Source organism: Lampris incognitus, chromosome 21, assembly GCF_029633865.1.
Source record: "Lampris incognitus isolate fLamInc1 chromosome 21, fLamInc1.hap2, whole genome shotgun sequence".
Lineage (NCBI taxonomy): Eukaryota > Metazoa > Chordata > Actinopteri > Lampriformes > Lampridae > Lampris > Lampris incognitus.
Window position 1 is genome coordinate 5,977,640 of NC_079231.1, and position 137,162 is coordinate 6,114,801.

The 137,162-nt window shown below is 48.3% G+C and overlaps 3 protein-coding genes across 9 annotated transcripts in view; 2 read left to right on the forward strand and 1 right to left on the reverse strand.

Moving 5' to 3' along the window:
• Positions 1–10,991, forward strand: part of scn1lab (sodium channel, voltage-gated, type I like, alpha b) — a 40,268-nt gene extending 29,277 nt beyond the window's left edge. For all 7 annotated transcript variants that reach the window (XM_056300974.1, XM_056300968.1, XM_056300973.1 and 4 more), the window contains exons 21-26: positions 193–468; positions 3,628–3,681; positions 3,935–4,072; positions 8,449–8,553; positions 9,195–9,465; positions 9,799–10,991. In XM_056300974.1, the coding sequence (XP_056156949.1) occupies positions 193–468; positions 3,628–3,681; positions 3,935–4,072; positions 8,449–8,553; positions 9,195–9,465; positions 9,799–10,991 (2,037 nt within the window). The remainder of the gene's footprint in view (positions 1–192; positions 469–3,627; positions 3,682–3,934; positions 4,073–8,448; positions 8,554–9,194; positions 9,466–9,798) is intronic.
• A 7,652-nt stretch (positions 10,992–18,643) lies between these two features.
• On the reverse strand, positions 18,644–24,395 carry LOC130131781 (cysteine/serine-rich nuclear protein 3-like). The gene is made up of 4 exons (XM_056301562.1): positions 24,260–24,395; positions 22,397–22,656; positions 21,262–21,573; positions 18,644–19,816 (listed from the first exon to the last, which is right to left on the reverse strand). The coding sequence occupies exons 1-4, from the start codon at positions 24,393–24,395 to the stop codon at positions 18,644–18,646; spliced, it is 1,881 nt and encodes a 626-aa protein (XP_056157537.1).
• Positions 24,396–53,076: 28,681 nt separating this feature from the next.
• Positions 53,077–113,124, forward strand: xirp2a (xin actin binding repeat containing 2a). Its single transcript, XM_056301225.1, has 12 exons — positions 53,077–53,547; positions 82,446–82,566; positions 95,241–95,428; positions 97,823–97,951; positions 98,984–99,070; positions 100,847–100,892; positions 101,255–101,358; positions 101,916–107,378; positions 107,454–108,626; positions 108,723–111,336; positions 112,709–112,842; positions 112,986–113,124. The coding sequence occupies exons 1-11, from the start codon at positions 53,335–53,337 to the stop codon at positions 112,801–112,803; spliced, it is 10,233 nt and encodes a 3,410-aa protein (XP_056157200.1). The 5' UTR covers positions 53,077–53,334; the 3' UTR covers positions 112,804–112,842; positions 112,986–113,124.
• The last annotated feature ends 24,038 nt before the right edge of the window (positions 113,125–137,162 follow it).

A 137,162-nucleotide genomic window follows, 5' to 3' on the forward strand; every position in this document is an offset into this window, starting at 1 on the left:
AACAGATTTCCCTGATGTACCTTTGCCTAAACATGGAAAGCTTCACTCATACCTGGTGTTAAGGTGTCTTAGTTGAGATCACTTTAGTGATTAGATGATTGCTTAATGGCCACTTATCCCAAGTCCAAAAGCTATTCCAGTATTGCAAACAAGGACACTGAATTTGTCTCCATCCTCCAACCCCCCCCCCAGGTTGTGGTGAATGCACTACTCGGTGCCATCCCCTCCATCATGAACGTGCTGTTGGTGTGCCTCATCTTCTGGCTCATCTTCAGCATCATGGGCGTCAACCTGTTTGCTGGGAAGTACTTTCACTGTGTCAACACCACCACAGATGAGAACTTCCCCATCGAGTTTGTCAACAACATGTCCGACTGCCTTGCCCTGGTCAATGACAGTGCCCTCTGGAAAAATGTCAAGATCAACTTTGACAATGTCGGCGCTGGTTATCTGGCCCTGCTGCAAGTGGTAGGTTGAAGCCGAGAGACTTCTGTAAAAAAAAAACCATGCTGCAAGCACATAGATGTATAGCCTGACAAAACAGGAGGGTAAAATCAATTTAAACGTCTGTTGTCGGTCTAGTTGTTGCACAATTGTCTCCTAAAGGTAGAAACGGGAAATGGGTTTGTACCCTGTAATCTCTAATAGTAATGATAAAGATTATTTTTATTCACTGAGCACTTTTCCCAGCCGAGTATAGAATTTCTCAACAACAAAAAAAAAGAAAGAAAGAAAATAAGCAACATAAAGGAAAAAGAATGAAAGCTAGCTGAAGGGAAATTATTGTAAAAAAAAAACTGAAAGCTTGATAAAAACCTATCACTAAAGTAATTTTTTGTAAAAAAAAAGAAAGTGAATTATTGCTTTGGTAATTTAAAATGTGTCACTGAAGAAGGTAGCTCTTCCAAAGCCAGTGGGCGGGCCTTAATGGCAAAGACCCAATACCTCTTTTTTTTAGCTTAACTATGAAAGGCCTGGTTTAAGTCTCTCCCATTGCACACTGACAAATATTGGCTCAAGAGGTTTGTTCTGTAAGGAGGATGCAGACCAACCTGTGTTTTAAAAATAATTTATATTGTTTTAAAGTCTGTCTTAACACTTGCAGGTAGACAAAGTACAGTAGGTAAAATGGAGCCAAAATGCTCACTTTTCTTACTCATAGCAGGGCATCCGGGGCTTTTACATCAATATGTCACCATCTACAGCATGCACCATCTACAGCAACCTGCCCACTACCCCCCCCTCTCCAGCCCCCCCCCCCCCACCATCACCACCACCACCTTTCAGCCCCTGTCAAAGTTCTTCGCTGTGTTCCCAATGGAGGTACAACTTTACAGTAGGAATGAGAAGCCCCACTTGCTTTTTGGATCCCATCCCATCCAATTTTGTTAAGGAGGGCCGTTTCTGTGCTGTGCTGTGAGTGGAAACCGGATTGAAATGGTTTGAATAGGTCATTGGAGAAGAGGTGAGCTTTGAGTTGGTAGGCAACAAGACATTCCAGTATTTTTTACAGAAAGGGGAAATTGGAAATGGGCCAGAAATTGCTATTGATATCAGGGTTGAGTCCAGGTTTTTGAAGATGGGGGTGACAGCAGCCAGCTGACGTGTATGGGGGACTGAACCAGAGCTGAAGGAGGAGTTCATGATTTCTGTGATGAGTGAGGAGATAGCTGGGAGAGTCTTTAAAGTCACCAATGACCTCCACTTCTTAAACTCTAGCAACCCCAGCATTCTCATCCTCCTCGACCTCACTGCAGCTTTTGACACCATCAAACACACCATTCTTCTCTCCCACCTTGAATCCTCCTCAACATCTGCCCTCTCCTGGCTAAAGTTATATCTCACAAACAGACAACAGTTCATCAGCATCAACAACTGCACCCCCTTCACCATTACTCTGTCCCGAGGTGTACCCCAGGGTTCAGTACTTGGTCCTCTCCTGTTCATCCTTTACATGCTCCCCTGGTAACATCATACATCATTACATGCTCCCCTTGGTAACATCATACATCGTCATGGTATCCGCTTCCACTGATATACCAGTGACATCCAGCTCTACAACTCCACTAAATCCATCACCACTGCAACTCACTCCACTCTGACCAACTGCCTCACTGACATTAAATCATGGATGCAAGCCAACTTCCTCAAGCTAAATTGTGATAAATCTGACATGATCATCATTGGTCCCAAATCACTTACCAAAACCACTCACAACTTCTGCTTCACCACTGATAACTCCACTCTTTCGCCCTCCCCAAACATTTGCAACCTCGGAATCATTTTCAACAGAAACCTCTCCTTTGAACACCATGTCAATCAGATCACCAGAACTTTCTTTTTCCACCTAAAAAATATAGCTCATCTCTGCCAATCACTTTCCTTCTCCTTCTCTGCTGAAACTTTGATCCATGCCTTCATCACATCCAGAATTGACTACTGCAACAGCATTCGTTACGGCTCATCATCATCCAAAGTCCTAAACTAACTCCAGTACATCCAGAACTCTGCTGCTCGCCTGCACACCCACTCCTGCTCCAGTGAAGATAGCACCCCTGTCCTCAATAACCTCAACTGGCTCCCTGTCCCACGGCAGATCCATTCAAAGTCCTTCTCCTCACTCACAAAGCCCTGCATAACCAGGCCCCCTTTTACTTCACCGACCTGCTCCACTACCATACTCCTTCCTGCAGCCTTTGCACCTCCGATGCCAACCTCCTGTCTCCACCACATAGGACCAAGCACTGGACCTAGGGAGATAGAGCCTTCTCCAGAGCTGCCCCCTCCCTTTGGAACTCCCTCCCCAAACACATCAGAGACTGCAGCGATCTGTCCACGTTCAAATCATTAATCAAAACTCAGCTTTTCAGAATTGTTTTTGATGTGTTTTGTTGCTTTTATGATCATTTTAACTTATGTAAAGCATCTTTGAGTACTCTGAAAAGGGCTCTATAAATAAAATGTATTATTATTATTATTATAACATAGCAGATTACAACCTCAGCCTCAGCTGCATGCTCTCTAGCTCATGAATAGATTTATTTATGCTAATAAATAGTGAAGAGCATATTATGTTCCATAGGAACGAGGTGGCATGAGGAAACAATGTTGAAATATCTTTATACAAGACATTTAACCCGAAAACTAAAACTAAGTTTTGGGACTAAAAGATAGAACATAGAACAGCTGAATGTACTTTCCTGTTATTATTGCTATGTTAGTGACTTTAGCTTTGCTATTCACAGATGACACACCCTCTCCCCCTTTTATGCTTTTCAGTTAGCTGGCAAATTAGTTCATGCAACAGTTTAATAATGAATCATTCCAGATCTGGCTTTTGTTGAAATCCTAGATCTGAATTCACGGTATTATTTCGGATATTATAAAGAACACACAATGTCATGATTGTTGATGTCTTTTATTGAATCCTGAATCCTTTACAGTATAGTGTGGCTGTTGAAAATCTTGCAAGCTAGTACCAAAATAACTCTCCTCTCTAAATGAGGCCCGTGCAGTGGCGCTTGACCGTTGAGAAAGTGAAATGAAGGTTGTCACTTAAAATAATCCCCTTCCCCACCCTCCATCCCTGGAGACGGGCTAACCGGGTCCTCTCACATCTGCTCCTAGGCAACGTTTAAGGGTTGGATGGACATCATGTACGCAGCTGTGGACTCGCGCAAAGTAAGCCTCTGTCTCTCTGCTTGGATTCTGGGCTGGGCAATGTAAAAAAAGCAACCAGCACCTCGTTACTTTTAGGATGCGTGCCTTGTAGCAGATAAGCATAAACATCCATACTACAGTGGTGAATGTTTTGTACTTTTACTCAGTCCCTAACATGATTAAGATGTGTTGGCTTCTTTCCGTGTCTCTCAGCAGGTAAACATACGTTGATGTTTCTGCACATTATTCAAATCCATTCCCTCTCTCGCTGTAGGTGGGAGACCAGCCAGCGTATGAAGTGAACCTCTACATGTACCTCTACTTTGTCATTTTCATCATCTTCGGCTCCTTCTTCACCCTCAACCTCTTCATCGGTGTCATCATTGACAACTTCAACCAGCAGAAGAAAAAGATGAGTAGCATTTACTGACGCTGGCCCTCGGCTCGATAACGGTTGAAGAGCAAATAAATCCTACAGCCTGCTTTTGGCTCCGGCGGGGTTAACAAACTTCTTTTACCACTCGTGATGCAACGAGAGCCCCAACTTTTTCTAGCTGCTCTAAAAAAAAGCAGGCACTGTCTGACTACTGTGTGGCTCATGTGTACCTAAAGTACAGAATCAGAACTTGCGCGGTAAGTTTCCAAATACCAGGAATATGACTTTATCCTCTAATATGGAACATTTAACCATTCACAAATGTGCAGTATAAGTTGTAATTCAGTTCATATGCAAATAGATGGTAAACGAGAGTGGTGCAGCAAGTTTACAATAGCAGAGGGGTAGTGTGCCTCAGTTAAACAGCATTCACACGAGACATTTTCCACATTCAAGGAAATTGAAATGATCACCCTAAAACGTTGCCATGGAAAATGTAGCTGTAAGATTTTCTACTGTAAGTACAGCTTGTCCACTGTAGTCTCCAGTACAGCTTGCTCATTGTAGTCTCCAGTATAGCTTGCTCACTGTAGTCTCCAGTACAGCTTGTCCACTGTAGTCTCCAGTACAGCTTGTCCACTGTATTCTCCAGTACAGCTTGTCCACTGTAGTCTCCAGTATAGCTTGTCCACTGTAGTCTCCAGTACAGCTTGTCCACTGTAGTCTCCAGTACAGCTTGTTCACTGTAGTCTCCAGTACAGCTTGCTCATTGTAGTCTCCAGTATAGCTTGCTCACTGTAGTCTCCAGTGCAGCTTGTCCACTGTAGTCTCCAGTACAGCTTGTCCACTGTATTCTCCAGTACAGCTTGTCCACTGTAGTCTCCAGTATAGCTTGTCCACTGTAGTCTCCAGTACAGCTTGTCCACTGTAGTCTCCAGTACAGCTTGTTCACTGTAGTCTCCAGTACAGCTTGTCCACTGTAGTCTCCAGTACAGCTTGTCCACTGTAGTCTCCAGTACAGCTTGTCCACTGTAGTCTCCAGTACAGCTTGTCCACTGTAGTCTCCAGTATAGCTTGCTCACTCTAGTCTCCAGTACAGCTTGCCCACTGTAGTCTCCAGTACAGCTTGTCCACTGTAGTCTCCAGTACAGCTTGTCCACTGTAGTCTCCAGTACAGCTTGCTCACTGTAGTCTCCAGTATAGCTTGCTCACTGTAGTCTCCAGTACAGCTTGTCCACTGTAGTCTCCAGTACAGCTTGTCCACTGTATTCTCCAGTACAGCTTGTCCACTGTAGTCTCCAGTACAGCTTGTCCACTGTAGTCTCCAGTACAGCTTGTCCACTGTAGTCTCCAGTACAGCTTGTTCACTGTAGTCTCCAGTACAGCTTGTTCACTGTAGTCTCCAGTAAAGCTTGTCCACTGTAGTCTCCGGTACAGCTTGCTCACTGTAGTCTCCGGTACAGCTTGCTCACTGTAGTCTCCGGTACAGCTTGTCCACTGTAGTCTCCGGTACAGCTTGTCCACTGTAGTCTCCGGTACAGCTTGTCCACTGTAGTCTCCAGTACAGCTTGTCCACTGTAGTCTCCAGTACAGCTTGTCCACTGTAGTCTCCAGTACAGCTTGTTCACTGTAGTCTCCAGTACAGCTTGTCCACTGTAGTCTCCGGTACAGCTTGTCCACTGTAGTCTCCGGTACAGCTTGTCCACGGTAGTCTACAGTACAGCTTGCTCACTGTAGTCTACAGTACAGCTTGCTCATTGTAGTCTCCAGTACAGCTTGCCCACTGTAGTCTACAGTACAGCTTGCTCATTGTAGTCTCCGGTACAGCTTGTCCACTGTAGTCTCCAGTACAGCTGGCTCACTGTAGTCTCCAGTATAGCTTGTCCACTGTAGTCTCCAGTACAGCTTGCTCATTGTAGTCTCCAGTACAGCTTGTCCACTGTAGTCTCCGGTACAGCTTGTCCACTGTAGTCTCCAGTACAGCTTGTCCACTGTAGTCTCCGGTACAGCTTGTCCACGGTAGTCTCCGGTACAGCTTGTCCACTGTAGTCTCCGGTACAGCTTGCTCACTGTAGTCTCCAGTACAGCTTGTCCACTGTAGTCTCCAGTACAGCTTGCTCACTGTAGTCTCCAGTACAGCTGGCTCACTGTAGTCTCCAGTACAGCTTGTCCACTGTAGTCTCCAGTACAGCTTGCTCATTGTAGTCTCCAGTACAGCTTGTCTACTGCTGTTTCTTTTTTCTTTTCTTTTAAACCAGTCAAGGAATACTGAATGAAATTACTTGGCAGTTAACCAGTGCCTGCTGGCAATGGGAGTGCTCTCTATATTTGTGGGGAAAAAAAATACACGAGCAGGGCATCCGGATAGTGTAGTGGACTGTTCTGTGTTACCTCCGGCTTGGTCGGGTGTCCTTACAGACACAATTGGCTGTGTCTGCAGGTAGGAAGCCAGATGTGGGTATGTTGTTCTGGTCGCTGCACTCGCGCCTCCTCTGGTTGGTCGGGGCACCTGTTCGGGGAGGGGGGGGGAATAGCGTCATCCTCCCATGCACTACGTCCCTGTGGCGAAACTCCTCACTGTCAGGTGAAAAGAAGTGGCTGGCGACTCCACATGTATCAGAGGAGGCATGTGGTATACCGTCTGCAGCCCTCCCCGGATCAACAGAGGGGGCGGGGCAGCGACCGAGACACCTCGGAAGAGTGGGGTAATTGGCCAATTACAATTGGAGAGAAAAGGGGGGAGGAGGGGGCTCGGCCTAAAGCTTTTCACTGGAAAAAAACAGTGCTGCAGATTGATAGCAAGGTAGCCGGAACAGGTTTCTTCACTACAGTCCAAACCTCGCTTTTCATCAACCAAGACCCTGTTCATGACTACAGCAGACGCACAGCTGTGTGCAAAAAACGAACCGTTAACAATAATAATAATCATTATCTGCTGCACGGTGAGAATCTGTACTTGCCACGGATTCCTCAAACTACTGTCAGTTACATGAGTCACTGAGAAACCCCCTCTCCCTGCACACACACACATCAACACACACATCAACACACACACACCAACACATGGACATACCAAGTGTCAGAGCGAATGTATTCTGGAAATGTGTCCTCATTGAGCCGGGCACTGACGAGTGTGGCTGGCGATGCCCGAGGGAGGGAGAGTAGTTTAAGAGGAGAGAGAGAGAGAGAGAGAGAATTAGAGTGACGGGGGTGAGGGGTGGGGTCCTGTAGATTGCTGTGCGCTGGCAGGCCTGACCTGACTTGACTGACTGAGTGACTGTATCAGTGTGTCATTATGGGTTCAGGGGCCCCACAGCTTCACACAGATGGTTATCCACTGCTGACACCAGTCCCCCCCTCACCCACCCCCACCCCCACCCCACCTCCCTCCAGGCAGTCATCACACACTCACTGAGCAGCACTCGCTGACTTGTGGTGCGAGGATTTGTTTGTGGTAGTGTCGGTGGGCTGTTTGACTCCTTTCTGATGAGTGAAAGCGTGGCCCTGCTCTCAGGTAAAACGCCCCCGACACTCATTTCCAGACGCTGTTTCCCGAAATGTTCAAGACAACCGACTGACAACTCGCGAAGTCTGAAAATTTCACACATCAGGAAGTTTTAACCAGGAAAATTTCCAAATTTAAGGAATTTTCATTCGGTGTGTTGTTCACATTAGAGAAAGAAATAAAATTCTGAAAGAAATTAATTCAAATATTTGTGAGTAAGCAAGCTGTAATGTTTAAACTTCAACCCCTACCCCATAGCATGAATGTAATGTTTACTTTCTTGGGAATGTTGGAGGGATGTGAGGTTCAGTATTAGGGGAATACACCTTTAAGGACACAGGGAGTTATGGGACAGAAAACAGAGCAGCCACGGGAGCGGGGAGGTAGACGAGGGTCAGTCGGATTATGTGCCACGTTACGCATGGAGCGAAATAAACATGCCGAAGTTCCACGGCTAATTCAGAAACGGCGTTATCCTCTGTGAGAGTGAAAAGTAGGTCATCGCACAAGCAAAATAACAAAATGTCAAATACATATTAAACACGAATTGAGGAAACAGTAAAGGAAATTTAGATGTTGCACTCACTGTTTTGTCAGCAGCTTACTAAAAGCAGATTCACTCGTGTTGAATTGTGTCGATCGGCAAAACCAGGTTTGAATAGGTCATCTTGGGGTTGTGCGCTGCTGTGTATAAGAACTGACTTTACGATGGCAAGTACAAGTGCTGGACTCCATGAGGAAAATGGTGCGGGAGTTTGTCAAGATTAGGATTAGCTGGTTTTTTAAGGGGCCTCGCGGGTCCTGAATTTGCCCTACTGTCACAGCAATAGATGTAAAGCTAGGAGAAAAAGTACACCCTGACTTCTAGATGTGGCATTGTAACCAGGTTTTGTTGTGGTCTCTTTACTTTGGAGGTCAGGATATCTTCATGACGGAGGAGCAGAAAAAATACTACAACGCCATGAAGAAGCTCGGCTCTAAGAAGCCACAGAAGCCTATACCTCGGCCAACGGTAGGAAGCACAGCATGTCCAGTATTTGTAATTTGTAAATAATCCTTTTTTCATTATGGCTAATGGTCCGGTAATGTGATTTTTTTCTTTTTTTCTTAATGCGGCAATCAGAGGTGTAGTGTCGTAGTTATTCTTTCAATCTCTGGTAACACACCTGTCAAGCCTAAGGCGTCGAGGCATTAAACTACCTTTTGGAGATTAAACAACTTTTTTTTAGACAAAAGTCAAGAGTTGCAGTTACTATTCACTGAAATTTAGGTAAAGAACTCAAAAAGGCATTAACGGTGACCAGGAAGTAAGCAGGCAACTTACCTCATAGCACACATTTGCTCACCCCGGTGGAGAAGTATGAACATTGCATTGCATAGCTATAGTGCTAGCTCCTCAGCAGATGTAGGGAAGGAGTGGCAGAACTGGTTCTTGCCATGAAGAAACCCACCACAGGTGGTACATCTACCTGTAAGAGCACAGAAGAAGCCACTGCCGCCAACAGATCAACGGTATAGTATGTCAGTCGTCGCTTCCAGCGCATTCGGAAGAGCAGATTTCAGCCTTTACCCTTACTTTTACCTATTCAATTAGTTTCATTTTTCTTGTGACTGAAATGTCTTTTGTCTTATTCTTTTGTCTTCTGCACTCAGAACGCTTTCCAAGGCTGCGTGTTTGACTGTATCACGAAGCAGGCCTTTGACATCGTCATCATGATCCTCATCTGCCTTAACATGGTGACCATGATGGTGGAGACGGATGACCAGACGGAGGAGATGGACAAAATCCTCAACTGGATCAACTTGGTCTTCATCGTACTCTTCACTGGAGAGTGTGTGCTCAAGATGGTCTCCCTCCGGCATTATTACTTCACCATCGGATGGAATGTATTTGACTTTGTGGTGGTGATCCTGTCAATTATAGGTAAGGCGGTGGTCCTCGGCCATTGGCCGTCGCGGTCCAACAGCATGCAAGCATTCCTTCCCCTTTCTTCTTCTTTTAAAACTACAATGGTTGGTTCCACTTAATAGCACACCTTCAACCAGAGAGGGTTGACTTAATCAATTAGAAATGCTTTTGTTTTAATGAAGACTTGTATGCTCATGGGCCCGACTGGCAAAGTGTGAAAGCGACTTTGTTTTATCCTCTAAACTTAAACAAATATGCTGGGCCTACATCGGTTGTTTTACAATTTAGTGAAAAAAATGACCATATGTGAACTGAAACGTGGCTGAATTGTCTGTTTTGTATCTGCAGGTATGTTTTTATCTGAAGTTATCGAGAAGTACTTTGTGTCGCCAACGCTGTTCCGTGTCATCCGTCTAGCCAGGATAGGCCGCATCCTCCGCCTAATTAAAGGTGCCAAGGGCATCCGGACCCTTCTTTTTGCCTTGATGATGTCACTTCCTGCCTTGTTCAACATCGGCCTCCTGCTCTTTCTGGTTATGTTCATCTATGCCATCTTTGGCATGTCCAACTTTGCCTACGTCAAACGGGAGTCGGGTATCGACGACATGTTCAACTTTGAGACCTTTGCGAACAGTATGATATGCCTGTTTCAGATAACCACCTCTGCCGGCTGGGATGGCCTGTTGGCCCCCATACTGAACAAGAGGGAGCCGGACTGCGACAGCGAGACGGAGCACCCGGGGAGCTCCTACAAGGGCAACTGTGGCAATCCGTCAGTGGGCATCTTCTTCTTCGTCAGCTACATCATCATTTGTTTCCTCATCGTGGTCAACATGTACATCGCCGTCATCCTGGAGAACTTCAGTGTGGCCACGGAGGAGAGCGCCGAGCCGCTGAGCGAGGACGACTTTGAGATGTTCTACGAGGTCTGGGAGCGCTTCGACCCAGACGCCACACAGTTCATGGAGTACGGCAAGCTCTCTGACTTCGCAGATGCCCTGGACCCGCCGCTGCGCATGCCCAAGCCCAACAAGATCCAGCTCATCTCCATGGACCTGCCCATGGTGAGCGGTGAGCGCATCCACTGTCTGGACATTCTGTTCGCCTTCACCAAGCGAGTGCTGGGTGAGGGCGGCGAGATGGATGTGCTGCGCGGGCAGATGGAGGAGCGCTTCATGGCCTCGAATCCGTCCAAGGTGTCGTACGAGCCAATCACCACCACGCTGCGCCGCAAACAAGAGGACCTGTCCGCCGTGGTCATCCAGAGAGCCTTCCGTCGGTACATGATCCGTATCGCCATGAAGAAGGCCTCCACGCTATACAAGGAGCAGCTGAAGAACAGCGTTCGAGAAGGCAACAAGGAGGTGTTGGTCATCGGCAAGTTCGCCGAGAACTCCACGTCCGACAAGACGGACATGACCCCCTCCACCGCCTCCCCGCCCTCTTACAACAGCGTGACAAAATCCGATAAGGACAAATACGAGAAAGAAAACAGCGAAAAGGAAAACAAAGGGAAAGACCTGAAGGAGCGAGAGAAGTAGGACTCGTGGAAGGAACGGCAAAAACACGGCGCGCCAGAGACATTATGGAGAAGGGAGACCGGTTTACGGCTTCCGAGAGGTAGGTAGAAGGACTCTTGTGTGTCCGTCGTCGAGACCCGACAAACGCTATGCCAGACTATCCAGTCGAGTCTAAAACGCCAGTGCAATTTGTATAGATGGCCTGTGGATTTGCGGGGACCCCTTCCCCCCGGGGAGACGCGTGGACACGGGACGAGGGACGAGGGCTATATCCAGCAGACGCTACCGGAGAGCGAGTGGGACAATGGCGGCGTCGGCAAAGCCGGTCTGCAAAACGCTTGTGATTTTCCCCCGTTGGTTGTTGTTACTATCTGACACACTTGAGTGTACCGTTAAGTTGTGTGTAGCTAGTGCTGCTGCTACTCCTATCAATCCAGTGTCTTGACTTTAACAATGGCTGTAACACTTATCAAGTACTCTGTACTTCTTCTCCCCCCCCCCCTCCCCCCCAATAAGAATGTTTTCTGCATTCTGTCGTGAGGGTGCGTCCGTCGCTTTCGCTGTTGTGAGACTCGCCAAAGGCAGATCGTGTCGGTGCCGGAGCGTCCCATGTCGGGTCGGTCCCGGAATGCTGCGCTGTCGGTCTCTGAATGAGGAAACGACGGGCGCCCCCCTCCGAATCGCACCGGCCGTCGCGTGGTACTCGCAGGTACGCCGTCGGTGATTGTCGAACCCCCTTCTATTGCGCTTCTACCTGAAATGCCATGTCCCCGCCACACGAAGACGCTGTGTGACCCCCCCCCCCGCCCCCAAACACAGAGATGCTGAATGTACGCCACCCGACGGAACGAGACACGTTTAAGACGCCATCGACACCTCCTTGTTAATACACCTTCACATGACATGTCTCCTCTGATGTCCCTCTCACACGTTCTCTCTCTCTCTCTCTCTCTCTCTCTCTCTTGTCTGTGTCTCTCACTCTCTACCATCACCCCCCTCCCTCGGCCCCTCCCTTATAAACATTCAGTCAAAGCTCTAGTAGAGAAAGTAAATATCAGAGTCATTAAGTATACGAAGAGAAAATGTCAATATGTAAACTGCCCCCACCTAGAAGAGGACAGTATAACCCACCGCTCTAGGTATCTAGAAGAGGACAGTATAACCCACCGCTCTAGGTATCTAGAAGAGGACAGTATAACCCACCGCTCTAGGTATCTAGAAGAGGACAGTATAACCCACCGCTCTAGGTATCTAGAAGAGGACAGTATAACCCACCGCTCTAGGTATCTAGAAGAGGACAGTATAACCCACCGCTCTAGGTATCTAGAAGAGGACAGTATAACCCACCGCTCTAGGTATCTAGAAGAGGACAGTATAACCCACCGCTCTAGGTATCACGGACGGGTGTACGGACTCCTTCTTCTTCTTCTCCTTCTGGAGAAAGCGAGTGGTTTCACCGTAGCGGGTCGGTTTGTAAATATTCTAGTTATCCGGGCCCACAGTACGCATCACACTTACATGGGATGTAAGAGCACTTTTCTATCCCCGTTGCGATGTAAATCCCTGTGCGGTGGTCATATACGCGTGTGTGCGTATGTGTGCACATCTGTGCGTCACCCTGTAGGCGTACGCCAAAGGGAGACGGCGAGGGCGCAAGCCAGCATATAGTGTCTTTCTGTCCGTGGGGTGCGTAAGTGTGTTTTTGTGCATCTGGGCTGTGCAGGTTGTCCTCCCTCCACCGGTTCTAAACACACTTTTTATCGTAGATACGAGTGCATTTCCCCCCCCCCCCCCCAGCCTCCGGCGTTCATTTACACCTTTTTTTCTAGAGCTTCTTTGGCCGCTCGGGCCCTGTGACACCCGGTGCAACCCCACGTGCGGTCCCCACATCTGTACATACCGGCCATGAAGCAACCAGGAGCCATCGCTCTCGTTGTGCGTTTAGTGCTTTAGTGAACTGCATGCAAGACGTGACGGCTGTCCACTCACGCTCATTCGCTTTCAAAGCCGAAAGAATAAAGGACATGTCTCCACCCCCCCCACCCCCCACCACCCGGTCTTTTATTTTATTTTTTTACATTTTTTTTTTATTCAGCCTTTCCTTTGCTTAACCGTGATCCCGACCAGAAGTGCGACTGCTCGACACGGCACAGGTTTCGGTGGACAGGATCAGCTCGTGTGATTTGAACACGTTACACCTTACGATGTACCAATTTGCAAAATGTGTAACGAGTGACTTCTTATTTTTTTTTATTTTTTTTTTCTTTTTTTGTTGTTGTTGTTATTACCAAAGATGTGGCAACGTAACGAAATCGAGATTTCCCAAAATAAAGCTTTATTTTGGGAAGCATCTTTTGCATGCAGGGCGCGTTCATTCTCCGACGAGCGGCCTGTCGCAGGCGAGCCATCGGTCTGGCAGCAGCAGCAGCAGAGACACGAGGTCACCGAGTGTCCGCGTAAATGTGTCAAAACTGAAGGAACCGGAAGCAGGTTCTGGTTCTGTCCCCGCGAGAGGACTTAGGGGGGACCGCTCATTTACACCTCTCACAATACATTTTGTAGACCCATTTTTAAAATGTACACTGGAAATGAAATGTCTGGGCCTCCCCCCCACCCTCCCCTCCCCTCCCCCACCCTCCGGAGTCATACTTTTGAACAATTGTGATTATTTGAAACTGTAACAGCCAGCGTATACTATACCATTATACTGTCAAAGGAAAAAAAAAAGAGAAAATATTGTCATTTGGTATTTTGGACCATATTGCCTTTCTGTACCCGAGGATATACTGTACCACGAGTGAAGTGATTTTTATTTCATGGGTTTGCAATAGAATAAAAATAATTTCACCGTCACAGCGGCTTTGGGGTTTGAAAGTCTCGATGAGCGAACGCTGCATGTGAAGACAAGACCCAAGGCAGGCCGAGTGGTGGTTGTAAAGAGGATGAAAGGTGGAGAGGGACAGCGCTAGATATGCAACCTTCATGCTGCACCAGTCTTATACTCTGAGAGCCATCGCCAGTATGTAGACTGCAGTAAATATTGCTCTGTTCTGGAGGTGAGGTGATCCCTTCTAGACCCAGACCCGTTCAGTCCATAGACCCAAACGTAATAGCCAGTGTAATAGAATAAAAGCCAGTGACGACGCGGGAGGAAGAGCGAGAGAGGAAAGGATGACACAACCCCCCCCCCCCACCGCTGCAGATGCTGAACGCCTCGCCGGTCTCGCCAACTGGTCCTCCCTCCCTGTTGCCTGGCAACCTCACATCACCGCTCCCCCGTCTGGGATCGATCAGCGGCGGCGTGTCCCGGCTGCTTTACCCACAATGCCTCGCACGGTGACGGTGAGCAGGCATCCCCTCTTACGCCACCCCCCCCCCCTTGGACGAGAGTCGATGAATTCGGTGGATGTGAGGAGGAGGAGGGGGAGGGGGGGAAGAAAAGTGACTGACGCGTCCTCATTTTAATCCAGGCAGGCACACTTTCTGCTGCCTAAGCGGTCCGCACCTGCTGGGGGCCCCTGCCTGCCTGCCTGGTTGTTAAACGAGCCACGTTAATATTCCTGTACATGAGCGAGTGCGGCCAGAGGCGGGTACTGCAGCTGCTCCTCAGCGCGACCCGGCCTGCGTTGCGCCGGCGTCGCCCAATACAGGCGTCATTTCAGCCAACTCCACCGCGCCGCCCAGAGGCCGCAACGGGGAACTGCAGAAGAGAAAACTGATGAGAGTCTACGCCAGGGGTCCCCAATGGGCGGCCAGCGGGCCGCGTCCGGCCCGTGACGGGTTGATTTATGGTCCGCGAGAATTTTTGGAGAAATGCCGGAAGGAAGAATTTTTTTTTATTTACCTACCCAAATTTTTTTTTTAATTTCTTAGTAAAAGTAAGACTATTAATAGATGAAAAATCTCTTGTTTAAATTAACATGCTGCTGGAGGTTAAGTGGCCCGTGGTTTTAAAAGTGGCCCTAAAAGTGGCCCGCTATGAAAAGTAATGGGGGACCCCTGATCTGCGCTATCGAGGCCCCCTTTCTGCCAGTGTTAATGGTATTTGGAACCGGTTCCTGTGAACTTTTATTTTGAAAGACGTGTCAACAAGCCACCTCCGCTTCCGGGAATGCGCAGCCCACCAAGAGGTATTTTTCGTTACAATAGTATTAATAATCACGGTAATAATTATAATGTAACCGGTTATTTTCTTGCCCGGTGCGGGATTCGATACGGGGTGTATTGCACCATAAGGCGACGTCACTAACCGCTCGGCTAAAGAGTCAGACCCGTTAGCTAGGGGCTAACGTGTCTTATTAGTAGTTTACACTTCTAATAATTCTTTTAGGGACAGGGACTGGGTCGCAGTGTTAAACTCACTCCTATGCCCTTAGCTTTGTCTTAAAATAGAGGTGACTAAGGCTACGTTTACACGGTTTTGGCTAAAAACGGAAAAGCTTTTCCTTTGCGTTTTAAAAAAAGCTCCGCGTCCAGACGACATCGTTTTGAATGCGATCCGCATGCACATGGCTCCGCGACAAAAAACCCAAAACCCGACTGAAACGCTGTAGTATCCATGCCAGGCCAGTAGTTGGCGGTGAAACTTCGCAGTAGATAGCGCTTCCGGTGGGCCCCCCCCCAACGACAACACCACGCGCCTGCGCACAAACGACTTCTTCTCAGAGCGGCGAGTGAACGGACGACGGCGAGGGTACGCTCGAAAACAGATCGTTTGGCCTGAACGGACGATGAAGTGGAGCTGTGACTCCGAGTGACCGTCGACTGCAAAGCATCGAAGTGACAGGTGATGGATTATATTTAATATCAATCAACACAGGGAAACGCTGATTGGGAATCATACCAGTCGAAATACTCCCGATGTCCGCCATTGTTAACGTTGTCCTCCGACTCGCGCGTGGCCGGTTGACTGAAAACGCAATGCGCATGTGCGAAGTGGAGCCGTGACGAAGGGGAAGCGGCGGCTGCCTCCAAGGACGGTAAGAAAAACGCATCAGAAAAAGCACCTAAAACGCCACTCTGTGCTTTGAACAACTGTCAGGGGTGATGCATTGTGTGCAGTAAATGTGTTAAAATGCAGAAACGGTATGGTTTCCCCATTTAAGTCATGCATGAGGCCAGGGGCGATGCTAGGATCAACTTTAGGGGTGCTGGGGTTCACTTTAGGGGTGCTACAGCACCCCCAAAAATGGGCTAGAAACGCCTATGCCAGGGGCGATTCTAGGATCAGAGCTTTAGGGGTGCTGAACACCCAGAGTGTTGGCCGGCCAGGCAAGATAAATGTTGGGGGGTGGGGGGGTGGATCAAACCATTTTCGAAGCATCGGGGGGGGGGGGGGGGGGGGTGCTGTATTTTTGTCGTAAAATATTACGTTTAAACCATATACTGGATATGGTTTTGACATTTCTTCAGCTTATTAAACATGGACATACAGTAAAAAAATAAAAAATCTCTTCAACTTTAGGGGTGCTGGGGTTCAATTTAGGGGTGCTGCAGCACCCCCAAAAATGGGCTAGAAACGCCTATGCCAGGGGCGATTCTAGGATCAGAGCTTTAGGGGTGCTGAGCACCCAGAGTGCTGGCCGGCCAGGCAAGATAAATGTTGGGGGGGTGGATCAAACCATTTTCGAAGCATGGGGGGGTGCTGTATTTTTGTTGTTAAAATATTACGTTTAAACCATATACTGGATATGGTTTTGACATTTCTTCAGTTTATTAAACATGGACATACAGTAAAAAAATAAAAAATCTCTTCAACTTTAGGGGTGCTGGGGTTCAATTTAGGGGTGCTGCAGCACCCCCCAAAAATGGGCTAGAAACGCCTGTGCATGAGGCACCGGCTCTAATTCCAAGTTCAAATGTGAATGGTGACCGCGTGAGATGGAAACCCCGAAGACACCAGATCAAAACTCAGTGTGCTGCCGTGTTTTTCATGCAAAACTAGGCTTCATGCGGCTATAATAGGAAGATTGTAGATACCCGCACATAATGAACGTCGTGCAATTTCTTAGGGCGGTAAACGTGTGGTGGGCAAATATGTTCATTTCATTTATTCAGCCACAGTAAGAGAGAATTTAGACCACGTTCACACATGGGGCCTCGTTCATCAGTCGTGCATACGTACACATTTGTTCTTACACACCGACTGAATTTTTGTTGCTCTCAAGCTTGTCAGCAGCAAAGCCTGGTGGTTATTTGTAATTCCTTCCCCCTAACATCTGTTGTCTACCTCTTGCAACGAGCCATCAGCCAGGCTTACAAAGACACCAGTGTTACCTAATTGGTGTCTACATTCAGGGGTTACCCAGGTTCCACAGTGGTCTCTGAGACAAACTCCAGGGCTAAAAACATTCTGTGGGTGTGAAAGAACAAACGAACGAGGCCCCTAGTATGTCGTTAAGAGGCAAGTAGAGCTTCTTTATTGAGTGAAAACTGCCATCTACTGGCGATGAAATAGATTTTGTATCGGTCGTTAAACGCTGCCTTCATGTGTGCTGTAACTTCCTTCATCTGAGTAGAAACTTTACAGCTCATACTGACATGGATAAAAGAAAATATCAATTTTATTGTGATGCTCATGGAAAATTCAAAATTCTAATAGGAACAGAGAGAGAAAAAGTACAAAACAAACTAGCATGAAATATATACTGCACTAGCCCCCACATCACGGCAGTTTGAAGTGACAAAGTTACTGTCTGAAACCAGCCTTATCTTAAAGCTCGCTGTACATTTTTCACATTGACCACAATACTGTAAAATGATAAATGCATGCTTTGACAAACTAGTTTTTAATCTAACAATCTTAGCTGAGATGTATTGGCACATCAGTGCCGTGATATTTGTTTTTGCGTTATATGAGCACATTTCTAGATTTTCAGCTTGTGGATAAAAACTCAGTGTTCAGTCATAAAGGTAAAACTGTAGCCGCATCTGAAACTTGATTGACAGATCGGAGGCTTATCATGTTGACGTCTTGCCGGCCATAACATTAATTCAGCAGCCTTTTGCTGAAGAGTTTTCAGTCCTTGAATTGATGAATTATGTATTGAGACTCACCCAGCACTATTCCCAGTTTGTGCAAGTTCTTGATATAAATGTCCAAACCTTTGCCGGTTATGAGCAGAGGCAGTGATACTACTTTATGTTTATCATTTTACAGTTTTGGAAGGAAACCTGATTTTGAGACGTCCATGAACGAAATACATGCGATACAGACAGCAGCGGTGATGAGGTAACAGCGAAATGGAGCACACTGAAACAACACAAGCATTTCGCAAGAAACTCAAAATCTCACTGATTTGTCATAGATGCTGGCCACAACCAGAAAAAAAACATGCTGTTATCGTCAACCATTTCATAATAGGGCCTACATAATATGCCACAAGTGTATTTATTTTATTCACCTGTGCCAATTGTGTAGTTTTATAGCTGTTCTTTCAGCAGCAACATTTTTAAAATGGGTTTAAGGAGCAAACAGAGCTAAAATTAGACTATAAATTTTTGAGGCCTCAGCCTCAAAATCTGTCAAAACAGACTGAGTGTAAATCCAATTTGTTTTTGGAAGTGCACTTATCATAAATCATTCAAACTTTGAAGGTCTAAGGTCGCTATTCTTTAATAAAGTATTCCAAATACGTTTTGATTATTTTCTGAAACACGGGTTACATACTGTATCAGATAGTGTTTTGCTCTAAACATGAGGGGTCCCTTATTTGATCAGGCTTCTGAGCACTGTCATCCAAGGGCCCATCCTGGTTTTCCAACAGTTGTCTTTGACCTTGCAGCCCTTTTTGCTGTTCCCTTATTTTTTCCCCTGCTTGCTCTGCAGGCACAGCTTGAATTTGGGAGCCATTATCATTTAGATTGTTCTGGATCTGGAGGTCTGTTAAGGGTGTTTGTTCATCGGTCTTACCAATGGGGGCATTGTTGCCTTCAGTAGCTAGATGTGAATAAGTTGTAAGTCCCTGTGATTCTGTGGCGTTGGGAAGATAGTGGGTGCTGCTTTGTGCATCTGTTTGTTTGCAGTCTCCATCAGTAGCTTTAGACTCTGTGATCTCTGCTGTGGTGAGTGACGGGACGTTGCGCTCTTCCTCGTTGATACGTATGGGTATCTCATTTACTGAGTCCTCCGGTTGATAACGCTCCATTGGGTGGGTGTTGCGACAGGGGTCGCTGAGTTTGATGTGTGTGGTATCACAGAACCCGAGTGCAGAAGAGAGCGGCACGAGCTCTGTGTGTGAATACAGCGGAGGACGCTCTCTGTCTGCTGAACACTCCCCGTCTGGCTCTTCTTCCTCCCTATCATCCTCTTCTTCATCCTCTTCTTCCTCCTCCTCCTCCTCCTCCTCAGTTTCGATCGTCTCTAAGCTGTGTGTGCTGCAGTCTGAGAGCCCACTGCATAGACTACTGCCATCCTCATCCTCCTCATAAGCTTCATCATCTTCATCTTCTTCTTCCTCCTCCTCCTCATCATCATCCTCGTCATCATCATCCTCCTCCTCTTCTTCCTCATCTATATGTGTCTCCATGTTGTTCGCGTTCTGGAGGTGCATGATGGGAATTTGCGGCACACCGTTCATCAGTGGGAACTGCAGGTTCGGCTGCTGCTGGACCAAAGAGGAGTCTCCATGGTAACAGTTGCCATTGGTTACGAGAGGCTGCTCCGTCTCTGTCTCTGGCTGCTGCTGTTGCTGCTGCTGCTGCTGCTCGCGGCTCCTCTCCAGCTCCAGCTTCATGATGGTGTGCAGGAAGTGTGTGCGCACCCGGACCGGGTTGAACTCGAGGCGACCCGTGGTGTTGCTGCAGCCATCCTTGGTGCAGCCACAGGGGAAGGACATGCGGTCCACCTGCACAAGTATAACCAAAAAAAAAAACAGTAGATTTTAAAAGAAATATATAACAGCGCCAGAGAAATTCAGCAGCTGATTGTAGCCACCCATGCTTGAAGTGAACGTCCAGTACCAGATGAATGGATTTTCAGGCAGAGGTGTACTGGTGACATTGACGGTGCTGGACCTTATGTAGTAAAGATTATCACATGAATCCAAACCTCGGACCATCTAACTTAGAATTGCCATTGTGAACAACAAAGATATGATATATATATATGTGTGTGTGTGTGTGTGTGTGTATATATAGTGTTTTTTTTTTCAAACCCGTCAATGGTGTTGATAGAAGTGCTCAATTGATGAGGAGCGGAATATCAATACGGGTGCTTCTGTAAGCATCTGTATTGATATAAATATATATATATATACATATAGATGTATGTTTGTCGTTGAATATGTTAAAAATATCACACCGTTATCATTCATTTCCTGCTATTTCTTAAAAGTAATTGTTAAAATACCTTTTGTGCATTTTATGCACCAGATTGTACGCACCAAATGAAGGAGATGTTTAAAATCTAATTGTGAATCAAAACTTTGCAACTCAGTCGTTGACGTGCGTGACGATTTGTACGTCTCAGTTCAGAAGGATGACACGAGCAGTTTAGAAAACGGTAAACATGACTTTGATCGTGTGTCCTCCTGCCTTTTTTTGCCGTGGATTCAAAGTGAGAACGGTGCACTCGGCACCCAAGTGGGGAGGGTGGTGCTTAGTTAAAAATAACCTCAATATAAAAGAATGGGAAAGTAGCGCTCATTTTAGTTCATTTTAAGCCGGCAGTTTGTTCCCGACATTTCAGCTACAGACCCTTCAGCATATACATGACAATATAATTGCATGTGCTTTTTTTATAGTGTGTGTATTATGTATGACGTAGACCTCTGTCTGTGTATCTTATCTTTCCTTCTTTTTTTGACCCCCCATTTTCTCCCCAATTATACTTGGCCAATCACCCCACTCTTCCGAGCTGTTCTGGTCACTGCTCCACCCCCTCTGCCGATCCGGGGAGGGCTGCAGACTACCACATGCCTCCTCTAATACATGTGGAGTCACCAGCCGCTTCTTTTCACCTGACAGTGAGGAGTTTCACCAGGGGGACATAGCGCATGGGAGGATCATGCTATCCCCCTCCCCCCGAACAGACTCCCTGACCGACCAGAGGAGGCACTAGTGCAACGACCAGGACACATACCCACATCCAGCTTCCCACCCGCAGACACGGCCAACTGTGTCTGTAGGGACGCCCGGCCAAGACGGAGGTAACATGGGGATTCGAACCAGCAATCCCTGTGTTGGTAGGCAGCAGACTAGACTGCCACACCAGCCGGACGCCCTCTATCTAATTAGCGTTCACCTGCACACACACGTACACATACAGCTCAGTGATATAGACGGGCCTCACCACAGCTCCATTTACCTGGCACTTAATGCCAGCCAGGCTGCAGGCACAGGTCTCCGGGTCGCACGTCCCGCGGCAGTGGCAGCCGCACTCCTCCCGGGACACTCGGAGGGCCCGCAGCTCGTGTTTCTCCTCCACGTCGATGCGGCGGACCCCCGAAGAGCGCAGCAAGGCACGGCGCCGCCTGGTGGTCAGAGGCTGCAGGAAGAAGTAGTCGTCCACCTCCGTGTTGTCCAAGTCCAGGTCGTCCTCCGAGATGTCGTCCAGCGTCAGGGCGTCCGCCTCCACCGATGACATGGTGCCATTCTTCGTCAGCTGGAGGAAGGGAAGAGGCAGGTGTAAACTGTATTGTCCTGGATGAGTATGCCCGTTTTCCAACCTGTGAGTTAATACCGTTGAATACTCTTCACGGGCATCATAGCCACTCTGTCAGGTTAAGATCTGAGAAACTGTATGAGGACAAATGCCTTCTTCTAGACTCTTCTAGACTCCGTACAAATTGTAAGTGCACTACGTTATGAAAGGCCAGATGAATCTCTCAAATCCATTTCCTTTTTTCCAAGATTTAAAAACTCATGACCACATCCTGTTAACTTCCTGATGTGTGTCACATCAGTAACATGGCGAAGACCCGATGGTGGAAAGTAAAACGTTATTTAGAAAGTTAGAATGAGTAGCTGCAAATAGTGATTAGTGAATGAGTAAAAGAGCACTTATAAGCTCTTACGACACCCTTGCTGACATTAGCAGGTGGCTCAGAAATATGAATAACCATCTTGTAATTTTCTATTAATATTGGTATTTGCAAGACAAGCCTAAAGGTCATGTTTAGGTACAAAGTTGTAAATGGTGAGGGTTGGTGTAGACACTGTAAGGAAGTGGTTAATTTTAGAGAAAAACAAAGAAGTCATCAGATAGATCATTTCAAGCTGTATTAATAAGATGTCTATTAATATTTTTAGGCCATCTGCTAATGTTAACAAGTGTGTTGTAAGAGCTTACGAGTTCCCTATTACTCATTTGTTATAATCAAAGTTACTCATCGTAAAGTAGTCCTCAAAAGTTTCACATGGAAAACAAGGAAGAATAACAATTAGCCCACATATTACACCAGCTATAGCTGATCCATCCAACTGACTTTAAGTTTGATGGCGTTGAGCTTCTCCTCTTTGAGGTGGTCCCTCAGCATGTTGCGGTGGCTCCTGGCCTGCTCCATGGCAAACTCCCGCAGGGTGAAGTGCTTCACCCAGCTGTGGCGCGGCGACATGCCCAGCGTGCTGCCGCCCTGCGTGGGCACGCTGGTGAAGCCCTGCCGGCGGCGGAAGTAGTAAACTGTCACGCTCTCAAAGTGCACGCTGCGGCCCCGCAGTCGCTTTGGCCTCTGGTGGAGAGAGGACGCTGCTGATGTGGAGATGGAGAGAAAGAGGGGGGGGTGGGTGGGAGAGAGAAGGCATGCTTGCAAGTCATGGTAGCAAAACACAACTCCCCTTTTCCCGTTTGAAACTGTTGCGAGGGCCTCCTAAAATATTTACTTCTAGCATAAATCCTACTAGGGTTTAATGATATTGAAAAAAAACCCAACACTGTGATATTTTTTTTCTTCGTGATATGTATTGCAATATTTACAAGAAAAGAAAAGTAACATAATTTCACCAGATATATGCAGCTTTTAATTTTCAAAACGACATTTTTAAAGAATGCATCAGTCTGTCAGTGATTCGGGTGATTTCACAGTGAGACATAAGGCACTTGTCCGAGAACTCGTTAAATCAGACCGAATTATATCATTTGTCAGATGCACAAGGAATATTTTTCATCAAGAGTAGTCGTATAAAAGCGTTCTTTGATAGTTTTCATTTTCTGTCAAATGGTAAATGGACTGCATAATATATAGCACTTTTCTTGCTGCAACAGCCAGTCAAATCGCTTTACAATTAATTGTCTCATTTTCACACACACACCACTGGCAATGTCAGCCACGCGAAGTAACAACCGGCTCATCGGGAGCAGTTGGAGTAATGTGTCTTGCTCGACGTTTTTGTAAGGAGGAGCCCAGGATCGAACCGGCAACCCTGCAGTTATCGTACGACCTGCTCTACCTCCAAGCTGCTGCCAACAAATACGAGTTTTAGCCCAACCTGACTGATGGGCCCGATTTGCCTCATGTGTGACTACTGCACATGTGCATGTTGTGGTGTCTACTCTGAAATGTTATCCAGCCTTCGTCCCAAGGCAGGTGGGACTCACACTCTGCAGCAGTGGTCCTCAACCTTGTACCATGGAGGACCAGGAAGAGGACACGGGTTTCCAGTCCAACCATACCAGTTTATTTCAATCAGTAGAGCACAAATGTAACTGGAATGGCAGGTTAAAATAATAGTCACATTAGCTGATGCCAAGTTGGATTGGAAAGAAAACCTACAACTCTCCTTTAGTTCGCCTGTTATGGAAATGGGCTGAGCTATTAAAAGTTGTTGTTAAAACCATATAAAATAGAAGACTATTATAGTGGCTCCTTTAGTTATTTCATCACATTACTATTCAAACACTATAGCCACGTACCACAGCATTGCTATAGTAAGTTTTGATTTCGATGTACTTTAATGATCCCCGTAGGGAAATTACGCTCTGCGTTTCATCCAGCCTAGCTGTGTAGCTAGGAGCAGTGGGCAGCCGCCGTGCAGCACCCGCGGACCAACTCCAGTTTGTCTTGCCATGCCTCGGTAAGGGGCAGACAGGAGTATTAACCCTAACATGCATGTCTTGTTTTTTGATGGTGGGGGAAACCAGAGCACTCGGAGAAAACCCACCGCAGACACGGGGAGAACATGCAAACGCCACACAGAGGGTGACCCCAAGGTTGGACATCCCCCGGGGTTCGAACCCAGGACCTTCTTGCTGTGAGGGGACAGCGCTAACCACTGCGCCACCGTGCCGCCCAAATACTGGAGGAAAACTAAGGGAACACTTTCTACACTATAGGAGCCGAGATTGAACATACAGCCGAGGATGGGGTTATTCACGCTATCGCTGCTGTTGCCGCTGTCGCTACACGACACTTCTTCGTCTTCGGAGCCGAGCAGCGACAGGTACGGGGAGGGACCTTCCTCCAACTTCCTCTTCAGGATCCCACTCATCCTCTTCCTCCGTCTACTGGCCACACCTGGACGGCGTACAGAGATAGACAAAGACAGATGGATAGATAGAGGTAGACAGAGATAGGCGGTCAGTGTTGAAGCTTCAAAACGTTCGAGTTGGGGGTCAAAGAAGAGTCACAACCCTCTTTGAGACTTCTTTTGCTGGTGTATGCCACAAAAAAACATACAGACCTTTTTTTTTTCTTTTTTTCTTTTTTTTCCTTTCCCCCAATTGTATCCGGCCAATTACCCCACTCTTCCGAGCCGTCCCGGTCGCCGCCCCACCCCCTCTGCCGATCTGGGGGGAGCTGCAGACTACCACATGCCTCCTCCGATACATGTGGAGTCACCAGCAGTTTCTTTTCACCTGACAGTGAGGAGTTTCACCAGGGGGACTTGTACGTGGGAGGATCACACTTTTCTCCCCCCAGTTCCCCCTTCCCCCCGTACAGGTGCCCTGACCGACCAGAGGAGGCGCAAGTGCAGCGACCAGGACACACCCACATCCAGCTTCCCACCTGCAGACACGGCCTATTGTGTCTGTAGGGATGCGCGACCAAGCTGGAGGTGACATGGGGATTCGAACCAGCGATCCCCGTGTTGGTAGACAACGGAGTAGACTGCCACGCTACCCGGATGCCTCGACCTTTTGGTACTTTTTGATTTATTCAGCAGAGACCAGACAAGCTGAAAGTTGATGAAATTGGAGGAGTTTGAGATTACTGAAAGCAAAATGGCTGATGCAACAAAATCCATACTTGATAATACAGTATCCATAATTAACTATCCAGTGTCCGTACTTCATCATCCAATACGCATACTTCAGCATCCGCTATCCGTACCTCAGTATGTAATATGCATACTCAATGTCCAGTAATCATACCTCAGTACCCAATGTCCATTATTCAATATTTGATATCTCTATTTCGATGCCCAGCATGTATAGATATCCATACTTAAAAATCCAATATGCATAATTCAGTATGCGATATGCATACTTCACGATCCAAAATCCAGACTGAGATGTCCAATATCCATATTTTGGCATCCAGTATGCATTCTTCAACACCCAGTATCCATTACTCAAAATCTAATATCCATCTTTCAATATCCAGTATCCATGCTTAAATAGGCAATATGCGTACTTTAATATCCGATAGCCATAATTCAGTATCCAGTATCCATACGTCAGACCTTTTGAAGCTCTTTCAATGAAAATGTGTGTTTCCCGTTTGTTTTCTGGTCAGCGTCCCCCGTGTGCCGAGAGCAGAAATCGCCTGCAGACCATCACAAGCGTGCGGTCCAACACCGTCAAGAGTGCCGCCTCACACGAGCTTAGCTTCATTATGCGTGCGGGAGGGCCTACAATATCCAAGAGGTCAGAGGTCATGCCCTACACGCCTAGCTTGAATGGCTAACCTCAGATCCCCGTCTGCACTGCCCTGAATGTTTAACACTCGGAGTCCTTTGTGTCTGAGGATGTAAGATGAGCCGACGGGACCAAAAGGGCGAGTGTTGTTGAATAATCGTTGGTAATCGCCATGTGTCGACCGACTGTCAATGCAGTTTAATTTTAGACCGGTTCCTCTTTGTCGCTGTATGTTTCTCTGTTTATGTATTCATGTATTTTCATTTAAATTCTTTCCCATCGGGTAGCAGCTGATCACTCATATGGTTTACATGTGATTCAAAAAAACAAAACAAAACCTTGCCACAAAATACTCGCCCCAGTTGGCATCCAGAATAATTAGTGACTCCTGTGACGATGGATTTGGAAATGGGTGTGGGAAGAACATTTTTTAAGTGAGGCTTTTTGATGTGGAGGTTTGTTTACCATCCTAAATTCTGACCTGAAATTAATTTAAAAAAATTGAGCAATAAACCTTTGTTCATTATACATAAACCTAGATATTTAGGTAACGTGTAAAAAAGGGGGGAAATCTTAACGATGAACGTAGCCAAGAACAAGGTCATTGGACTTGGATGAGAAAAGGATTCACTGTCTAGAGGTCAAATAGGTGAGTTTTATTTTTGAAAAGAAATACTTTAGGACATCATTTAATGTCCGCTGCATATAATAACCATACATTTATATATAGAGAGATATGTATTTGAGGAGTTAATGTTATTCTGGAAAAAAGTATGATGTGTTACTACATGTGCTGCTGAGTTTCATTTATGAAACCTCAAAAATAAACTTTCATTTATTTACACACATAGTGATATTAACCGAAGAAAAATAAGTATGTTAGATGACAAATAGTTTTTAATTACAGTAATGGTTAACCCTGCCTTACTGTGCCTCAACGGTTACCCTAGTGGATTCTCTAGACCAGGAGTCGGCAACCTTTTGGATGTCCCGTGCCACTTTACAAAGTAAAAAATAAAATAAAATAAAATCACAGACCCAAGTGCTAGTCCCTTTTCATAATGATCAGTTATCTATCTATCTATCTATCTATCTATCTATCTATCTATCTATCTATCTATCTATCTATCTATCTATCTATCTATCTATATTTATTTATTTACCTGCTGCTGCTTGTCTTCCTGTCTAGATTCCTCATGCCAAAAGATCTACACACACACATTATTTTGGTAACACTTTAGTATGGGGAACATAAAAAAACGTAATTACTAGTGAATTAGTAATGATCAAGATGTCACTTTAGTATGGGGAACATATTCTAAGTAACAAAAACTTAATTTACAGTAATTTAACACTATGAACACTTGTAGTTTTGTGTGTTGTTATGTAAGAACAGAGCATATTCATTAAGTGTTAGTAAGGGAGAATAACTCTTCTTGTGGTACTACCACCTTATAAAGGCCATACTAAGCAAAGCATATTGAGATGGTACTACTAATAAGCAATACTTCTGAGGTTATAGAGGGAAAACTCATAGTTAATGGCTTACTGGTTGTATAATAAGGCCATGCAGAATACGGCATTAATGAGTACGTAATAATGACCAATTAAGAGCCAATATGTTGCTAATTTGCATGCTAATAAGCACCTAATTAATGGTGACTACGTTCCCCATACTAAAGTGTTACCATTATTTTTGCAAATGTATGAAAATTACAAGGGCACAAAAGAAAATTAAGTCAGTTTTGGCGATTTAACGTGACCCTTGTTTGTCGTAATATCTGGTAACCAGGTCTCGTCCGAGACGGCTGAAAGAGGCGAATGTTGGACAATATTGCCTCCGACATCGTCGGTTCTTGACGTGAAGCAAAAAAGGAAGCTAGCTAGCTGTGCTACCTTTTTATTACCGCTGTAATGCTGCACTCGTGGGCAGATCGGGGGGGGGGGGGGTGATGGACCACATCACTTGTGTGTGCTGTTGCTGTCAAAAACTGCTGCATTTTGAGACTTAATTGTTTCAGTATTATTTTAAATTGAATTGTTCATTTAGTTCACCATTAGGCTATATATTACATGATAATATATGATAATAATTTTTATAAGGGAGCGGTGGTGCAGTGGTTAGCGCGGTCGCCGTGCATGTTTGGGTGGTCAGCACCAAGTCACGTGGGACAAGTTAAAGCGGGAAGAGACGAGTAGAGGAGAAATGGCAGAGCGTGTGGGGAAAAAAACAACTCCCATCTTTTTGGATCTTTCCAAAGGGAGGGAAGGGTAAGAATTTAGCCTATGTTGTAACTAAATTGCCTGTTGATTTATGATATGAACTGGATTCAGCGCCTACAATCACGATGAAGAGAGATTCTCTTCAAGGTGATTGTAGGTGCCGTTTAGCTAGCGGGCCATACTCGTCTGACCCCACAGCGTACTTTTATTGTCCTTCTGCAGGGTTTTTCTCGTCGATAAATCAAATTTCCATAAAACGAACAGAAACGGTAACGACATTCATTTTACTATAGGCACAAACAAAATTTAGCCACCATATTGATTTAAATCTAAATGACCTTCAAGTAAATAAACAATTAACTTAACGCCATTATGTTTGGGAGCATTGTTTAGATACCACCACAGTTAGATCATGTAATGCAATTAGAATGCAATCTGATCCAATTATGAATCCGGTTATGAGTTTTATTTAAGGTGATTTCATGGTTTTGCAGAGGGCAGCAAGGACGAGCTCCAGACTGAAGAGCAGCAGCAGCAGCAGCAGCAGCTGAGTCAGAATCAGGCATAGAAACTGGTAACAACAATTTGGTGTTACTGTGTGTGTGTGTGTGTGTGTGTGTGTGTGCGAGTGAAAGAAATTTTAATATTCCAATAAACTAATGTTACCATAAATACATTTAACTTTTTCTCTAGTCTGGTACTGTAGCATGTCAATAAATGTTTAACGATAGCAGCTGTGAAGTATTCCGCTTCTACTCAATGCTAATACTAATTACTAACAACTGCTAATATTTTTAATATCACAATTCATAATTAGTCTGGAGAGTAAACAACAGTTTTTGAGGTACACATTTCAGTGTTTCAGTGATTAAGACATGTGCTTTGAATGTAAACAAAGTGCCAGAGTGCATAATAAAAAGCATCAAAATAGAGCTTGTTTATCAAAAAGATTTTCCGGGGGAGGATCCCCCCGGACCCCCCTACAAAGGTCCGGGCTAAGCCCTAAATATTCTTAAATCCTGGAAACGCCCCCTACGGTGTCGGCCCTGCGATGGCCTGGCGGCCTGTCCAGGGTGTCTCCCCCGCCTGCCGCCCAATGACTGCTGGGATAGGCTGCAGCATCCCCGCAATCCTGAGAGCAGGATAAGCGGTTTGGATAATGGATGGATGGATATTAAATAATAATTTTATATTAGTAAATAAATAAATAAAGTGTATTGAATAATATTAGAAATGTTTTTATCAAAAAGTGTACTAACATTTTTTTTTTTTTTTTTACTGAATTGCTCCGCATGCTCGTGTTAATGGCCTCGCTTGCCACCGTGGGCACACATGCCATAGGTTGCCGACCTCTGATGTATACACTGTGTGATAAGATGTGCTGGGTACACATGCCGGGTATACATGCTCTCTCTCTCTATATACACACACACACACACACAGCCTTTTTAAATCATTCATTATATTAGGAAGTGTGTCGTTAGACGTGTGCCACGGCTCTCACCATTTCCTCTCTATTGGAATGACTAATTTTAAGAAATAATGAACTGTTGAGCTCATCCCCTAGTGAGCTGGTCTGGTATGAGATTACATCATATGCAACAGAGCAGAATGCCGGGCCGAGCTCTCTCTCTCTCTCTCTCTCTCTCTCTCTCTCTCTCTCTCTCTCTCTCTCTCTCTCTCTCTCTCATGCTTTGTCTCCTTTCTCTTTATCTTGCTACCCATTGGTATACTTGTATACTATACTTCTCCTTGGTTCGTTTGGTCTCCACGGCTCCATCCCTACTTTCTTGCACCATTATACACTTTGCCCTCAACAGCCTCTCACTTGTAACAGATCACAATTCATGAAAAACATGATTAAAAAAACAACAACACTGAGCTCCACTGTGACAGAATTACAATGCTACGCAACCTATGTCCGTAAAATCCCACAGACACAATTTTAGACAAGAGAGCACCCCACCCACCAGCCACTGCCCCTAAATGTCTCCAGCCACTGCTGGTCAGCAAATGTGAAACGCACACAAGTGCAAGCAAATATATACACACACACACACTCACACCTGAGCTTTATCACGTGTTCATGATGCATGCGCAACTGCCACATAAGTGTATGAACACATCCCGAACACCGACCAAGGAAATTTCTCTAAATGGTACATGCAAATAAGAACTGTTTAAGGCCAGTCACACTGTGTGTGCAGGCATGGTAATGTGACAGAGCCAGCACTGCTGAACACATGAAGCGCAGGGCTTTAAAATGATTTACAGTTTCCGAAATCTTAATTTGGCGGTGTGACCGTCGCTGACCTGTTTCTTTTTTTCTTTTTCCTGGCTCGGCTTTGGTTTCCAGGAAGCCCTCGACTCTCTCCTCTGCTTCACACGGCGTTCACCACCAGCAGCAGCCAAACATCCCCATGTGTCGTGATGATGCAGAGAGCGCTGCCATGATGCATTCTCTCTTTCCCTTTCTTTTTCTCTCTCTCTCTCTCTCTCTCTCTCCTGTCTCTCTTCTCCAGCAGTCACTGACACTTTTACGTATCTCTCTCACACTCCCTCTGCCTGTCTCTGTCTTGACGTGTTCTTTCTCTCTCTCTCTCTCTCTCTCTCTGTGCTCCTTTGATTTGCCTATTCAAACCTATCCAGCACTCTCGCTGTCAGCTCCATCTGCCTGATTCTCTTTACACTGCATTCCTCTCTCTCTCATTCCCCTCAAAGTACTCTCTCTCTCTCTCTCTCTCTCTCTCTCTCTCTCTCTCTCTCTCTCTCTCTCTCTCTCTCTCTCTCTCTCTCTCCCCCTCTCCCCCTCTCTTCCTCACAAAGACTCGTTAGCTGGATGCTGCTGCCGGCTAGAGCAGCGGAGCCTGACTGAGGTGAAGCTAGCCCTTGGAGATCACAGAGAGAGAGAGAGAGAGAGAGAGAGAGAGAGAGAGAGAGAGAGGGAGAGAGAGAGATGGTGGGGGAGGTGGCTGTCTAGGCATAGGAAGTACTGACTTTGCTCTGTGAAATACCTCTCCTCTCTTTTAGTCCATTGCACAATAGATATTGCAAACCAATGGGATTAAAACAATAATCCCTACAGTTAGAATGGAGACAAATAAGATGGTCTCTGCATGCAAAAGCTCAATTCTTTGTGTAGTCTGGTTGCACTCTACTAGCTGGTTAGCTGGGGGAAAAAACCCCATTAAGCAACGCCAGTAAATTGCACTCTGTGGTAGATGTGTTCATCTCTCTGTGTGCCGTTCTATAAATTATTGCAATAGCTTCTTTCCACTCTCCCTCCCCTTTGTCTGAGTTTGCAGATACTGCCGATGAGATCAATTTTTGTGTGCCCACAAATATTTTGTATTGCTTTGCTGATCCATTCCTAACGCGACCGCATGATGGTGTTTGCTTTGTTACATTATCCCCCTTCCAACCAAATGAAGCCCATTCGAAACTGAAAATGGGATTGAGAGGAGACACAAACACATGAGAGACGAGGCGAGGTGTGGATGGGAGAGACGGTGCAGAGAGAATGAGTCAGGTTCACCCTGCCTGGAGGCAGAAACACAATCAGAATACAGTTCGTGTTGGTATCGTGGAAAAGGGTTACCGGCAGGATGCCGTGCATAGTTTACATGAAAACGTGAGCCAGCAATTTTTAACCTTTGTTTATCAAGGGAAGGGTTTTATTAATCAGTTGTTTTTGTTTTCAAAGCTACTCTGCTTCACATACTGAACAGCCTCTGGTGTCTAACACGTGGCCAAATGACCTTCCAGCCATAACATCATTTCTCTACTTCCCAGTGAAATTATCTTCGCTGTGTAGCAGAGATGTTCAGATCAATGAGCACTGATGGCTAAGCTATACACCCACCAACAAACCCTTTTTAAATTTGTAAAGTGTCGTAAAAATCTATGAGTAAGGATGTCACCGTGTGATTAAATCGAGATTCATGTGTTAACAGAGGAAGTGGAGCTGTGCTTCACTTGCAAAACCACTTATTTTTGCTCTCAAGGCTTCTTTCAACAAAGCAGACACACACAGTACACATCCGTGGACAATTCCATTGGTTGGCAGGCACATGGCAGGTACACACAAAACATATATGAGCACACTAGTGTTGCATGATGTGGAAAATATCAAATAATTTTTGGGTATTTTACACGATATCAATATATATCATGATATCGTCTTACATATTCAAAAGTACCAGGTTCATCACATTGAACTTTGTCAATTTAAAATATAATATCAAACCAAAGCTAGTTTTCAGATGATACTCCCTCAAATATCTCAAACTTCATATTGCGAGAAATTCAAGTAACATATTCGTATTATCATGAATTTATACATCAAAATTGTGTATACCATATTTCCAGGGCTATAAGTCGCTGTTGTTTTACTCGTCTGGCTGGTCCTGCAACTTATATTCCGAAGCGACTTTCCGGTGTAATTTTGACAGACGAACACGCTGCATTTCAACCAGGGCCACCCATAGAAATGCAACTTATACACCGAAGCGTCTGACAATATGTATTTGTTTTTCTCCTCGCAACAATGCCTTTTTTGCTGAGTGCGACTTATACACTGGTGCGACTTGTAGTCCGGGGAATATGGGGACTATATAACAATATCCCAATCTCATCCTGATACATTACCATTGAAAAACGATAACGGTAATATCAAGTTATTGCCCACTCATAACAATGCAATTTTGCAAACAAACATGTATGTAGATCACATGATTAGGAATCAGGAACACGTTATTTGTCATTTCATTTCATGCACTTAACGCACACCAATTGAAACAAAACATCGTTTCCCTCAGCACACGGCAGTACAACACAAAGACAAAAACACACATCCAAAAACTACAAGAACTCATATATCCAAACTAACACATCTATCCAAACTAAACAAACAAACAAGCAAACAAAATCACTGTCCAGAAGAATGAACGCCAGCCAGGACGACTGTCAGAACTGCCGGTCTGCATGGGCTAGCAGTTAGCTTAGCCTGCCCCACTTCCGTGTCCTGTCAGACCACCCTCTGTGTTTCCTCTTCGGGCACAGCTCCGGGCAGGGCCGTGGTCCTTGGGCCCACCGGACGCAGCAGACTAAGCTCCCTCAGCCGATTCAATGCCAGCTCTCCCAGCCACACCTCCCCCCCCGCACTCCACACGACGACACTAAAAACACAGTCAACGCTAGGCGAGGCCGCCACCAGACCGCCCTCGGTGTTATCAGAACTGCCAGTCTGTATGGGCTAGTAGTTAGCTTAGCGTGCCCCACTTCCACGTCCTGTCAGACCGCCCTCGGTGTTTACTCTTTGGGCACAGCTCCGGGAAGAGCTGTGGTCCCAGGGCCCACAGGACGCAGCAGACCAAGGTCTCCCAGCCAATCCAGCGAAGATAAACTTCAACGCAGACACTGCATGGATGGTACCCGGTGAGGCTGCTGCAAACGTGAATTCACACCGCCATCTTCCCACACCGGAAGTGGGAATTATGCACATACGCTCCGAGTACGTTTGTACCACCTGGTCTCAGGGATATCTGTCATCAAACAAATAACTCTCTGACATCAAAAATGACTCTGACTGAGCATGAGATGTACATTTACTGAAATAAAATTAATTTAAAAAAAAACATAGTGAAAGAATTTACTAGTTTTTGTGTGTCAATGGTGTCTCAATACATCCATGATGGAAATTACCTCGACAAGTATTTAGTGTCCTCTACTGAGGACAAACTCCAAACTCATTAAGTGGTAAAGATTTTCAAATCAAACGAAAACTGTACACAACAGTTTTGTGTGGAACTTAACGAGCAAAATAAATCGTCCCTGTTTTGCAGGGAGGTGCGCCTCCCGGGCAGATTTAGTCCACCGTGTAAGCGCAGAGTATCCGTTCAGGGCCTGTACACAAAGATGTCGTGAGCAATTTGAATGAGGAGGTTTATTCTAGTAGAATAAATCCAACTTTGGAAAAAGTGGTGGGTTATTCTGACTGAACGATTTCTGTCATGGTCAGAAACTGTCACACAGAATCATTCATATTCTGTGTTAGTGAAAGTATTAGTAGTCTTATATACATTTTTAGGATAATAATCTAATAATATTATGAAATAGCACTGTTAAACATGTATAAATATTGTAATTCCATGTTTTCTGAAGGACTGAATGTTTAGCATTTTGGACTGAAACATCTTCATTCTTACAAAAGATTTTTTTTTTCAGTAAATATTTGATCGGTCATACTTTGCTCTTGCAGAGGATGTTAACATTTCAGCATTTCATAGAAGTCATTTGAAAAGAAACTACCCGGTACTGTATTTTTATCTGTTGGTTTCTGCTTCAAACTGCAGTGGAAAGAAAGTAGGATGTGTTGCAGATGAAACAAAATACTGGTTTTATCTGGTGTTGAAAAAGATCCTCCCAATGAAATTATTTTGTTTTTCATGATCAGAATTGAAATTAATCAATTTTAAAGAAAAAATTTTTTTACATTGAAGTTTATATTAAAGTCTCATTGTAAGGAGAATTACTATATTCTTATCAGAATCAGTTTTTATTCTGGCACCTTCCACTCTCAGTTATAATTGAACTGAATTTAACATTCTTAACTTATTCTTATTCTTCTTTTTCTTCCTCTTCTACTACTTTCAGCTTGTTCCCTGTTTCCCAGGGGTCGCCACAGCGGATTTGATAGTTTCCATCGGTACCCTGTGAGGGCACAGCACCAATGACGGTCGTCGTTAACCGGGGCCCTGACCGATCTGGGATGGTCTTTTCAATCCACATACTGATTTGGCAGAATTTTACATCGGATGGCATTCCTGCCACAACCACTAACCCTATGGACGGGGGCACAGGTAAAGTGCTGGATGCCGTCCCAGTATTCATGGACTTGCGCCCATGCCTGTCACCATGAATTTAACATTCTTAGTACATTATAATGGACGGTGCATTCAACAACAACTACGTTTATGAAATGATAGACACACTGGGTGATCTTTTTCTGCAGTTCCATATATTTATCCTTTTATATACCGGGTCCTCTCTCTCTCTCTCTCTCTCTCTCTCTCTCTCTCTCTCTCTCTCTCTCTCTCTCTCTCTCTCTCTCTCTCTCTCTCTCTCTCTCTCTCGCTCACTTGCTCACTCTCTCTACTAGAACCCTGGTGGACTTGGGGGGGGGGGGGCGCAAAGTGCCCTCTTGGATGCGTCTATGGTAGATAAAACATGATAAAATGTCCTCTAGGGTGCCCTTCCAGTGGGGAAAACATGATCCGGTACATTAATCGGTGCCCTTCCAGTCGACCATACATGCGTCACGACTTTATGCGCGCGGGGGCCCCACCACATACAGCTGGTGCCCTTTTTATTTTTTCCGCCCCTGCCCCTCAAACAGCGTGAGTCCGCCACTGCTCTAGAAAGCAACATTAACTAGATGAAGGCATGGACACCCATATGTTCAATAAAAACACCTTGACAACGAAAACAGAGGACACCAAATACATCCCAACACAAAACTCAAGCGCACATTACGTATGGAAACGTTCACCTTGCAGCCAGTCCAAACAGCGCCCTACATCAACCTTTGCTACACCCATAATACGATGAGGATCGGGATCATTTGTCTGAACTATTTAATTATTTTGCTTTTATTTGACAAGGGAGGTCCCCTCGACACTAAAAAAAAAATCTCTTTTTCGAGGAAGACTTGGCCAACATAGCACACAAAAAATAAAAACAAAAGGATAAAAACATACAATACACAGAGGAGTACAGACGGCTAATATTTGCAGTTTACAAAAAGCTATTGCACACTTGCACTACACATAGTCAGCATACAGTGTGGATTGTATCAACAAATGATGACGACTTATAGATTGAGACAACATGGATGCTGATTGTTTGTTCGAGGAAAGGTCCCACGCGGTGCGTTGTTGTCTGTTCAGATTATTCTCCAAACCGACTATACCTGCCCTCATCTCATCCTGTTTGAGAAGGGCGTTTGCAGGCTTTGTTGCTTTCTGCTCAGAGACTCTGCCCGTGTTCTCCGCCGGTGAGGATGGAAACGGCACCGCGCCGGAGAGACGGAGCGAACATTCCAATCAGCTTCCATGGCAACGGACCGTGAGGAGGAGAGAGCAGAGTGGAAGAAAGCGGGGGATGGAGGGGGGAGGGATGGCATTGGTGTGTGTGTGTGTATGTGTGGTGGTGGTGGTGGGGGGGGGGGTTGCTTGAGGGGTTTGTGGGGAGGTGGGGGGCTGGGATGCTGCAGGAGGGAGACTGGCTGAGAGAGGGCCAGGGGTTTTTAACAAGCAGTAAAGAACAGTGTGGATGCTCTGATGTCTGATGATTCAGTGCCGTTTGGGAGACAGGGGCGAGAGAATCAGTCGCCGCCGGGGATATTTATGATTAAAAACGGGCTTAAAATTTCATCGTGCAAAACCAGAATTATTAATGCCTTAATAACGAACCACACATGACTGCTGTTTGCTCTGAGTACACTGTGTTCCTCATGTGGCACACGTCCCTGTCCAAGACGTTCATGAGATTCACACCGAACAGGAATAAAGTCACACTTTATAACGACTCGCTGTAATAGCGGATTAGTAAATGAGTAATGTGGCACTTATTCAATCACGAGACACTTCTTGATATTTCTAGATGGCTTAAAAATATTGATAATCATCTCATTAGTTGTGAATAATTTAGAATATTTGATAGAAATAGCGTTGCAAGAAAAACAAGAATTTTTTGTTTAAACTACATTAGAATTTAGACCTGACATTTCTGAACCTGAAGGTTAAGTTTATGTGATCCATATTAAGAAGATAATTATTCATATTTTTAAGCCTTCTGCTAATGTTAACAAGTGCAAGTCATTACAAAGTGTTAATGAATGAACAAATTGAAATAAGAGGGCAGATACACCGATAAGCCAAAACATTAAAACCACCTGTCTAATATTGTGTAGGTCCCCCTCGTGCCACCAAAACAGCTCTGATCCGTCGCGGCATGGACTCCACAAGACCTCTGAAGGTGTCCTCTGGTATCTGGCACCAAGATGTTAGCAGCAGCAAATCCTTTATGTCCTGTAAGTTGCGAGGTGGGGTCTCCATGGATCGGATTTGTTTTTCCTGCACATCCCACAGATGCTCGGTCGGATTGAGATCTGGGGAATTTGGAGGCCAAGACAACGCCTTGAACTCTTTGTCATGGTCCTCAAATCATTCCTGAACAATTCTGCAGTGTGGCAGGGCACATCATCCTGCTGACAGAGGCCACTGCCATCAGGGAATACCATCGCCATGAAGGGGTGTACTTGGTCTACAACAGTGTTTAGGTAGGTGGTCCGTGTCAAAGTAGCATCCATATGAATGCCAGGACCCAGGGTTTCTCAGCAGAACATTGCCCAGAGCATCACACTGCCTCCACCGGCTTGTCTTCTTCCCACAGTGCATCCTGGTGCCATCTCTTCCCCAGGTAAACGATGCACACACACCCGGTTGTCCACATGATGAAAAAGAACATGTGATTCGTCAGACCAGGTCACCTTCTTCCACTGCTCCATGGTCCTGTTCTGATGCTCACGTGCCCATTGTAGGGGTTTTCAGTGATGGACAGGGGTCATCATGGGCACTCTGACCAGTCTGTGGTTACACAGCCCCATACACAGCAAGCTGTGATGCACTGTGTGTTCTGACACCTGTCTGTCATAGCCAGCACTAACTTTTTCAGCAATTTGAGCTCCAGTAGCTCTTCTGTGGGATCAGACCAGACGGGCTAGCCTTCACTCCCAATGCACATCAGTAAGCCTTGGGTGCCCATGACCCTATCGCAGGTTCACCGGTTGTCCTTCCTTGGACCACTTTTGGTAGATACTGACCGCTGCATATCAGGAACATCCCACAAGACCTGCTGTTTTGGAGATGCTCTGACCCAGTCGTCTAGCCATCACAATCAAAGTTGCTCAGATCCTTACGCTTGCCCATTTTTGCCGCTTCCAACACTTCAACTTTAAGAGCTGACTGTTCACTTGCTGCCTAATACATCCCACCCCTTGACAGGTGCCATTGTAACGAGATAATCAATGTTATTCACTTACCTGTCAGTGGTTTTAATGTTTTGACTGATCGTTGTATGTGTACCTGCATGAATATATATGTTTATGTACTTTAGACCTACGCTGTGAGTTGACTTTTCACTGTAATCCACTTCATTGACATCCCATGCTGCTGCAGTGTAGTAGCTCCTTAGAGGGCATGGCTCACATGTGAATACTATGTGAACATAGTTTGGGCCCGTGCCTCTCTCAGTCTGTAGCTTTGTAAATGTGCCTTTCCTCTAAGTTCAGGTAGCGTGGGCCCTCATCTGCTGTAGCCTGCAGTAACCTGCAGACTCGCCTCATGCCAACCTCCATCACACGCACGTCGTCACTGTAGGACGTCTCAGCCCTACAGGAGAGCAGACGTGAGGGGGAAGCTGAGAAGTAAACAAACAGCTCAGAGCACATCTCAAGAGTTTCCCAAGGGCAGCACTGTGCTTAATGAAACGATAATCCATATGTGAAACGCTAGATTCTGACCACACGCCATGCTATGGTTGTTGGCCACGGTACCGATTATAGCCTTGTGTTCAAGACCACATAGGGCAAAACCAGGTCCACACCAAGTCTTTAGGGACAGTGAGACCAAGTCAAGTCCAGTGGGGCCAACACTTATGTCAACACTGACACCAGAACAGTGCGAGGCCAGTTTAACACCATGACTTTTGCTCTAGTAGTCTGTACCATCGTAGTACGCAAGTCAAAACTTCCACGATCAAGGAAGACATTTTTCAGATTCCAGTTCTCCAGTGTTTCAGAGACACAAATTAATAATAGTAAAAAAAAGCAAGCAAACTGAATAAAATTGCACTTTATTGATCGCCTCAGAGGAAGACCGATATTCTTTTCAGAACAAAACAAAAAGTAAAGCACTATATTTGACCAGTCTTGTAAAACTAACATGAATCCTTCAGAATGAGGACAGGAGACGGAGTCAATACTTGGGTACTACAACCCAATTAGCAAGCGTGTCCCTCAAATGTGCCATTAAACCACACACCCGACCACCGCCAGCTCGCTCGCTGTCAGGCCGAGATCATCGATAAATACGTAAAAGCCTCAGATGGAGGAGGCGGCTTTGCAGAAAGACCTAGCCCACGGGGTGGAGAATTCAACCGTGTCTGGAAAAAGCTGAAGGGAACCAGAGTTATTTGCTTTAGTGTGATTCCTGATCCCATCATTAATCCAAAGCTCCTGGTCCACTCAGCTTGTGGGGTGTAATTGGTTCCCCAGAGATCCAGCCGATGGGACCAGACGTGTAGTTTCACTGCCCCCTGACCTACACAGGACTGTGTGTGTGTGTGTGTGTGTGTGTGTGTGTGTGTGTGTGTGTGTGTGTGTGTGTGTGTGTGTGTATGTATAAGAAACAGAAAGGGAGAGCGTGGATAATTAGGAGTGATATGAGCAGACTCCCATGCACTGTAAAAAATATAAAACGCAGTCAATAAGTTGAAATGAATGGTGATGAAATCAAGGCCTTCTTAAAGCAAAATCGAACGGGCGATTAAAGGTTTAAACTGTCGCTGTCAGAACACATTATTAACCTTTATTGCTAATCGTATAACGATGGGGAGGCAGGTCGTGACAGCAGAAAGAGGGAGCGCATGAGAGAGCGAGACATTGTGATATGGTAGTGGATCTGTATTAATACCACCTTAAATGTGGTTCCCTCTGTAAGGTGGTGTATATTCAGTTTCTCTGTATTTTGGGGGCTTTAGTGTGACAGGGATGTGGCGCTTCACTTAAAAGGAGAGACTACTGCCGCCTAGTCACAGTGAATGTTTATTTGGTCGGTTTCTCGTTGTTTATTTACCCCGGCGAAAAAGAGGACCGTAACCTGCACCCCTCTGATTTTCAACAGTCCAGTTGAGTGTAAACGATTTATTATCATATCAGCATTATTATGTATATTATTCATGGGAACTTAGCACCATGATACATATTTGAGGTTATTAGTGTGAACTGTTAATTACTGTTCAATCCCACATTATCCAGCCAGCCATTGTTCAGGATGCACAGTATTGAATTTGCCAACATCTAGTAATGGATCATTTCCATGGTCATTTTGGCCGGCGCTGATTGCAAAACCCATTTTGTTATTTCCTTTCATTGCAGTATTACCCTGTGTCTTAGTAAAGTTTATCAGTTGTTATTATAATTCTGATGCAGATGCGGATGCTGACGCAGATGTTGATGCAGATGTTGATGCAGATGTAGATGTGTACAACTAAAAAAACAAAACAAAACACCGCTTTATCGGTACCTCTGGATTTATAACTAAACACCACTGTTTCCCAGTGTGTGTATTGATGTAAGGAGCACACGTTAGTTCGACGTTAAGGGAGAAAACGTGTGACATTTATTTTCATCTCGTCTCATCTTCAGCCGCTTTTCCGGGGTCGGGTTGCGGTGGCAACAAGCTAAGTAGGGCACTCCAGACGTTCCTCTCCCCAGCAACGTCCTCCAGCTCCTGAGGGATCCCGAGGCGTTCTCAGGCCAGATTGGACATGTAGTCCCTCCAGCGAGTTCTAGGTCTACCCCGGGGTCTCCTCCCAGTTGGACGTGCCCGGTAAACCAACAAAGGAAGGCGCCCAGGAGGCATCATAATCAGATGCCCGAACCATCTCAACTGGCTCCTTTTGATGCGAAGGAGCAGTGGCTCTGCTCCGAGCTCCCTCCGGATGTCTGAGCTCCTCACCCTATCTCTAAGGCTGAGCCTAGACACCCTACGGAGGAAACTCATTTCAGCCGCTTGTATCCGTGATCTCACCCTTTCAGTCACTACCCAAAGCTCATGACCATAGGTGAGGATTGGAACGAAGATTGACTGGTAAATTGAGAGCTTTGCCTTCCGGCTCAGCTCCCTCTTCACCACAACAGTCCAGTACAACGTCCACATTACTGCTGATGCTGCACCGATCCACCTGTCAGTCTCCCGCTCCATCCTACCCTCACTCGTGAACTAGACCCCGAGATACTTGAACTCCTTCACTTGAGGCAAGAACTCATTCCCAACCCGGAGGGAGCAAGCCACCATTTTCCGCTAGAGAACCATGGCCTCAGACTTGGAGGTGCTGACTCTCATCCCGGCCATTTCACACTCAGCTGCAAACCGCCCCAGTGTGCACTGGAGGTCACATTCTGATGAAGCCAACAAAACCACATCATCTGCATAGAGCGGAGATGCAATTCTGAGGTTCCCAAAACGGACATACTCCTCACCTTGGCTGCACCTTGAGATCCTGTCCATGAATGTCACAAACAGAAGCGGAGACAAGGGACAACCGCCAAGGTTGTCCCTTTGATTCAGTATGAAAATAAATCATTATTTATTTTCATGTTGATTATTATTTATTTTCATACTAATAACATTTCCGAACATCTTTGCCCCCGCATATGTTCTACAATAGATAGCTAGACAGATTCTGGAAAACATATAGTTTTCCAGAATCTGGATCATATTCTGTGAATCAAGAATCGAGGATTACATTCTGTGATCATCACAGAATGTTTTTAGAAATGCACATAAAGTCAGATATTATCTTTATCCATTCAAAATAGGCTAGTGATCACCACACCGAAACAGAAATAGCCCTGTCATCGCCGTATGTACATCATCGATGTGTATATTCGTGGCGTATCGTGCATCATTTTGATCTGTCCTGATACCGATATCATATTTCTAAGGAATTATTAGGCGATACTGATAAGTCGACCAATATATTGTTATGCTCTTGATTATGATGAGTGTGGACTGTCCCCAATGCTCCCTCCTGCAGGGCATCAGAGGTCACTGTCACTCTGGGCTTGACCTGAAGCTTGTCCAGTTTTCAAAAAGTTGTGTTAAAGGATTTTACTAAGACGACCAAAGACTTCTGTGATTATTACTGCCGTCATCCAGACGTCTAATAGGAGTGGCAGGAGAAACTGGCATCGTTTTTTGATTTGTTATCCACATGCAAAGTGTGGCCTGTGGTGCAATTACACATAGTGAACAGCAGAGGGCAGCACAGGCAATGAAAACAACATGGTAATAAGCCTAGAGCCCTCAGAGGCCTACTGAGCTGACTTGATAGATAGCTGGGTCTTACTTTTATAAAACCAGAACAGCCAATTGAGTTTTTTTTGCAAGAACTCCAGGAAGCTTACAGTTAGTTTCTCAGCAGCACTGCATTCCCCATGTCGCTCAGTCTCAACATTGTTCACTTCCTTTAAACAAGATGTCAACATTTTTGCCAGCTGTGATTAATGTGAGCAGAAATAGTCACTTTTTCCTAACCAGAGGAGGAGAGAAGTGACTGGGAACCGCTCAGCAGACCAGATGGCATCCCCGTCTGTCTGGATGAAAACTCCAGGCGAGGCCCCAAGTCAAACAAGCTCCCCAACATGGCCTGAAATGATCTCAAACCCTCCACAGTCACTGTGAGTGTATGCATTTGATTATTTTCATCCACCACAAACAAAACAGGAATAAATACCAGTCTGCAGAGAGATATTTTTTCTTTAAATGATGTTGACTGACAATTAGTCAGTTCAGTTACAGCACATTAGATTAGGACATCCTGTGCCAACAGTATTCAGTGTGGACAAACTGTAGTCAATACACATTTATTCTAGCTCAGTATAATTAGTCCAGCTGTACTGAAATACTGAATGAGAAAATAATTTATTTGTATACAGTCACTCAATAGAGTACTCACTACACACCCCGCAACCAATTTTTCACTCAACTCCTATTCTGTGGGCACCCACGTCCCAGTAAAGTGCATGCACATTTGTATGTCTTTATGCATGCTCAATAATCCAAACAAACATGCACGTTTGTATGTAGTTTGTGGTATTGCCTGTGTAACCATATCTAACTGATATAAGTATATATAAGTATAGTAGGTAGGTATAGTATAAGTGTGTATATATATATATATATACGCTTCACTGAGTTTTGTGCAGATGTTGATTTTATACTTACCTGTTGTGTTAACTTTTTATTGTCTACCCTGCTTTGTTTTGATTTTACGCTGTCTGATACAGTGCTGTTTTTTTTTTTTTTTTTTTTTACTATGTTCTGTAAGGTGTCCTTGAGTGTTTTGAAAGGCGCCCACAAATAAAATGCATTATTATTATTATGATTATTATATATATATATATATATATATATATGAGTATATAATACGTATAATAATAATATAAGTATTTTATAATAAGTATTATAAGTATAGTATAGTAAGTATAGTAAGTAGTATAGGATAGGATAGGATATAATATGTAAGCCTGTATGAGGGTGAACTTGTATTTTGATGTACAGCCTGGGGCAACAAAATTTCTCAAATAGGACACTAAAGTATCTATCCATCCATCCATTTATCTATCTATCTATCTATCTATCTATCTATCTATCTATCTATCTATCTATCTATCTATCTATCTATCTATCTATCTATCTATCTCTCTATCTCTATCCATCTATCTCTCCATCTCTCTCTAGCTCTATCTGTTTCCTGGGTTGATGCAAAGAACATCAGGATTTGTAAAGGTTCAACAAAATCATAGTGTTTCATGCATTTTTATATACCTCACACACACATGTTGAATGCTGCGTGTGTGTGCGTGTGCGCGTGCACATATGGGTGTGGGTGGGTGCACGTGTGTGTGTGTGTGTGTGTGTGTGTGTGTGTGTGTGTGTGTGTGTGGGCTAGGCAAGCTCTACTTTACAGTGTATTCCCATCCCCTGTCCCTATCAGATGGCCTGCAGTGTTATAATGAAGGTGAGATAGAATAGTAAACGCTCAGTAATTAGAGGATGGTGGAGCCGTCATCTGATATCTGCTGACTTCCATTACTGCCTGAGTGCTGAGAAAGTTATTGAGGAGCATTGTAATATTGGCATCCTGTACTGTACAGAAAGTATTAGTTAAAGGTTTCCTAAGCAGGTCTGCAAAAGGAATGGGTAAAAACAAACCTTCTCATGTCTTCAAAATTGCAGAAATGACACAAATGGGCTGAAAAAGTATGAAGGGAAGTTGTAGTTTTGATATAGCTGTGATTTAACGTTTGTGATGTCACCAATTACCAGTTCACATATTTGGATGTGTGGGGTATGAGCAGCTATCTTTAGCCACAGACTGACAGTCATATTTGCCAACAAGCACCATTTAGGATACTGTGTAACATTGACCGAAATCTTGAAATCTTGTCGAGACATCGGGGTCCGAATTACGTACAAGTTCTGAGATGAAAATGAGTCAGAACCCCAAAAGTGGCCCTCCACTGCAGCGTGGCACTTGATAAAGTCTGCAGAAAGTTTATTCGGGAGAACTTGCATGTATCTTTGTGGGAAGTACGGCCACTTAAAGTTAACCACCGTATTATTTAACGAAGTCAGATAACCTTTCTTGTAGTCTAAGACTTGGGACTCTGCGGTGGTCTGCCTCCGTGGTGTTCATTATGGGAATATGTGCGTGACGTGACAGAAACAAAATGGCATTTCCTTCCTTCCTTACCCCCACATAGATTTAGGTCAGTGCACAACGTCAGCTACCGAGCACGAGCCCTGGTAGAGATGTAAGGTCTTTTTAAGACAACAAAGTCAGGAACAATTTGTCTTTTCAATCATGTATTTGCGTATACAACAGAAACGAAATTTTGTTTCTCCCAGACCACAGCAGTGCAACACAAAAGATAAAAACACATATCCAAAATTTCCCAAAATGACACCACCAAAAACACAGTAAAGAAAAAAAAACACTGTCAGTTACACTGTCAGTTAACAACACTGTCCAGAAATGCCACTGTCCAGAGGACGAATGCCAGCCAGGATGAGTGTCAGAACTGCCGGTCTGCATGGGCTAGCAGTTAGCTCAGCCTGCCCCGCTTCCACATCCTGTCAGACCGCCCTTGGGGTTTCCTCTTTGGGTGCGGCTCCGGGCAGGACCATGGCCCCTGGGCCCACCGGATACAGCAGACCAGGCTCCCTCAGCCAATCCAACGCCAACTCCCAGCCAGACACCTTCGACACACCTCCCCACACTCCACGTGACAACACCAAAAAACACAGTCAAGGCTAGGTGAGGCCGCCACCAGACCGCCCTCAGTGTTTCCTCTGGGGCACAGCTCCGGGCAGAGCCGTGGTCCCTGGGCTCCACAAGCTCTCTCAGCCAATCCAACTCCAGCTCTCCCAGCCATTAAACAGGGGGGGGGGGGGGGATAGACGATCAAAACACAAACTTCACACGATGACACAAACTTAAGATGCAGACGTGGACAAAGACACTGCATAGTCGGTACTGGGTGGGGCCGCAGCAAATGTGAGTTCGCACTGCTTTCTTCCCACATCGGAAGCAGTGAAGCAATAAAGTTTTATATATATATATACATATACATACACACACACACACACATACATACATACATATACATATACATATATATAACTTAGCACAAAAAGTAAGGAAATGTGTGTTTGGTAGATTATGTCTTTGTTGTAACAATGCTTCTTGGCAATAAATCTTATATCAGGCAGCTGATTGTCAGCACCTGGGGTACCAGAAGCTCAAAACAAGAGTCAACAACAACAGCAAAATAAGCTGTTTGGCATTGGTAGAGAAGATTTGGCAAATTTTTCATGGGCGCAACCCACATACTCAGCTCTGCTGCTCATCCCACAAATGCATGTTCCTTACAAATGTGGCGCCATTTAAAAGGGAAATAAACAGGCTTTCCAACGTTATAAGATCTATTGCCAAGAAGCATTGTTACAACAAAGAAATAATCTACCAAACACACATTTCCTTACTTTTTGTGCTAGGTGTATGAGCAATGGTGATGGACAGGTTGACGGACAAGATCAGGCAGGAGTCTCCATGGACGATGATGTTCGTGGATCTGTAGTGAGAGTAGGTTGCAGGTTGAGGAGAGCCTGGAGAGGTGGAGGTATGGACTGGAGAGGAGGAATGAAAGTCAGTAGGAGCAAGACGGAGTACATATGCGTGAATGAGAGGGAGGACAGTGGAATGATGAGGATGCAAGGAGTAAGAGGTGACGAAGGAGGATGAGTTTAAATACTTGGAGTCAACTGTCCACAAAGTAACGGGGAGTGCAGGAGAGAGGTGAAGAAGAGAGTACAGGCAGGGTGGAGTGGGTGGAGAAGAGTGTCAGGAGTGATTTGTGACAGAAGGGTAGCAGCAAGAGTTAAAGGGGAGGTTTACAAGATGGTAGTGAGACCAGCTATGTTGTATGGTTTGGAGACAGTGGCACTGATGAAAAGACAGGAGGTGGAGCTGGAGGTGGCAGAGATGAAGATGATAAGATTTTCATTGGGAGTGACGAAGAAGGACAGGATTAGGAACGAGTATATTAGAGGGACAGCTCAGGTTGGACGGTTTGGAGACAAAGCAAGAGAGGTGAGATTGAGATGGTTTGGACATGTGTGGAGGAGAGATGCTGGGTATATTGGGAGAAGGATGCTGAATATGGAGCTGCCAGGGAAGAGGAGAAGAGGAAGGCCAAAGAGGAGGTTTATGGATGTGGTGAGGGAGGACATGCATGTGGCTGATGTGACAGAGGAAGATGCAGAGGACAGGAAGAGATGGAAATGGATGATCCACTGTGGCGCCCCCTAATGGAGCAGCCGAAGGTAGTAGTAGTATATATATATAAGTAGTATGAAGTAATATACAGATTTATGCATCATATTCTTCATATGTAACTGTTTTTTTGTCTGTGTAGGTGGTTGTTCGCATTATGGCTATGTTTAACAACATGTGTACTTCATGTAACTTCACATTTTATGCACATATAAACCATTATTAAGTCACATACTTGTTGATTCGTGCACCAGGTTGTTGTGGTACCGGACCGGTGATGGACTCGGATTAACTGTTATGATGATGAGCTGGACCTTACCATAACTAGTCACCAGTGGCCTGTAGTCGCTCAGTGTAGGTTAGCACGCTCACCTGCGGGACACGTCCCTGTACTTGTAAGGTGACTGTTGTATTATCGCCGTAGTACAATTCAGTTTGCCTCGGCGCAGCATCAGTCAGACTGACTGTAAATAAGCAACCTTACTGTTATTATATGAGCGAACCAGAAGACAGCGCTAGCCCTCTTCAGCAGTAAATGCTACCGCTAAACTATTTAATAATTCACGCTGTCACTCAAACTATCCCCGCTCCATGAGCGCACTGTGAAACTCTGGTCCTTTTACAGGGTCAAGGTTATAAATGTCTGGAAGTGTTGATTTACTTCCAGTCAGATTTGTTAAACCCGCTGTCAAGTGATTTGAAAGTGGGTCATCGAGTCGGTCCTACGGGGCCGCTTTGGGTTGGTATCCACATGGGAGGAACTGATGCGTTTCTATGAACCGGGCTCCCAGGAGCCCGAGATGAAATTTTCTTCATTCCCGGACTAAAAAAGGGAGCCCTGAAATCAGAGGACGTTAATGCCTTTTCGATTATATCAACAAGAGTGAGTAATGCGCTGAGAGTTGGGACAAGATTTTCCTGGCCGGGATCTTGGGCAAGTTCTTTTAACAAATGTCTTCTGTCTGCGCGAGATGTGGGACGGCGATTTATGATTTGTGCCTTTCCAGGCTTTTTCATGGGAAGCAGGATGACCTTTGTCTGCGTAAGTGGATGCCATTAAGCCGTGATATGTGTGAGTGCTTAGTCAGAGCACATTAGCATCTTTTAATGGCTTCCTGGACAAGATACGTATGTGTGTGTGTGTGTGTGTGTGTGTCTGTGTGTTTCTAACAGACTTGAGTATGCATAACTGTGTGACAGCTTGTGCACATGGGTGATTGGACTATACATATACATTCACTCAACGCCCAGAGAGAAAATCAGTGTTACAGTTTGCAGCAGACACAAAGACGTCCCCAGCATCCTTAAGCAGCGAGTCAAGAGGAGAACAAACAGCCGGCGATGCTCCTTCAGCAAGCACCTCTGCTGAAGAGTCACCGGTGTAAAAACCAAACACCGCATTAAATAAGATGTCTCTCGGGAGCATAGTGTTAGGACTTTTATATTTCCTTGCGCAATGTGTCCCCCCCCACCCCACCTCGCTCAAACCCTCTCCCCAGTTGTATCCGGCCAACTACCTCACTCTTCCGAGCCGTCCCCGTCGCTGCTCCGCCCCCCTCTGCTGATCCGGGGAGGGCTGCAGACTACCACGTGCCTCCTCCGAGACATGTGGAGTCGCCGGCTGCTTCTTTTCACCTGACAGTGAGGAGTTTCACCAGGGGGCGTAGTATGTGGGCGGATCACGCTATTCCCCCCCAGTTCCCTCTCCCCCCCGAACAGGCACCCCGACCGACCGGAGGAGGCGCTAGTGCAGCGACCAGGACACATACCCACATCCGGCTTCCCACCCGCAGACACGGCTAATTGTGTCTGTAGGGGGTAACACGGGGATTCGAACCGGCGATCCCCGTGTTGGTAGGCAACGGAATAGACCGCCACGCCCCCCGGACGCCCACTTGCAGCCTTTAACATGTAAATAGGAGACAGAAAAGTAACCGTCTTCATCAGTTCAGTTGGTCAGACAAAATGAAACAAAAAAGTGTAAAAATAGTGCCCATGTGTAGTGCGATTGCGCAACAGCGTTAATTCAGAAAAAGAATAGAAATGGGTTTTTTCATATTGAGTAACTCCGTGTGTGTGTGTGTGTGTGTGTGAGGCCCTTCCTGTAAATTGAGCGTCCGGCTGGGACACAGGATCCAGCTGAAAGTGACACACACACCTGCGTCCCTCTCTGAATAATGTATCAGCGGCTGGTACGATACCAACTTGATACAGTGTCCTCCAAAGTACTATCAGATGCATCTATCATGACCCAGTCATTCATCAAGAGTGGATCATCTGGATTCATTCTGTAATCCTCTTTCTCTCTCTCTCTCACTCTCTCTCACTCTCTCTCAATCCAGCTGTATCTTTGTTTTCATTGACTTACTTTTTCTGGGCTACCATTTCCGCCTTCTAAGTCTCCTGCTCCCTACATCATCCTATCCTGTAACTAACCCCTGATGTGTGTGTGTGTGTGTGTGTGTGTCTGTCTGTCTGTCTGTCTGTCTGTGTGTTTTCTTAAGTATATGGGAGGATGTGTGCTGAGGTTTTGGGTAAAGTCAAAGTCAGCTACAGCAGCTTTGATGACCAGTAGACTCACCCATCTCCACTTTGAAGGCACAAAGGTGTTTCCTGTAATAATTCTCTCCCAGCTGTCTCTCCTTGAGTCTCCATTATATTGTGAATTCACTTAAGTAGAAGTCTAGGTTAAACCTTCACAACATAATCATAACCCCCACCACCTCTTCTCTTACAAACACAATACGTGGGCCTTTAATGGATTTCATTGTGAGAACCGCCGTTTTAAAACCTGGCGGGATTATAGGTCTGGGTCAAAGAGGAAACAGTCATAGTCAATGTCTTTATTACTTTTTCACCCCCTGCTTTCCTGTAAAGGCAGGAAAACACACTCCCTCGGAAAGGGTTGGTGCTAGTTAAAGAATGAACAATGAGAGAGCTGGCGGGTCAGCGAGGCGAGGCCAGCAGGGTAGTATATGTGGGCCTTCCATGATTTGTTCAGTAATAATGGGCTTTCCACCCGAGCCAGGACCCAAACTGGTGGGTGGAGAGGATGAGATAATGTCAAACCGATGAGTGTTCACTGATAAATCACAGAGGTCATTATGATATCTTGTTGCTGTGTTTAACACCCCCAAGAATAAGCATTCACGAGTTGAGCTCACCAACTCCACACCGCCATCCCTTCAGCCTTCACCTGTCCTACTACCATCACCCGGTCACCGTGGCAGGTGTGGCGGCTGATACAGACGAACTTCATCGTCAAAAGCTGACGATTTACTATGGAGGATGCATCAACAGTCAACCCAAAATCCTTGTGGTTGGCGATTCTATCTCCAGGTTCGGCAAGCTCCTTTATGGCATAACCTACTGTTTCTCTGGATGTAAAGTTTCCGACATCTCTGTACACATTCCAGCCATACTTGATTGCCATCCAACTGTCCACACTGTTATTGTGCATGTTGGAACCAATGATGTCACGTCAAGGCACTAATTAAAGCTACAGTCTGACTTTGAGTCCCTCCCCCTAACTTTAGAGAGCCTGAGCAAAAACTGTATCCTCAACCACATAAGGGCACAGTACACTCATGTCTTCAGTGATCACTCTGCAACTGCTTTTTCATCCTGTTTCTCTGATTCTTATACCCCCCACCTGACTCCTCCAATGTTAATGATCTTGTAAACTGGTTCAATGATCAGTGTGCTTCTGTGCTAGATACCACAGCTCCCTACACTACCAGGTCGTTTTCTTCAGCTGACTCTCGCCCCTGGATTAATGATAACATTCATCATCTGAAAAGGGAAGTCAGAACAGTGGAGTAGGTGGAAGAAATCCAAACTCAGGGCCCATGTCCTCGGTCTGAAAGAACTGCTGGCCATGCTCAAACAAAAAATTAGGCGGAAGAGTTGCCTACTTTGCAGTCCTAATTAGTGACAACAAACACAATTAAGGGTGCCTGTTTAAAATGATTAACCTGCTCGTGAGCCCTGCCCATCCTGCTGTATCTGCCTCCTCCTTAGTAGACATAGAAAAACATTTTTTCTTCCTTTGTTGACAAAAGTAACAACATTCAATCTAATTTTAACAATGCTAATATTTCCACTGATTCGTCGGTCTACTGTCTTACTCCCTTGCCTGATTTCTCCCCTATCTCTTGGCACAATCTCATTGACACTGTATCCTATATGCGCCTGTTCTCTTGCCCTTTAGATGTAATCCCCCCCCAAAATTCCTTATAGAGCACCTGCTTTCCATTATTCATCTTTCTTTTGTCTCTGGCTGTGTTCCTGGCGGTTTTAAGATGGTGACTGTCCAACCCATTTAAAAAAAAAACTGTCCCTGATCCAACCCAACCAAAACTACAGACCTATTTCAAAACTATCATTCATCTTCCAAAAAAAAAAAAAAAATTGCACAGCAGCTCCTTGAGGTCATTGACGGACACAGTATGTTCAATAAATTCCAATCCGACTTTCACCACCAACATAGTACAGATACAGCACCACTAAGAGTGACAAATGACATCTTCATGCGAGCTGATAATGGCAAACATTCTATGCTGGTCCTGCTTGACTTAACTGCTGCTTTTGATACTATTGATCACTCCACCTTGGTTGAACTCTTGAATAAGTGAGTTGGTATCTTGGGCTCTGTTCTCAATTGGCTCTCTTCCTATCTGTCTAGCAGAACGTTTCCGGTTGTCATAGACAACTTTGTGTCCTCAATTGCCCCTATACTCTGTGGAGTTCCGCAGGGTTCAACCTTTGGTCCCATCCTTTTCTCACTTTACATGTAACCTCTAGGCAATCTGTTTAGCCAGTTCAGTTGCATCTCTCACCACTGCTACGTTGATGACATGCAGCTGTATTTTTCAGTTAAGCCAAACGAGATGGATAATATTCGTACCCTTCATGACTGCCTGGCTGCTATTAAGGAAGGGATGCCACCCAATTTCCTTCAGACAAAACTGTGGTTCTCCTTACTGGTTCTGATAAATTTCCCTCGAAGGGAAACCCTGCATCGGCCCTCTGGCCACCAATATTAAACCCTCCTCAAGAAATCTGAGTGTAATATTTGATCAAAATCTAAACTTTGACCAACACATAAACAACCTTGTGCAAACATGCTTTTTCCAACTCCAAAGCATCGCAGAAATCAAATCAGTGCTGTCAACCAGAGATCTAGAATTACAAATCCATACCCTAATTTGCCACTAATTTGCTAATGTGCCCGCGACCCTGAGCAGGATAAGCGGTTTGGATAATGGATGGATGGATGGACCCTAATTTGTTCACGCCTTGACTACTACAATGCTCTTTTGTCCTGTCTCAGCCAAGCAGCCCTGTCCCACCTGCAACTCGTGCAAAACGCTACAGCCAGGCTGCTAACCAAAATCAACCGTAGATCCCACATTACATCATTCCTCGCATCCCTTCATTGGCTCCCCGTAAAGTATAGAATAGATTTCAAGATACTGCTTATCACATATAAGGCTGTACATGGTCCTGCCCCTTTTTAATTTTCTGAACTTGTGCATCCTTACTCCTCCTCCAGGCCACTCAGATCTTCCAACCAGAGTCTCTTATTTATACCCTGCTCCCTCTGCAAATCCAAGGATGGTTGTGCTTTTGCTGTCAGGGCCCTGTCCCTCTGGAACAGTATCCTCCCCTCTGTTAAAAACCATCTCTACCAACTTGCCTTCCCTGTAAACAGGCTGTAATTTATACTTTTCTGTGTGTAACTGTATATGTATGTTGTTTATTTTCTGTATTTGTCTCTTGTGCAGCATTTTTGTAACTTCCTGTAATGAACTCGTTATTGACTTACTTACTGTTGTTCATTCCTGGTCTTTGCCTGAGCTGCTGATCCAAAAAGCGAAACTCGTTTTTTCATTGTATTAAAACAGCATGATGTCTTTCTCTCTCTCTCTGTCCATCTCTTTGTAACTCTATCTCTCTCTCTCTCTCTCTCTCTCTCTCTCTCTCTCTCTCTCTCTCTCTCTCTCTCTCTCTCTCTCTCTCTCTCTCTCTCTCTCTCTCTCACACACACTCTCTCTTTCCCTTGTGGCCACATGTTGCTGTCATTACTCCAGTATGCTTTTATGACTCACATCTCAATTTGCTTCTGTGAGAGCATATGTGAGTTTGCATGCACCATTAGTGAGAGAGAGAGAGAGAGAGAGAGAGAGAGAGAGAGAGAGAGAGAGAGAGAGAGAGAGAGAGAGAGAGAGAGAGAGTGGTGTATGTGTGTGACAGAGGGAGAGAGAGAGAAATTACAGGGACGGCCAAAAAAAGGAAGGAAAAAACTTTTCCCTCCACTCTGTCCCTGTGAACTTTTCTTTTCTCCTCCTCTTTCCTGGTCAGTCCAACCCTGTAGCGTCGAGAGAGCCTCATAACTCCTTCAGCTCTCCACCCGTTCCCTTCTACATCTCCACCTCCATTTTTCCTCTCTCTCTCTCACCCTTTCCTAACTGTCTCACTCTCTCACTTTTCCTTCCTTTCCTCCCGCTCTAAAATTCATCACCCCTCCAATGTACAATAGACTTCCCTTCTAAAGGATTGAGAACGAGAGAGAGAGAGAGAGAGAGAGAGAGAGAGAGAGAGAGAGAGAGAGAGAGAGAGAGAGAGAGACGGGGGGGTGAGCAAGATAAAGTTTCTGTAACAATGGAAATTCAATCAGGAAATGGAGAGGAGGTGGTGAGTGTCACGTCGGCGACCTGGGGCTCCGTTTCCTGCCGTTCCCCCGGCTGGCGGTCAGAGGCGTCAGACGACCCGGCACTCGGAGAGGACCAGCAGCCGTCCAAAAGGATTGAGAGGTTCGACATCCCGCTCGACAGCCTGAAGAGGATGTTTGAGAAACCTGCATCGGCACACACAGTATGTAACTACTCCGTTGTTTGTTGCTTGAAGATGAGACACGTCACTTTCTAACCTTCTAGCTTTGTAAAGCGCCTTGACAAGGGCCTGGCACTTTTCTGAGTTGCTGGAACGCTAGATAACATGAATGGCTGCGGATGCTGCTGTGCATGTCAAAGCGTTGCTTAGCATCTGTGATGTTTGGCTATAACAAGAGGAGTTCCAGACAAGGTCGTGTTTTGGACAAACTTCATAAATTGTTAAAGCAACATGAGGTGGTGAAGGCAGTTGTGGGGGGGTGGGAGGGTCGACACAAGGCCGTACCGCCGGTGTAACAGATATCTGTGTCTTGATTTCTAAACAGTAGGAGGTCAGCGCACACATGATACAACTGCTGTTCAGCTTATTGCAGTGTTTGTTTTGCAATGTCATTTAACTCTTCGTGTGTGTGTGTCTGTGTGTGTGTGTGTGTTTATCTACACTCCTGACAAGTAAATTTCCTCATAAGGATGATAAAATCACAAGGGAGGAAAAGCTTTATTTCCGGGCTGTGGGTCAGGATTATGGCTAGGAGCTACTGGAGTTATGGTAAGACTTAAGTCTAGTATCAACATGAGCCATTGCAGTTAGGCTCAAGGTCAAGGTCAGGGTTAATATGGGGGTTTAGGATTTAGGGGAAATAGGATTTTTGGCTCCTGGATGTTTTTGTCCCCATGAGGACAGGTTAACAAAGGTGTGTATGTGTGCATGCATGCATGAACATGCATGTGTGTGTGCATGCAAGTGTGTGTTACAGTGTTTAGGAAATACCAGAAAGCAACTGTAAAATCGTTGTGGTGAGTCGGTTCAAAGGTTAAGAGAAGAAGGACCATTGCTCATCTCACCAATTGCTCTCAGAGTCCACAGGAATTGTGATTCAGTCTTTGGCATGAAGAGTTTGGTTTCCATCATTTTGTTGACTGCGGTGAAAAACGCTTACTCTTTTTTTTTTTTTTTTTGCCTCAGAGGAGGTCTGACTCCCTGTTGTGGTTTTCCATCTCGTTAGAGTTGGAGTTGGCTTCTCCATGAGGAAAATCTAAGCTCTCTGCAAGTACAAGTGGGTCATTTTGGCAAAACCTCCCATTCACCAAATGTCTGACGGTGCGAGAGAAATATCCCAGCTGACCTATTTCTGCCCTTAATAGTTTTAATGCTGTCATGACATCAGCCTTGGCCGTTCCAAGTGCTCCGGGAACGGTGAGCTCAACGCTGAAATGTACCATGTAAATCTCTCTCTTCACTTTATCCAAACTATAAAACTATAAGAAAACAGCAGTCGTCATTAATGAGATGCTATTAGTCCCCGTAGTAAAATAGACCTCTTAAGTGGGACGTAAATTTCAGGCCCAGCCAAAGGATTGTGGGTCCAACCCTATTTCAGTCTGATATAAAACTGCTAAGGGGTGTAAAATATTTGCCGTTAACTATCTCCACTGTTAATTTTGACTCTTTCACTCTTGAGGATTGCTCTCCTATGCATCTCTGAATTAGCTGAAGTGGAGTCTGATCGGTTTTGAAGCTGCATTAAGAAATCGCTAGCAATTGTTAGCTTAGCATGAGCTATATTTGCCCCTGACAAATACTGCCTGAGCATATGTGTCACTACTACTTTTTTTTTTTTTAGAAAAGAACAAGTGAATGATAAAGAGAAAACTATTATTAAAAATAACAGTTACAATCAAAACACAAGAACAATTACTTCAAACAAAATAGGCAAATAATGACACAACGCCTACGCAGCGACATACAAATACATCATGTTCGTGTCTTGATCTTGCTCATGGACACTTCAGCAGGATGGATGCTGGCCACACGTGGACACCCCATTGGGAGCACTGGGACATTTCCCGGTGGGCTGAGGATCGTTTTGGCCTACCGTGTGCAGTCGGTTTGACCAGCGATAATACAGCAAGCAGGAACGAGTTGACGGACCTCTCAGAATCCACGCATCAGGAGCGACTTTCACTCTCACGCCGGTGTCCCTGGTGCGAGGGAGCGTGCCAAAAATGGCGTCTCTCTGCAACACACATAGAAACCGTCCCCCTGCTTCTCTACTGATTTTAACATTTTAGACAGGTCGCCTGGCGAAATGGACAGTCAGTAGTAAAGGAAAGGTGGAGCAGAGAGGGACTACTTGTTCCTCAGTCCCAGTGTTTTGTATTTTGTAATATGGATAACGTTCTTCCCAGATGAACCCGGTGGCCAACTTTGTAACTAGTCTGGTGCCCGTTACGTAAACAAATAGGGTTAGCCAACAGAATAAGCGGTCTGGTGGTTTGCGTGAACCGTGTGGCCTGGTATGGAGTCAAATTCCCAGCCCGAATTGTTGTTTCAGTCTGCCTCTGGTGCTCGCTGACACGAGGGTGCATCACAACATACGTACTTCCCACGTTAGGGTGAGAGTGTTTGACCGCTGTGTTATGGGGTTTGTAGTTCCAGTGGACGGCGAGGCCCGCTGGTGGCATCAGACGTGCAAGCTGCGCCTGTGCAGTGCCATGCATGAGGCGAAATTTGACACCCTGTTATTTAAGACCTATTTTGGGGAGCTTTATGGCGAAGCAGGATTTTAAAAATAACTCCGTAATTGGCATGTCGGCTGTAGTTGAGAGCAGCACATGGTCTCTGTGTTACGCTCTGCCTCCAGCCAGGCTGACCCAGGCAGCAGAACGAAGAGAGACAGAGAGAGAGAGAGATTTATACATCCATATATATCTTTCTTAGAGTAACAGAGAGGGGGAAACAGAGAGTAACACAAAGACAGACAGAGAGAAGGATAGAGAACCAGAGAGTGCAGATGTCGACACACACATTCATACAAAGAGAGAGAGGGGAACAGATGGGGGGGGGGGTAATGAGGGATAGAGAAGCAGAGAGCGTAGACGTGGACCCGCATTAGATTTGGCTCTCGAGTCCAAGACTCCTCTGAATCTCTCTGGAGCCACTAAGCCATAACTTCTCCCATGCAGTATTGTCTGCTGACACGTGTGTCCATTTGATTCAGTGTGCTGTGAGTTCAAGATTTCCACATTCAGTTCAATTACGGACGGCCACGTCAGCCTGGATTTGTCTCAGGTCGTTCAAGATAAACTCATTCGTATCATCTTTTATTCAGGAATAGACGATAATACACCTGCCCCCCCCCCCCGTGTATGTTCCCTTACCCACTTCACCGGTTTTAGTAACATAAACTGCTGGCGTAGGAGTTGTTAACATCCATAGATGTGGCCCGCAGAAGAAAGATGAGGAGAAAAAAGTCCTGTCAGGGCTAATTCTGTGTAATGATTGACATGAGAAATATATTTATTCGGACTAGACTCAGGCAGTGAGAGCCATAACACAAACCGGAAAGAATTAAAGAAGGAGATAAGGACTCGGCCTTGACTGGGCTCTGGCTGGAACACAACCCAGGGGGTCAAATCCTGAACAAGTTGAGGGCGTTTAGGCGTGCGTTAACCTCTAAAATACCACATTCACACAACATTATAGCTTAGCGTGAGGATTTTTTTTTTTTTTTTACTCAGCAGAGCAATTGAAATGTCTAGTGGAGGTGCAGGGGTCATCTCCGTAGTTGTAACATACACTGCTGTTGCCTCTGACTACAACACTCATTAATTCCTGCAGTTTTCCACGCGGACGGCGGTGGAAATAGTCGAACACGGCACGGCTACGATCACGAGGAGGTGCCGAAGATGCAAAGTAGAAAAACAGATGTTTGGATTCACCTGACCGATGACAGAGCAGTTCGCTGGATGGTAATTCATAAGGGTTGAGGAGTGTCTGCTGTGTTTGGTTGTTTTTCAGAATCAGATTTACTGCCAAGTACAAAAACATACGAGGAATTTGTCTCGGTATGTTGATGCAACTAACTTATTTAATTTGCTGGGGGTTTTTTTGGGGGGGGGGGGGTTCCCATTTTTCTCCCCAGTTGTACTTGGCCAATTACCTCACTCTTCCGAGCCTTCCCGGTCGCTGCTCCACCCCACTCTGCCGATCCGGGGAGGGCTGCAGACGACCACATGCCTCCTCCCATACATGTGGAGTCTCCAGCCGCTTCTTTTCACCTGACAGTGAGGAGTTTCACCAGGGGGACGTAGCGCGTTGGAGGATCACGCTATTCCCCCCCAGTTCCCCCCTCCCTCCAAACAGGACCGACCAGAGGAGGCGCTAGTGCAGCGACCAGGACACGTACCCACATCCGGCTTCCCACCCGCAGACACGGCCAACTGTGTCTGTAGGGGCGCCCGACCAAGCCGGAGGTAACACGGGGATTCGAACCAGCGATCCCTGTGTTGGAAGGCAACGGAATAGACCACCACACTACCCGGACACCATTTAATTTACTGTTTTACTCTACATTAACACCCCCCCGACATGTGCCGATGGTGTCATCCTGATCAGCAGTAAAGACTGGATTCTGCTCACACCTTCCTTCCGGAAATTGTGGAATCATTTACTTTGACCTTTCGTCTCGACATTTTCAATTTCACCAACGGCTGATCCACTTTGCTATCCGCCGTTATATTCGCCAAATTTAGCATTTTACACTGTGCCTGGTGGAAGTAAAGCGCCTTTACACCCGAAGTGAATTATTGATGTCACCATGAGAGTCGGGGTGACCCACGGGAGGCTGAGATGAGCAACCTTTCTGTTTAAATCCCTCTAAGAGTCCAATTGAAACACAGCTGGATGAAATATTTCCTATGTGTCGTCGCCTGGCTCGGAAACGCACGTCTTGGCACTGCGGTGCATCGTGCAGAGCTCGTGGACGGTCTCTGTGTATGTCGACCTCAACTTTTTTTTAAGACTGTATGTGGCGTTAACAGAGCACATGGGCAATGTTCCCAGAATTCAAAAGAAGTGAAAAAGTTGCGTTTTGCAGCGTTCTGGCCATAAAACACGACCTTGTCTCTGATTCATCCGTAAGGCTAAGCTAAAAATTCGATGATTCACCACTTTTTCTTTTTTTTTTCTTTTCTTTTTTTTTCTCTTGTCACTGTGCCTCGTTTTATTATTTAAACCTTGTCATCGTGTCATCCATCGCTCAGTCATGCCAATGAACGATGAACGATGGATTCCTGGGTGGCTGCACAGCTGTTTCTAAATACTCATTTGAGAGAGAGAGGGAGACAGGGAGAGGTAGAGAGACATAGGGATGGAGAGAGAGAGATAAAGACAGGGAGAGAGACATAGGGAGAGAGAGAGAGAGACATAGGGAGGGAGAGAGAGAGATAAAGACAGGGAGAGAGACATAGGGAGAGAGGTAGAGAGACATAGGGAGAGAGAGAGAGATAAAGACGGGGAGAGACATAGGGAGAGAGGTAGAGAGACAGGAAGAAAGGGAGCGAGGTAGAAAGACATAGGGAGAGAGAGAGAGAGATAAAGACAGGGAGAGAGGTAGAGAGACAGGAAGAAAGGGAGCGAGGTAGAGAGACATAGGGAGAGAGAGAGAGAGATAAAGACAGGGAGAGACATAGGGAGAGAGGTAGAGAGACATAGGGAGGGAGAGAGAGAGATAAAGACAGGGAGAGAGACATAGGGAGAGAGGTAGAGAGACATAGGGAGGGAGAGAGAGATAAAGACGGGGAGAGAGACATAGGGAGAGAGGTAGAGAGACATAGGGAGGGAGAGAGAGATAAAGACGGGGAGAGACAGGGAGAGAGGTAGAGAGACATAGGGAGAGAGAGAGAGAGAGAGAGAGAGATAAAGACAGGGAGAGAGGTAGAGAGACAGGAAGAAAGGGAGCGAGGTAGAGAGACATAGGGAGAGAGAGAGAGAGATAAAGACAGGGAGAGACATAGGGAGAGAGGTAGAGAGACATAGGGAGGGAGAGAGAGAGATAAAGACAGGGAGAGAGACATAGGGAGAGAGGTAGAGAGACATAGGGAGGGAGAGAGAGATAAAGACGGGGAGAGAGACATAGGGAGAGAGGTAGAGAGACATAGGGAGGGAGAGAGAGATAAAGACGGGGAGAGACAGGGAGAGAGGTAGAGAGACATAGGGAGAGAGAGAGAGAGATAAAGACAGGGAGAGAGGTAGAGAGACATAGGGAGAGAGAGAGAGAGATAAAGACAGGGAGAGAGACATAGGGAGAGAGGTAGAGAGACATAGGGAGGGAGAGAGATAAAGACAGGGAGAGAGACATAGGGAGAGAGGAAGAGAGACATAGGGAGAGAGAGAGAGAGATAAAGACAGGGAGAGAGACATAGGGAGAGAGGTAGAGAGACATAGGGAGGGAGAGAGAGATAAAAACAGGGGGAGAGACATAGGGAGCGAGGTAGAGAGACGGAGAGAGAGAGAGATAAAGACAGGGAGAGAGACATAGGGAGAGAGGTAGAGAGACATAGGGAGGGAGAGAGAGATAAAGACGGAGAGAGAGAGAGATAAAGACAGGGAGAGAGACATAGGGAGAGAGGTAGAGAGACAGGGAGAGAGATAGAGAGAGAGAGATAAAGACAGGGAGAGAGAGGGAGAGAGAGAGAGAGAGATAAAGACAGGGAGAGAGACATAGGGAGCGAGGTAGAGAGACATAGGGATGGAGAGAGAGAGATAAAGACAGGGAGAGAGACATAGGGAGGGAGGTAGAGAGACAGAGGGAGAGAGAGAGAGAGAGAGAGAGATAAAGACAGGGAGAGAGACAGGGAGAGAGAGAGAGAGAGATAAAGACAGGGAGAGAGACATAGGGAGAGCGGTAGAGAGACATAGGGAGAGAGAGAGAGGAAAGTCTGTGTTTCCACTGACCCCAGATGTGAAGTGATGCAATGGTTTATCTTGGGAGCAAAGAGTGTGTGCTTTCCCCCCCACTTTCCTAGTGCCGTCAGATGGCTATTCGTCCTGGGACACAAGCTTGTGTTGATAACAACTGTCTGACCTTCTGGTCATTGGTTCACTGTGCGCACACACACACACTCAAAACAGCCAGGGACATCGTATTTGTGTGCACAGGCATATGTATGCACATGTGGGGCAAATGTACATGCAGGGGTGGTACTGCTGAGAGGTAAAGGTTGAATACTTTTAGGGAGCCTAAAAGAAGAAATGACCATTCAGACAAGAAGAAAGTGATGGTGCACAACACTGTGGGGGGGGGGGGGTTCAATTCACAACAACAACCTGTGCATGCGCACGCTCATATGAACACAAGTTCAATAACTTGCAAACATAATTGCAAATAAACACAAGCATAAGCACAGTTACACGCATACACACACTTATGGACACACACACGCAGGTACACACATAAACAGACACGCACTCACCATAGCTTACTCATCAGGACTGTGTAGCAAGTACATTAGCATTTATCAAAGCATATGCTGCCATTCTGCACTTGTTAATTTAGTTTCTCACGCACGAATAAACACTACATAACTTCAAATTATGTTCCCAATACACGTGCCCTCACTCGGCAGGTGCCCGTGTTGTGATGTGCCCGCTTAGCCAGTAGGTGGCAGTAAAGCATGCGTGAGATTGTGGTGACGTGTGGAGGTAGTCTGCAGTGTTAAAAAAAGGTCACGTTATAAAGAGATACTCAGCAGTAAGGAGATGTGATATATGTTAATACCCAGGAGGGATACGCGGTGAGACAAAAACTAATTACTTCACTTAAATTGGCCCTTTTGAGTAATTTTCACACCAGAAGGTGACTTGCTTTGACTTTCATTTATGGCCAAGGTTGTCAGATTATCAGGATTTGCATAATTGGAAAAATCTCATTAATTCCGATTTGCCAAGAACATTTGACACAACATAAACGTCGCTAAATGGATTTCATAGCCCGGGATATATTTATTTCACAGCACAGGTAGGAGGCAGGAGTAGTCAGTAAGACGACCGCCCCTGCGGTCGGAGGACACGGGTTTCAGCCCCAGGCAGCCACCGCACCATTTAACACCCCAAATCCCTCCCAGCTGTCAGTTTAGCCGGCCTCCCTGAGGACCAGCGGAAACAGATTGAGCCCACTGAGTCGATAAAGTAATGGATCGTTATTATCGCTGGAGTCGTTATTGTCACTTCTGTGGCAACGTGTCGTATCTGACATGGTGCTGGCCTGTTTTGTTTTGGGTTTCCTTTTTTCAGCAGAGGATGTTGAAGCGTGTTTCTTTCGAGGAGTTGTTCCTCTCTCAACCAGAACGCTTGGCTCTAAATTCCGTCTGTAGGCCGACAGTTGCCTGATATCAGACAGACTTGGCTCGTTACACTCCATCTCCATCTTCAGCCTGACATCGCCTCCGCTCTAACCGGTTTCCGTAGGGGGAGGGGGATTCGATTTTCCCCAACCAATCATAAGAGACCAACGGATTTGCCTGAATCTCAAGTCTTTTTAAATCACCACTGATACGTAGCCATGCCAACATACTGGTTTTGCTGGGGTTTTATGAAGTAAAAACCAAATAAAATGTTGGATTGATGTTGAGAAAACGCTTGACAACAGCTTGATATCGGCGTTAGTCCCACCCCTGGCGCTGATTGGCAGATCGTTAACCACTCCCTCTCCCCCCGTGGTGTTCATTGGGTAATCTCTTTTCCAACCGAGAAACCGCTGTTTTATGTTATGATGCCAGACCAGAATCAGTCCTGGGTAAGATGCTAAACTGCAATCGCAGGCTGTAGAGGGGTAGCACCTTACCTCAGCAAGGGCCCTTTGGCTAAGGACGACGTCCCTACTGATAGATCCGGTCCTCCTGCATGCCTGTATGGTACTTCCCGTGGTGCCCAGTCCAGCCCACACGTTGGGATAGGAGAAGGGAACTCTTGATTTCAAATCCACCTGCTGCCTTGTGGCTTGATGCCTCTTTAGGTAAAGGCTAGGAGAAGGTAACTCTGAATTCAAATCCCTGAGTACAGTCTACCCAGCTGTCAGTACCCGGAAAGGGTAAACCATGGCGGCTCCGCTCAGTCAACTCGGCAGCGGTTCCGGCAACCGGCGGCTCTGTTTGTCAACTCGGCAGCAGTTCTGGCAGAAAGCAACAGGATTCTTCTGCATCCGTCTCAGCTACGCTGTGCCACCGAACAACAGAAATTCTTGCCAAGGGACACTATCGAGCACTAAATAGTGTCGTCATCTAGGGACAATATCGAGCACCAAATAGTGTCGTCATCTAGGGACACTATAGAGCACCAAATAGTGTCATCATCTAGGGATAATATAGAGCACCAAATAGTGTCGTCATCTAGGGATAATATAGAGCACCAAATAGTGTCGTCATCTAGGGACACTATAGAGCACCAAATAGTGTCATCATCTAGGGATAATATAGAGCACCAAATAGTGTCGTCATCTAGGGACAATATAGAGCACCAAATAGTGTCATCATCTAGGGACACTATAGAGCACCAAATAGTGTCGTCATCTAGGGACAATATAGAGCACCAAATAGTGTCATCATCTAGGGATAATATAGAGCACCAAATAGTGTCGTCATCTAGGGACAATATAGAGCACCAAATAGTGTCATCATCTAGGGATAATATAGAGCACCAAATAGTGTCATCATCTAGGGACACTATAGAGCACCAAATAGTGTCGTCATCTAGGGACAATATAGAGCACCAAATAGTGTCGTCATCTAGGGATAATATAGAGCACCAAATAGTGTCATCATCTAGGGACACTATAGAGCACCAAATAGTGTCGTCATCTAGGGACACTATAGAGCACCAAATAGTGTCATCATCTAGGGATTATATAGAGCACCAAATATTTGAATATGGAGATAGTGAGTCATAGATTATTATATCTTTGTATTAAACTGTGTTTTACTCGTTTCGGGTGAAGGTGTGTGTGTGTGTGCGTGCGTGCGTGCGTGCCAGACCAGAAGAATCAGTCAACTCGGTGGAGTGGGTGGATCCAAAGGTCTGGACCCGGGCAAGGCCGACAGGACTAACCAGGAATGTGGCGTACAAGGCTGCGCAGCATGTAGGAGTACAGATGCCTTGTGTTTCAAGAGGAATGAGCAGGTGGGACAAGAGAGCCATAATAAAATGGGAGGAATAAACGAGAGAGATTTTGAAGAGAGCTTTTTTTTTGAGATAGTAATCACTCATGGGGAGTAATAAAAAATGACAGAGAGAGAAAAGGAGAGAAGGATGTAAGCTGAGAGAGCGAGGGAGAGGAGTTTAATAGATAAGCGGGAGGGTGAGATCCAGGAAAATGGAGGGATGGGTGTGAAAAGAGAACAAGCCAGAGAGAGTTGCTATCAGCGTAAACCATATGTATGCAATCATAGGTTAAAATTGAAGATTTGATTGAAATGTTCTTCAGCTGATCGTCATATCGTGAATTGCCACATTCCCTTGCGCTTCATGTCTTCTAATTGGTCTATTCGAGTGGCTTAAATTGACACTGAGACAACTTGTTATTTTGCACTGACGAGTCTTGCCTCGGAATGGCCTTCCGTGATGTGCCCTTAAAAGTGTCTTTTTCGACGACAGGATTCAACGAGCACGGGGGGGAGCCGCACTTTGGACTAATTGAATCAAGTTTGTTTTGATTGCAACCATGTACATCGCTTATTTCGATAGCGTCCTTAAAAAGGGGAGAGGGAGAGTTTCACTCTGCCAGGTCAAAAAAATCTCATTTCCCAGTGTCAAATGACTCTGCTGAAGGATGGCTCAGTGGGACAGGCTTTCAAGCCAAGGCGAGTGGACAAGGGAAAAAAAAAATCAGTATGCATCACGCTTCCTAAATGGACTTTAATGAAATGTTAAATAAAAGAAAAGCTGCAACATCTCGTCCCAGAAATTGATCCGCGAAAAGGCTCCAACAAGGACAATCGCGTCCTTGTTGAGGCTCGTAAAAATTCCATTAACTTCCCCCTACCTGGCATCTCTTTCGTCTCCCGTTTTGCAGATTCAAATCTTTTAATGGAGCCTGCACGCCGACGCGGCGCATGATGCACGGCCGCTTTGAGGCGCGATGATGACTCGTGGCCCGCTATCTCAGCTCCCTCAACGGTGGCTCTGGTGAATTGGTCTGCCAAAACGATCACCCCGGTCCATTTAGCTAATTCAAATAAGTCATTTACCTTCCCCTGCCACGCAGGTCATCTGTTTGTCTGCAGACCGGGGGCAGTCAAAACGTTAACAAAACCTACGGAGGCGCCGCCTCAACATCTGATTCAGTCCATTTTTTCCCCCTCTCAAAACGCTCCAAAGCAGGGGAGCACGTTTTTTTGCACTCGAAGGTACATTTTGTACAGACGTACCCATCACGGGTGCATTTTGGTCACTTGACTTATACCAACTGTGCTCTCGAACGCGCAAATGGTAGGTGGTACTTGCAGTAAAGAGCACAGTATTAAGTACAGCCCCGTCAATAATATTTGTACTCCAAAATATACCATTCTGCTCTCCCTTCTCTGAGGCTGAAGAGTGCTCTGATGTTTGTACCCCCCCCCCCCCCCGTATTCGTTCCAGCGTATGCAAATCCATTTTATGTCTGGATAATGAATGCATACTTCAAGGCTTTCCACCCTGCAGGTAGTGGGATTATTGTTTATTTTTTGGGGGGGGGGGTGTTCATTTTTTTATTTGGACACCCTGCACATGTGTGTGCGTGCGTGCTCAACGATTAGCCAAACACCTCGAGGCCGACTGTTTTAATCATCCGTGTTGATATCGGGTTGGAAGGCGGTGTGTCACCAGACGTGGTTGGTTGCCATAGCGAGGAGGTGAAATCACATTTCTTTGTGAATATGGTTCCCAGTGCAAGTTAATGGGTACAAATGCCTTTCTCTTATCAGCAGCCGTTGCTCAAATAAATGACACAGCGAGATGAGACAAACGGAGCGAATATACGCGGGGAGCCACGGCTCAAAGGACTGTGTTGGTGGAAAGTAACAAAGTGCCAGTAAGCAAGTAAGTAAGTTAGGTTTATTTATATACAGCCTTCCGAGAGCGGAGGCCTCACAACGTGCTTCACAGAGGGAAGGATCCGTAGAGACGAAACACGGTAAAAACAGAAATAAATAGAGAAATTACACAAAGGCACGTCTAAAAAAGGGGCCTTGAGCTGCTACTACGTCATTACTCTACCCAAGTACATTTTTCAAGTATCTACATAATTAAGGGGGGTATATTTTGTGTGTGTGTGTGTGTGTTTTTTTTTAGGTTTTTATTGTCCTTCTGTGGCTTCCCAGTAGTTTTCCCTATATTCAAATCCGAAAATTCAAATGTTGGTCGAAGTACGTGGGTTTTGTTATCAAGATGCTATTTTCCCAAGCCCATCGAAAAACTTTTGCCCATGTGACCCGACGTAGGTTTCTGCACTTCCATGTTTGCACTGTCAGCCAACACGGTTCACCCTTTAGAGCGGGGGTGTCAAACTCCAGGCCTCGAGGCCCGCAGTGTCTGCAGGTATTTGTTGCAACCGTGCGCTACACCACCTGATTTAACTAATTAGCTCCACCTCCTGGATCAATGAGGGAAAGGAACTAGTTTAATCAGGTGGTGTAGTGCACGGTTGCAACAAATACCTGCAGACACTGCGGGCCTCGAGGCCTGGAGTTTGACACCCCTGCTTTAGAGGTTATTTTAAAAAAAAAAATTTTTTTAAAATGAGCGCTTCACAAATTTGCATGCCCTTTAAAGGTAGAATGAGGGGGTTTGTCGGTTGCGGTTTGTAAACAACGTTCAGTGTTGCCCCCCCCCCCCCCACTTAACGTCACCGGAAGGACACGCCCCCTGACCGCAGTTAGCCAGAACCAGAGGTGGCAAAAGTACACACATTCTATACTCAAGCAGAAGTACAGATACTTGTGTAAAAATAGACTCTGGTAAAAGTAGAAGTACTGACTCAACTTCTTTACTCAAGCTGAAAGTAACAAGTACAGGCTCTGAAATGTACTCAAAGTATAAAAGTAAAAAGTACAGGCTCGGCCATCTCACCATGTCACCTTTATTTTTAGTCAAAGTTACATTATCACTGTTTTGATTTAGTTGAAGGGCACGGATTAATTTGAAAAGTCTAGCCTGAAAATAGTCCTAGGGGAAAAGATCGTTTTATGAATTCAAACGTCCATGACTTCCATCAAGGCACCGTGAATATTAGCCGGAGAAGCAGATTGTTTTATGATAGGTCTAGCCCCTGAAAATATGAATTAAAAAAAAAACAAATGTGCGACAACACCGGTATAGTCCTTTTTTGCCCAAATCGTTCAGCTTTACTGTTATCTTAACCATTCCAACTTCAAATGAAATGACATCCGTCTGGTATTGCGAGACTATCTGAGCTCATCTCCGCTAAGCGTTTAGAGACTGACTCATGAGTCTTCAGGGTTATAATGTTAATAATCGATAATTCCCCACGAATGCATTAAAACTAAAGTAACGAGCCTGTTTTGAAAGTGTAAGGAGTAGAAAGTACATAAATTTGTGTTAAAATGTAGGGAGTAAAAGTAAAGAGTTGTGGGAAAAATAAACATTAAAGTAAAGTACAGATACCTGTAAAAATCTACTTAAGTACAGTAACGAAGTATTTGTACTTCATTACTTTCCACGTCTGCCCAGAACACATCCCAGTGTGCAGGCCGACTCCGCGTGGCTCTTCATCCCCATCCTCTCCTTCAGTGCTCGCCAGCGGGTGAAAGCCAACCCCAGATTCACTCACGTTTGGGAACCAGCTTTGTTTGTCTGCTTGGAGTTTAGCCTCACCATATTTGCGTCTTTTAGGCGTGCGTCCGCCATTCACTACTTCTTTATAGAGTCTCGCTGGCCAAAGGTTAACGCCCAGAAACGTCCCGTACACAGCGAAATAAGAACGTACAGGCAGAGGACAGGGTCTCTGCAGATACGCACACCGCCGCACACGTCTAGTGGCTCATAAGTGATGTTTGAGAGGGATTATTTTTGTGAGTCTACCATTGATTTATAGGAAGTATAGTAAATTTTGGAGACTTTCGACTTGGATTCCACTGCATTTCGAAGCAATTCTCTATACTCTTTACCTCACTTCATTTCTATGTAACACCCCAAGTTACTTTATTCATTTGAAATCAGGATTCATTTATATCAAACAGTTCATCAAAATGTTCTAAAAGTAAGATCAAATCTGCAATTTGCTCATTTTTCAAGGTTTGTTGGCAGTGTTGTCTTTTGCCAAAGTGTTTGAGAAAGATTGAAAACATCTCAGTTTGATTTCCTGAATCTATTATCTGATTTACTGAATACTATGACACCACATACTATTTTGTAAACTGTTCAGTAAGCCTATATTAAGATGTGTCATAAGCCCTGTTATAGCAGGGTACTGAATATGACAAGTACTTTTACTTTTACTACTTTAAGTACTGTACTCTTACTTGAGCAGAAAAAAAATCATTGTGCTACTTTCACCTTTACAAGAGTAAAGTTGTGTCAGGGTATTTGTACTTTCACTGAAGTAAAAAGTACGAGTACTTCTTCCACCACCATATTTCGTAAAATCGAGTTGAGTCCAAGTTTGCCAACTTATATATCAACGACGGCTCTCCTTCACACGCAAGCAGTTAAGAGTAAATCCCCAGAATACTGAGCGGACATAGATCACATCGGTCAACGTCAGCTCTGGCTCAGCGTATGTCATTGACATTTTTAGATTCTGAAAACAGAGCTGGATCCTCTTCCAGGTTGGACCCATCGTGTATAAATAGTTTTTCCTGGGTTTGTTGACAGCTCTCACTGAACATTAGGCGAGCGAGGCGTCTGATGAAAGAGACTGAAACATGATTTACATTCCATAAGCGTAATGCCGGATGGGGAGCAAGAGAGGAGTTAGAGAGGGGTTTAGTGGAAAGACAGTCGGGGGTGGGGTGGTGGTGGTGGTAGTAGGGAAAACAGACGGTTTGAGACTGATGTAGAGATAGATTCAAAGTGAATCAGCGAGGGGGATGACAGTGAACTGGGGATGAAGAGCGAGTTCGCGTGGATGTTAAGTTTGGTCACCTCACCCTGATGAACATGTTCACGTCATAGTTCAGTCCTGATCAAAGATAGAGGTCTGACTCAGTCCCCACATCATAGGGCTGACCAGTCTGTCTCTTTACTCTTCTTTAACATCCACTGAGGGCAGGTGGATGTCTGACAGAAGGAGGGAGTCACGCCCAGTAATGGAGAGAGACGAGCCGTGAACGCAGAGTTGGAAAGGCCGATAATACCGCGGTCGATGAGCATATCTTCAGCGCCCAGCTTCATTCACTTGGTTCTGACATCCCTGAACGTTTTCCCGTTGTCGATTCATGTGAGAGACGGTTTTCATAGGGCTTTAGATGTTAATGACTTCGACTTTATTGAAGGAATGCCATGTCTAAATTTTAACTAAATTTAGCTTATTCATATAAGAAAATCGCCAAAACAAGCAAAATAACCTGCCCAGTGCAACAAGGTATTTCAGCGAGAAACAAGTTAAAGTCACCGGTTTACCTCAAAACAAATTCAATTGTATTGACATTAAAGCGGCAGTAGACAACTTTTTTGATTTAACATCATTATGAAGTAAAAGTGTAATGGCTATAGAATAATGACACCGTTTAGATTAGTTTAGATCGGTTCCCTATAAGCCTCACTTTCACTATGCAACTGTGTGCCACCGCGTACAATCTCACGGTAAAATGAAGGCTCGATTTACGACAAAAAGGAAGTGTGTCAACCATTGCACAACCGAAATGGGAAGAGGATAGAGGTGTTGTTTTTCCCGGTAGCTATCCACGGTAGCGGAAATGGCGGACGGTGGAATAAAAAAAGTGACATTGGAAACTCTACCCAGCAAGAGAAAAAGAACTCCATTGATGAAGGAGTCAAAGAAGGTGAAGAGGGAGAGTGATAGAAACAGAGGTAAAAACAGAGTGGACCTCAGACGGGCATTCACTCGATGGAGTGAATGCGTCCCTGCAGACACGATTGACCTTTCGCAAAGTCCCGCCCCCCTTAGTTACTGTTGCTATGCCCGTCAAGCATTTCAGAACTATCCAGGAAGTAGCTGGAAAACACCGAAACATGAAGGAAGAAATCAGCGCATTGTGTGGGTAAAAGTAACTGTAATAATACGTTAGCTGTATTAGCTATCAATAATAGCTAGTAGCTAGCTTAGCTTGGAGCAGACAGGTATTTTTGTTGGTTTTGGGTGGATTAAGCTGGCCATGGGGGTCTGCTATACTGCCAAATCTATTGCCCACATTGCGCTTCTTGCGTTCTGGGTTTCGGGAAGGGAAAGAAAATGACACCCCCTCCAAACTTTTCAGATATCTAGTATCCGATTTGCAGATCCCATAGGCACACCGTTTCAGCATTTTGTTGTGCGTTTGAAAGCTTGACGGACCGTTGCTAAGGTAGGATTGGACAAGCACCGTTCTGGGGCGGGACTTTGCGAAAGGTCAATTGGCCGCTTCCTGTGGTCGGTCGGGGCGCCTCTTCAGGGTGGGAGGGGGAACTGGGGGGAATAGCGTGATCATCCCACGCGCTACATCCCCCTGGCGGAACTCCTCACTGTCAGTTGAAAAGAAGCGGTTGGCAACTCCACATGTATCAGGAGAAGCATGTGGTAGTCTGCAGCCCTCCCCAGATTGGCAGAGGAGGTGGAGCAGCGACCAGGGCGGCTCGGAAGAGTGGGGTAATTGGCCAAGTACAATTGGGGGAAAAAGGGGGGGGGGGTTAGGGTTAGGTTGAGGTTTAGGTTAAGCGTCCTGGTGTTGTATCGAACTCTGTCTAGGGGGAAACAGATCTTGACAGGGAAACATGTTTCGATACAACAACCGGGGATGTGAGAGGGTTCCAAACCGACATTCAGTAGGCATTCTTTCTGCTGGATCAGTAAGTAAAACAACCTGCCTACTTATTAATACTACCGGATGTTTTACTCTGCCTTTATCATAGCACTGAGATCGGGGTTTCTAGTTCAAATTAGGATTCTTACGGTCGTTTCTTGCTCTGGACAGTAGCCCGGCTGCACATAAACGGAAAGCAAGCTGGTTGTCTTTGCGACAGCGGCGCAGACAATAAAAAGATTTGGAAACGCCGGTGGAGGGGGTTGAAAAGTTGTCTACAGCTGCTTTAAGATATTATATCCAGGCTGATGCATAAGTTTAGTTTAATCACGTAATGTCATACAAAACCTGTTAGAGCAGCTCTCCACTAAAAGCGTTCATATTCGGCTTGTTAAAATGCTGTTTTTAAGATGAATTAACTGTTAGGTAACTTAAGGTGCATATCCTTATCTCATGATAAATCTCCCACGGTCAGTTCTTGCTGTGTAACTGATTCTTGAAACAAGACCATAAGATATTTCTGCGACTTTAAGACCATCATACTTGTCCAGATGATATCGTGTGGCACTGATTCTCTCGCTTCTCTCCTCTTTTCTCATACATTAAAGCTGGGATCAAACCAGTGCACTGCAAACCTGAACAATTCTGCTGGTCTTAAAAAAAAATCCCACAGAAATATCCTATAATGTTATTTGAAGAATCATTTATTCATCTAGAGCTGAGTATGTAAGATTATTCATCAATATTTAAGAGTATTCACCTTGGTTCAAGAGAGCTTCGCCAGCTGAAACATTTCACTGCACCGGGAGGATTAGTTTTCTTGTTACGGGGATTTGGCTGAATAATATCTCAGTTTTGACGTGGCATTTCTGTAGTGTGTATTTTGACATGAAGAAAACTCATGCGTGTCTTAGCCGACTGGTTTCCATAGCCACCCGTGCGCATCATGATGATTGAACAAAGTTGGAAACATGAATAATTGAACATCTCCCCCTCGGTGGTGGAGCCACGTGGGCAGCGCGAGACCGACGGGGTTTGTGGAGAAGCTCCATGTTACGGTTTCTGCATCTCAGCGGTTCAAGAATTGCTTGAATGTTGACACATGGAAGTATAGTGGTGTTTCAAGCTGATGTGTCACCGCAGCATCAAGTAAATGCATTTTGCTAACATCCGTTTTCACATTTTTACCGTTTTATTAGAGGGGACGAAGACTCAATCGACAGCCCCCCACCCCCCTTTTCTACCAATTGTATCCGGCCAATCACCCCACTCTTCCGAGCCGTCCCGGTCGCTGCTCCACCCCCTCTGCCGATCCGGGGAGGTCTGCAGACTACCACACGCCTCCTCTGATACATGTGGAGTCGCCAGCCGCTTCTTTTCACCTGACAGTGAGGAGTTTCACCGGGGGGACGTAGCGCGTGGGAGGATCACGCTATTCCCCCCAGTTCTCCCGACCGACCAGAGGAGGCGCCAGTGCAGCGACCAGGACACATACCCACATCCGGCTTCCCACCCGCAGACACGGCCGATTGTGTCTGGGGGGACGCCCGACCAAGCCGGAGGTAACACGGGGATTCGAACCGGCGAGCCCCATGTTGGTAGGCAACGGAACAGACCGCCACGCCACCCGCATACCCCCTGACAGCGGATTTTGAATATTACACTCTGACTGACTCTCGCATCCAGAATTGTCCTGATGTGCTGAACCCCGCCCGCGTGGTTCTTCATCCCGTTTAAATCAAACAGACATTAAGAATTGATTTTGAATGCGTTTTGAGTGAAGGCCGTACTCTGCTCCTCTAAAGAGTCAAAAAAAGAAGAAGAAAAGAAGAAGTCAGAATCCATGGTCTGTCAAGTCCACATAAGAGAAGGATTCTGACAGGATGGCACCGCGAGTGCCACCAAGGGAAAGCTGTGGATGAATGTTTCATCAGCCCTCCAAAAGAGAACTAAATAAATAAGTGTTTTAGCACCGCGGGGTTCTTTCACGCCGTTGACAGAAGCCCTGTAAGAGGATACAGATCCCAAACATGTCTATGTGTCGTGAGACAAAAACAAACAGGATGTGTCTTGACGCATGCGCAGTAATGCAGGTGAGCAAGTCGCAGGAAGGTGAATCGGTTCAATCCGGACACAACGTTTCCTGGGAGACACGGTCCATCACTCATCTGAGTGACCTCTTCGGTCTCTTCCCTGCCTTATAAACAATACAGTGGCATAACTGTATAAGGTGGGCTACCGCAGTCAGGTGAGACTGAAGAGGTCACCCAGATGAGTGATGGACCGTGTCTCCCAGGAAACGTTGTGTCCTGGTGAACTTATTCAGCTTTCATTGAAAAAAACAAACATGGAAAAACAAAAACACAGAAATAAACTGGCACAAGAGCGACCGAATGTAGGCCTCCTGTTCATAGACACTTTCTATAACAGATGATCTCCATCGCCGGTCTGCCTGTCTGTCTGTCTGTCTGTCTGTCTGTCTGTCTGTCTGTCTGTCTAACCAACTAGTTGTCTGTCTGTCTCTTTGACCAACTAGCTGTCTGTCTGTCTGGCCAACTAGCTGTCTGTCTGTCTGACCATCTAGCTGTCCGTCTGTCTGTCTGTTTGACATCTAGTGGTCTGTCTGTCTTGTTTGACCACCTAGCTGTCTGTCTGACCAACTAGCTGTCTGTCAGTCTGTTTGACCAACTAGCTGTCTGTCTGACCAACTAGCTGTCTGTCTGTTGGTCTGTCTGTAACCAACTAGCTGTCTGTCTGTCTGCCTGACCAACTAGTTGTCTGTCTGTCTCTTTGACCAACTAGCTGTCTGTCTGACCAACTAGCTGTCCGTCTGTCTGTCTGTTTGACAACTAGTGGTCTGTCTGTCTGCCTGTCTGACCAACTAGCTGTCTGTCTGTCTGTCTGACCAACTAGTTGTCTGTCTGTCTCTTTGACCAACTAGCTGTCTGTCTGTCTGACCATCTAGCTGTCCATCTGTCTGTCTGTTTGACATCTAGTGGTCTGTCTGTCTGTTTGTGTGTTTGACCAACTAGCTGTCTGTCTGACCAACTAGCTGTCTGTCTGTTGGTCTGTCTGTAACCAACTAGCTGTCTGTCTGTCTGTCTGTCTGACCAACTAGTTGTCTGTCTGTCTCTTTGACCAACTAGCTGTCTGTCTGTCTGTCTGACCAACTAGCTGTCCGTCTGTCTGTCTGTTTGACAACTAGTGGTTTGTCTGTCTGCCTGTCTGACCAACTAGCTGTCTGTCTGTCTGTCTGACCAACTAGTTGTCTGTCTGTCTCTTTGACCAACTAGCTGTCTGTCTTTCTGTCTGTCTGTTTGACCAACTAGCTGTCTGTCTGTCTGACCAACTAACTGTCTGTTGGTCTGTCTGCCTGACAACTAGCTGTCTGTCTGTCTGTCTGTCTGTCTTTCTGTCTATCTCTGTTCCTGTGTATGCCGTGCTGTAAGACAGTTGAGAAGCTGCGTTCAGCAGCGGTGTTGAATCAGTCTCTGAAATGAAACCTGCGAGTAGAAGGAAACAATAACTCGTATGCACGGTGGCAAAATTAAAGAGTTAAAACTCAGGTTGGAGAAAAATTGAAAATTCTTTTAATCTTCTTTTGCCCCAGTTGGGTTTGATTTACAAAAACAGTCACTGCTAACGTTCCCAGCCCACACAACCCTATTTACACTGAACAAGCTAGCCATCATCCCCTAACTTCTGTTTTTCTCTCACCCTCCTCCTCCTCCTCTTCCTCTGTTCCCTCCATCTGCCTCCCCGGCTGAGGCCTGGGCCGTAATTGCCTCGTATCATGTCAGTGTGTCTGTTCATCTTTCTCCCTCCAAATCACTCTGTATTTCTCACTCTGTATTTCTCTCTCCGGCTGTCTTCTCTAGCTAGCACACACACTCAGACATGGTCTCTCTCTCGCTGTCTCTCTCTGTCTCTCTTGCCGTCTCTCTATCTTGCTGTCTCTCTCTCTCTCTCTCTCTCTCTCTCTCTCTCTCTCTCTCTCTCTCTCTCTCTCTCTCTCTCTCTCTGTCTTGCTGTCTCTCTCTGTCTCTCTCTCTCTGTCTCACTCTCTCTCTCTCTCTGTCTTGCTGTCTCTCTCTCTCTCTGTCTCACTCTCTGTCTCTCTTGCTCTTTCTGTCTCTCTTTCTGTCTCAGTCTCTCTCTCTCTCTGTCTCACTCTCTCTCTGTCTTGCTGTCTCTCTCTCTGTCTTGCTGTCTCTCTGTCTCTCTCTCTGTCTCACTCTCTGTCTCTCTTGCTCTTTCTGTCTCTCTTTCTTTCTGTCTCAGTCTCTCTCTCTGTCTCTCTCTCTGTCTCACTCTCTGTCTCTCTCTCTGTCTCTCTCTCTCTGTCTTGCTGTCTCTCTCTGTCTCTCTCTGTCTCACTCTCTCTGTCTTGCTGTCTCTCTCTCTCTTTCTCTCTCTGTCTTGCTGTCTCTCTCTCTCTCTGTCTTGCTGTCTCTCTCTCTCTTTCTCTCTCTGTCTTGCTGTCTCTCTCTCTCTCTTGCTCTTTCTGTCTCTCTTTCTTTCTGTCTCAGTCTCTCTCTCAGTCTCTCTCTCTGTCTCACTCTCTGTCTCTCTCTCTCTGTCTTGCTGTCTCTCTCTGTCTCTCTCTGTCTCACTCTCTCTGTCTTGCTGTCTCTCTCTCTCTTTCTCTCTCTGTCTTGCTGTCTCTCTCTCTCTCTGTCTTGCTGTCTCTCTCTGTCTCTCTCTCTCTGTCTCACTCTCTGTCTCTTGCTCTTTCTGTCTCTCTCTCTTTCTGTCTCTGTCTCTCTCTCTCTCTCTCTTGCTGTCTCTCTCTCTCTGTCTCTCTCTCTGTCTTGCTGTCTCTCTCTCTCTCTGTCTCACTCTCTGTCTCTCTTGCTCTTTCTGTCTCTCTCTGTTTCTTTCCGTCTCTGTCTCACTCTCTTTGTCTCGCTTGCTCTCTGTCTCACTCTCTGTCTGTCCGTCTGTCTGTCTCTCTCCCTGTCTGTCTTTGCAACCCTCATCCATATCTCTGTGCATGGTGGTAGTCCTTGGATCTGTCTCCATGCATTTCTTCCAAGTTGTAGCATCACTCTCCCTCTCTGTTGTCCTCTGTGTTCTCTCTCCATACCAACGCGTTCTCTTTTCTCTTTTCCCCTCTGGCCCTTTTCTCAGCTTTCTCCCTCGTTCTCACTCCCATCTCTCTCTCTGTCTCTCTCTCGCTCTCTCTCTCTGGACTGTGACTCTTTTGTGGCCCGGGAGTGCTTGAAATATTGATGTGGGCGGTTGTCGCCATGCCTGTGTTTAGCCGTAATGAGGCCGGTCGGTGGAGGACTGCGTGGCGGCGGGAGAGAAGAGAATGTGCTGTTGGCTTGTAAAGCGGAGCGCTTATGGCGCCCGGTGCAAAAACAAACAGCGCTGGAGAAGGGAGGCATCTGCCAAGGCGCGGAGGGGAGAGAAAGCGAGGACAGCTTGAGATTCTGGATGACCTTCAAAGGGGGGGGGGGGGGGGGGAAGCAAGCTGTCGTGAAGACGTCAACAGGAGAGAGGAGTGATAAAAACCTCCAAACCGTGAGCCAAAGCCCGGCTCCCCTCGAGCGAAACGCGTACTTCATCCTTTATTGATGATGGAAGAGCGGCGCTGTCCACAATGCGGCTTTAAAGGGTGGAACGCGTCACCCACAGCCGTCATAATCCACAGTTTGCATCCCCTTTCATCCAGACTTGGGTACCTTTTTTTTTTTTACATTTCGCGTCGCTAATCTCGTTATGAAAGAACCCGTCACTTTAAATACGCGGCGCAGAGGACTCGGAGTCACGCGCCGCTCTGTCTTAGCTGGAGCGAGAACGGCGCCGGTTCACGGCCATCTTTCTCCTCTTTTTTAGACCGCCATCCAAAAAGCAGCTCGGTGTCCCCATCAGCCTCCTCCTGTGTTTACACATGGTGGCGAAACAATAGCGCCATCTCACAGCGAGGGGGCGCTGTGTGAAATGGAAACGCGTGTGCGCGCCTCCTTGCTGCGTGGCGGATGTGTACGTGCGTGTACGCGCGTCTGTGCAAGGGTGTGTGTGCGTGTACGTGTGCATGTATGTGTGCATGCATGTGTGTGCATATGTGTGTATGTGTGTGTGCATATGTGTGTATGTGTGTGGGCATGTGTGTGTATGTGTGTGGGCATGTGTGTATCAGGGTGTGTGCATATGTATGTGTGTGTGTGCATGTGTGTGTGCGTGCGAGTGTGCATGTGTGTGTGCATATGTAGGCATGTGTGTATCAGGGTGTGTGCATATGTATGTGTGTGTGTGCATATGTGTGTATGTGTGTGGGCATGTGTGTGTATGTGTGTGGGCATGTGTGTATCAGGGTGTGTGCATATGTATGTGTGTGTGTGCATGTGTGTGTGCGTGCGAGTGTGCATGTGTGTGTGCATATGTGGGCATGTGTGTATCAGGGTGTGTGCATATGTATGTGTGTGTGTGTGTGTGCGTGCATGTGTGTGTATGTGTGTGTGCGTATGTGTGTATGTGTGTGTGCATATGTGTGTATGTGTGTGGGCATGTTTGTATCAGGGTGTGTGCATATGTATGTGTGTGTGTGTGTGTGCGTGCATGTGTGTGTATGTGTGTGTGCGTATGTGTGTATGTGTGTGTGCATATGTGTGTATGTGTGTGGGCATGTGTGTATCAGGGTGTGTGCATATGTATGTGTGTGTGTGTGCATATGTGTGTATGTGTGTGGGCATGTGTGTATCAGGGTGTGTGCATATGTATGTGTGTGTGCATGTGTGTGTGCGTGCGTGCGAGTGTGTATGTGTGTGTGCATATGTGGGCATGTGTGTATCAGGGTGTGTGCATATGTATGTGTGTGTGTGCGTGCGTGCATGTGTGCGTGTGTGTGTGTGTGCGTGCGCGCTCTCATACACTATAGATGTGTGTGGATTCAGTTTAAAATAAAAAGCCCACAGAGTGAGTCGGTACCTGGGACTTCATTTCTTGGCAACCGTCTTCAGCCTGATCAAAACCACCGCAGACATGGAGATGGCTCTGTGTGTGTGTGTGTGTGTGTGTGTGTGTGTGTTTGGGGGGTGGGGGGGGGGAGTAATGAACTTAGAGGTGAGAACAAGCAGGACAGAGAGGCGGTGTAGGTGAAGGCCAGAAAGAGTGACGTGGGGCGGGGGGGGGCAGAGGATAAGACAGGGGGACTTGGAGGTGGGCAGAGGATGAGATAGGGGGAGTTGGAGGGGGGCAAAATGAGATGGGGGGGGGGGGTCGGGGGTTGAGACGTAGGACGCTTGAGGTAGCGACCGTCAGACAGCTTCTCCCCGGAGACCATCCGCACCACGCTTCAGTTTCGAGTCTGGCGTGTGGTGACGTGGGAGTGCTGGTTGTTGGGGGGGGGGGGGGGGGCTGACACGTCTCCCAAAACTGTCACAGCGTCAGCGCCGCCGCCCGTTAATAGGCGTTACGTGTGTCCGTGTGTGTGTGGCGTGGATTATCATCCGAGGTTTCCATGGTTTCCAGCACTGACACGAGACCTGTCGAACCTCTTTGTAGCGTTATGTCACACATGAAGCGGTCCTGGATGGCCGGCATTGATTTCATTAAGCGCCTCGCGCCGTTAAGAGGATCAAGTGAGATTTCTTCTTTTTTTTTTCCTTTCCGCAAGGATTATCTCTTGTGACAGGCTGGCAACGTTTGGACAGATTTCAGCAAACCCTGTCCCTTGTTAACTCTGCAAGTCTGTTGGAGGGAGGCAGAGAGATTTCCTTCCCTCCTCCCTCCATCCATCCATCCATCCCCCCCCCGGCTGAGTGGAACAGAGGGTTCCACCAGAACATATGGAGAGAGAGAGAGAGAGAGAGAGCTCTCTGACTTTTAATGGAGACAGGGTGGTACTGCTCAGCGTTCTCTGTTGTGGAACACATTGCTCCCATCGACACCTACAATTGATGATTGATTGATTGATTGGTCGATCAATCAATTGATTGGTTGATGGGTCGGTTGCATAATTGGTTGATTGTCGATCGATTGATTGACTGAAAATGATCGATTAATTGCTTAATTTGTTGACCGGTTGATTTATCTGTTGATTGATTGATTGACTGATTGGTTGATTGATTGATTGATTGATTGATTGATTGATTGATTGAGAAATGTTTGAATCGACTGTAAGATGCTCAAGCATCGCAAGCAACGCTCACCTGAATAAACCTTGGTTAGCTGATAACCGTAAAAAATATGAATACTTAATGACCATTGTTTTTGTCGTTTTCCTTAATTATACAAGCCAATTCAGATCAATTTTATTCAGTTCAGTTTATTATCATTATACTGTGAACCAAGTTGCACGTGCAGGGAAAGGCAGACTTGAGGAGTCCTGTACTGTACTGCTGTGCCAATGTACAGTGGTGTGTGTGTGTGTGTGTGTGTGTGTGTGTGTGTGTGTGTGTGTGTGTGTGTGTGTGTGTGTGTGTGTGTGCGTGCTCAGATTTTCTGGAACAATACTCAGCACAGTTTTATACATGGACTAGGCTAGTTGCAGTAAGCAGCCATCTGTCCTGGGTAGTAAAAGGGTGAAGCGCTAACTCTCCATCCCATGCTAACGTGCTAACATGTCCCAGCTGCAGCCGCTTTAACCGCTCGCTGCTGGAGTTTAGTTCAAACTTTACTTTCATTGATAGCAAAGTGCTCATATATTCAAGCCGAACATCGCTAGTATAGCTAGACATTCACTAAAGGTGGCCGCGGGAGGAGAGACAGCCGTCGCCTGAGAGACACCGTCAGGTTGACCACATGCGAGGCTGGCGTGGATAGAGAACGTGTGTCCAAACATTGAGCGGTGTGACTATTTGAGATATTTTCCAGTAGAGATGCACCCACGATGGGGTGAAACCGCTAAAGTAGAGTCACTTGATAGTAGATCGTTCTAGAAACAGGCTTCGTCGCACGGGTAGAAGGGCATTTACTGCGTCGTACACCGCTCTTAACTCTTTTTGGTGAAAATGAGATGTTCATAGCCAGCGCTAGACGAGATGGCTCGGATGGAGACTTGACAGGGAAAGCGACTGACCTACTTATCCTGTTGCAAGAGGGTTTTCCTGAAATGAAACACCGTCAAGTGTGCGTTCAGTTTCATTTTAAATTCAGACATCTCCAATACCCTCGTCCTCCTCGAGGCACTCGTCTCTGCCCTGACCTGATATTTACACCCAATCTCATAAACCGCCAAGTCAAGTATGCACCCCGCCCCCCGTGAGCTGAATCAATCAACAGCCTTTGACACCGATGTCTGACTCGCCTCTCCGCTTGACCTTTGACCTCCAAACTGAATCCGACAGCCAAAGCAAATACAGTAGTCCCACGGTTTACTTTTCCTCGCCCTGCTACTGCTCGGAGTTTAAATCGGTACACACACACACACAACACACACATACATACACGCACATAACACATACCACACACATCATCATCATCATCATCATCAGTGGCAGTCACTCGGGGTCGAGTATGACCGTCTTCCCTCCGGGTTCCTCTGGGTCCTCAGGTGGGTGTAGAGGCTGATCCTGGAGCCACCTGATGGGAGGACGCCTGTGCGTGACAGCTTTCAACGTGGCGTGGCTGATGCTCCTGCAGCCGCCACACGGTGCAGAGCAGGGTGGCCAGAGTCCAGGGGGGGGCCACCCTCTGTTGCAGCCTTCAGCCACCTTCACTGCCGTTGCAACCCGGAGACATCTCCCACAGCTCCACCATTAAGGTCTTTGTTGAATCGCGCTTCATCTGGAACCTCCCCCTTGACCCGTCCACCTTGGGGGACCCTCCAGGAGCCAAGCTCCGGACGGCACAGCTCTTGGGATCATTGCTACACACAAGCTTCTCTACCGCGGCACGATGGCGATCCAGGAGACACACACACACACACACTAACACTCAAATACACAGTCCGACCCTGATCAACGTCCCCGCACATGAGCGCCATAATGATCTGACACATCCTTTGAGCAAGGCAACAAGCCACTGAAGACAACCTGCTCAGCAAGTGCAGTTTAATTTGGCAGCAGACGCAGGGCACCGGGGAGCCGTGGTTAGCGGCCTCTTTAGACGCGGTATGACGCTCCTCGAGGCTTATGGGTGAGTTTATTCAGTATGAGGGCCGCTTAAGCAGGAGGGAGGGGAGAGGGGGAGGCAGGGAGTTAAGAGCGAGGACCCCGACATTGAGGAAGATGGGCACTCCAAGGAGGCACTGGTGTACAGCCCGGTGTCACCATGTGGCATCATCCTCCCGGTGTGTGTGTGTGTGTGTGTGTGTGTGTGTGTGTGTGTGTGTGTGTGTGTGTGTGTGTGTGTGTGTGCTCTCCCACAGATGAAGGTGAGGGAGAGCAGAAGGGAGGGAGCTGTGTGTATTTGTGCGTGTGTGTGTGTGTGTGTGTTGATGCGGTAAGTGTAATATTTACAGATGTAAATGGTAATTCACAGGGCATGTGTGTGTGTTTTGTTGTATGAATGTGTGGTTGTGTCGGCTTTATTTGCAGCATAAGTGTGCTTTCGCATTACTTTGAGTTGGACTTGGTGCACAACTCATGCAGAGACTTAATCAACGCTACACAACACGTAACCGTAAGAGAGTAAAAACCTAAAACCGTTGAAGCTAATATGAGTAAACACAGCAACGTGACTTTGGAGTGTACACAACCTGTGCAGTTGATGCACACGGGTGTTTTCTGTGTGGGGGGGAAATACTTGCAGGTATTTTGACAGTTTACAAAAACATGAAGAATACTGTGTGTGTACTGCAGAGCACCGCCTCACTGCAGCACTGACAAGGACACAACACACCGTTTAGACACACAAAGCTGTGTTTACATGTGCCCGCAACGTGTGTCCTTGTCTTTATGTGTGTGTGTGTGTGTGAGAGAGAGAAAGTTGTCTGTGTGAGTTTGAGTGTGTGTGTGTGTGTGAGTGTGTGTGTGTGAGTGTGTCACCAGGTGGCTTTGTCATGTAGAGTTGTCAGTGTGTTTGTTGTCGCGCTGCAGTGGCGCCCTGCGAGAAGTCGTTGCAAGAATGCTACGAGGAATAGATTTGATTTGCAAATACTGTGGGAAACACACACACACACACGTATAGCAACACACACACACACACACATATAGCAACACACACAGCGAGGGGTGGGCGCCCGGTGGGCTGATTTGCAAGTGAATAGGCTCGTTGCTTTGGCAGACTGGCAGGTTTTTGACAAAACGCTTCACGGGGAAAACAAGACGGCGTGCATCAAGGACACGGCGTTTACGGAGGCTGTCACACCTTCTGATCAGCGGGGCCGCCGGCTGGGGGCATGCCCCGCCCACAGCCGGCGGGGCATTAACATTCAACCCACTGTCCCGGTTGCTCCCACTGCCCCGCCGGGCGCTGTTTTACACAGTGTCTCAAGGTCATCTGTGTTTGTTCACACACTTCTGTGTGTTAACGTGTGTGTGTGTGTGTGTGTGTGTGTGTGTGTGTGTGTGTGTGCGTGTGTGTGTGTTTGTGTGTGTGTGTGTGTGTTTGTTTTCTCTATCCAGATGACAGATATTCCATCTGACTGTAAACGTCTCACGGGATTCAGAGCTTCAATGTCACCGCACACTTGAGTGTATCATTTTTCATGTTTAGGTTGTGTTTTGTTACCGCCTGCACCCTCCATTACCTCCGTGTGTGTGTGTGTGTGTGTGTTTGTGTGTGCATGTGTGTGTTGCTGTGTGTGTGTGTGTGTGCGTGCGCGTGTGTGTGTGTGTGTGTGTGTGTGTGTGGGGAAGGGTGTGCACCAAGGTTTTGGATAAAGCCAGCCAGTTATGATGACCAGTTGAGTCACCTCCACACCTCCCCTTTGAAAGAGCACAGGTGTTTCCTGTAATCTCTCTCTCTGTCTCACTCTCTCTATGTCTGTCTCACTCTCTCTATGTCTATCTCTCTCTATGTCTGTCTCTCTTGCTCGCTTTGTCTCTCTGTCTCGCTCTCGGTCTCTGTGTGTGTGTGTGTGTGTGTGTGTGTGTGTGTGTGTGTGTGTGTGTGTCTCTCTCTCTCGCTGTCTCTCTCACTCACTCACTCTGTCTCTCTCTCATGCGGTCTGTCTGTCTCTCTCCCTCTCTCTCTCTCTCTCTCTCTCTCTCTCTCTCTCTCTCTCTCTCTCTCTCTCTCTCTCTCTCTGACCAGGAAGTGACACCAGTCCATACATCCCCATCCAGAAGAACAGTGTCCGGTGTTGCTCAGTTTGACCACAGGACTGACGCGACACCAGAACAGAAAATGGCGTCGTTTCAAGACCCCAGTGTTTGTAAGTACCACGCCGCTCATCATACCTTCATGTTGCTTTGACTTCTGTTGTGACGGGGGATTTTGTTTGATCAGAGTTTGGTTTTTTTGCAACTCCCATCGGCATTGATTTCTCAGACCGCTGTGCTATACAACACACTATGCCACAGTAACACGAGGCTGCTTGGATGTACTACGGTGTCTCATTTGGTTCATGCGATAAACTTTTCTCATAAAGCATCGCGTCTAAACCGTTACTAGATCACTCATTGCCAGATAAGGCTCCCCTACCGATCTGGCAGGTCTTTAATGGGAAGCCACAGGCTTGCCAGATCCTGCGCCCCCATTACTGTGATAGCAACAGTCGTTTGGCGAGCTGCAGTTTGTTTTCCACTGCTGCTGATAGCAGTGTACACAAAGATAGAGCTTATGGCGAGAGGTACGGTACGTTCCATTACGTGCATGTGGGGGTCATAAACAGGGAACCAAAGGAAGACTTTTATACATTTTACTGCACGCGTGCACACGCACACACACACACACACACACACAAACGTGCATACGTAGCTGGAGAGGTGTTACAGAGGTGTTGTTTTTGTGAGATGGAGAGAGAGAGGGACAAGAGAGAGTATCCCTGCTAGAGAGAGAGCTATCATCCCTGCTAGAGAGACAGAGAGAGAGTATCCCTGATAGAGAGAGAGAGACAAGAGAGAGTATCTCTGCTAGAGAGATTCATCCCTGCTAGAGAGAGAGAGCGAGGGAGAGCGACGAGAGAGACAAGAGAGAGTATCCCTGATAGAGAGAGAGTATCCCTGATAGAGAGAGAGAGACAAGAGAGACAAGAGAGAGTATCCCTGCTAGAGAGAGAGATATCATCCCTGCTAGAGAGACAGAGAGAGAGAGAGTATCCCTGATAGAGAGGGAAAAGAGAGAGTATCCCTGCTAGAGATATCATCCCTGCTAGAGAGACAGAGAGAGAGAGAGAGTATCCCTGATAGAGAGAGACAAGAGAGAGTATCCCTGCTAGAGAGATATCATCCCTGCTAGAGAGAGAGAGAGAGAGAGAGTATCCCTGCTAGAGAGATATCATCCCTTCTAGAGAGAGAGAGAGAGAGAAAGTATCCCTGCTAGAGAGATATCATCCCTGCTAGAGAGAGAGAGAGAGAGAGAGAGAGTATCCCTGCTAGAGAGATATCATCCCTGCTAGAGAGAGAGAGAAAGAATATCCCTTCTAGAGAGACAGAGAGAGAGAGAGAGAGAGAGATGAGAGAAACAAGAGAGAGTATCCCTGCGAGAGAGAGAGAGAAAGAATATCCCTTCTAGAGAGACAGAGAGAGAGAGAGAGAGAGAGACGAGAGAAACAAGAGAGAGTATCCCTGCGAGAGAGAGAGAGAAAGAATATCCCTTCTAGAGAGACAGAGAGAGAGAGAGAGAGAGAGAGAGACGAGAGAAACAAGAGAGAGTATCCCTGCTAGAGAGATATCATCCCTGCTAGAGAGAGAGAGAGAGAGCGCGAGAGAGATGAGAGAAACAAGAGAGAGTATCCCTGCGAGAGAGAGAGAGAGACTATCCCTTCTAGAGAGACAGAGAGAGAGAGAGAGAGAGAGAGAGAGAGAGAGAGAGAGAGAGAGAGAGAGAGAGAATATCCCTTCTAGAGAGACAGAGAGAGAGAGAGAGAGAGAGAGAGAGTATCCCTGCTAGAGAGACAGAGAGAGAGAGAGAGAGAGAGTATCCCTGCTAGAGAGGGGGGGTGTGGGGGGCCTGGATGGTGATAGTTTATAGTCTACTATGTTGGACATGTTGACAGAAAATTGCCTCAAGGTGTTGAGGAAGTGTTGCCTCTAAAAAAAGGCCCAATGCAGACACGCATGCTTGCATACAAAAACAAAAATACACACACACACACACACACACACACACACACACACACACACACACACAAACTGGGCTCGGTAAAAATGTAGATTTAGTGTTTAAAACTGGAGGCGGCCGTGTGTGTCCTGCATTCCTGCATTGCTGCTCCCTATTTGAGGCTTTTGTCTCAGCTGACAGCCTGGCAGCGATGTTTCGATGACAGCAGTGCAGCGCAGGTCGAATGACCGACAGCGGTGGCGGGGGTGAAGGACCCCATTCTCCGAAATCTGTGGCGCTCAAAAAAAGCCCGGTGGCTGACTAACGGCGCTTAAAAAAGACCCAAAGCTCACCTTCAAATCTCCTGCCCCCGTCCTTTTTAAATACGTAATGTTGTTTAGCCGGCGTCACGGGCATCGCAGCGGCGGCGGCGCCGTGAGGGGCCCACGCCAGCTCAGTACCGTACCGCCGTGGCTGTCAGACCTGGGAGCCATGAATATGTCGTGGACGACAACAGAGACAGACAGAACTAACCGTTGTGTCTCTTCTAAACGTTCTGCGTCTGTGTGAAATGAAAAACCCGTTTCTGACGGAAGCGGTGGAGCCCCGTGATGCCTCCGCCTCGCCAAGGTGGAGGGTTTCGTCCTCCTGATGCGAACTAATCTCGGCCTGACAGCTGATGATGGTTTTTTCTGCCGTGCTCCTTCTTTTTTTTTCGAAACAGTGGAGCATCGGCTCTCCCGGTTCGTTCCGGTTTTGAGTCCCCGGTGGCCGATACCGGACAGGATTCACCCCTTAAGACGGTGGCGTCTGCTGGGAATCGGAACCGGCTTGACTTTTATTGGCGAGTATCGACCCCCCCCCCCCCTCCCCGAGTGGCCTGGAAGGAGTGGTGATGGGTCACATTCTGTTGAGATAAACGTCGCAGATGACCTTTCCTCTACCTGCCTCTCGTGATGGCTGGAACACTTTTAACCCCGCGGACCAACAAAGCTTTTACCCCGAGGAAGAGCGACAACCCCTCCCTCCTGATGCAGTATTGTAGCGCGTGAAAATGATAAATACTGACATACACTACTACATACATACAGTGTATATACATCCATCCATACATACATAAAATGACCTGGAGGTAGATACCGGTGATAGTCTGAGTCCAGACAGGAAACCGAATTCACTCTCGTCTCTGTCTCGTTTTTCAGACATTTCGCCTCACGCGTTGCGTTGGCGCACATCATGTTCATCTGAAGCCCAAATCAAGCGGTGCGTTAAATACACATGATGCAACAACTCAGATTTATTTCTGTCAGACTAATTTTGAAGCCACTCAGTCTCGCCCAGGCCGTCATTAGGTATTCCACACCAGCGCCTTCGCCCTCCACATCGGCAACAGGAAACCCATGCACAATTTCAGCGGGATTATCAGACAAGTGCAGCTTCTCCGGCAGGCTGATAACCAGCCTTTTATTTTCTGTAGTCGATGCACCGCCGCGGCCTGCTCGGGCACACACACACACCAACGGTGTTTGTCACACAAGGATTTGGAAGCGGCAGTGATGCTGGTTCATATGAGCGGCTGGCCGGGCGGAGATGGCCCCTCTCTGAGTGTCATAAACCAGACACGGGTTCTGTGTTGAGACCCGTCTCGCTCTGAGACAGGGAATGGAGACCCCGGCCCAGCGAGAGGTTACCTGGTTCAAGAGGAGCTTTGTCGTCACCCCAGGGTCATCACGATGGACATGATGACCCTGGGGAAAGCGAGAAAGAAAAGAAAGTCCCCTGCAGTATTTCTACTTTACCTCTTTTATTTTTGTCTTCTGAAAGGATGTTGGAAGGAAGGGAGGAGAGACGGAAGGAAGAAAGGAAGGGAAGGAAGACTGAATGAAAGGAAGGAAGGAAGACAGAAAGGAAGAAAAGAAGGAAGGAAGGAAAAAAGGAAAGAAGGAAGAAATGAAAGGGAGAAAGGATGGAAGGAAGGGAGAAAGGATGGAAGAAAGGAAGGAAGGAAGAAATGATGGAAGGGAGAAAGAATGGAAGAAAGAAAGGAAGGAAGAAATGATGAAAGGGAGGAAGGATGGAAGGAAGGGAGAAAGGATGGAAGGAAGGGAGAATGGAAGAGAGAAAGGAAGGAAGAAATGATGAAAGGGAGGAAGGGAGAAAGGATGGAAGGAAGGGAGAATGGAAGAAAGAGAGAAAGGAAGGGAGGAAAGACGGAAGGAAGAAAGGAAGGGAAGGAAGACTGAATGAAAGGAAGGAAAGAAGGAAGGAAAAAAGGAAAGAAGGGAAAAATGATGAAAGGGAGAAAGGATGGAAGGAAGGGAGAAGGGAAGAAAGAAAGGAAGGAAGAAATGATGAAAGGGAGGAAGGGAGAAAGGATGGAAGGAAGGGAGAATGGAAGAAAGAGAGAAAGGAAGGGAGGAAAGACAGAAGGAAGAAAGGAAGGGAGGGAAGACTGAATGAAAGGAAGGAAGGAACACAGAAAGGAAGGAAAGAAGGAAGGAAAGAAGGGAAAAATGATGAAAGGGAGAAAGGATGGAAGGAAGGGAGAACGGGAGAAAGAGAGAAAGGAAGAAAGAGAGAAAGGAAGAAGGAAAGACAGAACATGCTCTGTAGTTTTTCCCGGTGTTGCTGTGATATTTTGGTCTCGTGAGAGGAGGAGGGCTGGGAGGAAGGAGCAGAGCAGGGAGGGTAACAGGAGAAAGAAAAGAAATACAGCCGTGTGACATCCGGCCTCGTTTTACAGTATCTGAGTCATCTCTCGGTCCTGTCTGGTTTCTGTCGTTCATTCTGTGGGGCAGGATTAAGGGCGTGGGTTTCTGACTCGGGTGTAGTCTCGCCGCCCTGCTGCATCCACAGGTACCACCTGTAGAAACGGTCCTGGTTCTGGTGTCAGCCGGAGCAGTACGTACAGGTCTGGAAAAATAAAGACTCCCCCAACGTGGGGAGATAAAAAACCCACTGACCTCAATATTACCCAGGGCCTAGCCTGCCCTGAGGCGTGATCCGCCACCTTCGCATGATTTATCGGTCTTCTTGTAGCACACTCGAACCTGCTCGACCTATAATACCGGTGCCCGGGGCCATTCTGCACACGCGGGCCTTTAGAAATGCCTGTCTGGGTTTGCTGGGAACGGCTGCCTTTATCTGCGGCGACGCTCGGCCCGTTACCATCCCGCCGTCTCCTTCTGGAACGATATCTCCCGTCTTCCCCTTCCGGGGAAAAGTGGACGGACCAGCAAGCATCCGTTTATTTCTGAGCCGGGGTTTAGGACGTCTGCGTCCATAAGCCTGCCGTGACTTAAGGTTAAGGGCATGTCGGGTACCTCGTCTAAAAAAAGCCAGCGCACATCCAGCCACCCCCCGTCCCCCCGTCCCATCAGTCTTTACTATTTTTTTAGGGGCGTGTGTGTGTGTATGTGTTGGGGGGGGGGTGTCTAAAATAAAATCAGCTGTCGCTGGACGCCTGGGCCTCACTGTCGGAGCTGGTCTCCAACCCTCAACGTGTCTCTGCCCCGGGTTGGGTTTCCGTCCTGCGATAACGCCGGTCGACCGCGGGGCCTCCTGTTGCCGCGCTGCGCCGCCTAGAAACTCGGGGAAAGAACCAAAAGAAAACCGCTTCCGTTCCTCCGGATTCTATCGTCGGCTGAAGCACAGAGCTACGCACCCAGATTAATAAGGTGAGCAACGCGTGTGACTCGCCGGCAGTTTCCTTCCGACTGCGTAACAGCCACCTTTGTGGGCGCCGCGGCGACCGCGGCGTGATTGAGTTGAGCGATTAAGTGATTATCTACAGGAGCGCCCGTCGACGGAGACGGATCGAAAACAGTCGGATGGGTTTTGCGTTGATTATGGGGCTCGCGCAACGCAACCCGGGGCTGAGCCGCGCCAGGACATCTTTACTGTAAATCAGAAACAAGATAAAATGGGGGTGGGGGTGAGGGTGGGGGGGTATGAAAGAAAGAAAAGGAGAAAAAAAACCCCGCTGTTGGGACTCCAAGTGCCGCATCTTCACACAGAATAGGATATCGGTGTTGCAGCGGGGATCTGTGATTCCATTAGGATTAGTGGGTTGTCATAAAACATGTATGGGTGCCTCCTGTTTCCTTGGACCAGACGCAACCAGCAGCCATCAGATCCGGAATATTCTGCGACCATAGCAAATTAGAGACAAAGTGCTTAGTCGAGCGCCAGGAAGCCCCTCCGGGGCCGTTTCAGCTTCTGTGTGAAGAACTTCTTCTGATAGGTTTGACAACTCAATTATTACGCCCGTGTTGCCTCCGTCGGTTACCAACAAATGGTCGGCCGCAGCTGACATTTCCATTAGTGTTGCTCCCCTTGACTCGGCTGTCAGGGCGGCGCCGTCCCAACGCGCTGGTCACCGACAACCCAAACGGGAAGCTGAGTGGATTTTTGGCTCCGATTGTGGACGGGAGCTGGGACGGCCTGGTCCGTCACCTCCTCGCGGCTCTGATAATGCTTTTGCTTGTACTCCGCTGTCGTCGCCGTGTCGCGTGCAGGTCTCTTACAGGTACAGGGATTCTTTAGCTGCCTCACGTGCAGGCGGACACCAGCAAACACTAGCTCGCTCACCAGATGCCCTGTACACCAGCAAACTCTAGTTCGCTCACCAGATGCCCTGTACACCAGCAAACACTAGTTCACTCACCAGCTGCCCTGTACACCAGCAAACTCTAGTTCACTCACCAGATGCCCTGTACACCAGCAAACTCTAGTTCACTCACCAGATGCCCTGTACACCAGCAAACTCTAGTTCGTTCACCAGATGCCCTGTACACCAACAAACTCTAGTTCGCTCACCAGATGCCCTGTACACCAGCAAACACTAGTTCCTTCACCAGATGCCCTGTACACCAGCAAACACTAGTTCCTTCACCAGATGCCCTGTACACCAGCAAACACTAGTTCGTTCACCAGATGCCCTGTACACCAGCAAACACTAGTTCGTTCACCAGATGCCCTGTACACCAGCAAACACTAGTTCGCTCACCAGATGCCCTGTACACCAGCAAACACTAGTTCACTCACCAGCTGCCCTGTACACCAGCAAACACTAGTTCACTCACCAGATGCCCTGTACACCAGCAAACTCTAGTTCGCTCACCAGATGCCCTGTACACCAGCAAACACTAGTTCGTTCACCAGATGCCCTGTACACCAGCAAACACTAGCTCGCTCACCAGATGCCCTGTACACCAGCAAACACTAGTTCGCTCACCAGATGCCCTGTACACCAGCAAACACTAGCTCGCTCACCAGATGCCCTGTACACCAGCAAACACTAGTTCGCTTACCAGATGCCCTGTACACCAGCAAACACTAGCTCGCTCACCAGATGCCCTGTACACCAGCAAACACTAGTTCGCTCACCAGATGCCCTGTACACCAGCAAACACTAGCTCGCTCACCAGATGCCCTGTACACCAGCAAACACTAGCTCGCTCACCAGATGCCCTGTACACCAGCAAACACTAGTTCGCTCACCAGATGCCCTGTACACCAGCAAACACTAGCTCGCTCACCAGATGCCCTGTACACCAGCAAACACTAGTTCGCTCACCAGATGCCCTGTACACCAGCAAACACTAGTTCGCTCACCAGATGCCCTGTACACCAGCAAACTCTAGTTCGCTCACCAGATGCCCTGTACACCAGCAAACACTAGTTCGTTCACCAGATGCCCTGTACACCAGCAAACACTAGCTCGCTCACCAGATGCCCTGTACACCAGCAAACACTAGTTCGCTCACCAGATGCCCTGTACACCAGCAAACACTAGCTCGCTCACCAGATGCCCTGTACACCAGCAAACACTAGCTCGCTCACCAGATGCCCTGTACACCAGCAAACACTAGTTCGCTCACCAGATGCCCTGTACACCAGCAAACACTAGCTCGCTCACCAGATGCCCTGTACACCAGCAAACACTAGCTCGCTTACCAGATGCCCTGTACACCAGCAAACACTAGCTCGCTCACCAGATGCCCTGTACACCAGCAAACACTAGTTCACTCACCAGATGCCCTGTACACCAGCAAACACTAGTTCGCTCACCAGATGCCCTGTACACCAGCAAACACTAGTTCACTCACCAGATGCCCTGTACACCAGCAAACACTAGCTCGTTCACCAGATGCCCTGTACACCAACAAACTCTAGTTCGCTCACCAGATGCCCTGTACACCAGCAAACTCTAGTTCGCTCACCAGATGCCCTGTACACCAACAAACTCTAGTTCGCTCACCAGATGCCCTGTACACCAGCAAACTCTAGTTCGCTCACCAGATGCCCTGTACACCAACAAACTCTTCTGCTGAGTGAACTGGTGCTGAGACTGAGAGACTGAGGGACCACGAGACGTCTTCTAACCACCAAAATTGAAACAAGCCAATAGCATGTCGATGTCCATGTTCTTCCAAAAAATGACTGGTCATGACTGGCTGTCGGTCAACTCAAACTCCCTCCCCTCACCCCCCCCCCCCCCGACTGCTGTGTTTCAGTCACATGTGCACTGAATCGTAAAGGTTTGGGAAACAATCGTGATTTTCAACATCCTCTCTCTCTCTCTGTCTGTGTCTCTCGCTCTGTCTGTGTCTCTCGCTGTTGTTCTCTGTATCTGTCTCACTCTCTCTTGTCTCTCTCTATCTGTGTCCGTCTCTCTCGCTCTCGCTCTCTCTCTCTCTCTGTATATATGTGTGTGTGTTTTAGGGATAACGCTCCATTAGCAGCCATAATACTGATCAGTCCTCTTGAGTGTCTCTGAAAAGCACACAAAAATTGTGCAGAAAGTGTTGCTGGCATTGGCAGCCGGCGGACTCTCCTCAACACAGCAGCTGTGTTTACCGTTGTTGTTTGCCTTTCCTCATACACTGTGGTCTATTTGGATGTACTTACCTCACCAGAGGTAGCAGCAAGCTAGCGAGTGAGGGTTGTAGTTTTTTAATGTGCACAGATTGCCCCGCGGATACCTTTTGACGGCAGCACGCGCACGAGTTCTCATTATTTGGGCCGCTAATGAAGTGTTAGCCCTGCAACACACACACGGAGATCATGTTGGAAATCACGATTGGTTCCCTTTAAGCGCATGCGGCAGGCCGGCGGTGGTGACAGAGAGGTCAGCGGCCCTGGACTCGGCTCAATATAGCCACTGAGTCGTGCATACCAGCAGCGCTCGCCTCCCCCGTCGGCTTTTCCTAGCCCCCCGTCGCACTTCTTCCCTCCTCCATCCTTCCCCCCCCCGCCGCTGCTATCACTAGTGCCAGTTTAAAGCACCGCTGCCATGGCAGTTGAAGAGATTAGGAGTTCATATCCCTCAGGAAAAGAGAGAAAAGAGCCATCAGCGTTAGTGTGGAGATGAAGGTAAACATGACTGAGAGCGACTCGCTGTCACCGCGTGCATGACGAAGAACTAAAAACCGGCCCACGGCAACGCCGTTTTCCTCAGCGTTGCCTGGCGGTACGACACAAACAGGAGACGGAGTCCAAATTAGACCAGGGCATCAAATGGCAATAAGCAATCCCGGTCAAAAGCCATTAATAATGCTAATTAAACATCAGTAAGTGCCAGTGTTAATTAGGCATTGGTTGGTGCCAGCGCAAGAGGGATGGGGAAAGGGAGAGAGAGGGGGGGAGAGAGAGAGAGAGAGAGCTTTCAAATCTCTGAGAATGAGGAATCTCATTAGAAGTCAGTGAGTCTGACCTGCTTTTTCTCTCTGTCTGTTTCTTTCTTTCTCTCTGTCTTTATCCCTCTCTCACACACACACTGACCTGTCCACACACACACACACACACACACACACACACACACACACACACACACACACACACACACATCCATCACCCCCTGTTACAGGGGAACATGACTCTGCAGACAGAGGCAGTTTATAAAAAGGGAGAGGTTTATTTTCTAACATGGCCAGCCTCCTCTGGAGCCGGTCTTACTTCACCTCCGTGCTATGCCCGCATCACGTCGGAGCATTCCTGCCTCACAAGTCTGAGATAACCAAGGCGCTGTTGTCACCGCTCGCCGGCAGTAAAATCCCCCCCCCCCCCCATCGGTCTGTCCCACCTATCGACAGCACCCCAGACCATGACGTGAAGCCTCATCCCCAGTGATAAATAGGGGCATTATTCCTGTGTCCCTCTGTCCTGGCCGGTGTTGGATGACAGCATGACCTCAGGTGGAGGATGCCTGACCTATATTTATAGGACACGCCGGACAAAAAAAATCCTGTTTTATTTTCAGACGTTGCCACTGTGGACAGTCATCCGCTACCTCATTCTAGCACATTCTCTCTCTGTCTCTGTCTGTCTGTCTGTCTCTCTCTCTCTCTCTGTCTCTCTCACTCTGTCTGTCTGTCTGTCTGTCTCTCACTCTCTCTCTGTCTCTCTCACTCTCTGTCTGTCTCCCTCCCGCTCTCTCTGTCTGTCTGTCTGTCTCTCTCTCTGTCTCTCTCACTCTGTCTGTCTGTCTGTCTGTCTCTCACTCTCTCTGTCTGTCCATCTTTCTCTGTCTGTCTGTCTCTCTCATTCCACTCTCCATCTGTCTCTCTCTCACTCTGTCTCTGTCTCTCTCACTCTGTCTGTCTGTCTCTCACTCTCTCTCTCTGTCTCTCTCTCTCTGTCTCTCACTCTCTCTCTCTGTCTCCCTCACGCTCTCTCTGTCTGTATGTCTCTCAGCGTCTCTCCGTCAGTCTCTGTGTCTGTCTGTCTCTCTCACTCTCTCTCTGTCTCCCTCACGCTCTCTCTGTCTGTCTGTCTCTCTCTGACTCTTTTTCTGTCTCTGTCTGTCTGTCTGTCTGTCTGTCTGTCTGTCTGTCTGTCTGTCTGTCTGTCTCTCAGCCTCTCTCTGTCAGTCTCTCTCTCTGTCAGTCTCTCTGTCTGTCTGTCTCTCAGCCTCTCTCTGTCAGTCTCTCTCTCTCTGTCAGTCTCTCTGTCTGTCTGTCTGTCTGTCTGTCTGTCTGTCTGTCTGTCTGTCTGTCTGTTTCTCTCTCTCTCTGTCTCTCCCACTGCTGGTTTATTGCTCGCACTAACATGCCATTTGTGACAGGAAGTTAAAATAGATGGAGCGGGGGTGGCGGGGAGGGGGGGGGGACACGGTGTTGTCAGGTTATCAGGTAAAGCACATTGACTTTGTTGATCATGCAGTACATAGAGCATGCGGTGGTTCGGTTCAAGCAGAGACAGTTGGACCAGGTTCCTCCTCATGATGAAACTGGCGGCTTCCGGGAGCAGGAGAGCTCAGCGGCGAGGAGCTGGTGTGCTCAGAAGCCTCGCTAAAAGTGGGCTGAGATAGGAGGGAAGATAGCTCGCTCTGCACAGCGGGGCATGCACAGCATGTACCACGCCAAGGAGGGAGTGCCTTACCCACCGTTGTGATGCTAATTCACCAAAGCAGCCTTCGTTAGATCCGAACGCAGCTGAGGGGGCCGCTATCATCCACGAAAGGCGAGGAAATATGTTTTTTTGTTCCAACAAGTATTGCAGAAGAGCTGATAATGAACACACACACACACACACACGCAGTGCGGATACGAAGGCAAAGACGCGAGCGCTGAAACAAGAACGAGAGGAGTGTGAATTTCTAAATGTGAAAAGGTTAGCGTTTGAGTACGTAATGAGGGAGCGTACATGCTATTTAGGAGCCTCTTTCATCCCACGGCGTTGTTGCTCAGAAGAGAGAGAACACGCTTAAGGCTGCAAGGTCCAGTGTGGGTGTACACGCTGAACCGCAGCGAGCTCCTCTCGGCAACTTAATGATGCTCTGTAGCGCGGAAAAGTCAAATGTAAAATCAATGGCGTTCTCTAATTGACCATCCACGGGGACGCGTCGCGCGGTGTGAGGAACCATACTGCGGGGCTTCGTGATAGATGGTCACTCCACTTGGGTCCTGCAAACCAAATCCCTCAGACGACCACGGCCCGTGTTGCGGTTCACACGCCCATCTGGAACAATACACGGCGCTGTATGTCAGATTTATGATTCGGATCTTCTATTATCCTCGCGGTTATTACGGTGAGAGGCGCTGCGGTTTTGCAGTACTGACACCAAAACAAAACCATATTCGATCGTAGAATTTCAACAGGACGCCATTTATAAAATATTTATCTAACATCTGCAGCTGAATGCTGCAAATTTGTCACGTGCATAATGAGGGCAGCTGAGGCTGATGGGTTTGAGCCGGCGTAATGCTCAGCTAAATAAAAATCTATCCAGCCGATTCTTCCGGAGTGTTCACCCCAACCTGTTGATTTGTAATGGGAGGAATATCTCGCGCCTTGTTGCAGGAATCATAAATAATATCATCCCACAAGTCCAATTATCAAACGGCAAGCTCCATCTCCGACCTCACTGAGGCCACAAGGGGAAAAAAAAAAAAGAAGATGAGTGAGAAGGTGGCAGATATCAAGACAGCGTCCCAAAGACGACGAAGATGCTTGACATTAATCACATATCACATACGACATCCATCAGTAGCACTGCCTGCGAAACTGTCACTCCGCATGTGTCGGCCTGCAGGAAGGAATGAACTGAGAGTGAATCGGTAAAGGCCATTCGAGCCTTAGTCGGGAAAAAATCTTCTTGTGCACACACACACATATGTATATATATATATATGTTTATGTGTGTGTGTATATATATATATATATATGTGTGTGTGTGTGTGTGTGTGTGTGTGTGTGTGTGTGTGTATATATAGACACAAGAAATGCGCACACACACACACACACACACACACACACATATATATATATATAATATATTTGTATGTGTGTGTGTGTGTGTGTGTGTGTGTGTGCGCGTGTGTGTGTGTGGCATGCCTGCAGCTACTCCCAGCGCAGGCAGATCCAGGTCAGGATACCCTGAGGAAGAGGTGATCCAGAGGGACAGGGCACCTGGTGCCGAAGACCCGGAGCAGGGGCAGGAGCCGGAGCCGGTCTCTGTGAAAGAGCGTCTGGCTATGTATCAGGCCGCTGTGTCCAAAAAAGACACCAGCAGTTCCTCCTCTACCGCAGTAAGTAAGACGATACTTCCACAAAGACGTAAAAAGAGAAGCCACTGCGGATATGCAGGCAGCCAGAGAGGTGCACGCATTCAGTATGCATCCCCCCCCCCCCCACACACACACACACAGATAAAAGAAATGCCAATACATATTGTGTATAATAATGCCATCGATCACCATCAGAATAATCTAAATTGGTTCTTTGCACAAAATATTGTATTTCTGCAGCAAAGAGGAATACTCTGTGCTGTCGGCAACAAGCCTCGTCTGCAAAGATTGTGTTGTTTCCTGGGGAATAAATAGAATAAAATGAAATAAAAATGTGTGAATACTGATGAACTGCTGATTAGTTGACTTGTAATTAATCAGCAATTAAAAAAGTGGGACACAAAAGCCACTTGTTTGAAAAGGCTTAAATGCACACGTGCCCCTTTAGACAAGCTGCATGTCAATACAGAAAACAGCAGCCAAGATTAATTCAGTCAGCCCACTCTGTTAGTGTAATACCCATCAGCCCTCGTTATCATCATGTGTGATTTCAGATCGTTTCAGAACGAACGGGCCAATTGTTTATATTAGCATCATTAAAAACATTGTAATAACTTCTGCTTCATTCTGCAGTAATAATGAGATAATACCTTTATCAAACACTGTTTTCCTCCCATATGTGTCATAGTTATGCCGATGTGAGGGATATGTTCTGACATTTTTGTTTTTGCATTTTGACTGCACATTATCAGCACATTATTGTACATTTTATGACAGCTCTGAATGTAACTCCAGGCAGCACTTCCTGTTTAATAGATTACTGGGTGCAATACCATCTCACGCTCGGTTAATTAGCAACTGCACTGCCAATGGACTGACCTCGCGTGATCCCAAATATGTTGTGTCACATGGCGTCCGCTGACAGCTGATGGTGTGTGTGTGTGTGTTTGTGATCCAGCTGATGGGACCAGATGTGTAGTTTCACTGCTCCCTGATGTGTGTGTGTGTGTGTGTGTGTGTGTGTGTGTGTGTGTGTGTGTGTGTGTGTGTGTGTGTGTGTGTGTGTGTGTGTGTGTGTGTGTGTGTGTGTTTTGCTAGACAGAGTCTGAATGGAAATACTTTTGCTCTCCCTCGTCCTCTTGTGGCTGATATTTGTTGAGAATCGACCAGGTGTGCAGAGTTAGCATCCTCTTCCTGCCTGACTTCATTTGGTCCTTTCCAGCTGTGAGCAGAGCACCACTGTAGGAAACAGCAGAGTGATTTATTTACATATTTGTGTGATTACCGACCATGCCATGACACCAGTATACAGACAACATACATTAATTGGATTCATATGCGTGTGAGTTAAATGCATGCATTGCAAATGGCTGCACCCCCAACATAAAGAGAAGCATGGGCAGGTCTGCACATCCCCACATCTGCAGACACATGAGCAGGGCAGTGAAATGTTGTTTTGTGCAAAAAACCAACAACCATGTAAATAGTGTTTAAATAAGGAAATACCTGACAGTCCATAAAGGAGCTCATTGTGTCAAAGAGACGGATGCTTTGCCTCGGCATCCTTTCTCACATCCCGGCAGGGATGCCCTCTCTCCACTAGGGATTTAGCAAAGCAGCTTGGATTTTTCGTTTCACAGTTTAAGGACTAATTTGCTGCTCAGCTAAGAAATAATTGGCAAGATTGTTAAACGCTGTGCCACCCTCAATCTAATATAACTGACGCTAATGTCCAGACATTTTCCATTTTGGGGCAAATATTCAAAAAATAATGACAAATGTAATACTGACACACTCAGATGATAGCCATCTTTGCTCATCGTTGGTTGCAGAAATTGCGACCAATTAATGTAAGATGAACGTTCGTGTCGCTGTCTAGTTATTTGCTCGTTCCATTTATCTTTGTTCACGAGTTGAAATCACTTCAGTTTGAAAGCCGCCCATAAGAATATTAGTTGCAGTCTTAAATGATCTGATATTTTATCGGGTTTAGTATCAAGAGTACATTTTCACACACACACTGTGGGGACCCCTCATTTACTACATTCATTCCCTAGCTCTTACCCTAGCCTTAACCTAATCCTAATTCTAACCTTAATCCTAAACCCAAATCCTCACCCTAAAATACACCCTCTTCCTCATGGGGACCCATAAAATGTCCCCACGAAGTAGGTGGTTTCAGGTTTTTCTATCCTAATGGGGACCATTAGGACAGAAAAACCTAGTACACACACACACACAAACACACTGTAGCGAGCAACGGAGGTGTCATGGGACATTACGTCACGGTAAAAATGAGACATTTTTTAGGAGCTATCGTGAGCTATGGGTGAAAGTGTTTCTTGCTTTACACTGCCGTGCAGTAGATGGCTGTCCATCTTGTTGTTTACGGTCTGATCTGTTTCCTGTCTGCAGGTCATGGATGAGTCAGAGGCCTGCACACTGCCCGGAGGTCTGGCCAGTGTTAAGAGACAGTTTGAGAACCAGCAGTTTGCCTCCTCCTCCCAGACCTCCGTCACCGAGCACCACTTCCAGCAGAGATCTGTGCAGGTGATGTCACAACCCCAGTGGTCCACGCGACATTCTCGGTCTCGGGATGAAATGACATGAGGTCTTTGTGCCACTGTTTAGAAGGTCTCCCCTCTCAGCATCATTATGTCCCATTCATCGACCCAAAAAATAAGACACACGACATCTCTGTGTGTGATATCCATGAGCAAAACATGCTGCAGTATATCGGCAGGTATGCGAGCACCGCGGAGCAATTTGGGTCATTTACATTCTGCTCGGGCTAAAACCACTCTTGACTGCGAGGCCTTCCTGCAGCGGGGCGGATCAAAAGAGGGCACCGCCAACTTGGTTCGTATCTATCTGGCACCGTTATCCGTTAGCACGAGGGAGATGCCAGAATGAGTTAGCGGCGCGGGACGGGGCCCGCGGGCTCTCAACAAAGTGAGGTCACTTCTGTCCTGCCATGCATTCAGGCCATCAGCTCACTGGAGCGAGAAGCAGGATGAATTCACTGGGAGAGAAGTGAAGTTTGCGTGGTTTGTGTTGTTGGGTTGATACATCCATGGGCAGTGTGGGGGAAAAAAACCACTTTGTACTTGTCTCTCCCCTCACAGCTGTTCCCAACCTGCTTGTACAGGAGGAATATTATACTCGTGTAAATGGTTCCAGAGCTTTCAAACCGCACGTCTTTCATGTAAACTGCAGAGGGGCACAGCCGTATATTTCATATTTCCCTTTCATCCCATTTCAAATACAGCTTGTTGGAGGAAATGTAATGTTTTAGCTTCTCATTTATCACCACCTCTTTCCCATACTGCACTTGCCCCATGGTGATATTTAAAATGTGGCTGTTCTCTACGAAGCAGCTTTGTAATGGAAAAGCATTTGTTGATTTGCCAGGGAAGGGTTTTGTTAGGCTCACTCACATCAAATAAAATAAAAACAACTAGAGTCGCTCTTGCTGCCACACGCAGCCTTTAATTAAGACTTGATAAAATTGTGGTGTGTGTGTGTGTGTGTAGTCTGTGATTTAATGTCTAAACAGTTGTTTCCTGTGTCTGACAGGAAGTGTCCAGCTCCTCAGAGGTGACAGTCAGAAGCAGTACCAGAGAGGTCATTCCTAACAGCCACCTGTTTCATGATGAGCAAGAGGTACAAAAATATACCCAACCTCCCCGTACATACAGTCCTTCTATCGATAGATAGATAGTCATACAAAATGACAAAATGTTAGATTAAATCTAATCTATTCTAAACTAATCTAGTCCAATCTAATCTAATCTATCTAATTTAATGTAATGTAATCTAATAATGTAATGTAATGCAATGTAATCTAAAACTATTGACTATTAACTGATTATTGGTATGACGCCTTTCACTTTGTCAAGTTCAAGTTTCACTTTATTATCATATGCATCAACCTGCATGATGAAGGTGAGGTGAAATTTTAGCTTTGCGATCAGTTAGAATGCAGCATCAGGACAACCTTGGGTGGCTCCTGTGTTGAGGGTTACAGAGGCGGAGGTGTAGCCACCCACCCTAAACACCTGGGCTCTGCCAGTCAAAACGTTCAGGACCCTGTTGCACAGGGAGGTTTTTCAGGCCAAGTTCAAGTTTCACTTTATGGTCATATGCATATAAAAGCTATCATGTACCCTCAAATGCAATGAAATGCATATGCCCTGGCTCTCTCAGCCCTTAAAACTATATATAAGTAAATAATACCAAAACTGCCTCCGGCTCGGTCGGGCGTCCCTACAGACACAATGGGCCGTGCCTGTGGGTGGGAAGCCGGAAGTGGGTGGGTGTCCTGGTCGCTGCACTAGCGCCTCCTCTGGTCGGTCGGGGCGCCTGTTCAGGGGGGAGGGGGAACTGGGGAGAATAGCGTGCTCCTCCCATGCGCTACGTCCTCCTGGTGAAACTCCTGTCAGGTGAAAAGAAGCGGCTGGCGACTCCACATGTATCAGAGGAGGCGTGTGCCCTCCCTGGATCAGCAGAGGGGGTGGAGCAGAGACCGGGACGGCTTGGAAGAGAGGGGTGATGGGCCGGATACAATTGGGGAGAAAATGTGGGGGGGGGGGATCCCACAAAATAATAAATCACTGAAGTTATGTAAGGTGCAGTTCATTATTCTGACCGCCTGGGGGTAAAAACAGTCTTTGAGGCAGCTGGTCAGACCTCCGGTGCTCTGTAAGTGTTGTCCTGAGGGAAGAAGGAGAACAGACCGTGTGCTGAGTGATGGTGTCCTCCATGATACTTACGGCCTTCCTTCTGCAACGGGTGGCGTACATGTCCTGAAGCTGTGGCAGTGCTGCTCCTTTGATTTTCTTTTCTTTCTTTTTTTTTTTACCCCCCCCCCCCTCATTTTCTCCCCAATTATATCTGGCCAATTACTCCACTCTTCTTAGCCGTTCCAGTCACTGCTCCGCTCCACCCCCTCTGCTGATTCAGGGAGGGCTGTAGACTACCACATGCCTCCTCCGATACAAGTGGAGTCGCCAGCCGCTTCTTTTCACCTGACAGTGAGGAGTTTCACCAGGGGGACGTAGCGCGTGGGAGGATCGCGCTATTCCCCCCAGTTCCCCCTCCCACCCCGAACAGGCTCCCCGACGGACCAGAGGAGGCACTAGTGCAGCAACCAGAACACATACCCACATCCGGCTTCCCACCCACACACATACCCACATCCAGCTTCCCACCCGCAGACACGGCATTCTGAAATGTTTAAGACGTCTCAGAAGGTATAGTTTCTTTTCACTTTGAAAAGATGAAACATCAAATAGAAATGCACCTTGCAGTTTAAATGAGTCTCGTGAATCTCAGTCTTCGCCCCTCCCCATGTTGTTAATTGGAGGCCGTAGCATTGGAACCGTAATGCCAACAGTTGTTGTTGTCTTATCACAGGTGGTCCATGAGGAGAGGGTCCAGCATCACAACGTGGCCGCCAGTTACGCAGACCACTACAATGAAACAGGTTAAGAATGACATTATTCTGCACATGCCTGTCATATTGTAATGTGCACTTTTTATCACACGACCGCTTGTGCCCTGTATGTTAATGATCGCTGCCTCTGTGGCTGAATAAGGGATGAGCTGTGAAAATGAGTTGGAGTGCAGACGATTTTCTATTCAGTGCAGAGCAGCAAATCTAATCAGGGCAGAGCCAGGAAGTTAAAATATTGGAAAGTGGAAATTGGGCAATCACCGTTGCATGGTTTCAGAAAATGAAAACTACTCAGGTTTTTAATGAAATGATTTATTTTTCTTTCCAACCCCCCTGAGCTCTCTCGCTGGGAATGACTTAATGAGGCTGCCTTCTTCTTGTGTCTAATTCAGTTATGCTTGTCAGTGGAGAGGACCTTCCAAAGATTTCTACTCAGGCTTTGAAGCAGCAGTATGAAAAAAGCATTGAAGAGGCTGCGCCGAGCAAGCAAATTAAGGTAATTATGTTTCCTGTTTATTGAAATATAAGTTACTACGGGTTTTTCCATTCAGTATTAAATGAGGCCACATGATAATCGTCAAATGGAGGTTTTGTGTGATAGGTTATCTTGGTGTTAAAATCGGGTGGGATGAAAAGCCTCATGTCATTATAATCGGCATGTCATGTGTACATTATTTTTATAATCTTAAATCAATATTTTAACCAACTCAGTAATTAGAAACATGACAAACTGACATACACGAGTCTGACTTTACAGATTGAGGATGTTTGTTGATTTTACTCCCGACATGAGGTTTATATCTTGACCATGTTGTTTTAAGCATTGTGAGAAAGTTGTCCATAAATTGTCTAAACCACAAAATCATCAAAATTATACAATGTACATTTGATATGTGTTGGATCCTCCAGGCCACTTTATTTTATTTGACTCACTTTATCTCCTATCCTACTTTTCCACTCTTCACTTGACAGTCTAGGCAAAATGCTTTACCTGTATTTTCTAACTGTGACCCAACTTTCCCCTCATCAATCCAAATTGCCTATGAACCATAGGTCGATGTGGATCTCAATGGGTTTCAGTGGGCTCCTGTTATTCAGGCATCTAAGGGCTCAGCCATGACCAATTATGAAACCTCATCCACTGTAAAGACAGCTGCAGCCTCTTCGACAGCCTCTGCCTCTTCAGTGGCCTATGAGACTAAGGACCATTTCCCTCCCCCACCCATGGACTTGCTGTCGGCACCGCAAGAGGTCTCCGAGTGTAGTGTCTCTCCCCAGCCCCTCGATACAGTGTCCCAGCAGAAGTATGCTGCTACCAAGGAGCAATACTTTAAACAGAAAAGCATGGCTGAGCTAAAGCGCCTCTACAAGCACATCCACCCAGAGGTCCGCAAGAACCTTGAAGCAGATCTTCTTAGCCAGGTCGCTGAGGGAGAACAGACATACTCTGACAATGACGGAGGGGAGGTGCAGCAGGTGTGCTACATGTTTGAAAATGATGGCGGTAGTCCCAATAGGTCTATGAGCCCCGACAGAGAGTACCTGGAGTGGGACGAGATCCTTAAAGGGGAAGTGCAGTCCATGCGCTGGATGTTTGAAAACAAACCCCTAGATACCATCAAAGATGATACCCCAGATGAAAATGAGGTGAAGAACATTGCCCAACAGGAAATAATTGCTGGCAAAGATGTCAGATTCACAGCGTGGATGTTTGAGACTCAGCCCATGGATGCTCTGGGAACAGAGACTCCCGATTCAGCTGAGCAGTCAGAAAAACTGACTGAACTTGCAAGAGGTGATGTGCGAACAGCTACCTGGCTTTTTGAAACGCAACCACTTGATTGTCTCAATAAGATCTACCAAGAGGACGAGCAAGCCCTGGATGTCATCGTAACAAAAAATATCACCGGAGGAGACGTTAAAACTGCCAGGTATCTCTTTGAGACCCAGCATTTGGATTCCCTGGGCAAAACAGAGACCATTGAGGAAAGCCACTTCCTGAACCTGAAGTCTGAGCTTGAGGAGATCAAGGGGGAAGTCAAGACAACCACACGCATGTTTGAGACTCAGCCCATGTGTGTCATCAGGGGTGATAGTGGGGAAATGCTGGAGATCACCACCATCCGCAGGGAAGAGACCGAGAAAGGAGACGTAAAGACATCACGTTGGATGTTTGAAACCCAACCTCTAGACGTGATCAACAAAGATCCTGCTCAGGTAAAGTTGATCTGTGGCGTTTCCATGGAGGATGACGTACAAGGGGGTGTGAACAAGTGCAGATGGCTTTTTGAGACAAAGACCCTTGACACAATAAAGGATGATGAATGGGAGGGTTCCGGGAAGCTCAAGGAAGAAATAGTTGGAGCTGATGTAAGGAAGCATTGTCTGGTATTTGAGACTCAGCCAATGGATAGTCTGAAAGACAACGCTAATGCCAAACCTCTGCCATCAGAAGAGATTGTAGGTGGTGATGTTCAAAGTGCAAAACATCTGTTTGAAACAGTGCCCATGGAAAACCTGAAGGATCTGCCAGAAGTAGGCAAACTCCAAAAGAGGGTCGCCACTGAGGAGGAAAAGGGTGATGTGAGACATCAAACATGGGTCTTTGAGAGCCAGCCACTTGAAAATATAAGGGAAGAGAAAAAAGAAATCACACGAACTGTGAACTTAGAGGCTCTCGACAAAGGAGATGTAACCAACTATAAAGAAAGGTTTGAAACCATGGATTTAAGTAAATGTGAGGAAACGCAAAAAATACAAGTTGAGGGTGTTAAAAGTGGATCTGTGAAATCCAACAAAGATCTTTTTGAATCCACCCCAATGTATGCTATGCAAGACAGCTCTGGTCATTATCACGAAGTGAAAACTGTGAGGCGTGAGGAGATTGTGAAAGGAGATGTGCGGAGCTGCAGATGGATGTTTGAAACACGCCCTATCGATGAGTTTGATGAGAGCATCAATAAGTTTCAGATTATTAAAGGTATATCAAAACAGGAGATCGAGTCTGGGGATGTCAAGACGGCCAAGTGGCTCTTTGAAACTCAAGCACTAGATGCCATTAAATTTTTCAGTAATGTTGAAGATGAAGAGCATCAAACTAAAGAGAGTATCGAAATTGAGAAAGGAGACGTGAAAACTTGTAGGTGGCTATTTGAGACTCAACCGATGGACGTCTTGTATGAGAAGGTAGAGAGAAGTGAGACTGATGTCCAGGAAGTCCAAAAAGGAGATGTCAAAACATGCACATGGCTTTTTGAAACCCAAACCCTCGATAACATACGTGACCACACAGAATCAGAGTCTGAGACAGTTCTGAAAACATGTACTGTGAACCAAGAGGACATCCAAGGTAAAGATGTGCGCCTGGCTCGCTTCCTCTTTGAAACTGAGAACCTTGAGAACATCACAGGTGAGGATACTAGTTCCTTCAGGAGGGTCACAGAAATCAACATCCAGTCGGGCGATGTCTCTAGGATGAAGTACATTTTTGAGAATCGATCCTCTGACATTGTGAGCTCGACATCTGAGGAGATAATGCAGAGACTGAAAACACAGCAGGCAGAGGACATTCAGAAAGGAAATGTGACCAATTGCACCTGGATGTTTGAAAATCAGCCAATAGATGCCATTCACGATGAGTCCAAAGAAACCAAGGAAACACGCACCGTGACAGACGTGCAGGGTGGCAATGTCGACAAGGGACGCTTCATTTTTGAGACATTTTCTCTGGATCAAATTCAACAGGAGTCCACGGAGACAGATATCTCCAAACTCACCAGTACCATCAAGGAGGAGATAGAGAGGGGTGATGTGAAAAACTACACTATGATGTTTGAAACTCAGCCGCTGTATGCCATCCGTGACAAAGAGGGACACTACCATGAAGTAACCACTGTTACTAAGGAAGAAATAATGAGAGGAGATGTTGTAGGGGCCCGATGGCTTTTTGAGACTAAGCCGCTCGATTCAATCAGGGATTCAGAAGAAGTCTATGTCATTCAAGCTGTAACTGAAGAAGGGATCAACAAAGGGGATGTTAGCTCTGCTCGATGGAGGTTTGAAACACAACCTCTGGACGAAATTGCAGAGGACATAAAAGTAAGGTCTAAAACCGTTGAAGACATCCAAGGCGGTGATGTAAAGACAAACAAACAGCGTTTTGAGAGTGATGATATGTCTGAGAAGTATGTCAGAACAGTGAGTGTGAGCGAGATCCAGAAAGGGGACGTCAGGTCGGCGACGTGGATGTTTGAAACACGCACTATTGATAAGATTCACGGAGAAGGCACTGAATATGATGCAATGGAGACGGTGACCAAAGAAGAGGTGATGAAAGGGGACGTCAAGCAGTCTGTGTGGTTGTTTGAAAAGCAGCCCCTCGACAGAATCAAAGAGACTGATGGAACAGAGCCTGCTGTCACAAAAGAGGAAATACCCCAGGCAGACGTTAAGACAACAACATGGTTGTTTGAAACCACCGCTTTCGACGAGTTCAACGAGAGCAATGTGGAAAGAACGGAGATAATGGGTAAGAGTATCAAAGAGACCCTTGAGGAGCTTTACTCTCAGAAAATGGTTGACTCACAAGGAATACTCATTGAGGCAGACGAGATTGGCGATGTTCGAATGGCAAAATACAAGCTGATGAACCAGGATGCCCCGCAGATCCAAAAAGAAGAGGTTCTTAGGGGAGATCTAAACAACATTATGATGAACCTTCTGAATCGCAGGGAGACAACAGAGAAGGGGATAACTATTGATAAGGAAGAAAGGGGTGACATAAACACCACCGTGCAGCAGCTTTTGAACCAGGAGAAAGGAATCAATGTTGAGAAGGAGGAAATCATCAGGGGTGACATCCAAGAGGCCATAAACAATCTCCTCAAGAAGGAGGGTTCTTCTAAACATGGCATTCTCATTCAAGAGGATGAAAAGGGGGATGTGAGAATGACTATCTATTCCCTCTTAAATAAAGGGGAGAGAACTAGCTTTGAAAAGGAGGATATTGTTCAGGGCAATGTCAGCAGAACACTTCATAGGCTTTTGTCTAACCCAAACGCAGAGGAATCAAAGAAAATAAGGGTGGGGGACACGGAAAGAGGTAACGTCAGCTTTTACTCCACCTGTATCGAGTCTGGAGCATTAGATTACCTTAAACAGCTCCAAGGCGAACCTGATGAGTCCCCAGAAAAGGTGGAGAAAGAGCACATCATAGGTGGTGACATTGAGCAGACCAAAATCACTCTGAGGAGGACTCAGCAGCAGATAGGTCGCACAGTGGCGGAGGATGATATAGTCCCTGGTGATGTACACAGCACTGTCAAGGTGTTCATGACTGAGCCTGCTGTGAGCTATAGAAACCTAGAGAAACAAGACATAGTTAAAGGAGACCTAAGAGGAGCCATGGATTCACTTACCCAGGCCGTCAATCAAAAGGTGACAATAGAGAAAGAGGAAGTACTAAAAGGAGACTTGCACACTACTTTGAGGTCTCTGGAAGAGGCCCAGAATCACGCCAAAGAAATGGAAAAGCCCGAAATTGTACGGGGGGACATCAGAAGTGCCCTTGAATCACTGGAGAAATCTGTCACAGTAAAAACGGAGGCATCTGTGGAGGATTTAGTGTCGGGTGATATCAAAAGTACCTTGAAGTCCCTGGAGGAGGCAAAGCAGGCTGTGAAAGAGGTGGAAAAAGAGGAAATTGTCAGAGGAGATATTCAGACTGCCATGCAAAGTTTACATGAGGCATCAAGTGAGAAAAAGGTTTACCAGCATGAGGTGAATGAACAAGGTGATGTCAGAGGCACAATCCAATTACTGCTTGAACCCTCCACCTCCCCAAGACTGCAGCGTAGAGGGAGCATTGAAGGGGATGTGAAAACCTCCATAAAATCCCTCTATGAGGGACAGGAGACGACACAGCTTGAAAAAGAGGAAGTAATAAAAGGAGATGTCCAGGGGGCTATAAAGTGTCTCATGGAAAAAAAACAATATTCAAATCCGAAACGCATGTATCCTCCCAAGAAAGTGAAAGTGCCCGTGAAAAATCCATTACCCACAAAGCTGGTGGAGCATGAATGCTCACATGTGGCCAAAAGTGAGAGTGTAACAGTCAACCCAGCCCCTGCTGTGAAGAACCTTCCTCTGAGCAGCGAGTCACAAAAGCACAAAGTGAAAACTAATACCATGACCCAGGAGGGCCACACTCTCACTGTAGCCAGAGCAGACCATACATCAGAGTCTTCTCAAAAGATAAGGGTAAAAGAAGAGAGCGTGAAGCAGAAAACCCCAGCCCAGCAGAAAGCATTAGCCCCAAAGCCAATTTTCAGAAAGAACAAACAAATGGCAAATGATGAGCAGATGGAGACAGAAACAGTTGTTGATGGCAATGTGACGAGAGAGACACAAAGCACATCGCAGACAAACATTGCATCCCAGCAAACACGTGAAACAAAGGTAGTCAAACAAGTGCAAACCTCAGTGACCGAGCATAAGACTGTCACACACAAGCAAAGTGTGACGGCTTCACATATGTCTGCTGCGCAAAAGCAAACTGCTGTGACGGAGAACAAGGCTGTCCAACAAAAGCAGAACATGGCAAGCTCGAAGAGCAGTTACCATAACCTAGACATCAAGGCAAAGGGTGCACTCAAAAAAGGGAGGCCAGAGATACACTTTCCTCCCCCTCCGCCCTCATCCCCACCTCCGCCATCCGAATCGGAGCTCTCCCTCCCCCCGCCTCCATCACCTGTGACTGAGGGCCCTGCTTCCCCTGCATACTGCCCCCACATCATGAGGCAGGACAGTGACCTCCCGCCCCCACCTCCACCCCCGCCCCCACCAGTGGAGTGTACCAAATCGGAGTCGGAGTTTTTCCCCCCTCCTCCCCCCCCTCCTCCCCCGTCTGCTGCCGGACAGTACTTCCTCCCCCCACCTCCCTCGCAGCAGGAGCTCAACGCGATGCCTCAGCCGCCCCCAGTCAGGCCGGTGAAGCCAATGGGCCGGCCCACGTACAAAGTACCAGTGCCACCTGAGACGCCCAAGCAACCTGTACAGGTTAGACCCAAGTGGCAGAAAAAACAGCCAGCTCCTGCACCACCACCACCACCGCCGCCTCCTCCTCCTCCCGCCCCAGAAACGATGACATCAACTGAAGTCAAAGAAGAAGTTTCTGTTCAGGGAGTGAAAAAACAGGCAGGTAGTCAGGCTGAAACAAGCAGGCAGATTAATTCTGAATCAAAAATGGTGGCGGCAGTGGCCACAACACAAATGCCTACGGGGATCCCCACAGTGAAGCCAGCACAAAAAGAAGTGCCACCATCCCCTAAAAAAGTGTTTGTCCCCCCTCTTAAACTGCCCCCGCCTCCAGAACCCACTCTTGCACCGAAACCCAAACAGTATGCCCGCAAATTCAAAACTCCTCTCATGCTCGCGGAGGAAAGGTACCGCCAACAAAGGATGGAGAAAGAGGAAACTGAGCGGAGTAGTGCGACCACTCCCGTCTCTCCTCCACCTGTTACACAAACATCCCCCATTTCTGCCAGTGGTCAGCTTTCCACATCACAGAAAACGGAGGAAGAAGTGACTGTGGAAGCAACACAAACAAAGGTAGAAGAATCTAAGGCTGTTACCAAAGGAGAAAAAACAGCACATGAGACGGTTGCAAAGGGAACCCCGTCTCACATCCCGCTGAGCAAGCCTTTAATCTCGGTGGTAAATAAGAAACCGTCCTCTGGATCTCCAAATGTCTCCTTGGATAAAAAAGTCAACACCAGTGAGTGTCCCCCTTTGGCGCCTGCAGATAAATCACTTGCCTCATCAGATGTCGATAAAAAGAGTCACCTAGTGTCATCGGCTAAGGGTCGGTCAGTCTCTGCTGCTCAGGCTCATCATGAGGCTTCCGATTTGAAAGTCCAGTCAGGTTCGAATGTAGTCTCCTCCTCAGTGGTGGAGCAGCAGCAGTTTATTAAGAAATCTAGCTCCAAGTCTGTCTCTACCACACAGAGCTGTGTCCAAGAAAATGTGAATCTTCAAAGCCAGTCTGTGGTCACACTGAAAGCCGAGGAAGCAAAGAATATTAATGTGGCTTCTATGCAGGAAGGAAGAAAGGCTCCCCCTCAGCCCACTAAAATTCCAAAGGTAACTCCGAGCTTCAAGGTTAAAACCTTTAAGATGCCAGCAGAGAAAAGAGAGGACAAATGCGACCTTGCCGCACAAAAAGAAACTTTGAAGAGTGAATCACGATTACAGCAGGACAATCGCGCTGCCTCACAGATAAGTGAAGGGAAGGCGATTCAGGAGAGCAACCAAGTGACGGCGGCGAGCAGCGAGATTAAAACGGAAATCAATGTTAAAGAGGAGAAATGCCAGGCACCACAGCGCGTTAAAGACACCCATATCGAGGTGCAAACGAAAAAGACGAAAAAGATGTCAAAGACAGAGAGCGAGGTGAAACCGTCCCCGTCCATTGCTGTTGTTTCTGTGGCCAAAGAGGCTCAGGTAGTGCCCGTGCCAACTCCTCAAGGACGAGGCCACATTTCTGTCTCTCAAAGCCACCACAGCATGAAGGAGGAGCACAGACAGTCGCACGAGGAGGTCCACGTGAGGCAGAGTGTCGTACGTCAGACGCAGGAGGCTGTGCATACACAGAAGCAGCAGATCAAGATTTCACAACAGCAGCAAATAAGAGAAACAAACAAAATGCAGGGGAAGAGCGGTAAAACAATAGTCGAGAATAAGGATGCCGTCATTAAGGGAGAAGGTCAAACTGTACATGCAGAGGGTCAGTGTTCGGAGAGCAGCGTGGACTTAGAGAAACGTAAAATAATGCAGCTGCTGCTTACTCAAATAACAGAGCTCCAGGGCACACCAAACGAGATAGACTCAAATGCTGTCAGAGTGATTATCGGCCAGATCCCGGACTGGATGATGGGGTTGGATGAGAAAAAGAACTTGAGTGAAATCGCTCTCCGCCAGAGTAAGAAAAAGCTAAAAGAGATGGTCGTCTATGTGAGAAATATTGCTCAAGCAAAGCTGACATTTCTGGAAGACAGCATGACAGCCATGGAAAAGCAGGACAAAGGAACGCCAGCAGCACCACCTCCACCATCCACGGTGCTTCCGAAACCTGACAAGAAAGTTTTGGGAGGAACAGCTGCCAAGATATCTAAAATAAGCATCGGGTCATCTAAGGTAGAGACACAAAAGAAAGTGGCTGAGGAGAAAAAGATTTCTCATGAGGGCAAAGTGCAGCCGGAGCTGAGCGAGGCGGCAAACAGGGTTTCCTCCCCCTTGAAAAGTATTCGCACCCCATCACCCATCTTCATTAGTATTGAATCGACGAAAAGGACAGACAGAGTGACCCCTTCGCCTCCGCCCTACAAGTCTGCGGGGACGCCCCCTCCGCCGCCCCGCAAGTCGTACACGGCCACGTCTCACCTCAGCAGGGCCACGCCCTCTCCCACCCTCAGCCGAACAGAAAAACTGATGAAGCTGCAGGACCCCGCAGCTAAACTCTCTCGGGATGTGACCCCTCCTCCTCCTCCTCCTCCTCCTCCTCCTCCTCCAGTGGCAGTTTCAGAGTTTTCTGCAGAATCTACAGCCGAGAGAGAGGAATTGTCTCTGCATGGCAACAGGGAGATTCACGAGGAGGCCGGGGAGCAGGGAGGGGTGGACGTGACCGAAATGGTCGACTCCATGAGGACCGTCAAGGACAAAATGTCTTTCTTTGAGGAGGCCCAGAGAGCTGAGATAAGCAAGATGTACATGCGGAAGGACCCCATCGACATCCCGGAAAGACTGGGGCCTGACGCAGAGGACGTCGCCGAAAGCACAGTGAACACAGTGAACGTTGACCTTTTAAAGGAAGACCTCCCAAGGGTTGACCTGTCAAAGCTGGTGAATCGATTTGAGTCTCCACAGCCAAACGTTTATACCAGAAAAGAGCCCATTGTCATCACGGAGCGGCTGGAGAGCGATACAGAGAATGCGGAGGCGGAGACGAAAGTGCAAAAGACTGAGGACGTTCCTGTGTTCAACGTCAAAGCAATCAAGGATGTGTTTGAGACGGGGGAGCACAGCTCTCAGGCAGCCAGAGAGCTGAGAGAGCAAATAGAAAGGAGGGAGTCCGAGTCAGCCCACACCGAACCGGTGGGGCACTCCGAAACAACATCCATGACCGAACAGTTCTCCGGCGTCGATGACTACGGTAACCTCACCAGTCATCAGAGAAGTCAGACAACCATGCTGTCCGAGAGCACTGTCACACGTGGTAGCCCGCCCTCGTACGCCGACGTGGTAAGGGGCACGGTGCCCACCTTCAACGTCCCACCGGAGGCCTCCACAGAGGAGCTGCTCAGGAGCTTCCAGCAGTCGTGGGCCGAGAGCCAAGGAGTTTTCGAGAACCTGGGCTTCAGCGTCACAGAGCAGAGGACTTCGCAGATTGTGACACAGCAGCAGGAGACGGTCGTAACCGGTAAACTGGGCAGCGCAGCATGAAGATACTAAACCAGCGAGAGCCGTGGTGTGTCTAACATGCACGATTTGTGTGACTTCAGGACAGTGTTTGCAGAAAGGAAACTGAGAAAAACAAAACATTAACATCTGATAATGTGTTGCCTGCATTTCCTTTTGTTTTAAACGTTTATTTGCTGTATAACTCTAGAGCGCCAGCGTTTGACTACCGACAGCTTCACGCCTTTTACGATTTAAACACAACTTGTTTACCCGTGTCTCGAAAGTGTGACGTTTGTTGAAAAGTGGCGATGACTTATTGGACTAATATTCATGCTTGGGTGTGTTGTGTTGTGTTGTGTTGTGTTGTGTTATTCGGGGGAAAACGTAGAGCTGCCAGGGTTGAAAAACCACCAGGAAAACTGTTTTTTCACTGCCCCATGTACTTCAACTGACGCTGAACGATACTACAGGAAAGACTTTGTGGCTTCCCACCAGTCATGGGGTGACAACTGACTGACCTTCTGCTGGTCATCCATGGGTCTTTGAGAAGTCTCACTTTTCTAAAATCCAATTATACAACTATATATAAGGCCTTAATGAATATCGAAATATCCATTTTACAAAGCCTCGAATATTCAAAACCTTTGGGGGAAGGATGGGAGCTCTCCTCACAAACTTGTGTAAAAATAGACAAAGAGACAGTGGTGATCCTTTTGGTGATGAAACAACAGTGTTGTTATCTCCCATCTGTAGCTGAATAAACAATTAATAAATAAGAAGTGTTAATTTCCCCTGTTAGATTTGGGTTGTTGTTTCAGTCTTCTAAAATTCATTTCAGACGGCCTGAAAAAGGTCTTAAGAAGTTCTGAATTTGAGCTGAGGACACCTGAGGCCTAAATGCTAGTTTGTTTTCTCCATCCGTTCTCAAATCAAATGTAGAGGAAAACTCCGTTGCCTACCAACACGGGGCTCGCCAGGTTCGAATCCCTGTGTTACCTCCGACTTGGTCGGGCATCCCTACAGACACAATTGGCTGTGTCTGCAGGCAGGAAGGCGGCTGTGGGCATGTGTCCTGGTCGCTGCACTAGCGTCTCCTCTGGTCGTTCGGGGCACCTGTTCAGGCGGGACTGGGGGGAATAGCATGATCCTCCCACGTGCTACGTCCCCCTAGTGAAACGCCTCACTGTCAGGTGAAAAGAAGCGGCTGGCGACTCCACATGTATCGGAGGAGGCATGTGGTAGTCTGCAGCCCTCTGCTGGATCGGCAGAGGGGGGTGGAGCAGTGACCGGGACGGCTCAGAAGAGTGGGGTAATTGGCCAAGTACAATTGGGGAGAAAAGGGGGTAAAGGAAACGTAGAGGAAGACTAATGTTACTTTGTATTCTCCACAGAAAACTCGAGTTCCAGAGTGCGAGCTGTGCACGGTGTGTCGGAAGAGGGTGTACCCCATGGAGTCGCTGATAGCGGACAAACAAAACTTCCATAAAAGCTGCTTTCGCTGTGAGCACTGCAAAGGCAAACTAAGGTAAAACTAACTTACGCCGTAACACTGCTGTCGGCGCATGCCAACAATGATGCTCTACGCCCGAAAAGAAGAGTGGATGCACACTTCTTGTCACCGCCTATTGCACTTGTTGTTGTAACCTCTGTATTGTTCTCTGTTTCTAGCCTTGGCAATTACGCCTCTCTCCATGGACGCATGTACTGTAAGCCACACTACAAACAACTGTTTAAGTCCAAAGGAAATTATGATGAGGGATTTGGGCAGAAACCACACAAGGAACTTTGGAGTGCTAAAAACCAGCAGAATTTGCCCGAGAAGACAAAATTAAATTCATCAGTGCCTGAAAAGAAAGTTCTGGATACCAGGAATGCCACTGCCAGGAGCAGTGTCCCCACAGCAAAGATAGATATGCCAGTTACAAACGACGGCGACATGGGTAAATCGATGGATGAAAGTAAAAAGCACGCCAGTAGGATTTCTGTCGTATGGCCTCCTCAAACCGACTCCCCGAAGAAGTCCTTCAGCGTGGAGGAAGACCTGAAACTGGTTAAACCAACATGGCCCCCTCAGGAGAGTTCGACACAGAAAGATGAACACCAGAGTCCGCCTATTAAGCCTTCATTAAAGGAGGCTGATAATCCAGCGGCTGAAGTCGAAAAAGGACCCCAGGAAAATGTCACGGTGCCTGAGAGCGTCCCTGTTACAGAGAATGTGAAGAACCCTCAGGAGGCACCGCAGCAGATGGAGGCTTTAGAAACCGCCGAAACCCCCGTGAATCCTGCCGCCACACCAAAGTCAAACAGTCCCGGTGAGGTTGTAGCAACAGAGGACTTTGAAGCTGACAGTAAGGCAGAGGTAAAAAGGAGGAATGAAGGGAGCAGCGATGGAGCTGTTGAAAGTGTGATTGTGAGCGAGAAGAATGAGGCAGTAAGTAGAAAAGGGGACGAGGACGTGAAAGTAAATGGACACGATGAAGAGGCGGGAAACGAGCCCTGTGAAAGTGGGAGGGAAGAAAGAAAGGAGATGGAAAAGGCAAGTAATGACAGCATGAGCGATGGGGGGGCGGTTAAGGTCACAGTAATAGACGGAGAGGCGCCAGCAGGATGGACGCAGAATGCCAACTCAAACAACAACAACAACAGCAATACCCCGATTTTACCTGAGCGTGACATGGCGTTTCCTGACACGGCGTTTCCTGACACGGCGTTTCCTGACACGGCGTTTCGTGACACGGGGTTTCCTGACACGCTGTTTCAGGGATGTGACACGGAGAAGGAAGAGGAAATCCAGCGACCTTCCGTCAGAGATTCACCTTCAGCTGCAGGGTTTTCCCCAGAAGAACACGCCGCTGAAGAGTCAAAATGGATGCCAACTGATGTGCTGCAGTTAGCACAGAGAGATGACGCTTTTGTGCCAGCAGGTGCCAAACGTACAGAACTGCACACAGACTGCTATTCAGACACCAGCCTGTTCAGCGAGTCGTGCGAGGGAACGTTCTCTTTTGAAAACACGGCCTCCGAGCCAAAGACTAACACGTCGAGCTTCTTCGAGGACATCTTTGCCGGCCTGAGTACCAGCAGCTCCAGCCTGTTATCCGAGCTGCAGTCTGACATCTTCAGTCAGTCTGATGGAAAGACGCCTCTGGGGTCAGCGCTCGATGACCTTTTGGATTTTGGGATGGGTTTGAGGGAATCCGCTGATACACCCAGAGACATGTCGGGGGGAGGTGATGAGCGCGGCGAGAGCGTTGCCACAAACTCGAGCGGATGCAAGGATAGCGGCTCTCTGTGGGCGGATGATGAATCTCTGACGGTGGAGGAGCAAATCAAAAGGAACAGATACTACGACGACAACGACGACTCCTAAATTCAACAACGAACAACGGCCTTGTCAACCCATCCGGCAACGATGTCCAGACGCAATTTATTTTACAGCCATGTCCATGGAGAGACAAGTTGATGCTGATTTATTTTAATGTTTTCCTTCTGTTTTTGTACCGAGTTTTAAAATACCCTCTTTGCTCGTTAATACAATACCGCGTTTTGTTTGGATGCTGTTTGGATGCACCTGGTGTGCAGGGAATAATAAAATGAGAAACTGGTCTTTGTTCTGGTATGTTATTTGGAATGCACAGCTTATTCTGTCCGGTTTTGTTGCAGCTATCAACACACCGCAATATTTGAAATATGCAATATGTTCATTAGTGTCAGACAGTAATGGTGTTATTTGTGGCTTTGTTTGAACAAATGGCTGTCGAGTTGAGTTTAAATAAAGAGGTTTTTCTTTTCCACTGCTGTTTTTTATCCGATGGTAGAAATAAAGCTTCATACAGACAACATTTCTACAACTTTTTAATCAGCAAGTGTGCAGATAATGTTGGGGTGGCGACGGTGCTTCATTGTATCTCATTATGTTTACTGGGTATCTTGACCTATGACCTATGGCGTACTTTTAACTCAGCCCAGCTGAGATGTCTTGGGCTGGAGTCGCATTGATTTTCACTGAGGCAGCCAGCGGGTTTTAGCAGTTATATATCTATTTTCCATTAAGAGGCTTTTGTCGACCTTGGCCAGATTTGTTGTTTTTTTTTAAATATTCCCTACTCGGTTGCATCTTGGTGGTGGAGGGTTATTGGCCTAGAAATTAAACAAGAATCTAATGTGTTGAACACGCGTGCAGAGATGCAATGGAATAAAAGTGAGGATTTAACAGCAGCAACTTTTATCACGGAACAGGAAGAGTAAACGTATGCTAATCTGCATCATCCCTGTCAAATAAACTATTAAACGTTATCTGGAGGGGGCGTCTCGAACACTTTCCCCAAACAGCAAACACAATATTCTTGGTTTTGACGATACAGCATCTGTATCCTGTTGCAGCAACTTCTGATTATTGGTCCATTTGATGCCCCTGTCAACCAGGGGTGGACAAATACCACCGTCTCATAAAACCCCACTGTTGATATTTATCATTTTAATTAATCAACAGTCAATCAACCGCTCTGTTGCCTTGCTCGATGACAAGTAATGTTGGCTGGTAATCCGGTTTATTAAAACCCTGAGGACGTACGATGGTCGACATTATGAAGTGCAGCTAAGCTGCTCGAATTCAAACGAGCTAGCTTGCTTCAGTGATAGCACAAATACCTGGGACACTGTAGCGATTTAGCGCCTTGCTGGCTCTGATCGGCTCACCATAAGCAGTGCCTTTCCTCGTCTATTGAGTTCGCCTTAAATTACGCAATACGCATGCGCAAACTCGGAAGGTCACAACGTTGAAAGGCAGGCCTGAAGAAAGCGGAGCCTGCCCTTCCCGCGGAACAAGCAGGCCGGCTTGTGCGCTATGCGGCGTTTCGCTCTTAGACGTTTAAGAACTTAAAAAGGGACAAGGGCACATAAGTATTACAACACGTTATAACGCAGCATACTTGTAACTAGAGTGAGAGTTTGATATGTTGTTATGAATTTGTCGTATGGTTATTTCGATTATATTATCACGGGGTGTACCACAGGGTGTATCACAGGGTACACTTCAAATGAACTCGGACTTGACTTGACCCTGCCTACCCTGACCGCATGTGACTGCAACAGGATAGGCTAAACGCAGAGAACAAATGTCGTAACTGAACAGCTGCACAATGACAAAAATACTGTGGCTTTCTTTCTTACTTCAGCTGTAGTCCTATGCATCCGAAGTGCGACCTGAATGTAAGTGTGTCGTGGGTCGGTGTCTTTATGTATGCTCAGTAATCCAGGTAAGGATATCACAGGACGTGGAATCGGTTCACCTGGCCCCAACGTCCAGGGACACCGCCTAGCCATTGGATCAGATTTGTGGACGACACCTGGGTCTAAAATTAAATCTCAGGACGACGTGCCCCGTTTCACCGACCACATTCTCTCTGCGGACAACCACATGACGTTCACCAGGGAGGGTGCGGAACAGGACAGGGTGGCCGCCTTACACTGTGAAATTGCAGTTGGTGGTGGGGCACGTTTGATTGTTGATGTTTACCGTAAACCAACACACCGGAATCATTTCAGAAGTGTGTGTGTGTGTGTGGGGGGGGGGACTATAGTGCTATAAGAGCGATAGAGCGCGTTACTGAAGACACGTGGCCCCCCCGTCTTCTTACTTTGTTGCAGTTCGGCGGCGTCTCAATGTAGCGTTCTGTGTTGCGCTCGAGCGCTTCGGCGACGCATCGTGTTCAGCTTTGAAATCCCACGCTTTCCGCTGCCTGCCCACGGGGTGGCGCTATAATGCAAACATAGTGCGCGTGGGGTTAGACGCACACGTTTCTTGTTCAGTCAGCCTAAACCAGTGGTTCTCAACCTTTTTGGGGTGCTGGACCCCCTGCGTATTTTGGATCTACCCTGAGGACCCCTCCACCTGATCTTGGGGAGGGGGGTTGCAATTTGATAGAAACGGTAGAAACTGCATTTTAAATTGCATTATAGCATTTATTCACTCTTTGGGGCAAAAATAAGAGCTTTCAGTTGTAACTTAGATATAGTTAACAAAACAGAATTCTTATGCAGTAACTTTCAGATATATGTAACAAAACAGAATATGTATTCAGTAACTTTCAGATATATGTAACAAAACAGAATTCTAATGCAGTAACTTTCAGATATATGTAACAAAACAGAATATGTATTCAGTAACTTTCAGATATATGTAACTAAACAGAATATGTATTCAGTAACTTTCAGATATATGTAACAAAACAGAATATGTATGCAGTAACTTTCAGATATATGTAACAAAACAGAATATGTATTCAGTAACTTTCAGATATATGTAACTAAACAGAATTTTTATGCAGTAACTTTTAACAATGCAAACGGGAGCGAGATCTCTTATTAAAATACAATAAATTACACTTGTGAAACAGATGTAATTAGAGAAAAAAGTCCTGTTACCCTTTATAGTTTAGGTAGATAAAGGTCTCAGTCACATTTGAGTAAAATAATCCTATTTCTATAAACGTCATAGGATCTTTTTCTTAAAGATATTTTATTTTCACGGACCCCTCGCAATTACACCACGGACCACTAGGGGGTCCGCGGACCCCCGGTTGAGAAACACTGGCCTAAACTACGGTAACGGGGCCATGTGTTCGGCAGGGTTAACCGCTCTCCGTGTTTCTACCGTGCTGCACTGAAGTAACGTCCCCTTTGGCCAAACCACCTAGCGGTCGCCTTCCTGTCAAATGATGTCAAAATATTACGACCAAACCCTGTTAACGCGAATTAAAATGTTACGAAAAGAACGACAGCATAGAACCTCGCTGGCGGTTTCAACAGTCTCAAGCAGTTCCGGTCCTGGAGCCGCTGCTTAGGGTTCTGGCTGCGCTGGTTCTCGATTTGGGGGCCAGGCTCCAGTGGCGCTGTAACACCGCCTGTAGATCAGCGACTGCGTCACTGCTGGTGTTTATTGAGCCACTGCAGACGCCGTACTGAGGAACACTCCGTTATACAGGTTACCGGGTGGGGGGCCCTCGAAGCGGTAGTGCTGGACGCCAGCTAAGCTACACGTGTGCAGCGGTTCTGTTGACAGTCTTTGCGGAAGCACGTGTTAGCTAGCGGAGCGGTCGTTAGCCAAGTTAACGGCTCAAACGCACATTTTATCGGTCGCTATGCAGGCTGCAACGCGTTTGATTTGCGCTGCAATGCAGCCTTTTGATGGATGAAAATGTGAATATTCTTCCTGATTTATGTCCGCGCGCTTTAGTTGACCCTAATTTCTTAAACGGACGGGAACGATCGAAATGTCTTTTTTTTTTTACCGTAAGTGTTGCAATATAGGGGCATTAGCGGGGAAACGGGGATTCCGTCCATCCATTATCCAGACCGCTGATCCTGCCCTCAGGGTCGTAGGGAATCCTGGCTTTAAAACATGTGGAAAGAGGGTACAAGTGTGTGTGGGGGGGGTGGTGGCAATGCCCCCCTCCCCCCATTCCGGCGCCCCTGGCGCACAAACCAGGAGTCATCAGGATGCTGTACCACCGAGCTGGCAACGTCCCCGCCCACACAGCAGCCGGGGAAGGGGGGGGGATTAAATTCGTATGTATTTAACGAAAACGGGCGAGACTCGGTTGGATGACCTTGACCGGGCGTTGGTCAAAGCCAGGAAGACGCCCGAACGGTGCACCAGCCGGTCAGAGACAGGACAAGGACGACAGCTGTCCCAGCATACACCAGCGGGGATTCCGCACGTAGGGGGGGGGGGGTGTCGGGAAAGCTGGGACGCGTATTTTCCGCACACCACGTCTGAGTTGCTTTCAAAGCCCCAAAACACGCTGCGCCAGAAACCGGTCCACCCCAAGGACCGGGTCCCCCGCTGTGGGGGATCGCCGTAACGTGTGCATCGGCGGAACCGAACCGACGCGGGCCCAGAGGGCGACACAACACAGAAGGCCAACACGCCAGGCCAGGATTCGGCAGTCTGCACCACCTGCAGGCCAGCGGCCTCTCTCTCAGGGAGGAGGACGTGCCCATCCTTGATAGGGGAGGGACGCCGGTTTGAACGGGGAGTCAACGAGGCCGCCTATGTGAAGAGGGAACCCCCATCCCTGAACCGGGGGGAGGGAGGGAGGGGGGGTTACTAAGCGTACATCTGTCGCCGTCTTACAATAATGTGATTGTACTTCTAATTAATGGTCACGCCCATATTTGCATATGAAACCGACAGTTTTGGGTGGTTGTGCCACTGTGGTGTTTATAAGGGTGGGGTCACCTGCAGTCAGGTGAGCCTGAAGGGGGACACTTGGACGAGTGATGAAACGCTCCTCTCGGTAAACGTGTCCAGATGAGTGGATTCGACTTCCTGTCGTAGGGTGGTCCTTCGGTTCTTCTTCTTCTTCTTCTTCTTCTTCTTCCTTTTTAGGTTTACTGGCGGTTGGCAAACAGTGATGTGGTGCATCACCGCCTCCAGCTGCAATGGGGAGGGAACCGGAATGTCTGTTTACTAAAAAAGAGAGAGAGAAACCCCCCCCCTCGTGTCAGGTTCCTGAGAGGGGGGGAAGCCTCTCGGCAGCTGCTGCACAGCTTCAGAAGCTCTACAGCCCCCCCCCACGTACGTGTCCTTGCTGCATCCGCAATTATGTCGGTTCTCTCGGATTTTCTTTCCGCTCCAGCGGTCTTTAATTACCGTCGCCAAAAAGGCCGGAAACTTCTTCTGGTCTTTACAAAAGGAGAAGTCAGCGTGCTCCCTCGCTGACTTGTCCTCCTCAGCTTCTTGTCATGCTCATTGTTGTTCTCCCCATCCTTTCAGCAGCTTCGGCATAGGATAATCCCCTTTCTGCTGCCACTTTACTCACTTCCTCCTCCTCCTCCTCCTCGGTTCTTTTGGGGGCACCGTGCTGACCCCGCGTCACCAGTCCCCTCGCAGTGCAGCCACTTTGCTAGCACTTCCTCAGCTTGGCAGTTTTTTAGACTTGTGGTCGCCCTCCCCCACATCTTCTGACTCCATGTGACGCCGCTGCAACATGTCCATGTTCTTGGCAGCAAACACCTCCGAGAGGAGCGCTCTCGTGTGGCCTCGCCCTGTAACTCGCGTAATCAAGGCACGCTCTTTCCGGCAGTCCCCCCTTTAAAGGTCAAACACACAGAATTTCCCGAGATGCCTCGGCCTCCATCGCCGGTGGCACGCCACTTATCGCTCCCTTCTTCTTTGTTCTTAGAGTGGGAAGCAAGTCCACGCAGAGACTTCCAGATATCTCCATCTTGAGGGATCTATCTCTCTGGCGCTTTGAGATACAGTCGATGATAACCACCCCACTTCTAGACACCCTGCCGGATCACACGTCTCTCCGAGTTTCCCCCCCTACAAACTTTCCCGCCTCGTGCGGGTCCCCAAAAGCCTTGTCAGGGTGCGGTGAGGCCGGTGGCTGGGTAGGCGGTGGGCATTCACAAACCCAAATGGCACCATTTGGTGCTCTGTGATGTTTCGTAACAATCTTGATCCTTCTTCACTCTTCCGGCTGCCACAGAATTCTAGAATATTCTGCTGAACCACATCCCAAATGAAAACCAGAACACAAAATATTGTCAAAGTACACATGAAGTGCTTTGTTCTCGCTTTGTATGGGTTTTGATAGCTGAGAAATGACTAAGTAACACCATTGCCTCACATCGTTACATTACACAGCATTACATCACTAAATCCCCCAAATGCCTCTTTAACTCCATTTGGGCGGACGTACTGCAACCCGGCAGACAGCCGTGCTTCGCCCGCTGTGTCAGTGGTCTCATCGACATGTACGGCCACGGAAGGGGGGCTGCATTCTCGTCTTGAACGTTCTGTCGAAGGGCGTCGCCTACTGCCAAGAGAAGTTCGGAATCCAGCTCGACGATCCGGAAAACACCGAGGAAACTTCCAAGAGGCCGACCGCTGGTCTTTCTCCACGACGAGGTTTTAAGAGCTCCACATAGTTTTCCTGCTTTGACGAGCAGGTGCTCCCCAGAAAGCAAAAGTGCTGTGGCCCGGACCCGTCCCACACCCGACACTTCACCCGGCCCACACGCCACGTGGAATGATGGCACCCGGGCGGTTCGCTCCTGTTTGCCAGATCTGGCCCAGAACCAAGCCACAGCGGTGCCGCGTGTGCTACATATTTGCCAGATGTGGGCCATATTTGTTTTGGGATATCTGGGCCGTATTCACCATTTACCACACGGGCCACCTCAGGGTCACATCCAGATCACATGTTGCCCAGAGCGCCGCATCTTTGCCAGAAAAAGGACCACATGTGATTTGGCACATTTGGGCCATGTTTGCTATTATACATGTGGGCCACTTCAGGCTCACGTCCGTTTTGTCAGGTGACTTTGGAAACATTTACGTTTACCTGATAAGACAGTCCTGGTTAGTAAATATCGGATTTACTTATTATCCATCCATCCATCCTCCGGGGCGTACCCCAGCGGCCACTGGGCGGCAGGGTGGCTGATATTGTGCCCTCTGATCTGTTTACAGCTGTGGGGCTTCGGGGGATAATTCTAGTTGCTGTTTGGGTCTACGTCGTGTTTCAAATGGAGGTTCTGGTGGTAGACATATTGTAGCGACCGCCTCGCCGCTCCCACTGTTGGCGGTTTTGCGCTGGGGGGAGCGCAATGGCTGATGGGAATGTTCGTGTAAAAGTTAACATTGTGTAGCCGGTTACTTTCTTGCCCGGTGCGGGATTCGATACGGGGTGTACTGCACCACGAGGCGACGTCACTGACCGCTCGGCTAAAGGGTCGGACCCGTTAGCTAGGGGCTAACGTGTCTTCTTATGCATGCACGTTACAATATAGTGTAACGTGCATGGATAAGTAGACACGTTGGTCCTTGACTAACGGGTCGGACCCTTTAGTCGACTGGTTAACGTTGTCGCTTGCGGAGCGGGAGACACAGGTTCGCGTCCCGGCCATGGCGACGGTCCCCCAGACTGCCCCCCGAATTCGCTACAATATAATCACCCCGCTCGCTCCTCCCTCCAAAGCACGTGAAGCGCACTGACTGGCAGTGCGGTAATGGACTACGACGCAATGTCAAAAAACCAAAAATCATCGATGATAGCGAAGGCTGCGGCTGACGACCTCACCGGCCGCCATCTTTGTTCACCGGTCAATAGACGCGCCTCCGCTCAGCTGGGCGGAGAGAGAGAGAGAGCGCGAGCGCCGACTGTCCGGTCTCGCGAGACTACGTAGTTAATTACGTTCAACTGAGGCGCGCGCGCAAAACTTCGGCAAACTGGGGCGAAGGAGTTTTGTGGGAACGTGTTTGCGTGAACTTCCCAAGTTGGCCGATTGAGTGGCCTGGTTTAGCAGGAGGAACACCGCGGCGCTCGGCTCAGAGACGCGTCGCTCTTGACTGCCCGTCCGTCCGTCTGCTGCAGCGGGCGGCGCTGGGAGCGGGAGAACCACCCGGCGTGATGGTTGGGGGGGAGGGGGGTTCGGAGGTAAACCTGCACACGGCGCTCCTCGTGGGCACATGGCTGCCCGCGTCTGCTCTGGTTCAACTGGGACGCGATGAGTGTCTTTCGCCCTGGGGGGGGGGTCCCATCAGATCACTCTCGCATGGCAAAAGGGGCAGGTTTGCCGGGGGAGGGGGGGGTTCCTCCTCACTTCCGGCCCGATTGGCTGCGACGCAGCGCACGCGGCGGTGCTGATTGGACGGGCGTCCCTGTCACACACGGCGCCTCGGCGCCTTCGTCTCCAACTTCTGACCGTGCGGGGAGAAGAGAGAGCGGCGCCGTGCGGGACGCACGCGGGGGGCGAGAGAGGGGAGAAGTCGCGCCGACCGCCGACCGCAGCAGAACACCGGTAGGTACAAAACCGCCGCACGTTCCCCAGCCTGTGCAACATTGTTGCCGGCGTCCGTCACGCGGGTTTTAGAACGTTTCACCGCGTTCGCCGCTCGTGCCGAGCGGAGCCGAGCGGACGCGGCGCCTCGGGAAGTTCAGTTGACTCCCCGGCGGGCGGGCGGACCGCGTCCCTCCGGCTCGCTCCGCTCGCGTGTCGCTCGCGTGTGTTTTGCGCACAAACGCGCCGTTTGACCTCTGGCCCGCGGTCTCACCGGGCGTCCCGCCGGCGGTGCCGCGCGCCGCCGCGGCGTTTTGCAGCTCGTGTGTTCGGACGCGCGTTTGTGTTGTCGGAGGTATTTCTGCAGAAAGCCGCGTTTGCGTGTTTGCACAGAAGGGTCCGTTGTGTGTCGTGTGTCTGTTGTGTGTCCGTTGTGTGTCCGCTGTGTGTTGTTGGATCTTCACGGTCCGTATCTGCTGTCGGCGTTACCGAGATTGCGTTCGTTGGGGTGGACTCGCGAGCGCATCCCGGACCGTCTCCGTCGTAACGGGGCTCGGGGGGGGGACAGACGGAGGAGACCACAGAAATCCGTCATGTCGTGCACTTTATAGCCTATATAGAGGAAGAGGAAGAGGGAGAGGAAGAGGGAGAGGAAGAGGGGCTTTAGCTGACAAGCCAAGCCGTGTCACTTTGAGCATTAACTGGTAACCCCCCCCCCCGTCCTGCTTAATCTACTGCGTGAGTGACGGGTGTCACCGTGGTGTGGGATTTCACCCTGCCAGATACGCACCCCCCCTCCTCCCCCTCTCCCCCCCCTCTCTCTCAGAGCTGGATAATAACCTCTTTTTGTGTGTGCGGGTGCGCGCCTGGCCCGGACCCGAGCTTGCAGAGAAGGGGGTCATGGCGGCAGTCCGTGGCCGGGGGTCTCTCAGCTGGGCGGATGTGTTTGGACAGTGCGTACCGTTGGGACGTGGCTGGCACGGATCTCAAAGACGTCTCCCCTCCCCCTCCCTCTCCCCCCTCCTCCCCCCTCCTCCGTGTCTTTGGAGAATTACGTTGCGCTGTGAATACACGACATCAGTAAGTGCTGCTAGTGTGAAGGGTGTCTCTGGCAGGGCCGCCAGGGCCGTTAATACCGGCCCTGGCGGCCCTGCCAGCTTCTCTCATTTAAGCCTGGGTGCTGGCACCGTACCAGACCCTGATATTGTACGGGGGGGGAGGGGGAGGGGAAGGGGAGAGGGGGGGAATTGTTCCATTTAATTCCAGAAATGTCCTCCAGGCTCTCATTCATCTCCCGTGACGAGCCACGCGGGGGGGGGGGCTCATCTCAATTAAGCAATGATATCCAAATGGGCGCGCGGCACAAGGACGTCTCGGGTAACCCTGCGTGGACCTGGTGACGGGGAGGGGCGAGCCACAAGCGAGACAAAGGGGTGTGTGTGTGTGTGTGTGTGTGTGTGTGTGTGTGTGTGTGTGTGTGTGTGTGTGTGACTGGAAGTAGATTGATGGTTGTCCGTAACGCGACAAGTGTGTTGCAACGCAATCCCAAAATGTCTCCTGGCAGGAGTGTGGCGGTGATCTAACTGTAGACACGGTGACTTGGCAGACTCAGATTAGACTCCTTTTCTCTCTTTCTGGAGATCAAAACAAATCCCGGGGGCCCGGGTAGTGTAGCGGTCTATTCCGTTGCCTACCAACACGGGGGTCGTCGGTTCGAATCCCCCCCGTGTTGCCTCCGGCTTGGTCGGGCGTCCCTACAGACACAATTGGCCGTGTCTGCGGGTATGTGTCCTGGTCGCTGCACTAGCGCCTCCTCTGGTCGGTCGGGGCGCCTGTTTGGAGGGGAGGGGGAACTGGGGGGGAATAGCGTGATCCTCCCACGTGCTACGTCCCCCTGGTGAAACTCCTCACTGTCAGGTGAAAAGAAGCGGCTGGAGACTCCACATGTATGGGAGGAGGCATGTGGTAGTCTGCAGCCCTCCCCGGATCAGCAGAGGGGGGTGGAGCAGCGAGCGGGACGGCTCGGAAGAGTGGGGTAATTGGCTGGATGCAGTTGGGGAGAAAAGGGGGGGGGATCCAGAGCAGTCCCCCTCATCAGGGAGGCTTTCGAGTCAAAGCGTTGTCGTTAGGCCTCATAAGTTTGAAACGCTCCGCTACAGTGAAGCCGTTTTGGGCATCTTTAAAACGATGATGATGATGATGATGATGATGATGAGGATGATGACGACCACAGATCAATAATTTACTGGGTGCACACTTTGCAGCGCTGCTCAAAAATCGCTGACTCGAGCAGCTTGTCAGAAAACGCTCCGATTGTGTCATTTTCTCGGTCGATGTAACGCAGCAGGGGGACTCGTGCGACCGTAAAACCACCACCTGACCCGGCTCTCGTTACTCCCACCTGTAATTAGTCTGATTACATCCGCTGAGGTGCGAGCTACATCCCATGAAGGGAAGCTGTCCCGCGGCGGTGGATCGAATCGTCCTATCCCGTTACCTGGCTTGTGAGCCCTCCCATGCGGGTGGGTGGAGGTGGGTGGTGCACATGTGAGGGGATCACGCGTGTCAAAGCCGTTGGGGGGGGGGATTTGACACCGGAAATTGATGGGAAACGTGGCGGGAATCCCTCTTGTGGGAGAGGGCGGGAAATCGAGCGCTCTTTTGTCTCGGGATGAATGTGGAGGAAACCCGCAGGCGAGAACACGTCCTCGTAATTACATCATCTTGTTATGCTGGAAACGACTGGAGTTAGATTTATGGCGCTGCACTACTGCATCCCCCCCCGCCCCCCGCCGCCCCGCCCAGCCCCATATGAGATAAACTACATGAGACATTGACGAATGGCATTCGTGAGGCGCGCGGTTGGGAAGTCTTCAGAGCGGCTTATTAACATGCGCAGGGTTTACATGCGCTTCGGCTCCTGCCGCCGTCGACACGATTTAAAGCGGGAACGTGTCGTTTGGCCCGGCAGCTGTTTGTTATGTACGGCTTTTTGGGGCGCCCGAGGGGGGACGGTGTTTCTTTCAGATTCACAGCTCGGCTCCTCAAACGTCAGCCCTGTTTCCCAGCCAGCCAGTCCTCCTCAGGAGCCGCCGGGTTTGCGGAGGCTCGTGGGGTTACGCCGTGACCCTCCTCTTCCGTTTGTTCAGACCGGAGCGTTGTGGCGCGAGCGGATTTGGGTCGCTCTCTGTCCCGCGTGGCCCCGGCGAGTTTGTGTGGTTCCGCCGTATCTTCTGCCAGTCGGCTCGGACAGACCTACTGAGCCGACTTCATCCGGATCCGAGAGGATGTGCGCGCTGCGTCGTACGAAGCACCTGACTCGTGCGTCTGAAGCCCGTCACCGGGGCATCTGCCGAATAGTGCGCGTGTTGACTCGGTGGCGTGGGTGCACCGTGACGAGTGCGCCGCTCGATAACCCCATCAGATAGGCGTAGAGCACTTTCGATGCTGTATTCATCCTTGGGTTTGGCTCTTGCAAGCATATTCCGCAGGATCTTCTTAAAGATGTCTATTGACACCCTCGTTGGGGTTTCGGATCCGGACGCGTTAAAGAAGAAGGCTAAAGCAACTTTCAATCTGATTATTATTATTTTCCCCTTCCCGGTTTCATTCATGGCGACCTCACTTGGCTTCAGCAGGTGCGCCCCAAGTATGAATCGTTGTCAGCCACGTCAGATGGTGGGAGAAGCAGTGTGATGGGCCCGGGTGAGGCTGTCTCGTTTAAAGCTGAAATCCACGAGTTCCTGATCTGCCCCTCCCCTCTGACGCGAGAGCTACAAACGAGGCGTGGCAGCTACTCGTCGCTTCGTGTGCCGTCGGCTCCGCAGCAAACCGTTCCCGCTCTTGTAGGAAGGACATCCGCGGAACAAAGGTGGTTAGCGCTGTTGCCTCACGGCGAGAAGGTCCTGGGTTCGAACCCCGGGCTGATTCCGGGTCCTTTCTGTGTGGAGTTAGCATGTTCTCCCCGCGTCTGCATGGGCTTCCTCCCACCATCAAAAAGACACGCCTGTTAGGGTTACTACTCCTGTCTGTGCCCCTGAGCAAGGCAATGGAAAGCAGAACTGGAGTCGGTCCCCCCCGGCGCCGCGGCTGCCCCCTGCTTTACTTTCAAAGCTAACGCAGGCCGGGAACTGTATGGGAACACGGCTGTACGGCAGGATTGATCGTGGAATTGGCAGGTCATCTGTCCAACGTGAGCGTCGCCACATCGCCGTCACTTCTCAGTCCCGTCTCCCGTTCGAGCGGGAGCGGGTTTGTCGCCGCACCCGTGTTCGTCCTACCTGGTCAGATATTCCGGCAGCGGTGGGTGGAGCGCGTCTCCAGCCGTGGTACAGATGCCTGTTAGCGTTACGCAACCCGGCTCCTGGTCCAGATGGACGAACCGACCCGCTGTCAGCGGAGAGAAACGCCGGGTTTCAGCTCTCAGTTGGGTTTTCTTTGGTTTTGGCCGAAGTGGCTCCGCTGTAACACTAACGTTAAAACATTATAATGGTCAAAGAGTTTGCCCTATGATGTGGAGAATGCCACGTGGGGCAATTTGCGAAGGGCGATAACCAAAGCCAAAGTCCTCCAATCTGCAGGAGGCCTTTGACACGTTTGCACTCCGGGGGGGGGGGGTCGTTTTTGAAGCGCTCGAGAAATGAACACATCTGGTCCCGTTGCAGCTAACCGCCCTATTTTGTAAGCCTTCAACCAGAGTACCTGAGCTTAATGCCCCCACCCCACCCCCACCTGTCACAGCATCCACTCCTCTATAGTGTCCTTGAGAAAGACGCCGTAAAGCGACCAGCTTCAAACGCGCCGCTTCACAGCTGACCCCGGCCCGCTGACCTCCCCGTAGAAGGAGGCGAGAGAGAAGGCGGCCTCTCCTACGGAGTCCGACCGGATCGCACGCGGGAAAAACCTGCGGCGAGGGGAACGTGGCGCCCAAGTCGCTCCCTTCTCCTGCAGTTGGCACTACTTGCACAGCACCTCCTTTACTGTGGCACGTTTTCTGGCCCCATTTATGCAAAGCACAACTACGGGCGAAGGGTTTCTGAGCTGCAAAGTGAGGTTGTGCGTTCTCTTCTTCACGTCTTCTGCCGCGGTGGCTCAACGGGGTGGTGAAGGATTTCCGGTGAAGAGTTTCTCTCTCCTCTCTTAGCTGATTTCACATCGATGTGCTCTGACCTGTGCTGTTTCAGTACACACACAAACACACAATCGAGGGCATGCACATGAACACACACTGCACCTTGCACGGCCTCTCTCTCTCTCTCTTAGTACGTCTATGTCTCTCGCCCGGCCTCTCTCTCTCTCTCTCTCTCTCTCTCTCTCTCTTTGTACGTCTATGTCTCTCGCCCAGCCTCTCTCTCTCTCTCTCTCTCTCTCTCTCTCTCTCTCTCTCTCTCTCTCTTTGTACGTCTATGTCTCTCGCCCGGCCTCTCTCTCTCTCTCTCTCTCTCTCTCTCTCTCTTTGTACGTCTATGTCTCTCGCCCGGCCTCTCTCTCTCTCTCTCTCTCTCTCTCTCTCTCTCTCTCTCTCTCTCTCTCTCTGTACGTCTATGTCTCTCGCCCGGCCTCTCTCTCTCTCTCTCTCTCTCTCTCTCTCTCTCTCTCTCTCTTCGTACGTCTATGTCTCTCGCCCGGCCTCTCTCTCTCTCTCTCTCTCTCTCTCTCTCTCTCTCTCTCTCTCTCTCTCTCTCTCTCTCTCTCTCTCTCTCTGTACGTCTGTCTCTCGCCCGGCCTCTCTCTCTCTCTCTCTCTCTCTCTCTCTCTCTCTCTCTCTCTCTCTCTCTCTCTCTGTACGTCTATGTCTCTCGCCCGGCCTCTCTCTCTCTCTCTCTCTCTCTCTCTCTCTCTCTCTCTCTCTCTCTTCGTACGTCTATGTCTCTCGCCCGGCCTCTCTCTCTCTCTCTCTCTCTCTCTCTCTCTCTCTCTCTCTCTCTCTCTCTCTCTCTTTGTACGTCTATGTCTCTCGCCCGGCCTCTCTCTCTCTCTCTCTCTCTCTCTCTCTCTCTCTCTCTCTCTCTCTCTCTCTTTGTACGTCTATGTCTCTCGCCCGTCCCTCCGGAGAGGGGCTGCGAGAGCAGCACAAGCGGCGGTGCGTCTGTCTTGCTCCGCTCATTACGGGGTTACGACCATCCCCGTCGGTGCCGTCCAAAGTTTATTGGATCATCTGATAATCCCGTTGACTGTTCCAGCCACATATGTCTCCTGTCCTGTGGTTTCCTGAGGCACAGATGAGACTCCGAGTCTGCCGCTCAGGCCTCCATACTGAGTTCTCTCTCTCGCCGCTTCCCTTCGCTGATGAAATGCATAATCCCAAAGCCATCCGTGTGACGTCACTCTGGATCAGGCGTGACCGACTGAGCGGCCTCAAAGTTGTCCGATACGCTTGTCCCCCTCCAGCTACATCGAAGACGGCGAGACGTTCACGTGAGGCCTAACGGCACAGCACGCTGTCGTTCATCTTACCCGTTCCTGTTTGCAAAAAGAGACTAAAAGAGACAAACGGCAGAGGGGGACGAGCAGCCAAAACCTTCAGCTGGCGCTTGTCCGCTCTCATTAACCCGCAGACGAGGAAACGTTATAATGGGAAACGACTCCGGCTCCGAACGGCCCTCGCGCCCCTTTGCTCCGGACGCGTCGGAGGTTGATGAGGTGAAGTTACCGCCGTCGGAGCTTTTCTCCCCCCGGCGAGCTCTGCTCCGGCTCGGCCGTACGGCCACAGTCCATTAGCTCCTTCAATTAAGTCACATGGCCCGGTTTTTAGAAGGCCGGCCAGGTTAAGACCGGGTTAAGTGCTGAATTGCATTTGCACAAGGATCGGCGAGGTCATGGCGGTTCCCTTTCTCGCAAGTTTGATGTGTTTGGCCACGTGGCCGGACGGACGGCTGGGGGACGGGCAAGGCCACGCTGTGGAAAAGTGCTCCTCCGCATCCGCGTTGTGTTACCGTTTTGTACACCTCCGCCGGCTGCACTGCAGTTGTCGCGTCCTGTTTCTGAATGTATTTTTCTTCTTTGGATTCTCTCCCCCCCCGCTTTTCTCCCCAATTGTACCCGTCCAATTATCCCTCTCTGTCGAGCTATCGCTGCTCCGCCCCCTCTGCCGATCCGGGGAGGGCTGCAGACTACCACGTGCCTCCTCCCATACACGTGGAGTCGCCAGCCGCTTCTTTTCACCTGACGGTGAGGAGTTTCACCAGGGGGGGCGTAGCGCCCGGGTGGATCACGCTGTTCCCCCTCCGCCACAAACAGGTGCCCCGGCCCGACCAGAGGAGGCGCTAGTGCAGCAACCAGGACATATGCCCACGACCGGCTTCCCACCCGCAGACACGGCCCAGCGTGTCTGTAGGGACGCCCGGCCAAGCCGGAGGTCACACGGGGATTCGAACCGGCGATCCCCGTGTTGCTAGGCAACGGAACGGACCGCCACGCCACCCGGGTGCCCCCCGTTTTTCGATTTCCGTCTGCTAGCCGAGCTAGCCGAGCCTTCACGCTGCCAGAAGTTGGCGTCCGCTCCCTCCGGTCCGGCAGACCGTCGGATTTGCATGGCGGGGTCGGGCAGCCCCGGGGTAACGGGCGGCTGCTCGGTCCGCACAGGCGCCCCTTGTGGAAATGTGCCAGGTCTTCTTCGGTCCCCCCCGAGTCTCGGAAGAACTGCAGCGGTGAGTTACAAGCTGGAGCAGAACACATCGTTTATCTCGGTGTGTGTGTGTGTGTGTGTGTGTGTGTGTGTGTGTGTGTGTGTGTGTGTGTGTGTGTGTGTGTGTGTGTGTGATGGAAGACGGTGTAGTGCGCTTATTTTGGAAAGCAGCGCCGGTGTAATGAAGCCTTTTTTTTATTAGAAACCTTTCATTTCTGTAAGACCCCCCCCTGCCCCCCCCCCCGCTGGAATGTGCCCGGCGTGGCGCGGAGCCGCTTTATTTACTGTGCGGCGGGGGGGGGGTCAGGGGAGGAATCGCACGCGGGGTCGAACGCGCGCTGTTTCCGGTTGCTTAATTAAATTGGTTGGAGCCGGCGCGGCGCTCCCTACAGGGGCCAGGGTGGAGGATGCTCTGACTGGGGCTCCCCTCTCCGCCACAGCCCCGGTGTGTGCAGCTTCGGGCGGAGGGGCGGAGGTGGGCTTTATGTCTTGCCGTATGGGCTGTTGGGGTAGTAACCCGCCTGAGTAGACGCGGGTTCGACTCCCAGGCCTAATTATAGGATATGCACTATTATGCGAAACGACAGTAAACGAACGTGAAATGTGTGTGTGTGTGTGTGTGTGTGTGTGTGTGTGTGTCTGCACAATGCACTCGGTGCTCGTCCGAGCGCCGCTATCCTTCCGAGGCCCCGTATGTAAATTTGGCATTCGCTCCTTAAAATGATGTCTGCCAAATTGATTTCGAGGGTGAACAGATTTAGCGCGAGGAGGAATCTGATCCTTATCTTATCCCGGTAGGCCTCGTTAACTGACTCGGCTCTCGACTCCCAACTTTCTCAGCAGAAAAAATAAATAAATAAATAAATAAATAAGGGCGAAGAAGGAGGAAAATAAAAATCATGTAGATCGGTTTCTAAACAGACCCGGATGATAAACGGACCTTCTTGACGGAGCGGACGTGGGTGGTTTTTTTGCACGCGGAGACCCGGAGGTGGGAGTCGGGGCGATGGCCGATGCCGTCTCTATTACTTTCTGGATCTCGTTAGCGTAATGAACGGCTGCAGACGACCCGCGTGCACGAGCGGCGCGGCGATGATATACGGACGTACGTCAGGTAACGAGCGTTTTCACACAAACACTGGTTTTTTTTTTTTGCACAGCTTGAACGTCGCAGGCAGGAAGTCGCGAGGCCCCGCTGGGATCGGGGGGGGGGGGGGGGGGGGAGCGACGTGCCGGTTAAAACACAAAGCGGCTCTTCGCTTCCGAGGATCGTTTCGTATTTTTAGCCGGAAGGGCTCCAGTGATGTGTGAGAACAGCGGGCCTCGAACTGCGGCGTCGGGAAAGTGTCGTCACCGCCGATATTCGGGACTGATCCGATGGTCATGTCCAATTAGAGATGTGAGCTGGAGACGGGCGCCGGAAGTGTCCTGTCACACTGTCTTACCATAAGGCTTCGCATCGGGTGCCCGGGGAGTTTTGAAGGGGGCGCCTGGGTAACATGGCGGTCTACCCCGTTGTCTACCAACACGGGGATCGCCGGTTCGAATCCCCGTGTTACCTCCGGCTTGGTCGGGCGGGTCGTGTCTGCGGGTGGGAAGCCGGATGTGGGTATGTGTCCTGGTCGCTGCACTAGCGCCTCCTCTGGTCGGCCGGGGCGCCTATTTAGGGGGGGGGACTGGAGGGAATAGCGTGATCCTCCCACACGCTACGTCCCCCTGGTGAAACTCCTCACTGTCAGGTGAAAGGAAGCGGCTGGTGACTCCACATGTATGGGAGGAGGCATGTGGTAGTCTGCAGCCCTCCCCGGATGGGCAGAGGGGGTGGAGCAGCGACCGGGACGGCTCGGAGGGGTGGGGTAATTGGCCGGATACAACTGGGGAGAACAAGGAAGAACCCCCCCCCCAAAAAAAGAGGTAGAAGTTGGGGGATGTAAGAAACGACTCCCAAGTCTCCCTCTTGTCTGACTTGGTGCTGCACAGTGTAATTGCTTTCACCAGGGAGGACACACACACACACACACACACACACACACACACACACACACACACCATCAAGAAACATGAACCGTTTCATAGCCTGTGTTTATTTCCCCGGCAGCCAGAGCCCGGGTGTCGTTTCCGTACCGCTGCACGATGACAACAACACGCCGTCTGTTTCCTCGGTGATGAGCACGCCGCTCGCTGCACGTGCCGTCAGCTGCTGCTTCCTTGATTGCAGACATGTTTCCCGACACGGGAGCCGTGACATAAACCTGATGAGTTACTCGGCCCCAGCCTCGGCTCTCGGGGTCCCCACGTCTGAGAGTGTGGCGTTTTGTCTCTCTCGGCTGTCTTGGCGGGGCCGCGGTGGCGGTGCCGCGTTGGCGGTGCCACGGTAGCGGGGCTGCGGTGGCGGGGCCGTGGTGGCCGTGTCACGGTGGCAGGGCCGCAGTACCGGGGCTGTGGTAGTGGTGGCGGGGCCATGGTGGCGGTAGCGGGGCCGTGGTAGCGGGGCCGTGGTAGCGGTGGCGGGGCCGCGGTAGCGGGGCCATGGTGGCGGTAGCAGGGCCATGGTGGCGGTAGCAGGGCCATGGTGGCGGTAGCGGGGCCATGGTGGCGGTAGCGGGGCCGTGGTAGCGGTGGCGGGGCCGTGGTAGCGGGGCCGTGGTAGCGGTGGCGGGGCCGCGGTAGCGGGGCCATGGTGGCGGTAGCGGGGCCGTGGTAGCGGTGGCGGGGCCGTGGTAGCGGTGGCGGGGCCGCGGTAGCGGGGCCATGGTGGCGGTAGCGGGGCCATGGTAGCGGTAGCGGGGCCGTGGTAGCGGTGGCGGGGCCGCGGTAGCGGGGCCATGGTGGCGGTAGCAGGGCCGTGGTAGCGGTGGCGGGGCCGCGGTAGCGGGGCCGTGGTAGCGGTGCCACGGTGGCGGGGCCACAGTAGTGGGGCCGTGGTAGCGGGGCTGCGGTAGCGGTGCCACGGTGGCGGGGCCGTGGTAGCAGTGCTACGGTAGCGGTGCTACGGTGGCAGTGCTACGGTGGTGGTGCCGCGGTGGCGGGGCCGTGGTAGCAGTGCTACGGTAGCGGTGCTACGGTGGCGGTGCTACGGCGGTGGTTCCGCGGTGGCGGGGCCGTGGTAGCGGGGCCGTGGTAGCGGTGGCGGGGCCGCGGTAGCGGGGCCATGGTGGCGGTAGCGGGGCCGTGGTAGCGGTGGCGGGGCCGTGGTAGCGGTGGTGGGGCCGCGGTAGCGGGGCCATGGTGGCGGTAGCGGGGCCATGGTAGCGGTAGCGGGGCCGTGGTAGCGGTGGCGGGGCCGCGGTAGCGGGGCCATGGTGGCGGTAGCGGGGCCGTGGTAGCGGTGGCGGGGCCGCGGTAGCGGGGCCGTGGTAGCGGTGCCACGGTGGCGGGGCCACAGTAGTGGGGCCGTGGTAGCGGGGCTGCGGTAGCGGTGCCACGGTGGCGGGGCCGTGGTAGCAGTGCTACGGTAGCGGTGCTACGGTGGCAGTGCTACAGTGGTGGTGCCGCGGTGGCGGGGCCGTGGTAGCAGTGCTACGGTAGCGGTGCTACGGTGGCGGTGCTACGGCGGTGGTTCCGCGGTGGCGGGGCCGTGGTAGCAGTGCTACGGTAGCGGTGCTACGGTGGCGGTGCTACGGTGGCGGTGCTACGGTGGCGGTGCCAAGGTGGCGGTGCCAGGGTAGCGGGGCCGTGGTAGCGGTGCTACGGTGGTGGTGCCGCGGTGGCGGGGCCACGGTGGCAGGGCTGCGGTAGCGGTGCTGCGGTGGCGGTGCCGCGGTGGCAGGGCTGCGGTAGCGGTGCTGCGGTGGCGGTGCCGCGGTGGACCGCCACCGTGGCCCCGCTACCATGGGGTGCCACGGTGGCGGGGCCACAGTAGCGGGGCCACGGTGGCGGCACCGTGCTGCTGTGTCTGCCGGCGTGCTGCTCGGTGTCATCCCTAATATGTGGCCTCCATGCATTTTTCATGACGCGGTTGATTACATTCTCCGGACGAGCTTTCATATTTAATCGGCTGCAGGCTCTGTGGGTTTTACCGCCACGCAAGCGCCAATAAATATTCAGCGTATAGCCTGGCTTCATACTATAGATACGAAACACTGAACGCCTTCACTTTGTTTTTAAACAGCCGCTGAGTGCTTCTGCTGCGCTGCTGAAACGCTGCAGATGCACTCTGACCTCCAGTGAAACGCAGGAAGTCCCACTAGAGGTCACATGACGGATGAGTAGACCGTGCAGAGCGTGCCGCTATTGATTACCAGCCATAACCGGTCATTAATGTTGTCTAACCACTGACGTCACTGTTGTCTCTTTAAATGTTTAATGACAGCAGTGATCAAATCTACAGGGTCCCGCAGCATCTTCCAGAAGCCCAGACACGTGTCCGGCTAGCATAGCGGTCTATTCCGTAGCCTACCAACACGGGGATCGCAGGTTCGAATCCCCGTGTTACCTCCGGGTTGGTCGGGCGTCCCTACAGACACAATTAGCCGTGTCTGCAGGTGGGAAGCCGGATGTGGGTGTGTGTCCTGGTCGCTGCACTAGCGCCTCCTCTGGTCGGTCAGAGCGCCTGTTCAGGGGGGAGGGGGAACTGGGGGAATAGCATGATCCTCCCATGCGCTACGTCCCCCTGGTGAAACTCCTCACTGTCAGGTGAAAAGAAGCGGCTGGCGACTCCACATGTATGGGAGGAGGCGTGTGGTAGTCTGCAGCCCTCCCCGGATCGGCAGAGGGGGGCGGAGCAGAGACCGGGACGGCTCGGAAGAGCGGGGTAAATGGCCAAGTACAATTGGGAAGGGAAAATAAGGGGGGGGGGGACCCAGACATTATAGATGGACCGAAAACGAGTCTTCTGACAATCGGGCGAGAAAATGTGACTATAAAAGCCGTCGTGAGACATCAGAAACTGGATAGAAAGGGACATTTCTTGCGCTGATAACGTCCGTAACTTTACTTAAAGGTACAATCTGTACATTTATCGATATAAAACATATTGTAAATGTATTGTAAAGTAAATGTACATGTACATTTATCGATATAAAACATATTGTAAATGTACATGTACAGTAAATGTACATGTACATTTATCGATATAAAACATATTGTAAATGTATTGTAAAGTAAATGTACATGTACATTTATCGATATGAAACATATTGTAAATGTATTGTAAAGTAAATGTACATGTACATTTATCGATATAAAACATATTGTAAATGTATTGTAAAGTAAATGTACATGTACATTTATCGATATAAAACATATTGTAAATGTATTGTACAGTAAATGTACATGTACATTTATCGATATAAAACATATTGTAAATGTATTGTACAGTAAATGTACATGTACATTTATCGATATAAAACATATTGTAAATGTATTGTAAAGTAAATGTACATGTACGTTTATCGATATAAAATCCACCCGTTCACGAGAACTGCGTGACGGTGTGACTCCAAAGCTTTGCTTTCCCCCGACATAATTATATCGCCCATCTGTTAGAACACTGGGCGGCCCCACGAAACGTGTTGTGCTGGTCTGCACTCAGCCAGGAGGCCCCCCCGGGTGTGTGGGGTGGGGGGGGGGGACGCAGCCCAGCTGTGAGATTCAAATTGGCATCAAAATAAACGGGTGTTATCGTTTTGTTCAGACGGAGCGGCACCTCGATTTTAGCGTATTTCTGTAACGAGTCTGCAGATGTTTTGGTTTACGTCCTTATTTAAGCGGACAAGCTCGCGTGTTGTCTAATTCGCCGTCATCCCGCCGGACCGGGAAGAGGACGCCGACTCAGCCGTGACCACCCGTCCGCTTCCCCCGGCACGCCGTGGAGAAGGAAACTCCCCGCAGACTCGACCAGACGTCGCCGCCTCCTGTGGACGGAGCATGCGGTGGGTGGGTGGGTGGGTGGGTGGGTGGTGGTGGGGGGGGGGACGGAAACGTAGCCGTCGCGGTGAAACGCGGCGGCCCGGCCCCTCGCTCGGCCCGGACTGGCCGCGGCGTTCTCGGATGTGTCCCCGGCCCTGTGACCACACAGTGGCCTCGCTGTTCCCGAGCCGAGGGCACAGCTGTGCCGTGCATGCCAAGTAGGGCCGGCGAGCCCGAGCCGGGTTTCCTGGCGACCCGCTCCAGATCACCAGCCGTGTCTTGAAACAGTTAATCCACGTGTAGCGACTTGAGTTCCTCGGTGTGACGTTCTCCTTTTATTTTCCCGCTTCTTTCTGCGTTACCGCGCCTCCTTGCGTCGTGCGCGGACGCCGTGGCGTGCTGGGAGGGGGTTGCAGGGTTGGCTTATCGGCCTCGCTCCGTCCGTGGCAGCAGACCCGCCGCTTCCCCCCCCCGTGTGTTCGTCTCTATTAAGGGAGCGATCAGTGGTGCCGGACGCCAGCTGGGCTCGCCTTGCTGGAGACGCCCGGTCCACACAGCCGGCAGGTCCGGGTTCA

Excerpts from the sequence above, each read along its gene's own strand:
- xirp2a (XM_056301225.1), top strand. The coding sequence starts at position 53,335 with ATGGAAATTCAATCAGGAAATGGAGAGGAGGTGGTGAGTGTCACGTCG. Across the intron at positions 99,071-100,846 it reads TGTTTCATGATGAGCAAGAG|CATCACAACGTGGCCGCCAG; the intron begins GTACAAAAATAT and ends GAGAGGGTCCAG. Across the intron at positions 101,359-101,915 it reads CGCCGAGCAAGCAAATTAAG|GTCGATGTGGATCTCAATGG; the intron begins GTAATTATGTTT and ends TATGAACCATAG.
- LOC130131781 (XM_056301562.1), bottom strand. The coding sequence starts at position 24,395 with ATGAGTGGGATCCTGAAGAGGAAGTTGGAGGAAGGTCCCTCCCCGTAC. Across the intron at positions 22,657-24,259 it reads GAATAACCCCATCCTCGGCT|CGTCCTCTCTCCACCAGAGG; the intron begins GTATGTTCAATC and ends CCACATCAGCAG. Across the intron at positions 19,817-21,261 it reads GCCAGGTAAATGGAGCTGTG|GTGGACCGCATGTCCTTCCC; the intron begins GTGAGGCCCGTC and ends ATACTTGTGCAG.